At 37.8% G+C, this 136107-nt stretch overlaps 5 protein-coding genes and 1 long non-coding RNA gene across 8 annotated transcripts; 1 reads left to right on the forward strand and 5 right to left on the reverse strand.

Annotated features, from left to right (window-relative positions):
• The first annotated feature begins 2967 nt into the window (after positions 1-2967).
• Positions 2968-15902, forward strand: prkg2 (protein kinase cGMP-dependent 2). The gene is given in 20 exon segments (XM_058774679.1): positions 2968-3064; positions 5400-5896; positions 7033-7199; positions 7414-7527; positions 8116-8221; positions 8867-8930; positions 10087-10164; positions 11033-11127; positions 11366-11434; positions 11515-11613; positions 12341-12363; positions 12366-12493; positions 12613-12749; positions 12982-13071; positions 13145-13286; positions 13366-13529; positions 13659-13781; positions 13898-13960; positions 14304-14370; positions 14867-15902. Coding segments are annotated over 19 exon segments (2307 nt in total). The 5' UTR covers positions 2968-3064; positions 5400-5414; the 3' UTR covers positions 14963-15902.
• A 105-nt stretch (positions 15903-16007) lies between these two features.
• Positions 16008-21900, reverse strand: bmp3 (bone morphogenetic protein 3). Its single transcript, XM_058774684.1, has 3 exons — positions 21196-21900; positions 19139-20037; positions 16008-17923 (listed from the first exon to the last, which is right to left on the reverse strand). Exons 1-3 carry the CDS (start codon positions 21461-21463, stop codon positions 17732-17734), a joined length of 1359 nt encoding a protein of 452 aa, XP_058630667.1. The 5' UTR covers positions 21464-21900; the 3' UTR covers positions 16008-17731.
• Positions 21901-24424: 2524 nt separating this feature from the next.
• On the reverse strand, positions 24425-83669 carry cfap299 (cilia and flagella associated protein 299). 2 transcript variants are annotated; one of them, XM_058774686.1, is made up of 7 exons: positions 83522-83624; positions 83200-83280; positions 81714-81838; positions 59383-59473; positions 33275-33417; positions 26490-26619; positions 24425-24917 (listed from the first exon to the last, which is right to left on the reverse strand). In XM_058774686.1, exons 2-7 carry the CDS (start codon positions 83200-83202, stop codon positions 24795-24797), a joined length of 615 nt encoding a protein of 204 aa, XP_058630669.1. In that variant the 5' UTR covers positions 83203-83280; positions 83522-83624; the 3' UTR covers positions 24425-24794. The 2 variants fall into 2 exon arrangements, with proteins under 2 accessions (XP_058630669.1, XP_058630668.1); XM_058774685.1 differs by lacking the exon at positions 83200-83280 and having other exon boundaries at positions 83522-83669.
• Positions 46534-47832, reverse strand: LOC131540169 (uncharacterized). The gene is made up of 3 exons (XR_009271205.1): positions 47251-47832; positions 46789-46853; positions 46534-46697 (listed from the first exon to the last, which is right to left on the reverse strand). It is a non-coding gene; the product is annotated as an uncharacterized LOC131540169 (long non-coding RNA).
• Positions 83670-85398: 1729 nt separating the features above from the next.
• fgf5 (fibroblast growth factor 5) lies at positions 85399-93205 on the reverse strand. The gene is given in 5 exon segments (XM_058775069.1): positions 85399-86572; positions 90961-91064; positions 92781-93033; positions 93099-93166; positions 93169-93205. Coding segments are annotated over 5 exon segments (819 nt in total). The 3' UTR covers positions 85399-86215.
• Positions 93206-103080: 9875 nt separating this feature from the next.
• On the reverse strand, positions 103081-108182 carry prdm8b (PR domain containing 8b). 2 transcript variants are annotated; one of them, XM_058774681.1, is made up of 5 exons: positions 108041-108182; positions 107828-107938; positions 105729-105953; positions 105286-105511; positions 103081-104960 (listed from the first exon to the last, which is right to left on the reverse strand). In XM_058774681.1, the coding sequence occupies exons 1-5, from the start codon at positions 108056-108058 to the stop codon at positions 103708-103710; spliced, it is 1833 nt and encodes a 610-aa protein (XP_058630664.1). In that variant the 5' UTR covers positions 108059-108182; the 3' UTR covers positions 103081-103707. The 2 variants fall into 2 exon arrangements, with proteins under 2 accessions (XP_058630664.1, XP_058630663.1); XM_058774680.1 differs by having other exon boundaries at positions 105280-105511; positions 108041-108180.
• Between the last annotated feature and the right edge of the window lie 27925 nt (positions 108183-136107).

Below are 136107 nucleotides of genomic sequence, written 5' to 3' on the forward strand. Positions count from 1 at the left end.
GTATTTGAACACCCTGCTGTTTTGCAAGTTCTCCCACTTAGAAATCATGGAGGGGTCTGAAATTGTCATCGTAGGTGCATGTCCACTGTGAGAGACATAATCTAAAAAAAAAAAATCCAGAAATCACAATGTATGATTTTTTAACTATTTATTTGTATGATACAGCTGCAAATAAGTATTTGAACACCTGAGAAAATCAATGTTAATATTTGTTACAGTAGCCTTTGTTTGCAATTACAGAGGTCAAACGTTTCCTGTAGTTTTTCAGCAGGTTTGCACACACTGCAGGAGGGATTTTGGCCCACCTCCACACAGATCTTCTCTAGATCAGTCAGGTTTCTGGCCTGTCGCTGAGAAACACGGAGTTTGAGCTCCTCCAAAGATTCTCTATTGGGTTTAGGTCTGAGACTGGCTAGGCCACGCCAGAACCTTGATATGCTTCTTACAGAGCCACTCCTTGGTTATCCTGGCTGTGTGCTTGGTCATTGTCATGTTGGAAGACCCAGCCTCGACCCATCTTCAATGCTCTAACTGAGGGAAGGAGGTTGTTCCCCAAAATCTCGCAATACATGGCCCCGGTCATCCTCTCCTTAATACAGTGCAGTCGCCCTGTCCCATGTGCAGAAAAACACCCCAAAGCATGATGCTATCACCCCATGCTTCACAGTAGGGATGGTGTTCTTGGATGGTACTCATCATTCTTCTTCCTCCAAACACGTTTAGTGGAATTATGACCAAAAGTTCTATTTTGGTCTCATCTGACCACATGACTTTCTCCCATGACTCCTCTGGATCATCCAAATGGTCATTGGCAAACTTAAGTCGGGCCTGGACATGTGCTGGTTTAAGCAGGGGAACCTTCCGTGCCATGCATGATTTCAAACCATGACGCCTTAGTGTATTACCAACAGTAACCTTGGAAACGGTGGTCCCAGCTCTTTTCAGGTCATTGACCAGCTCCTCCCGTGTAGTTCTGGGCTGATTTCTCACCTTTCTTAGGATCATTGAGACCCCACGAGGTGAGATCTTGCATGGAGCCCCAGTCCGAGGGAGATTGACAGTCATGTTTAGCTTCTTCCATTTTCTAATGATTGCTCCAACAGTGGACCTTTTTCACCAAGCTGCTTGGCAATTTCCCGTAGCCCTTTCCAGCCTTGTGGAGGTGTACAATTTTGTCTCTAGTGTCTTTGGACAGCTCTTGGTCTTGGCCATGTTAGTAGTTGGATTCTTACTGATTGTATGGGGTGGACAGGTGTCTTTATGCAGCTAACGACCTCAAACAGGTGCATCTAATTTAGGATAATAAATGGAGTGGAGGTGGACATTTTAAAGGCAGACTAACAGGTCTTTGAGGGTCAGAATTCTAGCTGATAGACAGGTGTTCAAATACTTATTTGCAGCTGTATCATACAAATAAATAGTTAAAAATCATACATTGTGATTTCTGGATTTTTTTTTTTAGATTATGTCTCTCACAGTGGGCATGCACCTACGATGACAATTTCAGACCCCTCCATGATTTCTAAGTGGGAGAACTTGCAAAATAGCAGGGTGTTCAAATACTTATTTTCCTCACTGTAGATATGTGTAGATTTTTGTAATATAATTTTGTGATAGAAATATCTATTTGTAATATGCTATGTATTGTTATTATTATTATTATTTTACTTTTATTTTAACAAACACAAAACAAAAGAATTGCACAAATTGCACAAAAAACACACAACAACGATACACAAAAAAAGTATACATGAAATGAAAACAACAAAGCATTGTACTGCAAAAAAAAAAGTGCAGCAGGACCAACAGAGAACAGGGGCCTGTTCCATAAAACAAGTTTACCAAATAAACTAGGCTTATTTCAGTTAGTCTGACTTATTTTGAACCAAATCAACTGACAATAAGTCAGACTAACTGAAATAAACCTGGCTTATATGGTAAACTTGTTTTATGAAACAGGCTCCAGGGAGGAAACAGAAGACAAATAAATACATCTGGAGACACTATGTCGTTCCAAACCTAAGAGTATCACAAACAGAGGCATTTATGCTGTCCAGAAATGGTGTCCAAATACGATTAAAAGTATCAGTTGTAGAGTGAATAAGACATGTTAGAAGTGGCTATGTATTATTTAACGTCTATATGTGTTTACATGTATAAAATATAGGAATATATAAAACAAAAACTCAATTGAATTTATTTTTTAAGTTAATAATTTCAGTAATATTTGCTGAAAATATGTGACGCACAGTTCATATTAATGACAGCTTTGAACGATATATTAGTCATTTCAATTGCCAGAGGCTTCAGCCACTCTGATGTAAGTCACTATAGCTGATTCACGCAAATGCAGTTAAATCAATTGATCTGACTCCGGGATTGCTGTAATAGGCCAGCACTGTGAACTCTCTCGAGTTCATACACGAATGTACATAGAAACGTTCCGTAAACTCCAATGATGGAATAGAGTCTAGTCTGTTCTAAACAGTTTCAGGATTAGTTTGTACTTCAGTACAGGGGCCTGTTTAATAAAACAAGTTTACCAAATACGCCAGGCTTACTTCAGTTAGTCTGACTTAATTTGAACCAAATCAACTGACAATAAGTCAGACTAACGGAAATAAGCCTGGCGTATTTGGTTTTATGAAACAGCCCCTAGGCCTATATAGTAAATAGAATTGCTTTATTTATTTATTTTTTTAAAACAGCTCTTGTAATGAATAAACTACAAATTTAAAAAGTGACATTTAAAACAACAACATCTCAGCAGGAGAAAACATCAACAAATAAATTAATAATTAAGTGATAACAAAAATGAGAGAGAAACAGAGAGAGAGAGAGAGAGAGGTCAATAAAATATCCTGCTGTCATGAAGACTGCTAAAGGGACCGAGAGTAGTTATTGTGGAGAAATGACATATGCTGCCAGTATATATGTGTGTGTGTGCGCGCGCGCGCGTGTGTGTGGGGCGTGTGAACGGTGCCGCTGACTGACTGGGGCTGCTGCCTCAAACACACAACACTGTCTTTCAGCCGTCGAAGAAGAGTTCCTGTACACGAAAACGGTAGGTTTTTCATGTCGTTTAAAACCATTCAGAAACTTTATGCCTCTCAGTGGCGGTTTCGTTAAAAGATAAAACTGAGGAACAGGTGTAACGTCTGTACGTCTTATGCAAGAGCGCAGGCTTATAAACTGTAGTTCAGTACCATTTCAAGTACGATTTTTAAATCATTGAAGTTTTTGTCATTCATGCATTGTTAGAAAAAAAAAAAAAAAACTTTATAAATGTATTGATTTATAGGCTAAATTTATTTGTAATTCTATGTCTTTTTTATGTTTTGCTTATAGCAAGTGAATTACCTTGAATATGTATTTCCTGCTGTAAACATCCTGTCTAAATTAAATAACACAAATTTCTCATGGATGTAAGTACATAAAGATAATCAAATATCCTGTGAATTCAACATCCAGATTAGATGCAAACAAAATAACAGTCTTATTGAGTTGCATACTGTGTTTAACAAAGTTTCTGTATGGAGATGTAGGGATGTGTATGAGGTTTGCTCAAAGCTCTTTTACTGTAAATACTGTGATTGTGCTCAAACATTTTTCTCTGTGGTGGGAGTGACCAGTGTCCATTGTGCATTTGTAACCCAGAGTGAATTACGAAACATCTTATTTCATTTTTCCGTCAATGAAGGGCAGCAAAGAATGACATCACCAGATAGTCCAGGAAAGAGCATACTGCACACTCACGGGGTGCTGGTGCCATCCGGTATTACTGTGCCTCTAAATTATTGATTAGGTCTAAATCACTGGAGCCAACAGATCTCTGGTAAAACGCACGCTCTTTTTCTCTCTCTTTTTATCTGAGATATGAAAATATGGACGATCATACTGTGTCTTGTGCCACTGTCTAAGCCCCTCATAATGAGATACATGACAGGTAGATGAAAGGCTTGGGTGGATCCCCTAACCTTTACCATCAAAGTTGTGTTCTGTAGGGGACAAATGCCAGCATCAAATCTGACAACAAAAGATCAGCACACACCCAGAAAAATATTATTTATCAAGAAATCTGTGCTGAGACAGGGACTAAAGGGCAATAGGTTCAATATTAAAATTAACACGCCATGTGAAATCACACACATATTTAATCCTCAAGCTCTGGTTGTCCTTGTGACCTTCTGGACGTATGGGTAAAAATGAATACAACCCAAATTCTGGAAATTTTGGGACATTTTTAAAATTTGAATAAAATGAAAACTAAAAGAATTTCAAATCACATGAGCCAATATTTTATTCCCAATTTTACACTTCTATCCACTAAATGAGCTCATTTCAAATTTGATGCCTGTTTCAGGTCTCAAAAAAGTTGAAGAGGCAACAAAGGGCTGAAAAAGCAAGAAATTTTGAAAAGATTCAGCTGGGAGAACATCTAGCAACTAATTAAGTTAATTGACATCAGGTCTGTAACATGATTAGCTATAAAAAGGGATGTCTTAGGGAGTTCCAACATTTCCGGAATTCGGGTTGTAAATAAAAAATGAAAAAGAACTCAAATGTTTTACTAAATTCACTTGACCTAATGAAAATGCAGAAGGCAAATATTACTGAATCTATTACTAAAGTAGATCACTTTTCAAAAATCAAGCGTAGCGTTAGTTCTGGCAGGTCATGTTAGTCAAGCTCGCATCAGCTGACTCTCAGCTGATCCCCATCTACCTATTGGAAGACGACACCTATCTAAGCATCCATATATAAGGTCCTTCAGTATTATCAGCAGTTTTCGCATTGCTCAATAGCTAATTAGCCTCCTCCATCCCCAACTCCTCCTCTGTCAGTCAGGATTCAGCCTTCTGATTCTCCTTTGAATCAGACTAATTCTAAAATGTACAAAAATTACTGAACTTTAACGATATCTGCAATACATGTTGTTGGTTCTGTTCTGTTTACCCTGGGGGTTATTGCTACTCTCCCTGCTCTCATCCATGCTAGGTTCTTGCCCAGAACAGAACCATACCGCCAATCCAAACTGTATGCTAATTGTCAATCATCATTGACGATAGTGGTCCTGACAGAAATGATTGTATTTTATTGCACTGATATAGACCTGTTGTTTTATGTATAGGGCATAAGTAATATAAGTAAGTTAAGCAATAATAAGTAAGTTGTAATTTTGTTTATAATCACTTATAAGATTTGGAAAAGTATCAGCCTGGTACGTCAATGTCAAATACATTTTTCAAGCCATTAAATTGGCATCAAAAGAAAAATAAAGGTTAAGACTTAAATATTAAATATTTGATCATTGTTAATCATGTTAGACTATAATCATTTTAATGATATTGTTTGATGTCATACCACAGCAAATTGAACTCGATCATCTTTTATTGTAGAATAAAAGTGCCAAAATGGGAAATGGATCGATGAAGCTGAACCCTCTTAAGCAGGTCAGCGGCTCTGCCAAATCCAAAAACAATGGAGAATCAAGCTCGGTTTCTCAAGTTCTCAGAGTTAGAGTGGAAGAATTGGAGAATCAACTAAAGAGGAAGGATGAAGACATGAATGCCAAAGAGCTTCAGATCAAACATTTAGAGGAGCAGCTGGCCCAGCAGAGACAGACCATCTCCGAGATCTCTGACACTTTGAGGAACAAGTGTCTACAGCTCAACAAGCTCCAGGATGCACTGAAGAATCAAGGGGAGTTATGTCTTCTGCCATCACCTATCAAAGAAAAGGTCAGTCATTGTCTCACTGGCCTGTTCAGAGATACCCTCAACAGAAGGAAAGGAGCAAAAGCTGGAGTTTCTGCAGAACCTTCATCTAGAACGTATGATTCCAGTGGTATACCAAAGTTCTACTTTGAGAGTGCACGAGTCTGGAAAGAACAAAGGTGAGAGAACTGAGTCATGTTCTGCTTTTGATCATAAAGGCAATTCCTTACTAAGTTTGATTGACAGTTGTGGTCATGGTAGTTGTTGGGTTGTGTATATTTAAGAAAAAGGAGAAGGAACAGAAGATAGCTGTGATATGATATTATATTAGATTAATGTCTGCAATATGTGATGCATTAATACTGAATAACTTTTTAGATACAGCATTGCAGGTTGTTTTGTATTTTGCTCGGCCAGAATTTGTTGCATTCATTGTTTTTAAAAGAATCGGTTGAATTAAATGTGTTTCTGGCCTAGCTGGCAGATTTGTGTGAATTAGGGATTGATTAACTATTGGCTAAAATCATGAGTAAATGTGCTTTATGTTTATGTAGGCTTCAAGTTACCTTAGAAGGTCATGTAATGTGTATGTGCTATATACTGTACGTGTGTGTATTTGAACAGGAATATTCATTATTGTATCAAGCATCCTCAAAGAGCTAAAATAGATGTGCCATTTTTTTTATGTTGGTAATTAGTCTGTGTTTTTCATATGCTAAGCTTATGGGAGACCATGTGCGTAGATGCTCATTATGTCAGGAGGCTTAAATTGGTCTAATCTGCCTGCAAAACACCATGCAGAGATTCATTATCTTGTCTCTATTCTGACACTGAAAATGAAACAACTGGTGCGCTTCATAGCGTGAACTGTTCAATTAATCTCTCTTGTTTGTTAGGATCTGACAATATTTGACAATTTGGAATCTGAGGGTGCAAAAAAAATCTAAATATTGAGAAAATCGCCTTTAAAGTTGTCCAAATGAAGTTCTTAGCAATGCATATTACTAATCTAAAATGAAGTTTTTATATATTTATGGTAAGAAATTTACAAAATATCTTCATGGAACATGATCTTTACTTAATATCCTAATGATTTTTGGAATAAAATAAAAATGCATAATTTTGACCCATACAATGTATTTTTGGCTATTGCTACAAATATACCCCAGCGACTTAAGACTGGTTTTGTGGTCCAGGGTCACATATGAATAACGAGAATAACAACATTACCGCTATCACAGTTTCCAGCAAAACAGTATTCTTTTGTACATTTCCTTTTACTTTGTTTATCTTCTAACAAATGTGTTTTTAACAGCGTAAAGAAGCTCCTCACAGATGCTTTGAATAAGAACCAGTATCTGAGAAGACTTGAAGTGCAACAGGTGAAAGACATGGTGGAATGCATGTATGAGAGGACGTACCATCAGGGAGAATACGTCATTAAACAAGGAGAGCTGGGAAACCACTTGTTTGTGCTTGCAGGTACAAACTATTCCATCATAATCACACTGGCTAAGTATTAATATTAAGATAATATGAGGAACCCTTTTAAGACAGTTATAGTCATTAGCTACCACCATTTAGTATGAATCACAACTGTTTTCTCTTTATGAATAGGACAAACCAAAGTCAATTAAGGTGCAAATTCACTCGGAATGCAAGAAAGAATTTGTTTAAGTACAGTTTTCTCTTACAGATGGCAAACTAGATGTCTATCAGCACAACAAACTGCTCACATCGATAGCAGTCTGGACCACATTTGGTGAATTAGCCATCTTGTACAATTGCACCAGGACTGCCTCAGTCAAAGGTGAAGTATTTCCTTTGTGCTCCATTCTATTTCTCTCAATGAGCTGTTTCTGACAAATATGTTATATAATTGGTTAACCGAGAATTCAGATTGTCCCTGTATGGCAGCTCTGTGGGTTTATTTCACGCTGTGACCATGGATTGGCCTCATGTAGCCACAGGCTATCAAATAAACACCAGTGAGAACTAAAACAACATTGTTTTGTCTTGTAGCCTTAATCTTATTGGTTTGTCAGTAATTTAGTTTGTTTGTTCGCGTGGCTGGATGTCAAATGCCTGTTCTTTTATTCCCACTCCTAAAAAAAACAGAGATGTGTGGTAAAACATGATTTTTACCAGTAATGTTAAATTATAAGTCATTATATTTCAGTGGCTAATTCTTAATGCGACCGTTAAGAGTCGTTGATATTCAAAATCTATTAGACTTTTTCTTCCTCTACGATAAAATGTAATCACTTCCTAATGGCCCTATTGGAAGCAGCTGTTGTTTCTTGGTTACTATACCACTAAAGTTTAAATGGATGCCACTCAGCGAGGAATGAGGAAGCTTCTTGTGTTTCCCTTACCTGCTGTTTTGTTATGATCGCAGCTGCCAGCAATGTGAAGACATGGGCCCTCGATCGAGAAGTCTTTCACAACATCATGCGGATGACTGCCGAGGCTCGACACGAGCAATACCGCAACTTCCTGAGGAGGTAATCCAAACTGCTCAGCCCTCCCGCTGTTTACTGTGGTGTCCTACCACATAATGTGTAGCCAAGCATTAGCTGGACCAGAAAACATTAAAGAATGTTTTTTGCATGAAACTTTGTGGAGATCAAACAAAGCTAGGATTTTTTTTTTTTGGTGGCATTAGCCATGCTACTGATAATGAAGGTCGGTTTGATGGCCTTCATGGTCTGGTTGAAGTGACCTCTGTGACCTTGCTTATGTAACTATCAGTTTAAATAGCAAACATGAAAGGAGGAAAATGCAATAATTCAATTTGAGGGCTCTTGAAGACATTCTAATAAGAAAAGATTGAGAGATATTATCTTATGTAATCTTATATAAGATTAAATAAACACAAATGTTCTCCATAACCATCCCTTCATTCCGAATCAAAGGGGAAGTCTTAAATTGCTTGAATTAGTTTAGTCATATAACAGTCAAAAATAGAAAAATAAATGAATAAACCAATGTATTTAAGACAGATGAACATTGGATTGAAATTTAATGCTGAGTTAAATGCATGAGACAAAACTGGCAAAAGTTATATTTAGAAAATCAAAAGATGCCTCATTGCTTGTCTCTTGCAACTCTCCTAACTTTTATCTTATTTTATTTTGTTTGATTTTTAGTGTTTCACTTCTTGCCAGTCTACCTGGGGACAAACTAACTAAGATTGTGGACTGCTTAGAGGTGGTAAGTAAAACTTTTTAACATTAATAGTAATAAAAAAGAAAAATAACCAGTCCTCTCAGATCCAATATATCCATCTGTAGTGAATACTTGTTTTCAAATGTCTATCCAAAGTGACAAAACAGTGTTGATATTCCATCTTTCTTCACTCTGGCCCAGTATATTGTTACCATACTTATTTGACTAAGGCTGAGCAAAGTGTTCACTCCAATTGAGGGGACGAGTGATTTGTTAAAGATGTTTGTAGACTTTGTTTGACTGATTTATTCCATTTCACCATGCGGGGCCAAAGTGAGTTTTTCTAAAAGAGTGTGGGCTTTGTCAACTCAATGTCAAATAAGCCTCCTCGTGTTCTTCCATGCTGAAAAAACATCAAGGACATTCTTCTCGATTGTCAGCCCCTAGGGTTGAATGGGAGAATGTCGTTATTCAATCACTCCGATGGAGTTGATTATATTCCCCTCTCTAGGGGTAAGGAAGCAATGTAACCCAATAGTGGCCCAGATGTTTTGGACTGAAACATGCAGATAATGTGGAACTCTATCATTAAACAGTGGGGAATGGAATGCAGACGGGATGCTAGAAGCAGACAAATGTTTTGAGACCCTCAGAGGAGTGTGGCATGCCTAGAGAGCTTCTCTAATGAAACAGCAGCGCTCTGTCAGAAAGACAGTTGGGGATGGAGATCACTTGAGAACATGGACTTAAAGAATGTCTCTGACGGACAGTGTTCTGGAATGGTTAAATGATTACGTTTGGAACTCAGGTTTCAATGTCATTTGAATCATTCAATTCCACCATTTTTGCAAATCACTTGAAAACATTCTTGGTCTCCTACTGAATTGGATGAATACCAGTTCATTGAACCAGTTATTGTTATTTATTATAATGAAGTTGAGCTGTTTTAATGGTTAGTGAAGTGTTACCTTAATGTCAACAATACAATTTCTAACTGCTTCTAATGTGAAAACACATTTTAGTAAATTTGACAAGTACGTAAGCAGTCAATGTAGGAGGCATATCTACTTATATCACTGTAGAAGCAGACATGGCGGCCTTCCTGTTGTCTCCCTGGGGGGATCTCTCCGGGAATATGACAGCACTGGCTTGATGGTAAAATCAATAGCTAAATGAGTTTTGTCTTGTGTTTCCTGATCAGGAGTATTATAATAAAGGAGACTACATCATCCGGGAGGGAGAAGAAGGAAACACCTTTTACATAATTGCCAACGGAAAGGTAATTTGCAATATATTATCATCAATTTGTTTTTTGCATTAGTGTGTTATACTTAACACTGAATTGTTTCTCATTCCATGGGGTTGCTTGAAATGAAATACGAACGTATTCAAGATGGAAGTTGATGTGCCTTTCCAGTATGTTCATTATTGATTTCCTCCTTCCCAGAAACTTTTAGTAGTAATATAGTGAAATGCCCTTTATCAAGCCCACTGAATACAACAGGTACATTTCTAAAGTATTTATTACTGCCCAGTATAGAGGTTATGCTATATACCACCAAAAAACAAAAAGTGATTAAACCCACTCGAGGCACCATTTTTCCACTCCACTAATCCTTCACTGCAGACGCTGATCTGGGTCTGTGGGAGGTCGAACACTTTCAGATAAATCAGTAATTCGAAACTGAAGGGGTTAAGAGACAGGACTCTCCACTGAGAAGCAACAGGAACTGGTTAGCATGAGCTAGTCAGGCTTGGATCCCCTGTTGATTTCTGCCTCGCTGTCGCTCAAAATGGGGGGGGGGGGATGTCTTACTCAGGGGAGAGAATTTCATTACCAGAAATGATGGTTCTCGTCAGCCCGTCGCCACCATGTCCGAGAGCGTGTTGGCAATTAGGCCATTAGTGCCAGCCACCAAAAACCGGCTATCAGGAAGGTCAAGAGGGTCACCGTGGTTTTCTGGATCATTTTACAGGATTGAGAATGAATCAGAATTTAGCGAACCAACTCTATTTCACACATGAAATCTATATAATTAAAAACAAATTTGGACCATAAATCCAAATTCAAAATACAGATCATAAGGCATACAGTTGTTGTCTTAATCTGATTTGATACGTAACCTCTGTCTTTCTGTGTTGCCCAGATTAAAGTCACACAGAGCACACAGGATCGTGAAGAGCCTCAGATCATCAACACCTTGGGGAAAGGGGATTATTTTGGAGAGAAGGCCCTCATCAGGTGCTGTCCTTCTTCAATCCCCAGCTCAATTTTCATTTCCCCACTTTAATCCTGTTTCAGTAACCTTTTGGTGTATGAGGACTTTCAGTATTACTGCAGTAACAGAGAGAAACTTTGTCTTGTCGACGTGTATTTGACTTAACAGAATATTATTACAATCAAATCCTCAGAAGTGTCATTTTAGGAGCCATTTTTAGCTCAGTTTATGTCTAATGCACGTAATGTGTTCAAACCACAGCGATGATGTCAGGTCTGCGAATATAATCGCAGATGAGGATGGTGTGGAATGCCTTGTCATTGATCGAGAGTAAGTTCCCATTTCAAGATCATCTTAGAGTTGCTTATGATTTTTTGTACTCGCTGACAGTAACAAGGGTCTTTTCTTAGAACTTTCACTCAGACTGTTGGGACTTTTGATGAGCTTAAAAAATACCTCCAGAACTATGTGGAGAATTTAGCACGGGATGATAAGAAGAGAAATGCTAAGTAAGTACTAGCTGTTTCTTTTAATTTAATCTTCATGACTTTTTGCCTCTTCATTGTGCTGTCAAACAGTGTTTTCAAGTGCGTATAGCCTAAACTAAAGGCTGAGATTTACCACCATTCTCCAATTGACATAATTGAAGAATATAACTCATATAATTAACAACATGTACGTATGCACAAATTGCAGATTTTAGTTTTTGGATTCAAGCATTTGAATCCCCAATTCACCTATTTATTCATGGGGTCCACTTCAAATGAGAACAATTTAATTATATGTGACCCTGGACCACAAAACCAGTCTTTAAGTGTAAATTTTTCGAAATTGAGATTTATACATCACCTGAAAGCTGAATAAATAAGCTTTGATGTATGGTTTGTTAGGATCGGATAATATTTGGCTGAGATACAACTATTTGAAAATCTGGAATCTGAGGGTGCGAAAAAATCGAAATATTGAGAAAATAGCCTTTAAAGTTGTCCAAATGAAGTTCTTAGCAATGCATATTACTAATCGAAAATTAAGTTTTGATACATTTACGGTAAGAAATTGACAAAATATCTTCATGGAACATGATCTTTACTTAATGTCCTAATGATTTTTGGCATAAAAGAAAAATTGATCATTTTGACCCATAAAATGTATTTTTGGCTATTGCTACAAATATACCCCAGCGACTTAAGACTGGTTTTGTGGTCCAGGGTCACATATTCAATTATATTCTTTCAGGAGGTCAGGAAGCTGCACTCCTCCACCACACCAGTGTCACATGATATGATTGAGCTAAAAGAGAGAGAGAGCAACTTTGCATCCACTATACCCTTCAGTTGCCTCCAGGTTATTGCCACGCTGGGAGTTGGAGGCTTTGGCAGAGTTGAACTGGTTAGAAGCTTGTTGACAATAATCACACTTCCTCTTCATCATTTAAAACATTCCAACAAAACCCATTTCCACAAAGTGAGGGAATAATATGAGCAATAATGACACCAGTTTTGCTCTAGGTGAAAGTGAAGAATGAGAATGTGACGTTTGCTCTGAAATGCATCAAGAAACGACACATCGTGGATAACAGACAGGAAGAACACATTTACTCCGAGAGGAGGATCTTGCTTGAGACAAACTCTCCTTTCATTGTGAAGTATGTTCATCTAGTTTTAGTAATGCCTGTTTAGTCTTGTGAGTTTTAGTAAATACTGGAACATCTTAAAAATAATGTGATAATTAAATGTCACTGTTGCCTTTGAAAGAGACACCCATGAATCCCTGTTGTGTTCACATGATCAAATTAAGGGAGAAGGATCGTAACCAAATAAAAGAGAAAAGCCAGTGGCAGTGAATGTTTTGATCTAATCTATACATTTTTCACTTAGAATGTACTGCACTTTCAAAGACAACAAGTATGTGTACATGCTGTTGGAGGCATGTTTGGGTGGAGAGATCTGGAGTCTTCTTAGAGACAGGTTAGCTCCAATTCATGTGGTCAGTGTCCAGTGGTTTAATGCATACGCTAAACATGCCTCTGTTTTAATACAGAGGCAGTTTTGATGAATACACTGCCAAGTTCTGTGTGGGCTGCGTAACAGAGGCCTTTGACTACCTCCACAACAATGGGATCATATACAGAGATCTGAAGCCTGAGAATCTCATGCTGGACACAGATGGATACGTCAAGCTGGTAAGCTCCTCTGCTAAGTCAGCAAACCTCACTCAGTAAACTCAGTGCAGCCATATCGATTCCAAGGATCTTTTCTCAGGTGGATTTTGGCTTTGCTAAGAAGCTCAAGTGTGGCCAGAGGACCTGGACGTTCTGTGGGACTCCAGAGTATGTTGCACCTGAGATCATTCTCAATAAAGGTCACGGTCTCAGTGTGGACTTCTGGTCTCTTGGAATCCTGATCTTTGAACTTCTCACAGGAAGGTTTGCGTCATCTTAAGTTTCCATGTTCTTGTCATAAACCCTGTGTTGTGGAAGACATTTCTTAATACATATGCATGTGGAAGACTTGTTCTGAGTATTGAAACATATTTGGTCTGATTGTTCCTGAAGCCCCCCCTTTACTGGCTCAGATCAGATGATTATATACACATTCATTCTGAAAGGAATTGAGAAGATGGACTTCCCTAAAAAGATCACCAAGAGGCCCGGTGACCTTATTCGAAAGCTGTGCAGGTATGATCACGCATGGATCATTTTTAATGTCTTTTACATGTTTACTGAACCTGTTCAGGTCCCACTGCTATGAATCATAATATGATTTTGCTGTCCTCTTTTTTTTTTTCATGAAGACAAAACCCTTCAGAGCGACTGGGGAATTTGAAGAATGGAATAACTGATATTAAAAAACACAGGTGAGAGTACAACAGTCACATTCTGGTGCTGTTTGACTAAAGAATGTCCTCAAAAGTGATTTGAAATACTCATCTCGTACTTATGAACACAATATTAGTCAGAGCATTTGAAAAATCACAGTATGCTTGATTTTTCACAATGATGGCAGCTCAAATAACCCAAGATCTCTTGATTTATTGTTCCACCAAGTCATCTTAGGAAATCATGTTAGGAAACGTTACACTTGGATTTAACATTCTGAAAGCTTGGCATCAGTAAACACTAATTTTGAAATCTGTGTCATTGTCACCTACAGTACGTAAATTGGTGATTTAATTCATGATGTTGTTTTTTGGTGTTTAGATGGTTCACAGGATTTAGCTGGAGTGGTCTGAAATCCAGAAGTCTGATATCACCACTTAAAAGAGAGGTAAAACACACCTACATTACCTGGACAGAGTTTATGTTATTGTGTCATAAAATAACATGTATAATACCAAATATAATTTACACTCACCGAGGCTGCAATTACTTAACATTGTGAAATTATTACAATTTAAAATAATTTTAAAATGTAATTTATTCTTGTGATGGCCAAACTGAATTTTCAGCAGCCATTACAGCCTTCAGCGTCACTTGATCCTTCAGAAATCATTCTAATATGCTGATTTGCTCAAAAAACATATTATTGTCGAACAGAGTTGTAATGCTTAATGTTTCTGTGGAAACTTTTGGAACACTTTTTCAGGATCCTTTAATGAATAGAAGGTTTTTTTTTTTTTTTTGGTGCATTTATATACTTTTTAAAGTCTTACTTTTCACTTTTGGTCAGTTTAATACATCTTTGCTGAAAATTATTATTTTTTTTAAATAGTTAACTGACACTTTTAAACAGTAATGTATCAGAATTTTATCTTTTTCTCCAGGTCAAGGGACCCACTGACCACAGTTACTTTGACAGTTATCCTCCTGAAGAAGAAATCCCTCCAGATGAAATGTCGGGTTGGGACACAGACTTCTAACTGACCCCTCAGTGCACCCATGTGTTCAAACAGTGTGAGTTAAACAAAACTCTTCTCCAACATGCCAGCCTTTCTTCCAAGGAACCTCAGACCATTAAGCCAACAGAAGCAGTGTATGTGCCGCAACAATGGACTCCTTGACCCGAGGTTGCTGTTAGTGCTGTGGGAGGCACAGCAGAGGAGGACAGACATAAGAAGGGAATTGTTTCACCGTGTTCAGATGTACTCATACATTGTGATGATAAACATTGCTGTATTTGACCGAAACTGTACCACTGAGATGTCAGCGCAGGATCAGTCTGTGAGAATGATGTAGCCAGGGCATCACAGAAGATGGTGTGAAACCATTGGTAATATTTACCTTTAGAAGTGCAGAAGGGTTAGTGGTTTGGCAGGAAGGTGAGATGTTCCTTGTTTTAGAAGCGCTGTTGATGTCATGTATTTGAGCTCCTGAAGGTAATAACCACCTGTGACTGTGAATGCCATGATGAAGTTTCAAAGGTTAACCTCAGCGGGTGACTGCCTGGCACTTCACTTTGTGCAATTCAAGCAGGGATATGTGAAAAGTAGCATTTTTAGTGACTTTTCCTAGAGCTCATGTACTTCAGGTGACTGTAACCTCTGCACCTGAGCCAAATATGTTTGTGTTGCTTGCTTATTTTATCCTTGTGAATAGGAAAAACGTGTGAGAATTTAGATTTTGTTTAGTCATTCTACAAGCTGTTTTACAGTAATTGTATATATAAATGTTAGCTGAAATGTACAATTTTGTTCCCAGTACATTTCAAGTTCAGGCGTCAGTGCACACTAGTGATTTGTAAATGAGAATATCTATTAAATAATGGAGTTTGATGTTTGTGTGGTAACTTTCCAGACCTTATTGACCCATTAAGCCATTTACATAATGTTCCATGATGCAACAGTCTCAACATATTTTTGATTGCATAACAATGCAATCAATTTTCAGTAAAGTTCTGCTGGCCAGAGGGCTGAGTCTTTCAATACATGACAGATAAACACGTGGCTACATAATTCTTAAAACTTTATTGAGTTTTCTTTGAATGGTCTGTCTTCTTCTTTCAACTATAAGGAGATGTGTTACAAAAATAAGCATTCTCACTCGTTCGAGTCGTGATTGCTTCCTTTTGCACCCCTGTCTGACCTTTGTGCAGCGAAGCTCAATGAATATTTAAAGAAGCCCCTCTGTGCTTCACAAAATTAAGATACAGAAGGCATCATACAGAAAATAAATAAATGCTTTTAAAGGTCATTTCCATATACAAATATAATTTCTTATGAAGCTTATAATACAAAGCACATCCTTTCACCTACATCATAACATTTACAAAACGCACAGTGTGGTGGAAGCCTTCCAAAAAATATATTACACAAATGCTAAAGGAGTGCTTTACATAGTGTTTCTTGACGTATGTGTTATATATTAAGATAATAGCCCACTTTTACATATATGTGTACATTTCTCTGTTGTCTGTAGGTTGAATTTACATCAACAAAAAACTCCAACTTGAATGCAAGCTGTTTATGAACATGCAGCTTATGATACGTCATTGCTTTAGTTCTATGCTAATTTCAAAGTAAAAACAGAACAAAATGCATACAGATGTCATTATTGGAACAAATGATCACATTTTATCCAAATAAACCGGTAGACTAAAAATATTCTGCCAAAATAAAACATTACATAAGTTACACTCATCTTTGTGAAATATAAATATTCTAGTAGAATATTTTTTACGTATGATGAATCTTTTTAATGTGGTAAGGCACTTTATATAGGCGTTGTTATGTTAAAGAGACAAAGGCTTAATATAATCTACATACAATTTTCTTAACCATCTTCCTGAACGTATCATCTGAAACATTTCTCATTTTGAAATCTATTTGCAGTTTTCAGAGGAACAGCAGAAAAGTTTTTCATGTGAGCAAAACCGAAACAGAATGCGTGCATATACATTATGAATTTGGCTAAATGTGAGGATTCAACTTGTATTAGTAGGTCAGATGGAAACATGATTGAACATATTTACAATTGCAAGTAAAAAAAAGCCTGACTAAACAAAATTATGTTTACAAAATGGGATGCAACACTATTACATGTAAGCTCGTAACAATAAACATTTTTGGAGAAAATAAATATATATATTTTCTGAAGAGTAAAGACATTCAATAAAGAATCACCCAGAAATTAAACACTGTTTTAAGCTTAATGTGGAAAACTGAATATGTAACTTATATAAGTAATCATTTTAATATAAATCTTTTTTTTTTTTTTTTGACAACATAAGAGATTTCTTTTCTTTTTTCCAAAAGTCCTCTTTTCAGCACATTTGGGCTCTGGAGTAAAGTCTACCTCGGTATAGCAGCCATAGAATATGAACAATGAGAGTCAATCAATGCCTCTGTAGCAAAAATATAACTATAATAATGACAGATTATACAAACTGTACAGAAACATGATGGATGACAGCAAATGTTTGTCCCCTGTATGCTTAACTGCTGAGGTTATAGAAACATGAGAACTTCCTGGTCAAACGCAGACAAGACAGTCTCTTCATATGCTCATATCTCTAGTGATGCATGAAGCCTCCTGCTAACAGTAATGAATTCCTTCTGGAAAAGCACTTTGCTCTTCACAATCCTTAAAGCTGGAGATAGTTCTTCAAGGGTTATGAATCTTCAGTCTTTCTTCCAGTGCAAAAATTGGGAATCAGTTTAAGGGAGGGAGGCTGGTGAAAGAGACCAAAGCGTTTACCGACAGGCACAGGAGTCCACTGTCATATTGGGGTAGACCTTGAGGACCACGTTCTTGTCTTCATCAAAGAAGAGGATGCTGAGGGAAGACATCTTCTCCGGTACACAGCAGGGCTCTGGGATGCCTGGGACCACCCCCACCGCCCGCACTATGCTCTGAATGGTGGCGTGGTTTGAAGGTTTCAAAGACTGGAGGAGGTCAAAAGTGCAAAAGGTTAGACATTTTTCAGAACCTATTACTGGGTTTAAGACAGCACAGTTGGTTTTTGGATAAACCGGTCAAAAGCACTGGGTGTCCCTACAGGACCAAAGGGTGAAAAAGAAGTAAAACATTATGGATTCATGCAATTCCAGCCATCCTCCAATGTCTGTGAAAAGAAACTTGCTCAGAATCATTTGAAGAGCAAAGCAAGCCTGTTAAAAAATAGGTAAATGTAATAAAGATTAAATAAAATAAAATGCAAATAGCAGAAAAACACAATCTTAAAACTTAATGAAAATGAGAAATGTTGGTGCTTTTGCAACTAACTGAAAATAAGTACTAAACTCACTAAAACTATAAATACATTTTTAAATAAAATGAATGAAAATGAAAAATAAGATAAATAAACTGTATATTAAAAAAACAAACAAACAAAAAAGCTAAAAGTGAATTTAGCAATTATAATGTTCATTATGATAAATGGATAATTGTTTTGAGATTTGCTAAAGATGACATTTAACAGTCGTATTATATTATTAGGGTTTTTAAATATTAACTTTAAGTGACGGTTAGGCAATGTTAATCAGAAAAAAATGGGCATGCACTATTAAACATCCACTGACACTGATAATTCAAACTTTAATATCTAATTTATCTGATATGGTACTGATACATTGTGCATCCCTAATTTGCTAAAAAAAGATCAAATTTCTTATCTTTTCTTTAGCCACATACATTTTAGAATATGAAACAAAAGAATCTTGGTTTTGTATAATCAACTTAACTACATAAACATAAAGTTCAGTAAACTGCCGCATTACTGAAGTAAATTAGACTTCATGTTTCTTTAAAACCATTGGTAGCAACATCTCAAAGTAGCAATGGGCAGGTTTTATGAAGAAGAATGACAAATGGTGTGATAATGGAAGCTTAATGAACTGTGTTGAGCTGAGTGATTTACAGCTGTTCTCCTGACTGCCACTAGGTGGTGCTTATAAATCACTTCTCTTCATGTTTGTCTCTGTCCTTTTCCCAGCTGCTTTGCTTATTCACTTCTCAAGTAGATTGTATCACAACAAATAAGAGTTGCGCTAGTCAACTAAACGGGTGCGTCTTTTAAAAACTCATTTTGACACATTAAAAATAAAACAGTCCAGCTAACTTTCCGCAAAAATGTGTGGAACCATGAATAAACGACGTACCTTTGGCATGGGGAACTGACATGACCCCGAGCAGTAGTACGCATCAAAAGATTTGGGGGAGATAATCCACTCGCTCCAGCCGATATCTGCAAAGTCAACCTTTAAATATCTGCGAGCACAGTTCTTCGGCTCGTTCCACTGCTTCTTACGTGCTTTCTTAATGGTCTGCTCATCAAACTGCAGGAGAGGGTTCTTGAGCCGTGGATTCTTGCGAGGCTTCTTGCGAGGGCGCTTGACTGGTTTACTCTCCACTGGATCATAAGGGCTGGTCTCATCCCATGTAGGTATCTCATAAGGGTACTCTGGACCTGGAAGCTCATTGTTCTGTAGCGGCAGCAGGATGTTGGCGGACCGCTTGGTCCGATGTTGTGAGGAGGCACTGCGATTATGTATTTCGAGCATGTGAAGATTAGGCACCAGTCTGCTTTTGTGTCTCTGCAGGGTGGACACGACACTCTCAGGCTCTGATATAGCCGAGTCATTTGCGTAGACCAGAATGTAAGGAGACCTATCTGACAAGAGTTTCTTCCAAGGATGATGTCCTTTTGAGTCAATGTTAATGCCTATGAGAAGCTGGTCGTGTTGCTTGGCTTGGTTGACTACACGAGTAATGTCTTTCCACTGCCATGATATGAAGTCCCGGTACATTGTGGAGATGTTAATGGAGAAATGGCCGACTGTTCTGGTGGTGTTATCCACAAAGCTGAAGCTCCAGACATCAAGGTGAATATGACCTCGTCTCCTGAGGTTATGGTGAGCGCAGCTCTTGTGCCTTGTGCATCTGTGGCTGCTGTTCTGCAGGTCGCCAATGTAGTAGTGCAGCGTTGCTGAGAGAACGTCCTCAGACTTGGTGAGGGAAGTGAGGTTGAAGATCTGTAACTGCTTATTATTGATGGTCCCTAATAATAAAAAACAAGCAAACAATAATAAAAAAAAAGCATTGTATTACTATCACTCTTCATCTGAAACTCATATTTCAGAAGACAAACTTTGTCTACGGATTTGTCATTGATACATGACCGCTGAGTTTTAATAAAGATGAGTGACAAGCGTAATGAGACCAGAACTGAACACTAGGGGGCGGTATGAGTGCAGAACTGTGCTGCCATGTCCAGTAGTCACTAGTCACAAGAAACTGTGGGCTTGTTTTTCCTCAGTCTCTCATAAATGTGGAAATTCGCGTGTTGCGCTTTTGGGTAGATTTTTTCTAACTATGTACGAACAAGTTGCACTCGACATAATGTCATTAATAATCCTTCACCATCATAGTGATCCGTAAATGTGCACGAAAAAGATTTATTCCGTGTTTGTGGTGTGGAAAGCCGCTTGATTGGTTCTGACCATCTGACCATCAGATACGAGCGCACTTCTCAGCACGAGCGAAAAGTTTTAAAAGTAATGTATATAAAGTATATTATAAGTACATTTTATTTAAAAAAAAAAAAAAAAACAGAGCAGTATCGAAATCGTTGAATCCACTTGCAAAACATGAAGACTCGTTTTACAATAATTTTACAATCAACGAGCAACACCTCCGATGTAGAGTTGGCTCATTACATTTATCTACATCTAATAACATCCGTTTTAAAGCCTTAAAACATCTAAAAAGATTTATGAAACGCTATAGGATGAGCTAGTCCCCTCTAGCTGCTGTCTCACGCGAATCAAAATCAACAGGTGTAATTACACCAACTGCAAAAAGCTGTTATTATTTATATATAGGCTACAGGAAAAGTTATGGACTGACAGCCTCAGTCATTTTCATATATGGAAAAAGATGCATTTTAATGTGAATGTAAACATGCTGTCACGCATAACGCATTTTTTGGCGTTTGATGGGAAAAAGTCCGTTTTGATCAAATCAATAAGGTGAATAAATGATGAGAGATTATCTTTTTTTCTTTTTTTTTGGTGAACTTTCCCTTTAAGAGATCAAGCTCAAAATGAACAAACACACCAACACTTTATCTAAAGTAGGCTAAGAGAAAAAGTGAGGTGGTATTAACGACTCCGTTACTTCATTTAGTCATTTACTATGAAATGAATTTTACACCTACCCAAATGCCCTTTGAAGCTGCGGACAGTGTTCCCATCTTTGAGAGGGAATCCCGCTCTGGTGTATTTGGCGTAGAGCATCTGCATGTGTTCTGACAGGGTGTCCTGCTCGCTTTTCTTTGCATGTTGCTTATCTTGCGCCTCCACTTTTTGTCCAAATTGCACGTCTTTTGAGAAACCCATGAAGGGTGGTTTAAGCACAGCACAGTATCCACAGCACAGATAACCCCATCCCAACAGCAGGACAAACAGTCGTTGACAGCGATCCATGCTGGACTGTACAGGACTGTTGTAGCTGATCTAGGTGTAATATATCAGTGCTGAATGCGTTTCCAAACTCTTGTCACTTGAGAGGCAGAGCATCACATGAACCCCCAAAATAAGGCAAAGACAGCGAGAAAAAGAAGGGGGAAATTTAAACAAGATGTCACTTTGGTGTACTCAAAATAGTCCAAATGCAAGTTTCCAAAGATCGACGTTCCTGCAGCAGATATCACAGTCCCTGTGCAAAATGTGCGAGGATGTCCGTGTGAGTTTGATCTGCTGTAGTCCTGATGGTCAGGCTTGGTCCTCGGTTTTGTGTCTGAGCGTTGGTGTTCTCAGCCAATCGCGCCTCTTCCCTGCGTTCATTGAAGGTAAAGCTTGTTGCGCTAGTAATATATAGGGCTTATGGGAGCAGTGAAACAGTGTTGGGAAGTCCGATTGATTTCCGCGAATCGGTTCTTTTGAACGGTTCGTTTCAAAGAACCGGTTCACTAAACAGACTGTGCTGTTACGTCATCACGCGTTCTCTTAACATCCCTTTATTGTAAGCATTGCTCACATTGTTGAAGCTTTTCCACTTGGAAACTACATGCAATTTGCATTTACACTAAACCCTACTAAAGTTCATTCACATCACTTGGTTAAAATAGTTTGTGTGTTGTTTCAAATGCCTATTAATAAAACTGTCATACAATCAATTCTAAACTTCTGTAGGCTACAGAATCTTTTAATTTTGATATTTAGATAATGAAGCAGTCGTACCATTTGGTCAATACAAGGTTCTCGGTTCAATGATTCGGTTGTCAACTGAGAGTCGGACTTGTTCGAAAGATCCACTTTGACCGACTCGGTTAGGGAACCGTTCTTATTCATTCAGTCCGATTCAAGAACGAATCGTTTAGACATTTTTTGTGAACCTTATGAAGTGATTTACTGAAAAGATTCGATTCGTTTAATATTTGCAGATAGCTGGGAACTCTTCTTTACAAAGAATGCGTGAGGAAATTTACGGAACAAAAAGAAAAATAATAGAGAAGTAGGCTAACTATTTTTTGCGATAGGCTAGGCCTATACCAAACTGAAAATAGACGTGGAAACGTCTTAGGGCACGTTTAGGGCATCAAAACAAACGTTTACGTCTTCGTCGTACACTATGCACGCTCTCAGCTGTCTCTTTATGAGTCATGTGGATCTGTGTTGTAATGCTCGATAGAGAGATCCGTGAAACGTCTCTCAGCAAAGCTGTGTGTCTGGGCTGTCGCGCTGAATGACAAGGCTTATGGGGAGCATTAAAGGCTCTCTGTCCCATTTAGTTGAGCTCAATGGCGATGAGCAGACACATCCTGCACAGCGGAGTCTGATCCGGATGCTGCACCGCGTCCCCTCCGCACACTAGTGCACGGCTTCAATATCCTCTGTCACGGTCTCGCTTTCAGGATCATTGAGGAGGAAGCGATTGACTCCCACCCCAGACATCTGATGCCAGTGGACATATTTTCAAGACATGGTTTTGTCAGATCTGTACCCGAGGTGCAATTGCTGTAGTGAGAAAATATGTGGCCTGCCTCAGTAACCTATATTTATCATGTTTTATTTCCCACCAAACTCTCGACGTCCACTTTAGGATAAGAACCCAGATTTTCACAAGCACATCTGCTATGTTGATTTGTAGGTGTTTGAATGAGCTGTGCCGTTGTGAGGGACTGGAGTGGGCAGTTTCATCACACTGCCACTCCACCACATGAATGAGGACTGTGGCCTGTTAAGTTAAACAGTTATGAATGTGGGTGAATCACCACCCACTTCTTGAGCCTTCATCCTGGTGATTAAACAGAAACTTTGTGTAGCTATATACACTTTTTCTTCCTGCAGATTGATTGTGATCTAATATTTTGTTTTACAGGTATTTGGGAGACTGAGTGTGTTATTAGTATAATCCTATAATCCTGTATCATTATTTTATTTATTTAAAAAAAAAAACTCCCCACACAGCAAAATTAATTAGTTATTAATAAAGACACTAACAATATATTATTAGAAATATATAGCTACACTAATATACTAAGGTTTAAGGTCAGTAAGGTTTTTTTTCTCTTTCTTTTAAGTAAGAGTGCACTAAATTGAAAGTCACAGTAAAGACAGAATGTTACAAAAAATTTCTATTCAAATAAGTTCTGTTGTTTTTTACTTTTTTCATAAAACAAAACAAAACACTGTCAACTGTGAAAATAATACCAGAGCAGCGAATCACTATATTAGAATGAGTTCTGAAAGATCACGTGACATTAAAGATTGGAGTAATGGCCTCTGAAAATTTAGCTTTGCCATCACAGGAATAAATCACATTATAAAATATATTTTAAAATGTAATATTTCACAGTGTTACTGTTTTTTACTGTATTTTGTTTAAATAAATTGGACAGCATTAGAGACTTTTTTCAAAAACTTAAAAAAAAAATCTTACTGGCCCCAAACTTTTGAATGGTAATGTATTACTAACACAAAAAACAAACCAAGAAATCTAAGCAGTAAATTTGTATGGATTCAGTTACTGTTTGTTTCATTGACAGTCTGTTTGCATATGCAGTCTAGCGTGGATTAAAGCTGTCCTTACCATTTGCTTAACTTTTGTGTGATGTTTCTATCTGTTAATTAGCCTTTTATCCAGAATTTGGCCAAAAACTAGAGTAAACTGGAACCATTCAAGTCCCACGATGGCACCAGCAAATACCACGAGCCACCACCATAGCGATATCTTGCTGACTCTTTTTTTGTAAACTCGCAAAGACAAAATTATTGACTGATGGATATCTAATTCCGGAACTCCCTGCAGTATCTCATGATCTGAAATCATGTGGAATGGGTGTTGTTGTCCATTTCATGGAGTGTTTGGCAGCTTTTAGACAAAATGAAGCTACAAGCACTCATGCGGGGACATGAAAGAACAGCCAAGTTTCTAAAGGGCTTTATTTTTGATTTGTTCAGACAAACAGAGGAGTTGTTTTAGATAAGAGTACAATACAAAGCTCAGGTTTCCAAGTAAGTGACTGCATCATCACACAATTTCTGAGTCATGTCACTAAGTGCCTCAAATGTGTGATTGTAGACGATAAATATTTTAAAATGGCCACAGTGAATAATAAAAATAACAAGACAAAAGAGATCAGTATTTTTTATTCAGACACTGTTAAATGACTACTGGCCTTAAAGATCAAAATGCACAGCTATGCCATTCTACGCATCCAGATGTTGTGCACAATATGAAGTCAGAAATATATAAGATTAAAACTGCTTTAGTGTAGATGAAATTAGAGGCTCCAAGTGCTTTTTAATACATTTAATTGGAGAGTGGTGCACAGGAACTGGTTGCGGGTTTTCTGGTGACGTGGTCATAAATGACAACATGCACATATAGGTCACATTGGACAGGAGTTCGGATGGAGCTATCGCCAGGTGTTGCCTGTTGGGTTAGAAAAATAATAATTAGGATTAAGCTGATTGAAGTGTTTAAAAATGTGAACAGTTTTATTTATTGGATAGTTTTTGGTATGTCAGATCAAATTTATTGCAATAGAAAGTACTTCATAACTGTTTTTTCCCCCATAATGGATGAAAACTACTTTGCTAAAGTCTAAATCTGTTCCATACAAGTTCTACTTAGAGGAGACAAACATTATTTACTGCACATTGTCAACTCTACTGATCTTATACAGACATTGTGTTACTTATTTAATTGTAATCAATGAATATATTCAATAATGTAGTTAAATTTCGATTTTGAATACAATTTAAATTTCTATTTATATTACTAAAGGAAAGGAAAAATACATGTCTTGCAGTATAAATGTGATTTGATGTTTAAACATCAGTCTGGGTGTGACTTTAAAATATGGACTCCATAGGGTGCCTCCACCAAGAATAAATAAGAACTTAAGCCAGCTGGGATCTGTTATTAAAGGGTAACTGTCAGAAGATTTAGGTTTACATTCATCCTATGTATTTACTGTACATTTTGTCAGGGCCAACATGCACATTTTGTTTAGAGCAAGGATAAATGCAAACATATGCTGAACATTCCCAAAAAATGAAATAAAGCAAACCAAAAGCATTAGCTGTTGATTTATAAGGACTGGTTATCAAACTAAACCCCCAACTGCTACTCTGGAGGGATAACCAACATATTTTCATCAAACGCGAGCATAGAATTTGGGTTTATAATCTTGAAATGTTCACAACATTGGCTATATCTAATGGGGCGATAAAACAAACAAACAAACAAATCAAATTCAGGGTTTAATATGTCACAATTCCGCCAGTTTGTATGAAGGAATGCATCCACATGGGCAATGAGGTCATGCCTGGTGGGGGCCTGAGGTTGGATTCTGGGTGCACGGGTGGTTTCAGTGTCTGGGTTCCTTAGCCTCCCCTCGTTTTTAATAGCCGGCCTGGTCGGGGTGTGCTCGACCACAGGCAATACTCGCCTCTGCCATCTCACCCTCAACGAGGCAGCCTGGGTGAGTTTGTGTTCAAAGAGGCCAGTCTGCAGCGTTGCCTCTTTTCCAAAATAGCATGCACTCATAGCTCCTGGGCACACAGGCAAAAAAACAGCGGCACAGGTTCCAGGACTGAATTTCGCGGTTCCTTCTAACCCACTCTGATGGATATTTCCAGAGACTGGAACAAAAATGCTACCCAGGTGCAACAATACTATCTTTCCACTTCACACGGAAGCTACTTGATATCATGACAGAAGGGTTAAAAATCAAAAAATAAAATGCATGAACATTTCTGCATTATTATCTGCCATAATCAACTGATTAGGCACTGCATCGAAAAGGAGTAGTAGTAGTATTGGAGATTATACTTGATACTTTGTTCCTTTGTAAATCATATTTCGGTCTTGAGTTACTCATTAAACAAATAGTCAGCTTAACATAGTTCAGGTGTTCATTTACTCATGGATGTTAAATGAGAGCTGAGAGAGGTCAGCACTCTCTGTTTACCAGTGTCTGCTGAGATCAAACATGCTCACCTCTGGGTCAACATTCAAGATTTTCCTGTCGTTCTTGCACTTGAAGAGCAGGCCGCTTGGATTCTCTGTGATTACCTCATAGTTTGAGCTGGCATTATGTTTGGCCACCTGTGTTCCCCAGTTGTAGAAGCTGAAGATAAAGTGAGGGTTAATAAGTTTATAACGGTCTAAAGATAATAAAATGCATGCTTTAAAGGTGTTGACAGAAAAACTCTAAAGTGTGGATGAATGGCTTTAGTGAATATAGTGTATATAAACTACAGTTAAAAAAAAGAAACATTTTTTTTTTCACCTGACAAAATGTCAGGATGTGTCTTGTGTGTTTTCACAAAAAGATGAAATAACACATTTGTTCCCAGTTTGATAAAAGGTGCGCTTGGAAAGCCAGGTGTTAAGTTGTATGAGGAATTCAATCTGTTCAATGTTTTAGACTCTAAAATAAAGAGTCAGTGCCATTCATTTGTTTCTCTATTCTAGTTCTACACTGTTGATACAAGTGGAAGACAAGAGAACAATTATGCTCTTGACATCCACAAAATTACAAGTGAGGGCTGCTTTCTGAAACACCTTTATGGAAAATGACTGAAAACAACTTCAATGGCTGGAGAACGTATTCAATTAAAAGAAAGGAAACAAAGCACCATTATTTTTTAACTTCAGAAACTAAATCTAATGGGGAAATGTTTTAAAGGCACAGCTATTAAATGTATTAAGCACAAATTACAAGACATCAGGATTTTTCTGTGTAAGAAAGTATCAGAAATGTAGGGTTTTACTTTGTAACAACAAGGACACTGTGTACTGTAAATGTAAAACATGTTTAAGATTTGTATATTTTGTCACTCTAAAAAAAAAAAAAAAAAAAAATAGGGCACAATCTACTGTGTAAATAATCTGTATTGATTTTTCACAGGTGTTTTACCTGAATTTAGAGTTGACCTGTTAAGGAAATGTCCATAAACGTAACAGATAATGTCCTGGCAGAAAATCAGCAGTACCTTTTCTGCTTTTTCTGTATATTTTTATTACCGTGTACGTGCTTACATTTTTCATGTGAATTCTTAAAGGGAAGGTTTGTTACTTGGAAAGGTAGCCATTTTACAATTTTAGCCTTTGGCATGCTTGTTGGACAGAAGTTTCACTAACATATCAGTTTTCCTCTAACTGAACACAGAGACTCTTGGATATTTATTTAAATATGTTCAAGAATAGATGTCCAGCTTCAAAAATCTATGTTCACACATGAGCTTCTACAAAGACATTCCAGGCTTAAGAGAAAAAAACACTTTCTCACAGCTACAACCAAAAAATTCCTCTGTCTGCACTGATCAATGTAAAGATTGAGACCCAGCAGGCCACTCAAAATGGCAGTGGGAATAGATCTAAATGTAATTAATGCACGCAATGAGGAATAATGAAAAAAAGAGACTGTCTGGCCCGTGTTAGTGGTTCTCATCACAAGCTCAACTGCTGGAAGACAGCTGCTTTGCAGAAACACCAATTCCAAATGTCACACTCTGAGGCAGCGAGGGTTGCTCAAATGGACCTCAGCTTATCCCAAGCAGTAGTTTGTGGTCCAAGAACAAAGCTGGACTTTGGGGAGAGGCTCTTTATAAGTCCAAGGGAGAGGCACATGGATGCAAGAGCATTTCATTCTCTGTCATGATAACACTGTGGACGTCAGCCAAAGCTTTATACATTTTGCACTGCTGCAATGCTACTAAAACATTTTACAGATGCTGTTCATAAGAAGTTATGTCCTTAACCTCAAGGATATAAATCATTGCCTTTTGGGATACGATCCTCATTCAGTTGATTTCAAGCTATGGAGGATTTGGTTCAGTAGCAATCCCTGGTGCAGTATAAAGACACTTGGACATTTGGACACTGAGACATTTAACTATCTAATAAATAACTAATGTGTCTGTTAACTAGATCATGGATTAATGTCATTGTGGTGTCAAGTATTTAAACAAATGAAACACATGCTCTGAGTCCTAAAAACACCGGAAGACGGTTGCTCTGGATCAGCTCTTCTTTACTCAGTGTTCTGCAGGCCCATCCTATGGCTGTACCATCTTGAAAGAACTCCAGTTTATCATAATTTATTACATATGGCTCTGTGTGTAAGAGAGAACGCATGATGGAAAGACACCTCACACTTCCCTGTCCGCTATTTCCTGTCAAGGTGACCAGAAACCATGGTGCTGGTCACCAAAGCAAACAAAAGAGAGCTTGAAATGAAAAGACTGGCTAATAAGACGTAAACAAAAAGTAATGGTCTGAATTAAACATTCTCACAGAGTCTGAGCTTGCCATTTTACATCACAGGAAAGACTTCCTTCAGTTGCCATCGGAGTGACTGCTGTCACGGTAAACATGGCAGACCCTCACAAACAAATACAGTGATGCATGAAATGACAAGTTTAGCTCTTGCTCTGTTTGCCTTTGGATCAAACTTTCTAGTCCTATATAGATTTTTCATCACAAAAAAATAGAAAGTCTTCACTTTTCTTCTCTCCATATGGTTTATAACATATACAAAATGTAAAATTTTGTGAGGGACTTAGAAGCAAGGATGCATATTCACTTCCTCCTTTTTAAAATAAGGTTTGACAGCATTTTCTGTGTCTATTTATACTGAAACGCCATATAGCAATTAGCATTTTTGGGTTGACCACTTTTATGCAATGGTGAACCACTTACTTTTGGTCGAAGAAACAGGACAGATGTGAGATATTTTAACAGAGAACATGAAAAGATGGGCAGAAAAATGCTCCAAAGCCTTTAAATTTTCGAGTCAGAGGAAGCTTGAAGACCGGCTGGGCTTTCTGAGCATTTGGTCTATTAATTTTGTGATTGAAAACGCATGATATTCTTTGGCACTTTTGGTCCCTTTTTTCCCTGCAGAGATGTCACCCGGTAACATGAAATGCTTAATATTCATAGCGCAGCTGAATGGCACCCCACCCACACTAACTTACAAAAGTGTGAAGGACCTGGGCTTTGTGGAAACAATTATTGTGCCGTTAATAACAGGTCTGCGTCTTTACCATTACACTACACAACACTGACAGAGAAAAGGATGTTTGTGTACTTCAGTGCTCCATGGTTACCAAACTAAAGCCTGATGGAGAGTTTTAAGAGTGTTTTAAAAATCCACCAGCTGTAACTCTATGGATCAAGGAGAAAGAGAATAGTCTGGCTGGTAACCTAGAATTAGTGAGAAATCTGTAAAGGTGCCGCTTTGAGTCAATATAAGTCTTCTATAAAGAGGGTACATTTTCTATCTATCCACCTTTCCATCTATGACTTTCCTTCTGTTTTACTAAAGGCTTGGTGATTGTCCTCAGCTGGTGGCCATGACTTTTGTACTTTGTATTTTTGTGGCGAGGCAGTCAAAGTCTGTCAGCTGTAGTGTGGATTCATGCATCTGTACGGGAAGAACACAGCATCTGCTCCATCTTAGTGGCAACCACAAGCACTGCCTGTTATTGTTCCCGTGAGAAGGATGGTGGAGGAAAGAGAGAACAGAGAGAGAGAGAGAGAGAGAGGGGGACTAAAAGAGAATAGGGAGAGAAAGAGAAATGGGGCTGAGAGTAACAGGAAATGAGAATGCTTATGCTGTAGTGTACTTCCTTTACTTACCCTGATTAGATCATGTGCTGTGGCAGTTAAGACGGGGATATACAAACACAAATATGCCTGACTATACTTGCATACTGGATATACCAGCTTTAAATGTCTTAAAAACCCAATATTATTACATTTACTTTAATCTTACATATATGTACAGCAGACGTGTTTTACTGTGTTTACATATTGTTTATTTCACAATATTTATTTGGGGTTCATCATACTTTTTTTCAGAAGTTTGGGGTTAGATGTTTTTGAAAAATGTTTTATGTTTATGTTTAATGTGTTTTATGTTTGATAAAAGTACAGTAATAAAAAAAAAACAGTACTGCGAAATTTTATTACAATAAAAATAACCATTTTCATGTTAATATAAATGCAATTTATTCCTGCAAGGGCACAGCTGTTTTCATCATCCATTACTCCAGTCGTCAGTATCACATGATCCTTCAGAAATCATTCTAATATGTTGACTTGATTATTAAATAACATTTCTTTATTAATATCAGTTGAAAATGCTTTTTAATGCTTTCTGCAAGTGTTCTTGAAGTGTTTTTTTTTTTCAAGATTCTTTGATGAACAGAAAGTTTAAAGAACATAATTTATTTGAAACAGAAATGTTTTTTACGATTATAAATGCTTTTACTGTCATTTTGATGCATCTTTGTTGAGTAAGCATATATTTCTCCTAAAAAAATGGTACTGACCCGAAAATTTTTAAATAGTGAAGTATATTTATCCTATAATATATTTCAGATGCTTGCTTTTATTAAAGGGGTCATATGATGTGATTTCTTGTTTTCCTTTTCTTTAGTGTGTTATGTAGCTATTTGTGCATGTATACAATCAGCAGAGTTACAAAGCTCAAAGTCTCCCACAAAAGGATTTATTCTATCTAAAAGAGAAGGCTGATCCAGACCGGGCTAAAACGCCTCATTAAAACACGCCGCCACATGTCTACGTCACGATGTGGAAATAGTTGCATAATGCCACCCAAATGTTCACAAAGAAAGAAGGCGTGGTTTCAGTAACCGCAGTAGTGTTGATGCAGCCATGTCAGGGAGACGCTGTGTGTTTCTATGCGAAAGCAAAAGCACTTTATTTGGCCTTCCGAAAGTAGATGCAATTAGGAATCATTGTTAAGATTTGTTTACAACAGAACAGCACAACCCAAATGTTCAAATTTGTGCAACACATTTTATGGATGACAGTTTCGTGAACCTAGGAGAGTACAAGGCTGGCTGTGCACGAAGGCTATTTCTAAAAAAAAAAAAGGGTAAATTCTGACTTTGCTATGACAATCTGGCGCTTCGAATCAGCGACTGTAAGTATGTTTTGTTATTAGTTTAAGTATTTGCTATTGACTGTTCAAATGCGGCGTTTTGTGCAGTGTAGAGTAACGCGTCGTGTGTGTGTGTGTGAGAGAGAGAGAGATAGACTGGGTCACATCACAGTGGATTCAGCTGTCATAACTGCGGCTTGTGTACTGCAAATACATACGAGCATCATCATTGTGTCTGTCACACAACTCTGTTCCCCTTTCGGGCTTGAACTGATGGTACAATTGACCTATCGGTAAGCCCAGCCCGCCTTAGTTACTGTTGCTCCCTTGGATAAACAAAGGGAGTTGCTCACTGTCTTACAATGACAGCTACAGTGTGAAAACCTTGTCCCACAATGTTTTTGCACAATTTTGGACACAGAAGGCCACCAAATAGGAATTAAATATTCCATGGAGGGATTTATAAAATATTTAAAAATAAACACAGTGGGTAACTCGAAGCGAGGGTTTACAGATCACAATGTAAGCGGGAGAAGTCTCATATTACAGTCGGTCATCACGATCGCGGATGACAACATGTAGGATCAACACTGTTCATGTATCGCAGGGTACGATTAAGTTAATGTACATTTAACCAGTTTAATATGGAGAGGCACTGAAATGTCGACCTTCGTTTATGTGTTTTTGACCTACACTATACAAGACGTGAGAACAGTCCGCTATTTAGGTTTGTAAGTTACATTAGCATGGACTCACTAACTTTAACGTTAGCTAGTTTTAGCCAGAGATACCTTGCTAAAGCACGTGCTGCTTGAGCAGATGAAAATTGTAACTTAATGAGTGTATGACAACCAGAAAATGAACGTTTTTGTCTTCATTTGTATTGGGGTGAATACTTAGGGACATTTTACTCTGTTTTGTTTGGATTCAGGAAATGTAATAAAATTAGTTATATTGCCCATCCTCTCAGGATACCTGGAATCAGTGTTATAAGTACCCCAGGCACATCGTTTTTCCATTTTTGAAGCATAAACCCCATAAAACCGATGCGAGCTTCGGATCTTCCAGTGTTTCTCTATGGCGCTGAAACCTAAAGATGTCCGAGTTCCGCTCTGTGTTCGAGGGGAGGGGCTTACCGATAGGTCAATTAAGGACATTATTAACTGTCTTTATATTTACTTTGAAAGCTGAAGCTCGTGATTATGGTAAGGGGTGTTACATTTCGACGCGCGATTGTGGTGTTTGGCCAATCACAATGTCAGCTGGCCGGAAGGAGGGGCTTTGCAGAAAACGACACATTAAGAGAGGCGGGGCATAGAGCAACTACAATAATGTACATTATTTGAAAAATAATGTGTTTTTTGAACATTAAAGCAAGTCAACATATTCTGTTACACCAAATGCACAAAATTATGATCTTTAAAATAGCATAGTTTGACCCCTTTAATCTCAAATGAATCTCAAACTGCTCTTAAAGGAAATCTCTATGAAGATCAGTGATACTTTCTTTTGGATGGCTATGACTTCCATAACTTGGTTTACAGAGGATCATTATTTGACTAAAATTAATATTAGAGGATCAAACAGGCATCATTCATAACATACACACTCCCCTTTAATGCACTGTCCAGGGCAAAAAGATGCCTCCTCTTCCTCCATTATGAACAGGAAGTCTGTTTTGCTTTCACTGTATTATTGATATTTTGGAGAGGATATCCTTTTTAGAAAGACAAATGCTTCAGGGATCAGAAGGATGCATGCACATTAATCTAAGAACATCTAACCTTTGAGATGTTCAGTAGCACATCTACTAAAACAATAGTAACCGGAAATCATCATGGATGGGTCATAATATAAGTAGGCTTACCTTAAGTCAGTTGGTTTTGGCATGAGCCTTTTCTTTCCGCTGAAATATGGTTCAAAGTCTTCAGATTTTAGTCGGTGGGAGTAGTCTATATACCCAGATATTTCCTGTCCGTGAGAATTTCGGTCCCTTATGAAAATGATGGACTGCAAGAAAAACAGGAGGACATACTGAATAAATAATCTGGAGTGCAGTATGCTATACTGACAAACTAGACAAAGGAGAGATATATATCATTGCAGTAGGGAAGATTGTGTTACAAATGCACCTTTAATAAAATTGTGTAACAGTCCATACTATGAATCAGATTTTTTTTTAAAAAGTCTTTTTTAGAATGGAAGACAGGAACTCTGCACATTTTGGAGTTCATTCAGCAGTTGTTTTGTCTGGATGCTAATGATGAAAGAATAACTTCCAACCACATCTGCTGTGAAGAGGATCTTTGTTTTGGCTTGTCTGTCTGTTTACCTCTAAGAGACAGCGAGAGACAGAGTCACGCTTCTTTTGTGAAATCATCCTTTTTGATAGCATAGTCAATGATATCACATTTGTATTTCTATCAGATCCCTGCATGGCCATCTGTGGATTTCCCTTACATGTGCAGGATAAAAGTGAGATAACTAGCACTGCAGACTTGAAAAGGAACTGTCCTCCTTTAGATGCTTTAAACAGATGATATCGGGTTCACAGCTGGCCAGGGGCTGATCCAGCTACCTTATCTGTGGCTTTTGCGCTCCCCCGTCAATCTTGAAAAGAAATCATCAGGCAAAGGTGAGGAATTACAGTGGGCAGAGCAAGGATTGGAGATCGTCTTTCGATTGCAGAAGAGCAACCAAAACCCTCTAGCCCACAGTCATACAATGGCAAAAAGGTTTCCTCTCGCCCTCATGAGTCCACAGGCCAAGTGATAAAAACAGATCTGTGGAACTGACTGTTTCCATCAGTTTCCTGTAGTCCAAAAGAACAGGTGTTGTACCTTCAAGAAGTTTCCTCTTTTACTGTATCTGATAAAGAAACAGCCTCTTACAAGAAAACATTACTTACAGACTATGTCAGTAAATGAATGAAGTGCACTGACAGTACAAACAATTTGTAAAAGTCTGGGATCAATAAGAGGTTTTTGAAAGTAATCTCTTATGTGCCACAAAGGTTGCATTTATTTGATCAAAAATACAGTAAAAACAAAAAATATTGTGAAATATTATTACAATTTAAAATAAAAAATATTTATTTTTATATAATAATTTATTCCCATGATGGACATGCTTAAAATTACTCCAGTCATCAGTGTCACATGATCCTTCAGAAATCATTTTATTTGGTGCTCAAGCAAAATTCATCAACGTTGAAAAGAGCTGTCCTGCTTAATATTCTTGTGGAAATGGTGACACCTTTTTTAGGCTTTTGATCAACCTAGCTGTATAAAAGTATTAATTTCTTAAAATAAAAAATAAAAAAAAAAAGAAAGAAATTTACCGTCTTACTGACCCCAAACTTATGAACAGTACTGCAAGTATATACATTTTAATGAAAATAATCATATTTACAAATCGGCCAGAATTTTTATAAAGTTGGTGCATCTCTAAGTATTAACTTAGTAGTCTAACTCAAAATCAGCAATTTTGCAATACATCTAGAAAACGTGTGCTGCATCTGTTTTGACAGGATTGATGACTCAAGAAAGCAAGTCACACTCACGAACCCACTCTTGAGCACTGTGCCACTGAATGAAGAGAACACACTCAACTTTTATCACCAGTCTGGCTGGTTAATGAGGATGTTTCCTCCAGTAGGATTTACCAATGACGCATTTCTTTCAAGGTTTGGATGTGTGTGTCAGGGTGGTATGGTGGCACCCTCTCGAATGGATAACACTTTGAGAGGAAAGCAGGGCCTCTTGGTGCTCTCCGCCTGGGAACAATCCTGCACTGTCAGGGAGGCTTGCAGGTGTCTGAGGGTGTCAGCTGGCCTCTGTTTATTATTGGTGGGCTGTGCTTTAGGAGGAATCCCAGGCCATCACTAACAACTGTGTAAATTTGTCGGGGTAATGAAAACATGACCTGGATGAGAGGAATGCTTGAGGTCGGAGTCCTTTTTTTTTGGCAGCCTTACCCTTGTCCCTCTTTAGGTGTTCTTTGGGGGCTTGCTTATTTGACTTGGACGTGACTTCACATAGTGGGGCTTGTGTAATAGATGCAGCGGTGAGTCCAGATGTGCTGAGGTGTTCTGCTTCTGTTGGGATCAGCCAGAATCGCATTTGGCCTTTAGAAAACTATAAGAGGGCCTGGAAGTGCTCTACAGGGTCACAGGATTTTAAACAAAAATCCTCTAAATGGGCAACGCGATACACATTTTTTTCTTTTCTGTCAGAACATAGATATTACACCACCTCTGAACTCACATAACCACCCACTTACCATTATCCTAGGGCTGAGAATATGCACAAAGGTGTGTGTGTGTATATATTTATAAAACGGATAGTTCCAGTCCTTGATTCTGATTAGTTGAGCCAAGTTTGAAGCTGTTGTAAATTTCTCTATAGCTGTGTCTCATTTAGAAGACTGCATCCTCCGGAGGTCGAATCCTCTGGAGGTTGCATCCTCTGTATGCGAAACGTATACGAAGTGTCCTCAACCTAGAATTAAACGAGACGGCCTTTGTAGGACAGGTGGAAAAGAAAACACATTTAGAGCATCGTTGCGCTCTCACACTACTTAAACGAAGGAAAATTATTTTTAAATTTGGAAAGTAATTTGAAAAAATAAAATAAAATACTTTTACTTGTTTTATTTTGCTCAATGTTTGAAGAGCTGCAGCGTACGTACAACAGACATCTGTTAGAGAGAAAAAAGGAGGAGAATATTAAGAACAAAGTATCCGTTTTTACTGGAGGAACTTTAAGTTAAGTTGAAAACACCACATCTTACATATATGGAATAACCGTTTTATAAAAGCAATAAGCCCCGTGAAGCCGTGGTGAATTTCTAACAGCTAAGGAGGTTGTAGGGACTCCGTTTCGCGTCGGGTGGTTCTTGGCCTCCACGTCGTGCATTTAAAATCCTTTAATACACGGAAAACTGTTGATTATCTCTTACATATATATGTTTTATATATACATTTTGGTGAATATTAAAATAAATATATTATAAAACAAATAATATAATGTAATATATATATATATATATATAAAACATCCAGGTATATATATAAAAACACACGTTTCCTGAGGAATTTTCTCAGCCTGCATGGACAGAAGGCTGTAATTCTGTACATGTGATTTAAATTTGGCCAGCATATGCATGAAACCTTGGACCACAGAAGAAGTATAAATGTTTCATGTGTTTAATAGTGCTTCTTGAACAACTGAATTGTTTAGGGGTTTTTAGAGTTTTTTTCCTAACCATTTCAAACCTGGTCAGCCTATAGCTGACAATCAGTGTGCATTTAAAATGGTTTAAAAATCTCAATACAGGACACAACCACAGAGTGGCTACAACAAATGACTGAATGAATCTGGCAGTGTTTAACATCTTTTTAAATATCTCTGACAGACTTAAAGAGTTTCTGTAAAAATGTATGCAATACGAATGAAAATAATCAAAAGATGCTGCTTCCTTTTTCTTATAATGACAGGGTGTGTCAGAAGACAGATGTCCTGGCACGAGGAACAAAAATGTACAACTTAACCATACCAAAAGACTGGTTGCTCATTTTGGCAGCTGGACATTCAAATCTGGATTTACTTTGAGAATTTCTGAGTTTTAAAAATAGTTTGATATATATTCGCAAGACGAAACTGAGAGAAGGAAAGAAAAGAAAGTAATCAAAACTTGTTACCGTGGGACAGTAAATTCAAAGCAGGTGGTGGAACTGTGACAGGACTTTTTGGGAAATACAGAAATAGGATTGTGTCGAGTTATGTGGTTCTGAGAAGAAAAGAATGTACATCAAAAAATCCCAAAAAATAAAAAAAGGAGGAACGGACAAAATAAGGTTGTTTACACGGAGATCGAAGGGGAGATGGGATTTAAGCAAATGTTTACTCATGTGCTCGGCTTTTCCAATCATAAACACATTGCTTGGGTGTTTGTGCAAGAAAATAAACAGAGCCTGAGCAGGTGTCCTCTGGCCATCTACAAAACACCCTGAAAAGAGCTGCTGTTCCACTCTGAGGACTCTTGACAACTGTGGACGCTGCCAAGGGTGGAGGAAGCCAAGTGAGCAATCAGTTGGGCAGAAAGCTAAAAAGTAGAGACCAAACCACCAAATATAGGTGGCTTTAACCAAGGGCTCAAGATTTGGCTGGTTAACAGCATGGTTAAGACAGCCCCTGCTGGTAAGTGCTGTAACTACACAATTACGGAGGCAAAAAGCATCTTTTCTTAGTCTCTGGCCATTAAAATTAATCAGCTATTTTCCAAGCAACACATAAATTATTGATTATTGAGGGGCTCTTTAAAGCTGTATGATACAATCAAGATGAAAAATAAGTTTTACTTTGATTCAATGATTAAACAATCTGAAAAAATATGCACGCTCATGCATTTTTAAAGAAGGAATCCATGCATAAATTGCAAGAGGCACAGCTTTCAAAAACCAAATGCCTGTGCAACAGGTGGAAAATGTTCCAAATTGAGTAAAATCCATTTAAATGCTAAGTTCAGAGGTCTATATTGATGAGGAGAGTCAGTGTGTCTACTGTCTTGGGAAAAGCGTCTTAAATTATGGGCACAGCTAAGTTGTGTTGAGAATTACAGCTTCAAAAAACTAGCACCTAGGGTCAACAAAAGTGGCAGCACACAAATCAGTTGAGTTTAGGTCTCTTTTGAGATTTCCTACACCATTGTGACTCCATGCAGACAGCTTTCCCCAGCAGTGCTGCTACCACTACAGCCATTTTCCACATTCTTTTGGCTTCCATGTTACTTTTGGGAAAATTTAAGTTTATCTGAAACATGTGCAAAGCAGCACTGCCCTTGGGGACTTAGAGTTTCATATATGTGAACCTGTGAGAAACCTTTCCAAAGACTGACATTTATGGATTAAGTGCTCATCAATTTTATCAGACGCTTTCCTTTTCTTAAGTCATAACATTTTATGTTTCTTACACATTGTGGGGTAGTGCAAAACACAGAAGACAGGAAAAAAATATCACAGGTCATGGACTAGTTAGATTTCCACAGTGTTCTGCTCTTTGTTTTTTCAGTGTGAAGAACTTCAGATTTATTTGTCATATCATTTGATGGGCACGAACATAACATACCTTTTATTTAAGAAGGCATTGAAAATCAGGCTTCCTTGCGTGAACCTGGATCCCTTTTGCAAACTAATGAAGAATTCTCGTTGGCTACAGAGGAAAACAATATTGTTTGTAAAGCTTGTCTTTATTACTGAAGCACACCACCTGCACAAGCGCATGAAGTGAAGCAAAGCAGAGGTGAAGCAGAGTTGACCAAACACATGCAAAAATGCTAAACCTCAAATCTTGACAAACTCCTAAGCTCATCCATTCACTGCATCGTTTCCATGGTTTCATTAAGAAAGTGTATTTCACAATGACAAAATTGGAAAACAAACTTAACCGCTCTTCCATATATTCTTCATGCAAATACGGCAGGGCTTAAGATTTGAGTCATCTGAGCGAGCACACTTTACAGTTCATTTTCAAGGGAATTCCTTTTTGTTTCCTGCATTTAAAACACCCTTTTCCCCATTTAGACCAATCAGATGTTAAGCCAGAGACTTGTAAAGGAGATTAACAGCAAGATTACAATCTATACGTATGCTGTCCTTGGTGGTTCAGGGTGCACATGACCAGCTGTAGTCCTGGGATTTGTCAAGATGGGAAAGTTTTATGAATCTGATCGTATGCAGGACGCATGGCTTGTTTTCATTAAACCTCCCCCTTGATTTTTTCAGAGGATGATGCTATATACTGGGCTCTGTATTTCTGTGGATTGCAGCTAGGTAACCAGACCTTTGTTGAACATTTACTTAACAAATCACTTTTGTTAAACAAGGGCGTGCAAACAGTAGCCGTGTTTAACGATGAGTTAAAACCTAATCTTTTTGTCTCAGACATCTGCAGGGCCGTTGCTATGATTTTAACTTGGTACAATATTACAAGGTTTCCACTAGTGTTGAATCAAAGAACTGGGAGGAAAGTCTGACGCAATCGACCTCAAGATTTCTATGAATGGAGTAGAATGATAAATGAGTCACTTTACTAAAACTTAATGTTCTCGGGTTGAAACCACATTCACAACTGCCATGTGTCCCCTGCCTGAATGTAGCAGGAACTCTGTGTAAAAATCAAGTTTGCGGAATTCTTCGGTTGGACATAAAAGGTGGCCGCAAACAACTTTATTTTGGAATGCACTCCTTTCCTGTTATTTAAGAAGGATGTGTTAAACTGAGAGAATGAAGCTTATATAGTATGGTGTTGGATGTAATTTAAACTTATGCACTTAACAATAAGGTTCCATTTGTTAACATCAGATAACGACACCGGTTAACATGAACTAACCATGAACTAAAACAAAAGCATTTAAAGCATTTAGCCTATTAATCTTAATGTACTGTTTTATTACATTATTCCATAGGCCTGAACTAAATGAACTAACAACGAACAAAGATTTTAAAATAACATTAATAAAGTTAACAAAGATCAATAAATAATGTAACAAAATGTTCATTGTTAGTTCATGTCAGTTAATAGATTGACTAACTAACTAATGGGAGCTTTTTGTAAAGTGTTACTGATAAGGTTACACTCTAGAAAGAAATAATGAGAAAGCAATTATAAACTGCTTTGGAACCTTGCAACAACAGTTCATGGGGACATTTGTCTTATTTTATCTAAATTGTCAAAAATGTCTGGGTTTTGACTTTGTTTTCCCATTATTTTTGCTAAAGGCAATGACTGAAAAGTAGTTTGACCAATAGCTTGCAGGCATTGTACATAATTGACCAATGGCATGCAGGCATGCATTTAGGTGCCAGATAAAACCTGGACCAGACAATTCTGAAATCAGGACATGTAAAAGAGGGTGTATGGTCACTCTATAATAACGAGGCAGCTGGGGATGTGCTGCAATTGATAGTTTACTTATCATCAGATGACTTCTACTAATTTCATATTTGACAGACTAATCATAGCTGTTTAACAGCACACTAAAAAAGTTTTTAAATTAATATCCAATAAGCATTTCTCACTGTAAAATCCAATAATCAAATGGTATCGCATTTTCTGCATTCCAAAAGACACTGATATACACATTGTCCTTATGGGGTCAACTGTCAATCACCACTATTCAGCAGTCATTAAATTCATAACTGTTCTGACTATGTCCGCTTTAACAATACAAGGTACACATTTAATATAGTTAACACACAGTGTGTCTTTTCTGGGCCTCATTCTTCAAAAGGAACTGCAGGCCAGGATAGACTTATGTCTAAAGCATTGCAATCATAGTAATTACACAGTGCCTCTGGCCTAACCAAACTTACCCTCCTGTAATTAGGAGGGCCAGTCCCAAATGCACCGTGATAACATTCCTGCCTCGCATAGGACAGTCTTCTGCCCTGCAGACTACAGACTCAGATTCTGTTCTAGATGCACATGAAGGTTCGTTTGCATGTTTTTTCTGCATTTGACTGTTTATATATAATGCCACACCTACAGTCTGACACAGAGAACTATCCGCAGGGACAGGGCAGAAGCTCATCATCATCACAGTGTTCTCCGGGCCACTTCAACTGTCTATTATAACAGCGGTTCATTATTCTCAGCTATTCTGAAAAAAAGAAAACACTTCTTTATCTCAGGTGAGATCTAATATCTCTGCTCACGACAGTTCTTGGACACTTTGATCAGAGGGAAGTGCGATTACAAAATGCCACGGGAGGTGTTAAAAAGAGCCCACACAGGTGCAGGCAGCTTTTTTTCCTAGTAGAGAGAGGAAGAGAGGGTGAGAAAGAAAAAAAACAAAAAAACAGTAAAGGGTAGTAGGGTGTTGTCCGTTCTGCCTCTTGTCAAAAACCCTTGAGAAGCAATTATTTTCCCTTCTTCTTTTTCTTGGAAAATGCTTTGCTTTTCACTATAGCACTGTGCAAAGGGTTTAACATATTCTACAAAATCTCACATTTTAACATACTGCACGGCTGCTCGGAACAACCCACTGGAGTATTTTAATTGTTTTTAAGAGATATTCAGTCATAGCAAAGTTGAAAAGGAAAAGGATATAATGGCTAAGAAAACATTACTTTATATTTCATCAGCCCTTCATAACTATGTATTTTGATGAGAAAAACAGAGCTCATTCCAACAAATTGAAGTAAATATTAGTTAAACTGTAAAAGTTAAATACTGTACTGTAAATCTAAAAAAAATTAAATAAACATATTAAAACAATGTAATGTAAACTGTCTTTTTTTTTTAACTATTTAACTGTCTGCCTTCATTTACTGACAGTGTGAAGTCATTTCTGCAGTGGTCAAACTGGTTTGAAAATAAGCCACACACAAGGCTTTTTTTTTTTTTTCTTCAATGTGGTTAAAGACATCTTTGATGTTCTTGACCGTAAATTACACAATAGTGATGAAATGAGGTTGGGTGTTGTGATATTTACTGTACTGTTAGAGGTTAAGGAATGCTTTTCATCTGCCCATTTGGGCCTGGGGGATTCATTTGGGGAATGCTAGGACTGCATTCAGAGTGGTCAAGTAATTTAGCTGCAAGCAAAGATTATTACAAGCTATGGCATGGTTTAAGCCCTGTGTGATTACCGTAATCGCAGACTATAGCCACAGGGAAACTATATGGAAATCTTCACTAAAATAATTTTTCATTATCTGTGCTTGGATGTAATTAAGCAGAACCACATACCACAAACTGATCACAGTTAATGTTCATAAAAATATCTTAGCTCAACTTTTCACATAAGCAGTGACAGTAAGAGATTTAGGCTCTGATGAGCACTAAAGATGTTAGTAGAGGCATTACACAGTGTGAAAGAAAGAAAGAAAGAAAGAAAGAAAGAGATTTGTTGGTGCATGCAGAACAAATGATGCATGGCTTCAAAGCACTGGGTGGAGTATAATGTGTAATTTTCACCCAAAAATGTTTATATCGTTGTGATCTTAAGGTTTAGGGGGAAAAAAAACGTATATTCCACTTATATCAAGCATCATTACCCATTATGATGAGAAGTTTTGATAAGACATGAAGATCTGACAACAGTAAAACACTTATTTGAACTTGTGGTTAAAACTACTTAAAAGAGCTAAGGATTTTATGTATTATTAAAATGTCCCTTAAAACATCAAAAAGTCATCAAACACATTCTTGTTTATTATTCTATATCAGTATCTAACTGTTAGTGTGGTTCTTACTTTCTAACTAATTAACATTTTAAGACTCTCCTGTTTCTAGTCTCGTACATAGATATATAGTGCTTGAAGTGGGCCGGTATGGACTGGTATGCAGTACTGACACTTCTATATTTTAGTCTTTAGCATACCGGCACTTTTTCATTCGTAGCAGTACTTCTGACATGTTGTCGGTACTCAAGAGTCAAAGTGTCAGTGTTTAGGTGATTAGAAATGATACTATATAAATCACACTACTAGGAGGGGTCACCTAGCCTGGTAATACCAAACTCTGCTACTTCGCTTTGCTTCGTAGACAGAGTCTGGAAGGGCATAATGGACCTTTCTCACATTTCTGGGTTTCTCAGCAGCGGAAGTCGTCATAGTTGGGTAAAATCCGACAGCAGTGAATGAGAGGGTACCACAAATATATTTTTTACATTCCCATTTGCTCAAATAGCAAAAGAAAAACTCCACGATAGTGTTTTCAAGGCTTTCAATCAAAGGAAAAAAATTGAGAGAGACTGATAACAGCAGTCAGAAGAGAGAACGATGTCAAATTTACCGTCGCTCACATTGACGCTGCATTAGAAACACTCTCGCATTAGCGTTAACTAGTTTTTTTTTAACTTGATGAAACGGTGATATAATACAAAGTATAGTGTTATAAATGTTCATACAGGTGCATCTGAAATTAGAATGTCGTGAAAAAGTTCGTTTTTTCTTGTAAGTTATTTCAAAAAGTGAAACTTTCATATATTTTAGATTCAATGCATGTAAAGTAAAACATTTCAAAAGTTTTTTTGTTTTAATTTTGATGATTAGAGCTTACAGCTCATGAAAGTCAAAAATCAGTATCTCAAAATATTAGAATATTTACATCTGAGTTTCAATTAATGACCATCCCTACAGTATAAATTCCAGGTATCTCTTGTTCTTTGAAACCACAATAATGGAGAAGACTGCTGACTTGGCAATGATCCAGAAGACGAACATTGACACCCTCCACAAAGAGGGTAAGTCACAGAGGGTCATTACTGATAGGTGTGGCTGTTTACAGAGTGCTGTATCAAAGCATATTAAATGCAAAGTTGACTGGAAGGAAGAATCTGGGTAGGAAAAGGTGCACAAGCAACAGGGATGACTGCAAGCTTGAGAATACTGTCAAGCAAAGCTGATTCAAACACTTGTGAGAGCTTCAGAAGGAGTGAACTGAAGCTGGAGTCAGTGCATCAAGAGTCACCGCGCTCAGACGTCTTCAGGAAAAGGGCTACCAAGCCACTCCTGAACCACAGACAACGTCAGAAGTGTCTTACCTGGGCTGTGGAGAAAAAGAACTGGACTGTTGCTCAGTGGCCCAAAGTCCTCTTTTCAGATGAAAGTAAATTTTGCATTTCATTTGGAAATCAAGGTCCCAGAGTCTGGAGGAAGAGTGGAGAGGCACAGAATCCATGTTGCTTGAAGTTCAATGTGAAGTTTCCACAGTCAGTGATGATTTGGGCTGCCATGTCATCTGCTGGTGTCGGTCCACTGTGTTTTCTGAAGTCCACAGTCAACGCAGCCATCTACCAGGAAATTTTAGAGCACTTCATGCTTCCTTCTGCTAACAAGCTTTATGGAGATGCTGATTTCATTTTCCAGCAGGACTTGGCACCTGCCCACACTGCCAAAGGTACCAAAAGCTGATTCAATGACCATGGCGTTACTGTGCTTGATTAGTCAGCAAACTTGCCTGACCTGAACCCCATAGAGAATCTATGGGGTATTGTGAAGAGGAAGATGAGAGACGCCAGACCCAACAATGCAGATGACCTGAAGGCCGCTATCAAAGCAACCTGGGCTTCCATACCACCTCAGCAGTGCCACAAACTGATCACCTCCATGCCACGCCGAATTGAGGCAGTAATTAAAGCAAAAGGAGCCCCTACCAAGTATTGAGTACATATACAGTAAATGAACAGACTTTCCAGAAGGCCAACAATTCACTAAAAATGTTTTTTTTTTATTGGTCTTATGAAGTATTCTAATTTGTTGAGATAGTGAATTGGTGGGTTTTTGTTAAATGTGAGGCTAAATCATCACAATTAAAAGAACCAAAGACTTAAACTACTTCAGTCTGTGTGCATTGAATTTATTTAATACACAAGTTTCACAATTTGAGTTGAATTACTGAACTTCCGCTGTGAACACAGGTATGTGGCAAAAACAAAAACATCGAGCGAAATACCGGAATGAAGATGGCTGTGAACGACTTTTGCAGATTATGTGAAGTAAATCTACACATCCACAATTATCGCCTTGCCGGATTTTGGCCTCCCGAGTTTCTCAATGACGATCGGTAACAGTTGATAAATTAAACTTTTCCCAAAACCTGTCGGGAGTAGGGCCACAACATCACCTCCATTCAAAATGTGAACCAAACACTCTTCTTGTTCGGGCTTCAGTTGGAAAATGCCGGGAATATTCTCCACAACAGAGCGAACACCATCCCGTGTCTCCATGTCCGCTGTCGTTTTAGATTTCCCTCACATGAACTACAATCTTAAATGTTAAAGCGTCTACGTCACGGCTCTCAGCCCGCCCTCTGTTCGTTGGTTGGCCCGGCTGCTGCAGAGCCGGAGATAAACTGGGAGATGGTTTGCAATATCAGACTGAGTACAGAAGCGAAATGAAATTGAGCGGAAGTACGAAGTCTGATGTAGTCAGGCTAGGGGTCACCTCTCATCTCGACAAATCACGTGAATGAATGCAAGCAGAGTAGGTCTCAGGGGTTTCAAATGTGTGGGGTAGGAGAGCATGTCAGGGGAGGCGCACAGAGTAGAGTAATTAATTAATTATTGATTACTCATTTGAATCAATACATTACAATGAAAACAATAACTTAAAATTAAAAAGAAGCAGGTTTTTGCGATTACATCATTTTAAACCGGTAAACTCCTGGAAAGTCTAAGGATCCAGTCATTCAAACAGTAAGTACAAAACAGCGCTAATGCAGAGAAAACACGGCTGATTTCATCAGAGATTGCAGAGAGAATAGTGACTTACGTCCAGATGTCAGTAAATTATTCTTTTCAGCGTGTATTTGGCTTAAAAGCAAGAGTGTTTTATGGTCAGAGATTTAGTGATTCTGAATGGATCATATAGTAGTACAGTCAGGTCAAGGCAGGAGGTTTAGTGATCTTTGGCGTCTCCCTGTGGTCCTGTTTGGTATCACAGCTTGACTTGTGCTTATTTGTATTGAAAATGTTTATTTAATTATTGATTGATTAATTGTGGCACTATACATACATTGTGAATTATGAAAATTAAAAAGTACCTATTTATTTAATATTTAAAAAATAATAAATAAGAAGGGAAACTTTGTCACTTTGCGACCCTGCTCTGAACAAAAAGCAGATAATCTACTGTTTAAAATAAATACACCACACTATGTGCTGAGCACGAGGCTTTAACTACCCCCCCCCCCACCCTGAAATTTTCATTTCAAATTATATTAATCCCTCAATTAATTTTCTTAAACACCCAATACAAGAGTTTGAAGCTCAAATGAGCACTCCTGCTACACTGTTAGACATTTCAAAGGGTTTTTACAGTAACTTACTGGCAAGTTACTGTAATTAAGATTTACAGTAGCGAACTGTATTTTACAGTTGCAAACTGTACTGTTTTTACAGTAAATTACTGTAAAAATAATCCAATTCATCAGTATACTACTGTAATTCATTCATTTTAATATAGATTTCATTAGATTTGATCACTTTTATATAGAATTCATTTTATTTTTACTCTACATAGGTAGTACTGGCATTCAATTAAAACATACACAATAATTACAAAACATTGTATGTATAACAGTTAAAAATACAGTCTTCCAATGCTGGAACAGTGCATCTTCACCATTTCTCCTGTCTTAGGACGTTTTGCAGTGGATTATGTAGTATCCTCTGGATTTATCCTCACAAAAATACATAGCCATCTGCAAAACCCAGGTGCTGCTCCAAAATGTGGCCACCACCTTTGCTCACCATCCACTTTGTTAGTGACAGAAAAGTCTTCTCTGAAAAACAAGAAGTAGAAATGACACACTTTTAAAAGGCAACCCCCATATAAAATACACAAACCTCTCAAAACCATAGTTGTTCTCTTACCATGAATAATCAGTCTCGGGGTGGCTGGCAGGCTCATGAATTTCTTGATGCTTCATTGCAGTTGCCTTTAAAACACAAATACCAAAAAAAAAAAAAAAAAATGCAGTAAATCTTAAATTCTATTAAAAACTATAACAAACTAATTCTAAAACTAGAAAGGCAGCTAGCCATAAAACTTGTTTAACCTAGCTAACATACGATTTTATTTTCTTAATAGGCTACTGGCCAACATTAACTACTAACACCTGAACACAATTTCACATTAGTTAACTTAATGTAAATATAAGATAAGCGTGGCTCGTTAAAAATAATTTTAATTCGGTAACTTAATTCAATAAGCTGACAAATGTAATGACAGCGCAGTTTACCATAGTAAAGTTTGTTACCGCCATGTTGACGGGTAAATGTTACTAGGTTAAACTGGTGTGCAAAAATCTGACACAAAAGTACATATATTTTTACCTTGCTTGCAGGTAAGGTGCATCCACACACAGCGCAGATGTCCTCCGGAGCTCTTCCACTCTCGCGGGTTCATCCCCGTGCAAAACCCGCGGCGCTGCCCCGCTGCCTCTGTGTCTTCCTCGGACGCCAGTGGCGCGGCGCAGCGTGACTCGAAAAGACAATATAGAACCTATTATATTACCTACAGTGGATGCGGACAGTGAAGTGATGCCCCCGTATATTTCTGACTTATAGCCTACAGATGTACTCCAAGCGCTCGCGCTGTTTCGGACATGAAGGACAAACGGATTTTCCAGTCATTACAAGCGATGTAAAACATCCAGTGTAGTAAGTCCCAAGCTGTTGCGTCATTGTAGAAACAGTGTTGTGCAAATCGTATCAATTCAAATGTAAGAAATGAGGAAAATAAAACAACCTCAATAGAATGGCGCCAAAGAGGCCGTTACAGGAAATACAGTAGTATACAGCAATTTAAAAAAATACAGTAAGTCTCTGTATGTGGGGTTTGACGTCACTGGAAATTCCCATGATACAAAGGGTATTGCAGTTATTTACTGTAAAGGGAATTTGCAGTATTATACTGGGTGATATACAGTAAAAAACTGTAGAAATTACAGAAATGTCTAACAATGTACTAGGTCTAAAATAAAGTTACCTCAGGGATGTTTTCACTGCTACGGTCTCCCTTATTTTCTATAGAGCTCCACTTTATCAAACTGACACAAATTTTGTATACAGAATTTTATTTTAGTCAGAATAGGCTTCTGTCTTCATTAGACAGATTTCTTTTCCTAAAGCCTAAATCTCTGCTTTAGATGAATTAATTGGCACTCATTAAGGAATTCTTAAATCAAGACAGACACTAAATCACCTTGAAACAATCCAAACAGACTATACCAACAGTTATGGTTGCTAGTACTTGAAAAAGAAACGTTTATTAATGCATGATTTTTATCACACTCTAAAAGGAGATTCTCTTGAGCGTGATTGCCACACATCTGTAAACACCTTTACAGTTTTCCACAAAATTCAAATGCATTCAGTTAAGCATAGGGTTACTTTCACTGGACTGCATGTGGTTAGTGGTGCTATTTATATTTACTTGGTGTGACAGAGCAAGTGGCATAACAGTGTGAGGCTGGCAGGACTCTTGATGACTAATTCCCATATCTACTTGTGTGGTACAATCTGCACATAAACCCTTGGTTCAAATCCATGTGTTTGAGGATGGTACGTATTTAGCAGTTGTCTTATAGAGTACATAAAACTTAAGAGTTAACACTGAAAATTATGTTTTCTTTAAGACAAAGTTACAAAGTTGCATAGATAACAAGTAATTAACAGACTATCCCACAGATATGGAAATTTGATATAAATGTAAATTCCTACAAATTACACACTTAATAATTGTTTTTTTTCTTCTAAGTGATAAAAAAATAAAAATAAAATAAAAAATAAATATGATAAAATTAAATAAAATTTAGAAATTTAGAAAAATAAACTTATATTTGAGAACCTAAAAAGGGATTGCAAGGATAAAGGTAAAGTGCATAGTTCTTGGTTGTATTATGCTTGTGTATTAAACTGGCATGAGCACTCTTATAAGCTAATTATTTTAATTTGAAAATTTTAATTTGATTAATTATTTACTATACTGCAACAATCTAAATCCTAAACCATCTGCAAGTGTCTTAAAGAAAAAAAAAGGAGAGAAAAAAAATTCTTATTTGTCTGCATAAGAGCTTGCAAATGTGGTAACATTTTATTGGAGGCTAAATACAGATAATAATTTCAGTGGTCAAAAACAATTTAACAAATGAAAGACCTGTTAAAGATTGATTCTTAGCTTGGTAATTAAAGGTTAGGAAGACAAAAATAAACAGTAGAGAAACAAGGTTATGATTAGACCTTTGAAAAGCATGATAGGCCCAAGAAGGAAGATGTTTGCCCTATATTTAAGACCGAATCCATTACTTCATTCAACTTGGCTTCCTCCTTAGAGTGAAAATCACTTTCACATGACTATATAAGACCCAATGATGACAATAAGCCATATGACAGAATATGAGTTTGTAAGAATTGTGTTGAAGACATGAATAACTTTATTAGTGCTGTGACTAATGGGTAAATCAGGATAAACCTCAGCCACAACCACAACCACATCTGAGCTTTACCACCACCACTCACTGAAAAGGACAGATTACTAAGTCTAAACTGATGATTTACAAAGTAATATTGGACTTAACTGTATTAAGACCAATAACTTTATAATGCACATGTATGCGATACGCTATTCCAAGTAATTTACAATTGCATATTTCTTTAGAAGATTTACAATATAATTTTAATTCACACTGATTTGTTGAAAGGATACACAATAAATATACAATCCACTAGACTAGGTGTTTTTTTTTTGTTTTTTTTTTGCTGTATGTTAGACATTTTGTCCATATTTTGAGTAAAAATTAAATGATAAAGTAACAGTTTTGTATATTGCATGGTGACTGTAAATTACCAAACAAATGTAAATTGTTATTGTAAATTGAAATTTCCTCTCTACTAACACGGCACAGGAACATTCTTGAGTGTGTCTAAGAATCCTGAAGTGTTTTCCTGTTGATTGGTATCATAAACAGCCTCCATTAGTTTTTGTTTGTCACATCTAGAAAAGATGTATACATTATGTTTCAGTGAAATTAGAATGATTAGGTGATGCATGATCACATTCACTGAAAACAGATTTTGAATAAGCAGGTAAAATTATATTAGTTTTCAATTGTTATGTCCTATTTTTGCTCTTTTGTGATGTGGTGCTGCCAAACAAGTTTTCCTTTGTATATTAAGTATAAGATGTGCTGATATCATTGTTCATCGTATTCATCTCTTTCATAATGACTGCTAAAAGCATCAAAGCACACTGGGCTGATGGCTGCAGCTGACTGTACTCAAAATAAAGTGATGGGCTTTCTGGTTCCACTTAATACATAATGTTTAGCCTCTGGCTATTTAGTTGTCGGCTTCAAATTTATTCAGAGACTGAAATTTAAATACAAGATGAAGTAGCTGCCAGAACACAATCCTGGAACACAAATGAGTAACAATATCCCATAGCAATTATATGTATGATATGTAACTAAAAAAGACACACTCACACACACACACACACACACACCATTTTCCCCTTTTCTACAACACACTGTTTGAGGAAACCAAAACAGATTCCCAAAATTTGATGCATCACAGAAAAAAAGCAAAACAAATCACACCTGCAACCTCTGAGGACTGAAAAACTGTAACCCTGGAACGACTGTAATCTGAAAGCTATTTTACATCCCATTAACATGAATTGCCCTTTGCAATCTTTTTTTTTTTTTTTTGGTTAAGTCTGCCCTGATGTTGCACTGGAGTCAATCTGAATAAGTAGCAGCTGTATACGACAAGGCAAAGAAAACATGCTCCGTAGCGCCCTTGTGTGAGTTTCCATCCCAAGGATCATGCACTGCTCCAATGTAAATATTACAATCTTTCTTGAGCTGATCATGTGCTAAACAGGAAGTCACAGCTAATCATGTCCTGTCTAACAAAATGCAAACAGACATTCACTGTCTTCAACTTTTAAGCTTAAAATAATGTAACATAACATAACATAACATATAACATATAACATAACATAACATAACATAACATATAACATAACATAACATAACATAACATAACATAACATAACATAACAGAGTAGAGTAGAATAGAATAGATTGCTGTACAAATTACGGAAGCAAAATCATGTATACCTCTGATGTCTAATTTAGCTAATAGTTTGTAAAAAGGCTTTTCAGTATTAAATACTTGAGACACATGTCAAATTATCCTCACATTACACTTGAATTGTAATTTATGTCCAAGTAAGCAGGATTTGAGCTGTTTTGCATGGTAAACTCTCAAGTTTCCCTCCTCCTACGCTGGTGCAAACTTTGCAACTGTGTTATTCTAAGAACTCTCATCCATGACACCTGTCAAGAGACCTTTTGCTGTTGTTGGCCTCATCGCTGGAAGCGTCTCCAAGACAAATATTATTGCCCCACCACTTTGCAGGACTCTACCGTATCCCTGTACTTCTTTAGCCAGGGGGGTCAAGACGATTATGACAAGAAGCTGTAAAATGAATGGCATGCTGTATCCAAGAAAATGACCAAAAAGAATGACAAGACACATTTGAACTCACACAACACAAGCTGACCACTGTTATCTACAGCAGCACTCCAACATCATGTTTCCAAGGCAGGATCAAAGTGGATGACATAAGGCATTACACCCTTTAGAGAAGTAAGATAAATGTTCAGGGAGGGCTCTTATCAAAGGCCTGGCTGTTTTAAGATTCTGATTAAAGTCCTGCAGTCCTTTTTCATACTCCCAGTGGAAATAGGTGTACAAACATTACACTGTTTGCATTGGCCTGAGAATTTAGTATGAAGCTCCCTCCAGATTGCCCATAAGACCCAAAAGCAGTTTTTCTGATGCATTATGGGGAGGAAGGTTCAGTGTTTTCTCTGCACTTTCTGAACCTTTGTCAAATACTTCAGTGGCAAAACATATTCAACACTACTAGACAAAATACTGAGCAGTAAATATGTTGATCCTACAAATCTGTACCTATTTAATCAAATCAGTCTAATATCACTTTCTATCCTGGAGTTTTTCCTCATTGTTTTCAGTAAGAAATGCTGAATAAAGTAAAACCGCTGCAAACTACAAAAAGTATTCTGACTGAGTATGAGGGGGGGAAAATGGGAATCTAGTATCTTATGCACACAGCGTCATCCCTGCTGAATGAGCACCACAGAGTGACGGCGGTCAGAATATGTTTACTTTAGCACGCCTGTCAGTCTCCTGCAAAAGATTACAGGTCTTCCGCTGTCTGAAGAAGATGAACAGATTTGGGTTTGTCAGAGAGCAAAGACATGGAATGCATGGTGATATCAACATTGCCAGATGGCGGTTGGAAGTAGGAAGTTGATAGGTGAAATTCGAGAGGGCAATGATGACATTTTCACTCTAGGGGATATAGGAGCTAAGAGAGACTTACGTATCACTGTAGGTTTTGTGAATGGCTGATGAACCTCAAAAATATTACTAGAGGGAAAAAAAATTACAATAAGTAAATGTAATTAAAGGAATAGTCCACTTAAAATCATTTACTCCCCTCGTGTCGTTTTGTGTCATTCTTTCGGCTACTATATCAATTCTAATCACCACTGTGGCTAGACAAAACAATTCCCCACAACATCATCGATGCACATTTACAAAACATTACTCATGGTCTTCTGGTTGCATTACTTATTACTGCAGGTATTCTAGATAATACATAATTTACATAAGCATAGAAGAATATGTAAGCATTTTTATCGTGATTACTTCATGGCTACATTATAGCTTACTTATATATGTGATGATCTGGCTGATGCATTTCAATGTATCCAAATTCCATGTTCCACAGCGAGTATTAGGTTAAATGTTTGAATTTAATACCCTTCAGTTTTCTGGCAGGTGAAACAACTCGTTCAAGCCAAGATGGCAATCCATCTGTGCACCTGCTATTATATAGTACAACAAAATGAAAATATGGGAAGAATTTGGCACGTCAAGTGTTTTGAAACAGCAAGTGTTACAATAAACCAAATTCATTGGTGCGCACACGTACTATGCCAATAATTCATTGGGAGGCTGTCACACACTGTTCCTAATACCTCTTAGGGAAAAAACTCTGCAAAGATGGCATTCCTCGAGCTTGTCAAAAAAGGCAAAGATTTAATAACATTAGCATATGGTTAGAGAAGGAGAGAGAGAAAGAAAGAGAGAGAGAGAGAGAGCACGAGAGGGCTTTGTGGGTGAAATGGTGTGCAGTATTTGCTCAGGTGGAATAATACACATTCAAGCAGGCCACTATGTATTGATAAAACAAAGAGGATTCCAAAGAATGTGCTTTGTGAGCTTGTGAGCCTTCTCGAGTATAATTGCATTTCCCAGTTGGATGGGCAGCCATTACCAACAACAGACGTCCATGCAAAACCCCGGCCACACGTCTGCAGTCACTGGGATGTGCTTGAACTCTTAAAGTACTCAAGATGAAATAATTGATTGCTACAGGCCAAGTATTCTCACCCAAGTAATTCCACACATCATCTATTATGTGTTTATTGCTTTGACATCTTCAGCTGCTGAAACAATGTCCAGCTTATGTTGAGCTCATTCTTAATGTGAGCACTCTACAGCATAGGTTATAAAGCTCTGGAAAGGAAAAAGAAGGCCTTGATGGAGCAGGTGTACATTCCTTAGAAAGAAGAGCCAAGAACCCTTCAGCGCAAAGAGGTTAAATGGTTCCTTACAAGTAAGAGAGCACATGTCATGTGTCATGCTGAAAAATGATGTCTGTGGATAGGAGTATCAGGAATAACAACATCACGATGTCGGAAAGTGGACTAGACAGAATTCCATCGCTGCGGCTGATAAACAGGTGCAAGGAGAGAACGTGAAAAGGAATGCATTGGAAATGATGGAAATAACTTTTGATTATGGCACGAGTCTCCCATAATGCTTCTAAATGCTTAAGGAGTCTTCTGATTTATGGCGCAAGTATCAGATCAAGCTGTTATATGTTAGATATCACAGTAAAACAGCAAGATACCGCAATTCATTTAAACCAGTGAAGCAGAACCGGAGAAATTCTGTTAAAGGAATAGTTCACCCAAAAATTATGGTTTACTCACCCTCATGTTGGTCCAAACCTGTATGACTTACTCTCTTCTGTGGAACACAAAAGAAGATATTTCGAGAAAAAAAAAAAGCCTCAATACAAGGTAAGTCAATGGGGTCCAATGTTGTTTTGGGAACATTTTTTAAACATCTTGAGTATGGCAGAATTGTTATTTTTGGGTGAACTTTCACTGAATCTGTACAGAAACACGCATTGTTATTCAAGCCAAGACCCTAAACGTGTTTACCAAAAACTCCTCCACATCATCATTCTACATTTATTACAGCAGTGTGAGTCTACAACCTTGAGTCTTTCTAGAGAATGCACAAAGCAGATGAAGAAAACCCAGAGACTTGAGAAATTAGATTAAGTGTATCCCGTTTCATCTCCTCTAAAAATCTTCCAGCACATATTTGAGAAGATGGTCAAGCCCTTGCAGCTGTTCATTAGAGACGCAGGCTACAGGAAACCGTTTAGGATGGGTTCTTCCAGCTATGTTAGCAGGAAAAACATCATGCCATTTGTATTTTGGCAACATACCCAAACTTGATCTCTACTCTATAGATTAAACACATGTCCAGATATTAATCACATTAGCTATTCACCTACCATTTAATGCATTATTAGAGTATAATGGTGTGTAAAAATATATTGCGTCAACCCACAAAATGAAGGACCTTTAACAAAATACCAAGCATATCTAAATTCATTTTACAAAGGGACTTCTTTGTCTATTCTATGAATGAGTCCAAACTTAGGGGGGTCAGATACCCCAACCCTCAACCCTTTGAAAGTCTTTGTGGGGCTTTCAAGGGGAGGTCACATGATAGCTCTGCATGACTGTTTTCTAAGGGACCTCCACCTTTGGTCAAGTGCTTTGAAACCAACATGCTATTGTTATTTTACTGGCCATGACAAGGACAAAGGGCCGACTGACCGGGACACACACTCTCACTGTAATGGTATATGGCTGGGAAATTCAGTCATTTCTATGCTTCTTAATGTGATCTTTGAACTGCATGGCTGACCACAGTACCTTATACATGAACACAACTTATCAATACAGAACTTGCTGGGTCTGTGAACAAAAGACAAGAACTTGCTTTGTATAAGAAAAAAGCTAAGATGTTTTTCACTCAGGTTTTTAATAATAATCAGTAGGAGAACGTCTATTTTATGAACAGACAAAGTGTTCAAGGGTAATTAGAAGCTCATTAGCAGGTAAAAATCAACTCAGATAAAGCGCACTGAAGATATAATGGCTTATGCTTTTTTTAGTTTGTGGAGTTAAAGATTCATTTATTTTGTTCCAATGTGCCCTTTCTAGTTCAATTTAAATGGTCCTGTGGAATGACAAATATATGGAAATATAAATATTTTATGTAATCTCTCAAAAAGATTACATAAAAAGATTACCATGTGCCTTATGCCACTTTATCCATTTCATATTATTTTATTTTTATTCTACATGTCCTTATTTGTATATTTGTAATAATTGCATTTTGTGTTTGTGTACATGTATATGTGTATATATATATATATTTGATTTGTACTTATCTGTATTTATACGTTCTACTGTTAGTACTTAGTGTTATCTGTATGCACCAGGGAGTAAGAGAGTAACGAAATTTCAGTTCTCTGTATGTATGTACGGTACATGTGGCAGAATTGACAATAAAACAGACTTTGACTTGAAAAAAGGTAATAAAATTACATGTTTAAATCATCTAGAATATAGTATGTCACACCATTGGAAGTATCAACTAACTACATTTAAAAATAAAAATTATAATACTGCAATAAATGTAAATTTGTACATGTACACAAGACACGTGAAATGTGAGCATTTTGTCATTCTCATTACATCTATAACAGTATTTTCAGACCTACCGGTAACCCTGATTGATCATAAACCTAAACAAATAAAGAATTTCACCTTTACGACTTACTTGGCAGCTGTGGTTTGACTAGCATGTGCAACATTTCTTCTGCATAAATAAATGCATGTGGGAGAATACCACCAACCACCACACATTAATTTATTATGTGACTGTTTATTCACATATCACCTCAAAAACATGTTCACACAATGGCAACAATATGACTAAGGTTGCAGATACTGTTCTCAGAACCACCCACGATGCACTTGGATGACATAATTCCATCATGAAATTCAAACTATAGAGAATGAATAGTACAAAAATCAACTCCACTGGCTGTGAAATTGAAGAGGGCATGAATGCTGACATCACTGTATCACTGGCGTAAGAGCAAAAACAAATAGCAGGAGGGTGGGGCGGGGTTAGGGGTTAGAGCACCTTCAGTTTCAAATGTGTACCACCCAACAATGGAGCCCCTCAGGCATCCAGCACAGGTGTGACCTGGATTTGATTAAAAGAAAAAACCTTAACTTCTTACCCAGAGTAAATAATGCCAAAGCTGTCCAGGTGCACCTTTTGTTTGTGTGTGACTTTTGGCAGCAGGGCAACTTTCGCAACACCAATGAGGAGGAAAAGTACAATGTATGCTGAGCTGAATGCTTTATGAGCTCAGCTGATTGAAGAGATAACACTAACCATAGGACTCAAGAACACCATGCCTGGATGGTGCTGATAAGAAGTTAAATGACAGTAGCATTTGCTTTGCCCCTGTTTTCGACCAAATCTGAGCCCATGATTAAGTTAAAACACAATTGCACCTTTTTTTCAGTGAAATGCCACATCAGCAGATTTAAAACGAGTTGGAACATTCATTGCACACTGTGCTTAAACAACTGACACATATAAGTCCTTATAATGGTTTCCTCAAAAAAAAAAAAAAAAAAATATACCAGGCTGATTTTTTTTTTTTTTGCTTCAAGGATTTTTTTTTTTTTTTTAATATTTAGGGAGCAAAACTGCCTGGCTTGCACCTTGGAGGTCCAGAAAACATCAAAAGATAATCTAGGTTATGCTTATGAGTTTTCCTCATGTTCGAAATGTGAATTTCAGGCTGTTTTTATCATGTTTACTACTTTAGCTTTATAGTTCAGAGTTCAGCCAAGCTTGTTTCCAATCACAGTCGTGCATTATTTATACTGCAACTTAGACACAGAATTTTTTGAAAATTATGACCTGGGAAGCCAGAAAAATCAACATAATTCTGTAAATAAATTATGCAAATAACTGATAATACCTAAACATACAGTACGTTTCAAATTTTAAACAATTACGTTAACATGAAAATGTGTTATTTCAGAAAACAGTCCTGGATTATGAATAGATACCTCCTAAGCATAAACTAACTGTTCTTATGCACTTGCAAAGGAAAGCCTTTCGAGTAATTGAGGATCTGTCAGCATAACATTGCTTGATACGCCACAGTACTTTTTTTCACTCATATTTATGAACGCAAGAAAGATTTTTTTCTGCACCAAAGGAACAACTTGTACTCTTTATATCAACCTCAATTATACTGGGTTATGACTCTGAATTGGGGCTTTAAAATAGCACTGTTTACAAAGTCAACAATTAGTGGGAAAGTCTGTCAGCAGTCACTGGCTCAGCTTGCTGTGTGCTCCTCACTTGATCGTAAACTCACACATCCCACTGGGGTTAGTACAAGAGGGTCAGGTAAAACACTTGTTTTCTATCTGGTTGTGACAAGGTGAGTGCAGAAAAACATTTAGTTTCCCGGCTGGCCAGAACAAATATGAGTATAGTTTACATTCCACTTTCATTTATTTCTCTGGTCTTAAGTTGCACTGACACAGATTTATTAGAATTCAGCATTGCTTCCACCATTTGACCCATGAAGCAGTTATAATAAACTATTTCTCCTGTGTATAGGAGGTAAAAATCCCCAAACAAGATCTTTTTATCCCAGACTTATTAAATGAAACAAGGTTCTTTTAAGGATTTCAGAACACAAGGCTATGACACATAGTGATCAGATGTCTGTCTTGGATATTGTGATAAGGCTCCTAATAAAACTGTTATAACACATAGACCATGTACAATTATCATTCAGTTGAATTACAGGCATGACGATACATGTCATTTTTTGTTTTCAATTTAAATTTTAGTCCTTCCTGGTCTCATCAGTTCAACAGCATGATTTAATTTCAAATTTATTAAGAACAAAATCTGGATTTCAGTCAAAAACAACTGAACTTTGTTATTGTTTCACTGTACATTAGCAATATAGCTGCTTGGGTGAGGGAGAAAAAACCTCAACAGTAAACATTTATTGGAAACAAAGTCAATTTTGGCCTGCAACAATAAAAACTACCTCGGTAAAATGGTTTTAGGGGTTTGGATCCTTTATTGGATTTGTCCTATTTACAACTATTAAACAAATGCAATGATTGACCAATCAAAATGTTTAAAAATGATTGAACAAGAGCCATAAATCAAAGCTAATGACCAAAACATTTAAATCAATACATCCTACTAAAGCATCTGGACTTTGTTCACAAACTGCAAGCTTGTCATGTTGTTCTTTAGTATGACAAATGCAGTACAGCAATTTTCTAAATCAAAGTTTACAGATTGTCAAAGGTTTCCGGTGGACCAATTAGTTGTGGAAAATCTGAAATAACATCTCTTTGAAGTCATCATACATCTTTACCGAGCAGAACCTGAAATGCTGTCAGGTCCAAAGGTGTTGAAGTAATGCTAAAATTTTCACCAGCATCTCCAGAAGTTTATCTCTTCAAATTTGCTGGATTTCACACACTAGTAATGAAAGTAGATCAAGATAAATTCATGTCTTGTGTTTACACAAACTGTGGATCATTATAATGAGCTCTGCAGTCTACAAACACAGCAGGTACACACATGCTAGCAAGTGGTGAAAGGATATATAAAATCACGAGAGATGACCGTGGCAATGGACAAACTTAAAAAAAAAAAAAAAAAAAGACTTACTGTAAATTAGTCAGTGGGAAATGCTATTGGATAAACTGAACTGCTAGAGTATGTTACTTACTGAAGTCTGGTAAAAGTTAGTCCACTTGAACAAACAGGGAATGTTTTATACCTACTTATTGTTTCTTCCTAATGAATGGATAAAAACCATTCTCTCTGCCTATTCCCAGACTATATTCAAACGTTTTATTTATTAATTTAAATAGCCTTGTAAAAACTAGAACAAATTATATTGTTTGGAGAAATACAAGAGCCCAAATGTAGGGGGCCCGACCAGTGGCTCCTACTGTGTATGGTGCGTCTTCTCTGAGACAGAAGGCTGAGGTGGCAATAAAGCAAGGTGTGTGAGAGAAGGGGGGTTACCCTCCTGAATTTGACACAGTGTGGATTGTGTTCCCGTCCTAATGGAATTGCAGAAATATTCTGGGGGAATCCCATTACGTAGCAAATGGAGTGCTGTAATAATGTACTCACAGTCATTTCCCCACTGCGGTTAGCCTCCTCCCGCTCCGCCAGGGCTCTCAGGAAGTTATCTTTGAGTTCCTTTCCTGTGCTTGCCAGCTTCCTGGAAAAGACAACATTTAAACAGTTTGAAATGTCTCTTAAAAATCTCTTTCACGCCTAAATGTTCTCAGCTTAATTAATTCTCACAGGCAAACATTGATGTTTACTTTTTGATATTAATGCATTTTCATAGAGCCAAAAAACTAAGTGATTAAATAAAATTGTCTATATACAGTGGATTTCTGAAAGAATTTTATTTAATCACTTTGTATGTATTATTTATTTTTATTTTTACCTCAGTAAGTCAAATCACCTTTTAAAAGTGAGATATATCACAAGAATATTTGTTTTCAAGAAATGCATCCAAAATATTTGAGAGAAACAAATCCTGCTCGGACTCAAATTACAACTAAACTGTAAAATACACCAAACACCTACAAGCATTGTAACAATGATACGGATTATAAAAATATCCAGAATATTGAGTTACATTAAAATGATGAAATACGCTGCCTGAAAAAAATAAATAGTCTCAAGGAGTGATTTCCGACAAAATTATATCTTCATAAAATAAATCATACTGCCTACACCCTAAAACTGCTGGTAATTAATCACAGTGGGAATTGCTTTTGAATAAATCCTCTCTTGAATTATTATCTCTGTCATTTCAGGAAAGGTTTTTCTCTCTCTCTCTCTCTCTCTCTGTGCTATTTGGCCTTTTTCCATGAAAGCAAAGATTTGGCAAACTCCAGCCTGTACACCTGACATAACACTCATTGGCATTCATCTCTCAGACGTTTCACAGTGCAGTACCAGCAATAGCGCCTTGTCATCCACCCCAAATTTGCTCAACATTCATAATGTCTGCACTATACCCACAGAATCATCTGCCTGCCAATAAACAAGTATTTGAGAACTTCATTTTTTTTTTTCTCAGGTTTGCAGGGAGCAAAAACAGGTGAAAAGGGCAGCAGAGATTACCCTCTCCTCACATCACAAAAAAATGTAACAAACTGCGTCATTTAACCTATCAAACTTAGTCTGCTCCCTACAAGAAATGTCAAATGTTAAAATGAAACTCACCCTCATGAATTTTTTTTATCAGTGGAACACAAAAATATGTATCAAGCTGGCTCTTTCCATACAATAAAATCCAATGGCTGTCAAGGTCCCAGTAGGTCAAATTGTACCTTAAAGTTGATACCACTTTTACATAAAAAAAACAAAACAAAACCAAAAAACTCTAAAATCTCACGTTTCTGCACCTTCAAACAATTTGTGTGAACATACACATGAGTCCTAATGAAGATTGTGAACAGTTCTGTTCCTCCTTGTTCTGTGGCATTGAGAGCTCTATGATTATCATGAACAATTCGCAGTAGTTATTTGCAATGACTGATAAAACAAAAACTTTCAAATTAGCTTGATTAGTTTTCAAAACTTCACAAAGTTCTCACAAGTAATGTGACCACAGCACAGATTTTATCATCTTTATCATCTACTACAACCCGAATTCCAGAAATGTTGGGACGTTTTTTAAATTTGAATAAAATGAAAACTAAAAGACTTTCAAAACACATGAGCCAAAATTTTATTGACAATAGAACATAGAGAACATAACAAATGTTTAAACGGAGACATTGTACACTTTTATATCCACTAAATAAGCTCATTTCAAATGTAATGCCTGCTACAGGTCTCAAAAAAGTTGGCATGGGGGAAACAAAAGGCTGAAAAAGCAAGACATTTTTAAAAGATTCAGCTGGGAGAACATCTAGCAACTAGTTAAGTTAATTAACATCAGGTCTGTAACCTGATTAGCTATAAAAGGGATGTCTTAGAGAGGCAGAGTCTCTCAGAAGTAAAGATGGGCAGAGGCTCTCCAATCTGTGAAAGAGTGGTAAAAAGTAGGGGTGGCACGGTAAATGTATTCGTACCGAACCATCACGGTACGGACATCTCGGTTCGGTGCATGAAGCCTTATGACGAATACAGGCAATTCACCCCCAATCCAGAAGGGGGCGCCCGCAGTAATGCAATGCTGTTTGATAACCGCCAGCAGAACAACAAAGCCCACTAGACAGTGACCATGTGCTAATTCTGAACGCATCTCTCACTGACAAAGGAGTATACTTGACTATAGTTGAGGCTTGCGCACTCAACTGTTTGCGAAAAGGAGCTTTGTGCTCGTGTATCCTACCTCTCTCATTCGGCACAAGTCCAAATATTCCATAATATTTCCATATTTGCGATGTAACGTATCTGAATGCGAAACTATTATTTATTATATAAATGATAGGCTTTGTACTTCAGACGTGTTCCAACGGTGACACAGAGGCGCACACGCTGATGTTTGGCTTACTGTATTTTATTTTGATAAGGTACCAACTGCGCTGTCAAGTTAGCAATGCTGGAACTGATGTGTTGTGTGTGTGTGTGTGTGTGTGTGTGTGTGTGATCTCCGGCACGATCACTTCAACTGTTTCCTTATACCAGCAGAATCAACTTTAAACACTTATTGTCTTATTAATTATCACTGTATAAAGGTCTGATTTTATTTGTGTACACTCACACTGAGTGCGTTTACATGCACCCTCTTAATGCGATTATGATGAGATTTTGGCTATATTGCGATTAATCTTTGCCTCATGTAAACGCAATACTTCGATCTAAATAATACGATTAAGCTCATAATCGCAGCAAGCATAATCGTATTAACATAGGTGGCGTACGCCGATTTTAATCGAAATACACAGGCATGTAAACACCTTAATCGCAGTATTGCAGCTCTGACCAAAGTGTGCATGCGCTTGTGACATGAATAACGTGACACGCACCTGTAATAATACGGAGATTAGAAACGATGGAGGGGAAGAAAGCATCGCATTCTGGGGAAAACACAACAAGCTGCCAGCAGTCTCTGTTCCTTACCCTCATCCAGAAACGGCGAGTAGAACGCGACGGCAGCGTATAATCAAACAAATTCTATCACATTTCTATGGCGCCGAAAAAGCGTGGAATACAGCCATACAAAATCATTATGCTCTTTCCGAGTCCATCATTTGTGCTGTCCAGTGGGGTATGTGAATAATGGCAGTAAAAAAAATTAACCACAATTCTTAGCGAATAATAAGAATAATGGAAATTGCATGTAAACGGGAGTAAGAGCTTTGCTCTTGACATGTAAACATCATAATGCGATTAAGTCCTTACTCTGATTATTGGAAATAATCGCAATATTCGTGCGCATGTAAACGCAGTCACTGAAAACAAAACAAAACAAAACAGATTTCATATAACATGTAAAAAATTGTAATTTGCACTACTGTCTGTTCAAAATAAATGAAAAGAAACTGAGCATAGCAGATTTCTTGGTAACACTTTATTTTGATGGTCCCTTTTGAACATTCTGTTGACACTAAGTAATGTTGCAACTACATGTCAACAAACTCTCATAAGAGTATTAGTAGACTGTCTGCTTCATATCTACTAACTCCTTATTGTGTTGGTCTCCCAACAGATATCCTACTGACTATAAGTAATTTTGCAAGAACGTGTCAACTTAATCTAACCCTACCAGTCAACCAATACACTACTAACACTCTAATGAGAGTTAGTAGAAATGTAGGTGCAACATTACTTATAGTCAATAGAATGTTAAAGGGATCATCAAAATAAAGTGAAACCGATTTCTTTTTTTCCCCTGTTGTACCGAAATCGTATCGAACCGTGACCCCCGAACCGAGGTGCGTACCGAACTGTGACATCTGTGTACCGTGCCACCCCTAGTAAAAAGATTGTGGAATACTTTAAAAACAATGTTCCTGTCACGTTTGGCTGTAGAGGAAGCACGCCGGAGGCACGAGCAAACGTTCACAGTATTTAATCCACAGAACACAGGGGAAATCCACACAATAGGAGCTTGAGCAACACATGAAGTAACTAATGGCGCTTTTCCACTGCGTGGTACGACTCGGCTCGGCACGGTTCAGAATGGCACGGCACGGCTCAGTTTGGCTCGGTTTGCGTTTCCACTGCAGTTTAGTACCGCTTTAGAGTGCGTGGGATTATTCACGTGTCTTTATAGTTGTGCCGCCTCTACTGCCGTGACTCCTGAAAAACTTTTTAATTCCGCGTTGCTCAATCGCTCTCACTGGATCCGCTCCTCGGCTATCAACAAGAGGACAGTCTGTACTTCCTCAACAGACAACGAAACAGCCATTTTTTGGTTGTTAAAAGAAAGGTGTGCTCATTCAAAACTGTTGCGTTCGATCCTTCGCTGGCTGTGCTGATTTAAATCTAGCGGGTCTGTTGTGTCTTGTGCCGCAAGTTCAATGACGCAGTGACGATTTTCTCCGGCCAATCAGTGATCAGCAGAGTTTACATGTCACGTTTTGGTAATGGTACGGTTCGCTTGGAACCTCGGCCGAGGTGGTACTAAAAAAAGTACCAGGTACCAGGTACTGTACCCAGTGGAAAACCCCCCCAAAAGTGAGCCATACTGAACCGTACCTTGCCGTACCATACAGTGGAAAAGCGACATAAGTAGACCCGACAAACATGAACTGAATAGACAGGGCTTTAAAACTCAGGATAACGAGGGACAGACAGGTGTGGGGAATCAACTAATAATCAACCTAAGCAAGGACAGGAACATGACCAAATAAGGAAAAACAGGAACAGGGGCAAAACACGATACAGACAGTCCAGACACCTGACATATCAGCCCCTCCCGGAAGGTGTGTCCTCACACCGTATAACCAACACGGGGAGGGGTGGGTGGGAACTAGGGAGGAGGCTCAGGAGGAGGATGGACGGGTGTGGAGGAAGCCAGCAGACAGAGACCAGGGAGGCGACGAAGGAGGGACCCGGAGCAGGAGGAGCACAGCAGGACCCAGGCCACAGCCATGATGACGGCCCACGGTGGAGCTGACAGAGGGAGGAGCCATGGAGGAGGAATGGCCACCGACTCCAGGGGGCCAACCAACGGCGGCGGAGCAGGAGGAGGAGGAGCCCGAGGCGGAGAACCGAAGAGCAAGGGCGACGGGGCGGATCCGGAGGGCCAAAGCGGAGCAGATGGCACCGGCGACCGAGGCAGAGGCGAGGATCCAGAGGGCCGCGGTGGAGCCGGAGCGACAGAGGACTGAGGAGGAGCCGAGGGGATTGAGGAGCCTGACAGAGGGACGAGGACGTGGGGACAGGAGACGACGGAGGGCTGGACGGAACCAGCGGGGACGAAGGAGAGAGGAGAGGGGGCAAATCGGCTTCCAGCTCAGTTTCCCAGTCAATAAAGTCCAGCTCACCCTCAGCCGCGGTGCAGTGGGCGGAGCTCCCCGCCGCGATCTCACTGGCCACGGCATTCTCCTACGAGGCGGGCGTTGTTGCCAGCTCTTGCACTTGGACTGACGTCATTAGCAGCTCTGGCTCTGCGGCGATCCGTGGCTCTGTCTCTCCGTGTGGCGATGGCTCATCTGTTGCGGCGGGCTCGGGCATGCGCACTGCACGGCGGCGAGATGGTGGGCTGGGCACTGGGTCCGGAGTGGAACGGGCGAGATCCTCCTCAGGACAGATGGTAAACGGGGATCTCATCAGTAAAGCCGGTTCCGTAGATCACTGACAAGCTACACAATATCACGTTCATTATCGCAGATGAATCGCCTTCGATAATGAACGCGATATTGCGTAGCTTGTCAGTGAACTACGGCTCTGTGTATTAAATGCCGCTCCATTTGAAAGTAGGTGAAGGAGATTTACCGCTAATCACAGAACCGGCTTTACTGATGAGATGCGCATGACAATCGCATGCGATATATCACCCAGCCCTAATATACAGTGCATAACATCATCAAAAGATGTAGAGAAACTGGAGAAATCTCTGTGCGTAAGGGACAAGGCTGAAGACCTTTGTTGGATGCCCGTGGTCTTCGGGCCCTCAGACGACACTGCATCAATCATCGGCATAATTCTGTCACTGACATTAGTAAATGGCCCAGGAATACTTCCAGAAACCACTGTCGGTAAACACAATACGCCGTACCATCTGCAGATGCCAACTAAAGCTCTATCATGCAAAAAGGAAGCAATATGTGAACATGGTCCAGAAACGCCGTTGTGTCCTGTGGGCCGAGACTCATTTAAAATGGACTGTTTCAAAGTGGAAAAGTGTTCTATGATCAGACGAGTCCAAATTTGACATTCTTTTTGGAAATCACGGACGCCGTGTCCTCCGGGCTAAAGAGGAAGGAGACCTTCCAGCGTGTTATCAGAGTTCAGTTCAAAAGCCAGCGTCTCTGATGGTATGGGGGTGCATAAGTGCAAGACGACCTCGAACTCTTCAGCAGCTGGAAACCTATATCAGGCAAGGGTGGGACCAAATTCCAACACCAAAACTCCAGAAACTCATAACCTCGATGCCCAGACATCTTCAAACTGTTTTGAAACGAAGAGGAGATGCTACACCATGGTAAACATGCCCCCGTGCCAACTGTTTTGAGACCTGTAGCATGCATCAAATTTGAAATGAGCTCATTTTGTGCATAAAACACTTGTTTAAACACTTGTTATGTTATCTATGTTCTATTGTGAATAATCATGTGATTTGAAATTCTTTTAGTTTTCCAGAATTCAGGTAAATCACACTACATGAGTAATCTCCATTTTTGTCTGAATGAATGCCTTACAAAACTAGTAAACTTCAAGTTCAGGAACTCAAGAAAAGTTCAAGAATATTTTCCAAGTATACTTAATGTAGTAAGAATATCAATGTATTAGTGTTTTATCTGAATATGTACTATTTCAATACTAATTGGTACTAAATTGGTCCACTTTTTGTTTACTTTTAAGTGTACTTTAAGTGTAATAGTAGTAAATGTTGAGTACATCAATATGTTTCTTCAGGTCTGCAACTAGTACAGTTTACTAGTTACCGTATAGCTGACTTTTAGTTTATGTGAGTACAAATCCGATTCCAAAAAGTTGGGACACTGTACAAATTGTGAATAAAAAACAGAATGCAATGATGTGGAAGTTTCAAATTTCAATATTTTATTCAGAATACAACATAGATGACATATCAAATGTTTAAACTGAGAAAATTTATCACTTTAAGGGAAAAATAAGTTGATTTTAAATTTCATGGCATCAACACATTTCAAAAAAGTTGGGACAAGGCCATGTTTACCACTGTGTGGCATCCCCTCTTCTTTTTATAACAGTCTGCAAACGTCTGGGGACTGAGGAGACAAGTTGCTCAAGATTAGGAATAGGAATGTTGTCCCATTCTTGTCTAATACAGGCTTCTAGTTGCTCAACTGTTCTTTGTCGCATCTTCCTCTTTATGATGCGCCAAATGTTTTCTATGGGTGAAAGATCTGGACTGCAGGCTGGCCATTTCAGTACCCGGATCCTTCTTCTACGCAGCCATGATGTTGTAATTGATGCAGTATGTGGTCTGGCATTGTCATGTTGGAAAATGCAAGGTCTTCCCTGAAAGAGACGACGTCTGGATGGGAGCATATGTTGTTCTAGAACTTGGATATACCTTTCAGCATTGATGGTGCCTTTCCAGATATGTAAGCTGCCCATGCCACACGCACTCATGCAACCCCATACCATCAGAGATGCAGGCTTCTGAACTGAGCGCTGATAACAACTTGGGTTGTCCTTGTCCTCTTTAGTCCGGATGACATGGCGTCCCAGTTTTCCAAAAAGAACTTCAAATTTTGATTCGTCTGACCACAGAACAGTTTTCCACTTTGCCACAGTCCATTTTAAATGAGCCTTGGCCCAGAGAAAACGCCTGCGCTTCTGGATCATGTTTAGATATGGCTTCTTTTTTGACCTATAGAGTTTTAGCCGGCAACGGCGAATGGCACGGTGGATTGTGTTCACCGACAATGTTTTCTGGAAGTATTCCTGAGCCCATGTTGTGATTTCCATTACAGTAGCATTCCTGTATGTGATGCAGTGCCGTCTAAGGGCCCAAGATCACGGCATCCAGTATGGTTTTCCGCCTTGACCCTTACGCACAGAGATTGTTCCAGATTCTCTGAATCTTTGGATGATATTATGCACTGTAGATGATGATAACTTCAAACTCTTTGCAATTTTTCTGAGAAACTCCTTTCTGATATTGCTCCACTATTTTTCGCCACAGCATTGGGGGAATTGGTGATCCTCTTCCCATCTTGACTTCTGAGAGACACTGCCACTCTGAGAGGCTCTTTTTATACCCAATCATGTTGCCAATTGACCTAATAAGTTGCAAATTGGTCCTCCAGCTGTTCCTTATATGTACATTTAACTTTTCCGGCCTCTTATTGCTACCTGTCCCAACTTTTTTGGAATGTGTAGCTCTCATGAAATCCAAAATGAGCCAATATTTGGCATGACATTTCAAAATGTCTCACTTTCAACATTTGATATGTTATCTATATTCTATTGTGAATAAAATATAAGTTTATGAGATTTGTAAATTATTGCATTCCTTTTTTACTCACAATTTGTACAGTGTCCCAACATTTTTGGAATCGGGTTTGTACATTTTGAAGAATAGTGCCTACTCTCAGTAAAATGCTAGTTTAATAATTTTACACTGCAAGTATGCTTGTGAGTTTTTATTAACATCATAAATATAGTTTAAGATTTATATATCATTTTTGCAATGTGAATCTTCTAGTACAGGAGTAGTGTAAACAAAAATCTCATACATATGCATGAACAAGTGACCTGTAATGATGCCTATTTGTTATCAGTCATTGAGAAAACAACAGTGAAATCAAAAGGTTATGCACCTGTACTGGCTTGAAGACATAATATTCCTAATAAGACCCCGCACCCCACCTCTGCTGCCATACTCGGGTTACAGGGTGGCAGGTGGGGGGGCTTTTACAAACAGGCTTGCTGCTCAGAAAGGATTTAACAGACCATGATGCACTTGGGGCCCTGCTCTGTTTATTCTGGATGATGAAAAGAAACTGGGGGGAAAAGCTCTAAGTAAATGGAACACACACACGACATTTATTTTGGTCACCTACTCGGCTGCCTGTAGTTCATAAACGTGCAGCCGGATGCCAGGCACTGTAATACTAGCATGAGAGGCCTTTGTTATAGTTCCTCAGTGAATGCGAGACAGGGGCCATGATAATGCTGTCAAAGTTCATCTGGGGCTCATGTCAAGTAGCATGTAAAATATCTACAATCTACTTCTATATGCTCAAACAATAAAAAAAGGTTTAGTTATTTATGTTTGCTCTTTAAACAAATTCACACAAACAAATTTGTACATCGATTCCGACAGGTGCAACATGAAATGTAGCCTGAATATGTCAAACCACCAAAATGCATTACTCAATCAGCTACGTGACCACCCAAGTAAGTTCTTGTCAAAACAATGTCTGGTATCAACAAGCAGAAGTGTTAAAAAATATGACCAGCCTGTTTGAGTACATCTCAGGAATAACTTCATTGGCTATCTATTTAAAGAATGCAATCCACAGGGTCTTCCATGTTTTTTTGTGCACCCATTCCTCAACACATATGGATGACGTTACCTAGCAAGTATATGCTAACATGTCACTGTGCATCAACAATCAGGGCTGTGTTGAATTAGAAAGACAATGGTTGGAATAGCAGTACCATGAGCAAGTATAATAATAATGCAAACAGAATGCTCCGTCAGTGATGGACAGCGATATGAGAGTAACTGTGTATGTTCTTATTATGTAAGATATAATGGGAAGAAATTTGGAACACTTCAGGGTGGAAGTCAAGCCAAACTGATCTCATTGTTCACTGCAGACTAATGTCCTAGCACAAATATTGTAGATTAGTCCTGCATCGTTTAGCGGACGACTGTAAAATGGACAGTTAAATTTTACAGCAATTTTAGGCCTGAAAGGTTTGACTTGTCCATCATCTAAAGTCTTATCCTATCATTGTTTCATGTATTTACACACGAAAAATGAGAAATAGTGCCTTTGCAACCAACCAAAGTACGACAACTGACACACTGCAGTAAGCCAGTAAGTCTTTATTTCCCAAATGCAAGCAAACTATTACAGAATTCACACTAGGTTTCCATTAGTTTAGTACTTACTTACAATGAAAAGATACTCACAGCTGTGTACTGTTTGGATTCGATACGAGTGTCAAACAGATGTGTCTCAATTATATTTTTACATAGCTAATAGGAAAGTACACATTTATTCATTTGCCAGATGCCACATGCACATAAAAAAGTTTCTAAGAAAACATAAATTATGTCCAGCTAAATTTACCACACTGGATTCCTTACATCTGGCATTCTTTTAATATTCACAAATTTCTGCCAGTGGCATGTGTGGTAAGGAGTGGACAGAGGAGGAGCTTGTATCTCAGCATCTAATTGTGTTTTCTCAATCTGCACAAGGTTGTCAGGACAGATTTATGCACAAGGTAAAAAAAAAAAAGAAGTATTACTGTATAGTCAAAATACAAGATAACATGTGTCTACTGAGCATAGATGGACTGCCAGAACTAAGGTTTCGGGGGAGAATGGTTTCTTTTGGCTTCAGCAGCCTAGACACACAGTCGCAAAGAAACCAAGCTCCCATTTTTATTGGACTATGATGAATGGCCCTTAGAGAACAAGCCTAAGTGCCCTTGAAATATGGTGTTGATGCACACAGAGGGTTTGGTTATTTACATTCAATTTAAGGGTGTTTCGGACATAAGGCATGACACTCAGCTGGTCAGCATCAAAGACAGAGGGCAGAATGTGTGTCAATGTGTGTTTGTGCATTGGAGTGAGAAAGGTAAATTCATTAAGGTGCGTTTGCTCTTCTGTACATTTCTGAAGCATCAAAAAAGTTATGCATATCTTAATCAGTTGTTTACCCTTAAATCAATGAGTATTTTGGTGTTCTTTTTGACTGTAAAGCTTTCTGTTAATGAATACATGTGAGTTGGTCAACTTGAATTCGTGACCACAAAAGAGGGGAATCAAATGGACTAGCCTTGCGCCCACAGAAGTAATTAATCACAGTGAAGGATAATAAAAGAGATTCTTTCCCAAAATGGAGTACAGATGGCCTTTATTCTTGATATACAGCCCCTGAGTGTAACTGTGTCAATAACTAGGCGAGTTAAGCAGAGGAAAAGCACACATAACAACTTTATCATGACTGTGAAATAGTCCAAAAACAATGAAATGACAAGAAAATCTATTCAGGAGTTTTTAAAATCACAAATTTGCTGAATAGAGATTCAGTTCATAACTGTAAATTGAAAAGTTCCTAGCGTAAGCTGGCTCCAGAAGTGTACGTTACAGTTTAATAATGGTATCCAACCCCCGTCATGAAATTTATTAGCCCCGTCAAAAGTCCTTAGCTCAAACGTATGGTATTCCAGATGTTTTGAGTTTTAAAACTAGTTTTGCAAAAAATATAAAAAAATAAAATCCATGTTGTTTTCACATGTAGTGTAGAGATGTATAAATTTCATACAATGATGCATTAATTAAGACAACTGTGCTGACTTTCCTTCTCCAGCAATAAGCATTTTGCAAAGACAATTTATGTTTTAGCAGCATTAGTAGCGCTGGTCAAACATAAAAACAAAGACAAGCATAAAGAAGCCTTTTCCCACACTCACATTGCAATAATATGGTGTAGGTTGTCTTTGTTTTCACCCCCTCCGTGTTCAAATAAACTCCAATATGAAGGAGGAATGTAACCTATACCTCTCTGTTGCTGATGCCCACAATGGAACTCTTAGAGGAATTACATAGTGGTGAAAGTACAGGAGCAGCATATATTTGAGAGCTGGGAACCCACTTCATCTTCGGTGTGAGCGAGGGACCGCTGCTGGGTCATGGGGGCCGAGGCCCCAATGTAAACACAGGTGTTGAGGAGGCAAGTAAAAGGGGTTACCCCAATCCAGTAGCTAGGGAAACAGCAAAAGTCACGCTTGGAGAGTGAAAACTACCCCCACAAACGATGCCAAACGGAACATTCCCCATCAGTCTGACATGAATCTTTATTAGGCCTCATTTGAGAGAATTAATGTGGCCTCTGCCTTCACACAGCAACTGCTGTAGCTAGTGATCAGGTGCAGCAAGACATGAAACTTGGGTGTTTCTGAATAATTTGGATGCTGTTTATCATTCGTCTTCTTACATGTTGCAGAGTTTGTCTTGGTACCAGTTCTGAATTAATGTGCTTTAATGAGATCTATAATTGAGGAAAAACCAGTTCTTAACATTTTTTTTTTTTTCAGAATTTAGAAAACATACCCCAAAAGAGAAAAGTAAGCTAGATGTATTTATCGCCACAGAGAATGTTAAACATTGTAATTTGTATATTTATTTCCTTATTGAAAATGTTTAACCTTGAAAAAAATCAAAATGAACAACAGCAACACTTTGTATGTCTTGGAGAGATTGATTCAACCATGGCCACTTATGTGCGGTTCGTTCTTGGTCATATCTTTCTGTTTCTCTCTCGCTCTTGCATGAAAGCACAAGGTAAACAATATTCAGAGGTAGCTGCTTGCTTTGCACAGATGACCGCTGGCATGAGTGGGTCCAAGTTCCTAATAAGTGTTCCTAACTCAAGCAGATGGGAAAAAAACATCAATCTTTTCCCCTTTCAAATCCTTTCTATGAAACATGGCTGAAAGCTTACATTTCACTGCACAACAACAATGCGACTCAAGTATAAGAAATTAGCAACTAAATTGTTGAATATGGCAGCAAGATACTTGCTTGCCATTCAGCTTACTGCATCAGTTTCCTTAATTTCAGTGTTCTATGAATAAAAAAAGAATGTGCTTACCATGCTCATACACTATTAAAGACCTCTGGGACCATGGCCGGCCAGAAAAATAAGAAGCTTTTTATCAACCACAGGACACAAAGTGTTCCCAGTGGCGCTCTCTCAGCTATGCACTGACCAACACTACGAATAATGATTTATCTTCTAGCTGCTCTCAAGCTCAATTTTACTATCTGTTTGTACAGCTGAAAGGAGAGGCAGGCTTTAACGCTTGGAACATAATGAAAGAAATTCAATACCGAACATTGCCGTGAGCTCTAACTTCTGGCCATCCCATGCCAAATAAATCTGATCTGTGCCGATTTCTAATTATAATCAAATGGCTGAAGTGTTGTCAAATAATTGTGATCATTACTGATGGAATGTCATCGAAAAAGCTCACACTCAGCAACTGGCCGAATTACCCTCAAAAGGATCCCTGACAATGATTAAGACATCGCTAAGAACAACAGATGTTGTGTTGAGAATTCAGTCCTTCAGTTGCTTCAAATCTTTCTCAAATAAGAAGAAAAAAAGAAACATTATATTCATACTGGCCTGGCAGATGGCAGCTTTCAATAGTACAGTGATTTCTAAAATTCAGCAGGTACAGTTCGTGAAATATTTTTCCTGAGGGCACTTGGAGAAAAAGAATCTTATGGAAAATATTATTTTGGGCTGTTAAACGTCAAGGGAAATTCCACCCAGCATGACAATTTACTTAACTTATTTTTTTTAAAGAAATTCTATGTCACCTCTGATTATATTGAGCCAAACATATCAGTTACACATACTGTACTCCATTTTACAGATTGTTAACCATAACCACTGATGTTTGTGGTAAATGAAACATGCAGTGTCATTAAAGGTGCAATAGGTGATTGTCTTCAGAAACATTTTTTGTTATGCTGGTTGAAAGTCTCTTCACATCCCGATAGCAATCATTAAGTTAAGTGGTCTAAATGTATTTATCTGTATTTATATATTCTGTGGAAGGGGTAGGACCAAGAAATGTTCGTCCAATCAAAACGCTCGGTCCGAGCATTTTAATTGGCTTTCCTACCTGCCTGTCAACGTATGTATTTGCATACCTCTGCGCACCTGTTCGCGCAGACAGGATATGTCATCAGCACGTTCACGCACACTGTGCAGACAGAGCGAGAATGGCAGACAAACATCAACAACCCGATCTTCCTTCCTGGTATTGTAGTACTTTTTCTAACTGTACTATAAAGTTTTCTCACCGGTGAATAACACATGATGTAGCCCAGTGGCTCCCAGTTCCAGTCCTCACGCCCCCCGCTCTGCATATTTTGCATGTCTCGCTTAGTTAACACACCTGATTCAGATAACCAGCTCGTTAGAAGTGAGCTATGTGCATGAACTGTGTTCCGATTGACATGCTCCCTACACAGTGTTCTTTGCTCCCTACTCCATGAGCAGGGGAAATCCGTTAAAGTTTATTTCACTTCGGAACATTCACTCACGGATTTCACACACAGACGAAATTTACTAGAGAAGTTTGAAGTGTGGCATAATATACCTCTGTAAATAAATACTATTTAAATTCATGTCTCGCACACTTTAATGCCCTTTGTATGGAACATATATGCTCGCTTTGAACTGGAATCATGACGGAATATCTGGTGATGTCCACTTCGCAGGGCACTTATGACTTATGGCTGAATAGAACAAACGTCGGACGTGATAAGATATACATCTGAAATGTGCAGAGCAGCGAGGGCACGAGGACTGTAATTGGGAACCGTTGATGTAGCCTATTTGTAGTAATTTAATGTTGCCTCTGGTATTCTGCTTTTTGAGCTTTGGATGGCGATTGCAGGGAGGGTGGGACTTTCGCTTTCAGTGCTATCACGCTAAAGTTAGCATTTTCCGAGATCTCCTACTGCACCTTTAAATTATACTGATGATCGGGGTTCTGTCAAAATGTTACATTTTAACCTTTGCTGTCAAGACACAGTCTAAACATTCAACAATAAACTGATTCATTTGATTTAGTTATAAACTCCTCATATGAATTTTATGGATTAATCTTTTGACCTGAAGCTGAACTGGTTTACTTAAGTAAAGTCCATTTTCCTATTAACATTAGCATAATGTTAGTAAAATATATCCTTTGCATGCAACTTTGATGTACAAAATGTAAGAGAAGGTATTTAAATATGCCCACGCCACATGGAATGAGTTATTTCATCTCACTCTGACATTCAGCAGGATTCCTCCATCACAAGCACTGTGGTCCATTAGATTAATCTGCTTTGCACATGTTAGGCTTGTGGTTCTAACCTCATCAGTCTGCAAGACCTTCTAATCATACAGCAAGCTAAAGTGGCTATTAACCACAGACAGACTAAGAAAACATAAGGTCTGTATCTTACAAAATGTTCTGACCAGTGGAATTGGGCTGTCTTCCTTATGTCTTTTGTTGCATTGTTTAATTGTCCAGTCTTTGTACTGCAGTTACAATTTCTGTTAGCCTCGCATTCACCAAACCCAAGTATCAAATGTTAAAGCTGTTTTATTTTTACCAATACTTTCTAATGCACCCTCATTTGGTTTTCAGTATAATGCAGAAGAGTCATTTCTCATCCACTCCCATCTCGTTCCACCACTAATTTAGGAATCTTTTGGTAAATCCTCTACACATTAAAAGGTGGTTCTGTTCAATGTCTCTGCACTGACAAAGCTATTAACATGCATTCATCTTAATACCTCCAGGTCACTGCAGAATCCATCATATACATCCGGCATTTGTGAGGAAGCCAAACTACAAAGCAGATGATTGTCTAGTATCTTTATGGTGAAAGGCTACATAATGTGAAAAACACTTCCACCTCTGCACTGGGATACTGGAAGCCACATCATGAAACATCACAGGCCTTAGAGCCTTAGGTAAAGGATGTAGGGGGAAAAGGTGAACTCATACGTACCTCCGCAAAGTCACTAACCACTGTAACAGCTCATAATAAAAGCGTTTTTCAAAGACGACCAGAGCCTGAGCAGCAAATGGGCCTTCTCGACTAAAAATGCTACTTGCATGACAAACAGCACACGGAGAGGAAATGGCTAAAATTAGAACATAACAAAACAATGCTTTCATTAAGAACACAATTGAGCCCAGTACACAAAGATTTATTTGATATTCCACTGTTGTTGATTATCCGGAAATATCTGGTGTGAACGTAACTGAGACAAATCGCATAATTCACTACTGGTATCAATATTAATCAGACACAAAGAAGACTAAATCATCAAATTCATGTGTCTCTATTTAGGGTTTGACCACACAGTCGTAACATGTGGTGGTGAGAATAATCACAAGAGTATAAACATTAGTGATTGCATGACTAAACCTGAGCCTGGTCATTTGGCAATCACATCTGCTGTAATTCAGAGAGTAACATCGTGCCCTATAAAAAGAAGCTATGTCATAAAGCAACAAATGAGGAAATGTATGTTATTCATGTTAAATCCACTGCAACAAGCAAACATTTTATGGTTATATGGTTTTTGGATGCATGGTTTCTATTTTTACACCTGTTCACACAGAACACACTGCTGCTCGTGTATATTAGATATCATACACGGATGAGGAGAGACTGACTGCAAATATTTAGATTTGGATATTATATAACAAATCCCTAAAGTTTGACAAGGAAAACCATGAAAAGCATTTGGCCTGGTGAAGGACAACCAAAGCCATAAAAATTAGCTTTTTGTTCATGTCAGATTGTAAAAACAAAATAATAAAGAATTTAAAAAAATGTAAAAAGGTAACTAATATTATGCATGGTTCATTTCATTCTCTCATTAAATCGGTAGGCTAGAGATGCCCAAACTTGGGCCTGCGGTCAACATTGGTCCATGATGACCTTTGATTTTGCCCAGCATGGCATAACACAATAGGGCAGACAAAAAAAAACAAAAAAAACAATGCAACTGAAGCATATCTTTCTAAGTTGTGTTTTTGTTTTAGGCCTATATTTGCAAAATAAGTGAAATTGATTACAAAAAATAAAATAAATAAGATACATTTTAATACAATGCAGTTCGACATAATGCGAAATTTACTTTCAGCTTGCTGCCCTTAATCAAGTTTAATTTTTGACCCTTCACAGTAAAAAGTTTGGGCACCTCTGTGGTAGGCTATGTCGTAAAATGTAAAAATAACCAATAACCACAGAGACTCTTGAAATGAAATGAAAAGTCCTTCGGTATAGATTGATTGTAACCGTGTCAGTCCAACAAAAAAACTCTGTCAGTATATATTCATTTTGTTATTTTTACATTTTAAATGCTGTTTCTTAGTCTTAATCCACATCAGCACTGTTGATTCTGTGCAACGGTCTTTCCTGGTCTCAATCATTCAGAGCACAATTCAACACCAGCTTCGTAACAAGATCCACACTGTTAAAATGACTCCACATGCGACCAATTAATTTTTGAAAAACCTAGTTTCATTCAAAACAACATCCGAAGCATTTCCAAAAGGTTGCCTGCTTTAAGACAAGTAATAAGGATGTGAAAAAGAAAAGTGACAAGTCAGTGAAATAGAACATTATTTCCAGATTGAATAAATCCATTGCAAAGCTCTTTAAAGGAAACTGAAACAAGATCTTGTTATTTCTGACAAATCCCATTTCTTTTCAGTGCGAACATGCTGAGCAAGGAAGCTGGCTTTTAATTCTGGTGAGTGAGAATATTTGCTCAGTTGATTTGAATATAACCCAAATTTCAGTTCATATAAGTTAAAATCAACTAACCTAAGCTTATATTTTGAAATGGATGGTGGGAACAAAAACCTATTCATGTCAAGAAACCTTTTATTTCTCCTTATAATAATGACTGTAGATATACTGTCATTAACAGTTCAATTATTTGTTGCTTTTCTGGACTCTTCGGTTGAGGGAGATGTATGATCAGCTATGACAGATTACTGGCACACACACGGGTCAAATTCATCCTCAGTGAGCATTTTGTAGACTAAATTGCTGACACATCACTTTCAGGTTTGCTATGGTTTGAATATATATAGTGCACATCAGGTAGGCTGTTAAGTCTCTTGCACTACCACAAAGACCTTAGAAAAGGGTTAGTCCTTTAAAAAACAAAACAGATATTTTTTTAATTATCTTCTGTTCCACATTAAAGAAGGTCATTGAGGTTTGGAATGACAGGCAAATAATGACAGGTTTTTCATTTTTGTGTAAATTATCCCTTCATTGTGGATATCCGGAAGATTGCTCAACCCTTGAATGATGTATGATATGCTTCAACAGTCTCAACTAATTTCTTTATGTACACTGCTGTCTTTTGTAATCACTTCTAGGTAAACCAAGACTTTCTTTTTTAGTGTACTCATTTCAAGTCAAAACAAGTTATTAACATCATGATTAAAAAAAAAAGAACAAAATAATTTAAAAACCAGCTGCAGCATACTGAATTTGTTTTTTTTACATCAAAGCATAAATTGTCTTTACTTAGTGGTTTGTGGATACAATCGATCAATTCAAGTGTCTGAATAGAATTCAGAATAGAAAAGAGATCTGCTTGACAATTCCTCTGTATTAGATATCACTGCTATTCTTCCATTTACAACAGAAGAAATACTATTACAAAATGTTAGTACCATGGAAAAAAAGTGGTGTGGACATCCCCAATAAAATGACGCCTAGGCAAACAACTGCCTTCTTCGACTTGAATGTTTATCACTGCACTTATGCTGACTAAAGCAAATCTCAATACATTAAGCTTAGGTATTGTTTTCAGTGTTCAAATTACATGCTGCTGGCTTCAGAGCAGTGTAATTATGTGTTTGAGTGACTAACACATATGCAGCAACTTTCCAATTAGCTTCATTTAGCACCTCATATGCTGGGCCGTTGTGGGACAGCCAGCATAGTCCAAGCTATCCTCCTGACTGTGCCCTGAAAAACAGGCCTGAAGGTCTTATTTCAGCCTATGTGAGTGAGGGATTAACACCGCCGTGCATATGTACAGTCTGTGTTCGCAGCAGGGTTTTACTTGGCTAGTGAGAGATGGCTCCAACCATCAATTTCGAAAGGGGTGAATTTGTGGAGAGTGGCATTTTTTCGAAGGAGTCAAACAATGGACAAAGAGCATGGCTGTGGTTGTGCTGGGGGTTTGGGGGGAGGGTTCGAGCTCGAGTCTCCAGAGCCTGTCGTGAGCACGCGAGGTCAGGACATCTGCTGACATTTACTGCTGGGCCTGGGCCAGGCTGCAGGTTTCAGGGCTCCTGCCAGGGCCTCATATCAGGCCTGCGTAAAACCACCAGGCTCCCTCGTCTCTCTGAAACTCGCACCAGAATGCGCAGAACCTGTGTGACCTTACGCTTTTTGATCCAGGCCTAGTGGTGCAGCATTTATGAGGACACTGTGAATTGTAAACTTGCTGAGAGGGCATGAGCCGGTTTTCGACATGGCCTCGGCGCTAAACACCAGTACTACAGGAGAAACGAATTACACGACTGCAGTGTTTTTTTTTTTTTTTGCATGATCCATACGCTCAGAATCGAGCCAAACTCATGATGGCTCCCATTCTCTCTGAATGGACCTGATTTATTAGTGGAAAAAAGTAATGCTTTCACTCATCTGCTTGATTCACATTCATCTTGAAGTCACAGATGCAGGAAAAAGAGATGGTGATGAAGGGGTCAGGCATTCAGACAAGCCCTCGTCTACTTTTAATCACATAAAGAGAGTCTTACGTTTACTGTTGTCCATTATTTCAATGCAGTCATAAGTCATTGTGGAACCTTTTCACCACAATAGCCATCTTTCAGTCAACCATCTCTTTCATTCAAACTTTTCCCATTGCGTCAAGTATTGAGTTTCTCTGGGCGAAATCCCTTCATTTGTTCAATTGTGATTTGTTGGCAGGATACAACAATGCCTATCTGTCAAATGAAGCATGTTATGGACTAGCCTATAACGGGGCAACAAAAGGGCAACATCTGATTAGCATTCATTGCACAGTCTCCCTCGTCCTCTGGTATTTTATTACCACAGGTGCAGGAGCATTCATTGATCAGATGCACGCTACAGGCAAAGCATGTCTTAATTGAAAACATCTCTATTTATACACCTGCAGGCACTAAAGGTCTCCGAGAGCAAAAGGAGGCCTGAAAAGGCAGAGAAAGAGAGAAAGAGCACACGAAGATGGAAATTGAGAGGGCGTCACTAAAGGAGAGAGATTTAATGTTTGTTTTGTTGAGTTGAAGGTAATTGTAAATCCATCAAAGATTTTAAACTTTAAAGATTTTTACTGTCTGCTTCACTACCCATCCAAGTTTTTTTTTGTTTGTTTTTGTTTTTTTAAAGGAATGAATACTTTTATTTATTAAGCATGCATTAGATTGATCAAAAGTGACAGTGAAGACATTTATAATGTTACAAATGATTTCTATTTCAAATACATGATGTTTATTTGCACTTTTTACTTATCTAGGTATCTTTAAATTATCCCAGTTTAAAATATTAAGCAGCACAAAAAAGCTTTATCATTGCAGGAATAAATTACATTTTAAATATAGGAAATAGAAAAGAGTTACTTTAAATTATAGTAGTTCACAATATTACTGTTTTCACTGTATTTTGATCAAATAAATACAGCCTTGTTGAGCATAAAAGCCCCCAAATCGTACAGGAATTTTTCATTCTTTAAGAATGAACAAAAAGTTCAAAATGCTACACTCTCAGAAATCAAGGTACAAAAGCTGTCACTGGGGCTGTACCTTTTCAAAAGGTACATGTTTGTACCTAAAGGGTCCATTTTGGTACCTTAAACGTACGTACATAGTATTTAAAGTGTACACATTTGAACCTAATAGGTACAAAAGTGTACCTTTTGAAAAGATACCGCCCCAGTGACAGCTTTTGTACCTTTATTTCTGAGAGTGTATTTAATCAATATACTCGTACCATATATATATATATATATATATATATATATATATATATAGCTCACTTACATTTAACCACACAAGTCACGTCCCCTCCCCTTCATGCCTTTCAAGGGTGCAAAAAAATGCCATTTGGTCTTTTATTACAAGTGTTTGGCTTGTCTTCACAATCTCCAGAAGCAGGAAGGCTATGCATTGTGATCCTGGTCACTAATACAAGATCAGTGATTAAGAATTTTAGCAATACAGTATCTAAAAAAATAACAGTCCAGACTAACTCTTTCACAAAATTTTACAAGAGATTGTTCAGAATTTAAGTGAAGAAACTTTGCAGCATACAACTAAACCTAGACTTGATAGGCATACTAACCATCAGATGTGCATAGCTATTGTAACCTAGGAACAGCACTGACGTGATAGGGCCCTCGTGTGGAGAGAAAACCACATTTAGATCACACTTTGCTAGCATCAATTTAAGCAAGTAACCAAGAGCAACTGTTAACCTATTAGCTATGTGGAAACATTACTAAATACACTTATATGGTCAAATACTGCATGTTATGTCAAAAACTTGATTTAAGAGCCCAAATCATCGAGGCCTGCAGTATACACCTTCACTGGCTATTTGAGCTTTTTGGTTAAGAAAGACACACTAAGAGCACTATCATGGAGTTTATTGGCTTGAAGTAAACACAATAGCCTTTCAAAAGGCTGTATCAAATTATATGCCTAAAGAGCTGTTTTCTTATTTAACTGCAATTTCATCTGAAATAGACTCTTATTTATTTATTTTTTTTCATTTGGCATATTATTTTACTTGAATTGAGACCCAGAACTTCGGTCCATTTTGACAAGCACTGAACGCCACAAAGACACGTCTGCAGGTGGTTAGGCAGGGGAGCTGCCACAAGCAGCCCAAGAAAACACAAATATAGTTCTCCAAAAATGTTTCCTGAAGCCTCACCACAGCAACTATGCAATCCTCGTCCAAGTCGGAGTCCAAGTTTACAGCATCCCAAAAATTCCCACAAACATACATAAACAAAGCTTTTGCCTCTCTCACAGTGAAGGGATGAAGGATCTGTGTTTAAGAAGCACATGAGCCATCAGGTGCATCTATAAAGAGCATTAACGTCACCAGAAAGTCCTTAGTGGTTTGAGCCAACATTGCTCTAAAAAGAGCCTGTTGTGTCCTTGGACCTTTAGATCCTATAATCTAAGATTATTTGCTACCATTTTACTGTCATTTGATGTCTTTGATATTTACAGTGAATGTGCATCAATAATTAATCCATTCTTTAAAGCCATTGGGCCTCATTCATGAAACATGAGCCGAATGAATCACTGTATAAACTGTTCGTAAAACCATTCGTACGTAGATTGCGACATTAAATTGAATGTGACAATTTACGTCAGAGTGGTTTAACAAACGATTTGCACAGAAATTCATTCTGCTCGTGTTTCATGAATGAAGCCTAAAGCATTTACTGGAAAATACGTTCACATACAAGGTCACATACTGGTGTGAAATTTGTCCCCTTTTCATGGTCACAACACAAAAACCTTACTTCTTTTGGCTCCCTGAAGCAAGCCTGGAGGCCTCGGCAGCTGCTTTCCTTGTCTCAAATTCCTCCCTCTCCAAACTGCTACCCTTGTGGCCCAGCTCCACCAGCTGGCGGGCCAGTTCCTGATCCTGGAGGAGCAATAACACAGATCTGCTGAGCTGGGGGTGGTTAAAACTGACTGAATAATATGAAAAAATCATGCAGTTCGACAATCTGCTATGGCATTTCTATACAAACAGGCCAGTGTATTTATGACACATTTGTGCTAGTTTTGTGCTCAAGTGCTATTTATATCAATCCTATTTTAGTATACATGCTATTTATATGACAAAATTACATGAGCTGCGCTGACAGTTTCATGGTTGCCAGGATCAAGGATTTTTGCCACATGTCACTGCAGCCTAGTTAAAAGCGGGTAGTATCATTTCCATATGATTTAGTGAGATTCCTTATGCCCTCAAAAGGAGGAGCTGCTTTCATGTGGCTACAGGGCATTGAGTTTTGTAGAGAGCTGCTGCCGAGGAAAAATCCCAAAAACTCAGACTCAAATGTCAAGATCCATTTGTGAAGGGTTAAACTCACTCTTAATATAAAAACACTAAAAGTCAAACAGTGAAAAGTATAAATGTCAAATAAAAATAGGTAAAATGTTTTTTTTTTTCCCACACTGAAACCTAATGTTACCGAAATATATTTTCTAACAAACCATTAAAATATCTCAGCCTAAATTACAATTTAAAAGAAATATTAAAGCTAAATTATCTATAGAAACATATTATATTTATTATATTATATTATACTATACATATAACATTTTATACACTGTTCAAAAGTTTGGGTTTGGTAAGATTTTTTTGTATGTGTTTTTTTAGAGGTCATCCTCACATGGCTGTATTTATTTGATCAGAATAGAATAAATAGAAATATTGTGAAATACAATATTAATAAAAAATTTTAAAAACTCTTCTCTGTTTCATATAATTTAAAGTGTCGTTATTCCTGTGATGGTTCAGCAGCAATTTCTCCAGTCTTCAGAGACTCTTTTTTTTTTTTTTTTTTAATCAATGTTGTAAACAGCTGTGCTGCTAAATATTTTTGTATATTTTTGTTTTCGGGCTTCTTTTGAAAGTTCAAAAGAATTATTTGAAACAGAAATATTTTTTAACATTATAAATATCTTTGATCATTATAAACTGACACATCAATTGAATGCATCTTTTCTTTGCTGAATAAAAAAAAAAAAAAAGTTAGATTTTTTTTGTACTGCTTAATTACACTTACCACCGAAAAAAATATCATTAATTGTATTAAAATATGTACAGTATTCCATGACTATAACTCACTCAGTATAACACAGTCATATAGTGGCATAGTGCCTGATGTTGTCATTGAATGTTGACTTTAAACTGACTGCATCAGACTTAGTTAAATGACAACTTTATACTAATAAGATGATAATAGATATAACGTTACAAAGTGTCTCACTTACCATTGTACATTATGATGAGAAAACATTGCAGTTTATAGAAGCATGCAGGAAAGAAGTACCATGTCGCCATCTAACGTTACACTACAAACATACACTTTCACAGGCCATACGTAGAAATAAATTACTTTGTTTCTCCATCTGTCTGCATGTCGTAATGTGTGCTCATGCTTTACTGCCAGACTATTCACACTGACTAACTAATAAAAATGCTGATTTAGCAATGAAACAAAGGATAATAGTTTTCTTGATGCATCTGATCTCATAGTGTTTGTGAGATTCACAATGTCACGTGACACAGACGGTTTGACTTTTAATACTTCACCTCAAGGTAAAATAAATCCAGAGGTTTTATCTGAGAATCTAAGAAGTCCTCATAAGTGCGAAACTCTTCCACGGTTTCTCCTGCAAAGACGCCGCTGTCGTCTTCCATCTTGTTTACCTTGAGTTATTCCCATGGTAACAGACAGAGCTGTAGTAGGATAGCAGCAGTTATCGTGTTTTCCGGTTGTAAACCAATCATGAACCAATATAAATTCGTAAGCTCCGCCCATCCAAACAAACGCGACAACATAATTCTCAGTGCAAGTTTGTTGGTCTGCAATGCTGTTTCTTAGAGCTGCAAAACAGTTATTTCAACTATACTAATATTACAAAGCAATACCAGGATACTAATTGTGCTATGATGAGAGTAGCAGGAAGGTTGATTGGTATGCATCCAAAAGCTGTTTAAAAATAATTTGTGTGAAAGCATTACAACAAGTGGCAGGTGAATGTATGCTCATGTGACTTCCTTATTGTATCGTGTGGTCTGGCACAGTCTTCTGCTACTCACATAGACCTACTCTATGTAATTAATGATTTCTTGCAGTTTAAGCTTCCATGGCTTTATAATATAAAATACAATATAATTTAGTTTGAATTATATTATATTATTTTGAGAAACTGCATCATATTTTGGTACAAATTCTAAATGAAAGCTTTAAGATTTTTCATGCAAATTTAAAATCATCTTGCGTCATTGTTATGTCAGAATAACAGACAATGCGACAGATTCATTTTTAACAGCATTCATTAATTATTAATATTTTAAGAGTTCCTTTATGTAATCTATTTCATTTTTATTTACTGTAAAAAATACTTTTACAGCATAAAATGCCTAATAATCAAATAAATGCATTTATTTTAAAGGATGTGTAAGACAAAATTAGCAATAAGCTGATTAACTTTTTGTCGATTTTGACTGCTATGAAAAATGAGGGCTGTTTTAGGTTTTGTGGAAATTTACTGCATTAAACATTACTAGATTTAGTGGGAATTCATTTATCTATTGGACTGAACAGTTCTGCTGAACCACAGTTTGGTGGTGTTATTTGTTGTCTCATTTAAAAATATTGAAAACATGGCAAACAGGTCTGCCAAGTCAGACCAAAATGTACCTGTGGTCTAATTATTCATCCATAACCACTAGGTGGCAGAGCTCTTCAAACTTTTATTAAACAGTTCTCAATGTTATCGAAGTTCTGTGCATTTTGCCATCATTCTTGTTCCTATCTAAACTTGGTAAATTAGATTTTTGCTATAAGGACTTTGAATGGCAAAGATTGTATTCCCAGACAAAAGTCCTAGTCTTGGCTATGGATGTATGCCTTGGCATATATCCAAGAAGTATTAAGAAACCTTTAGAGCCATAGCACTGTTCAGCATTATGGCTTATGCAGACACCATTTGATGTGGATGTCTTGACCCCTGTATTTCAACCTGTTTGATGAGACACTGTTGTAAACCATTTTCTGGTGGAATGTCTGACCTCCACCAAACCCTGACTTTACCCCTTGGATCAGCCCAACAGGGTAATGGCACAAGCCAGCTGTTGTGTCAATTGCAATGGGCAAGTCTTCAGACATCCACTACCACCACCATTTTGGCCACATCGTTGATTCCAGGAGAATCTAATGCAGAATTAACAAAGTGTGTAATAATATTTGTGATTAAACCTTTATGATCTTTTAAGGATTTCTGTTGTATCCTAATATATTCCCATTCCAAATACAAAAGCACAGCATTCCTATATTGTGGTAGTTTGTAAAACAGACAATAGCCTCAGAATAATTTTAGGAATTACACGCAGGATGTTTTTAAACTCATTATAGTGAAATGTTTATTAGAAATGAATTGTTGTGAAAAGTTTGGAAATGGATTATGGTTGCAATCACCTGTAAACACTAAAGATGAGTTCCACACCGTTTCAGTGCACCCTGCTTGACAGTTATAGGGATATTTTGTGAAGGGTCATACCACGACTGTCTGCCATTTGATACACCAATGAGCAGAGCTCATAAAAAACACAGAGCAGTCCCATAAGACATGTTTATCTTTGTGAGACATCGCTCTTCTGTGGAATGCACTGGGGTCATGACAGGATTTTAATTTCCATGACAGTCAGCATCTAGCCTGATAGTTTTGATAGACAGATATCTAGTTGTTCAAAGAGAAGAAATATGGACTTTTTTATGCAAATAAGCAATGCATGTGCATAATTCAGCCCAGAAGCATTCAAAATATGCCTTCCTTTTCCTGTACTGTTGTTCACCTTTTTAAAAAATATATTTGCATATTACCATCACAAACATTATAATTTTGGGAGCTGGATAACTGTGTGCAAAAAAGCTTGTAGAGACATAAATATATGGTATAAATACAGTGAGGTATAATATAAAAATGTAGTTATATTTTGTAAAATCACTGAGGATTATAATGCAGATCAGTTCAAATATATATGATTTTCAGAAGATCCTCATGAAATGCACATCAGACTTCAGAAGTTCCGTCCTGAAAATGTCTTATGATAGGCTGATTCAGCCCTTTGACATTTAATGTACATGATGACCGGAATGCTCAAGTCATGTAAGTTAAGCAAGTATTGATTATCCTGATGAGAAAACTGGTATTTCAGCAAACCAACTTTTTCCCAGCTTGTATTTTTGCAAGATTAATCCATGTTTAAGACAGCACTGGTTTATCCGAATCGAAACTTGGGCCAGTATTTGACTACTGGTCGATTCTTCTTTCCGGTGTTGGCTGCGACTTTCGTTATTGAGGGTGTTGGTGGATGTGGTTGTTTTTCCTGCTCTTTGTCTGTTATTGTGAATCCTTGTTCAGTCTTTTGATGCGAGTTCATTCTCGGCAGAAAATGTGTAGACACATGTTGTGACTTCACTCTCGGACTAGACCCCATTTTTGCTTTACCTCTCTTGTTAAGTGCCACGAACCACTCTCTACCAGTGCGATGGTTCTTGTGGATCACTGAGGCGTACGTGTTGTAGCTGTTCTCCTGAAACCGCTCCCTGAACTTACAGTCATCTGTAAAGCTCTCCTGGGGAAAAGGACAGGAAAAGGGGGAATGAAAAGATACAAAGATAGAAAACCAACAAGTTGTTCAGTCTGATACTTATACGCCTGTGCATGTTAATGGTCATGTTAATATGTCTTGAATCTTGGCTTTCAACACAGCCTGTGAATGATACTAGATCCCTCTGATGATCTTTGTTTGTACTTCAGCCGGAGTCCAGCTGCAATGGTGTTTATTTAGTGTATGGTTTCCTGTACTATTTGTACATCTTACTTTCAAATGAGATAATAACTTTTACTATTTCTAGTATAAATGTAATCGTCATAAGCTTTTTTTTTTTCTTTCTGCGAGGTATTCAGCAAGTTTGTTAATGTGAGCCTACCAAAAAAAAAAAAAAAAAAAAATAGATCATTGTTGCATACTTCACCATGGAATTAAATAATTCTTCTTTATTCAGAGTAGCAGTTTGTATTATAGTAGATACCACACAACACTAGAGGACATGATCAGTTTACCCGACATGTAGTTCTTTTCCAGCTCGATTTTCATCATAAATTATTAGATAATTTTATAGACTGATAGACTATTGATAGAACAATACAGGAAAAATACTGTATTAAATATATTGTATAGATCCAACTAAAACAAATAATAACCATTACAGTTGTGCTTATAAGTTTACATATCCCTTGCAGAATCTGTAGCATTTAAAAAATAATGGGTAAAATCAAATCATATTTTAGTACTGTCCCCTGTCCTGAAGATGCTGCACAGGAGATTTTTTTATTTTTTAATTTTACAAATTCCACAAGAATGTTATATTTTAATATAATCTTTTACAAATGTATTTCTCAAAACTTTAATTACTTAAAATATTCTCTTTAAACAATAATGACAATTTGCATCTTGTTGTAGTTGTTTATGTGTCCCTCAATATATTTGCCTGAGTGGCAAAGCTGGATGACATTGTGGGAAAAACCATGTGTGCAGAAAATGCTGGGAAATTAAAGTTGTAGGACCATGTACTAATGCACAACTTGAATCTTAATTTATGTAGCTTCATCAAGGCAATATATATATATATATATAAAAAAATGGTATATGTACACTTACAAGCAGAACTGTATATGGAAGTGATCAGCTTTTGTATTGTGCTTCAATTTTACCTCAGCAATAGAGAGTGCCTCAGCACATCAATAAAGCTTTAACACTTTGGGCACACAATAAGTAATTACTGTGCACACACTTTGTAGGATGCCACATTAGCAGCTGCTGGAGAGAGAACACTTTGTGGCCTGATTGAGTTAGCCCCTCATAAAGAGAGCTAATGAAAAGCAGCAAGCAGATTATAGACACCGAGCCCCAGAATGAAGCATTGAGGGGGTTTCAGAATAATTGCAAGTCTTACTTTTATCTCCTAGCTCAAAGTCATCAAAACCGACTTTCCAATCAAAGACTGGGGTGACTGACAGAAGCAGAGCTTCGTTTGTGTGGGCTGAAAACTCATTAGGCTATGAAATAACTTTATCCTTCCAGGGTGCAGGAAAGCAGGACACATGCTTGTTTGTAGGCAATCTGTGGTTATGTGCAAGCCTCTCTCCTTAGGTAGGCTTTCAGAAATGCAGCCATACACTGACAAGACCAGACATCCATTAGATCTCTCTCTAGTAAATGTTTTTAAATATCTGAACAAAGCTCAGATAGTTCAATTAGATGCTAGATAGCAGGCATGAAGCAAACTTAGATAAGACTACTTCATTTCTGGTCTGTTATTGTTTCTTCTCTGGCTCTCTGTCGAATGTGACTCCTCTGTAGGTATATCTGATACCCAGTGTTGTAGTTGAGACCAGCTCATTGGAATCTGAGTAAAGACTCAACTACAACACTGCTGATATCTAGATTTGATTTCTTATTGCTTGCTTGATGTGAACAAAAATGCTGCCCTGTGTGTTTCTAGATAATGAACTCTATAGTAAATATATATTCATTTACATTTATACATTACATATATTTGGGTAAAAAAGTATGAATGTGTTTGCATGGTATTACATTTTTCACAAAATGTTCTTTATTAGAAATGAATGTGTTCAAACACTTTTTGGGAACACTGTTAGTTTGTAAACAGCAGTTTATATTACCAACCAACATTATTAAGAATTTTGGCCTCACTCTCTAAAAATACATCTGGTGGGAAACTATATCATGAATTTAATGAGGGTCAGTCCCAAGTAAGAGGTCTTGCATAATTCCCAAACTCTGAAATAATAAAACTGTTCTGGTTTGCTGAAGAGTGCAGTAAAGCAGAAAATGGTGCCATTACAATATTTTCTAAACATGCCAGTCACAACTTGACCCACCATAACTTCACAGGGGCTCTCTCTCCTTAATGTGGTAATTTGCCCCAAAAACATCTGAACGTTTGTTTGATTAGGGTACATGGTTTCTGTCTTCTGGAAGTGCTTTATGTCCGCCGTTTTAAACAGCAGCCAGCTGTTGAGGATACATCCTTTTATGACATTTTTTTGGGGGTTATTTCGATCCATGTTTGAAGAGATAGAAGAAATCCCATATGTCTGTTCAGATGTCTGCAAGCAGTAGACATTTTATTGTTAAGTCATGAACTTGCACAGCTGTTTGACCTGTGTCTGTTTTCTGACAGCTTTCTTTGTGAATATTATCCACAAACAATCCTTTCTCAAGATTTCCCATATTGTGGTACCTCCACTGTTCAGCCTTGCATTATTATTATTATACCGCTGCAGACACAGATACGAGTAATTACATCTTGGCACGGCAGATTTGTTCCCATTCGTAAGTGTTGCTGTATTATTCAGAGTTGTTTCCTTTACCTTTAGACCATGTGAGCAAAGATACGTTTGAGTCACATCTCTGGCTCATGAGCAATCCACGTTTCATGGAATGGGAGATGGTTGCATCTCCATTTCCCTCTTGGTTTCTCACCCGCTCTCTATTGTTTTCTTAATAAATGCAGTGACCTCTTAAGCTTTGCAAAGATTATGTTAGTAATAGCTTGCTGGGTAGGTCACAAGACATAATGTACATCTGTTTTCCTTGCCATTATCGAAGCAATAAATTGCCACTATGAAAACATCGAAATATTAAATATGACAGACAGTGCAACAAAAATCAGACGTTAAGTCATTTGATACTCTTTTGGTTTGGCCGACTTGTCTACGAAGTGAAGTGCTTGGGGTTTAAAACCCAAGCTGACAGCTATTAAATAAGCCTGTGCAACTGTAGCTGGTCTGAGGAAATGAAACCCAATTCAAGTCTGATGGAGCCGCTGCAGCTGCTTTAATTACAGATGATGTCTGCAGCAGTTCGGAGGCTAATCCTCAGATTTATCAGACTACTTTATTATCCGCCCCTTACGAGATTTTTCTAAAATTGTAAGACATTAATGTGAAGTAGGGTCCACATAAATACAGAACAATTGATTAATTATACATACACACATATATATACACATACTTTTTATTCAGCAAGGATGCAATAAGGTGTTTTTGTGACTGTAAAGACATTTATAATGTTACCAAACTTTTCTGTTTCAAATAAATACTGTTCTTTTGAACTTTGCATTCATCAAAGACATTAAGAAAACACATTTTCAACTGAAACATTGAGCATATTATTATATGCAATATTATTAATGATTTCTGAAGGATAATGGCACTGAAGATTTGAGTAATGGCTGGTGAAAATTCAGCTTTGCCATCACAGGAGAAAATTACATATTAAAATAGACAATAGTTATTTAAAAAGTGTAATAATATTGTAATAATATTACTGTTTTATTGTTTGTTTGTTTAGTTTTTTTCTTTTTGATGTTGTGTGTAAGAGACTTTCAAAAACATTTTTATTAAATATGTATTATGCGCTCTCTCTCTCTCTCTCTCTTCTTGGGGGAGAAAAATTGAAAGAAAAGACAGTTTGTATTATGGGAGAGTTAAACAATTCTAATTTTAAAGCTATATGAATACAGATTAGAGTTCCATATACTGTTGCTTTGTTTGCATAAGTCCCAGTTCTTGCTGTTTGCATGCTAAGTGTCCTTAAAGCTGTCCAACTTTGTTTACACACATATTGATTCCCTTCCTTGCAAGATTATCAACTACCCCAGACTCGTTTTAATCTGCACTTCCCATTAACACATGCTAATAAGCTCTGCCTTCTATCAGACAGCCCAGACCCCTGCAAAGCCAGATTGCTCTGAAACTCCAGTGTGTCTCTCCACTGCTTTGTGCTGTTCAAGTCTTTGTTGAGAGAATTTGCAGAGGCTCACAAATATCACAGTAAGCCGAGATTTCCTTCAAAAGTGTGTATGGGGAGTTTTTGTTCGGCATATTTGGATTGGTTTGCATCCACTTTATATTGTGTTGGGTTAGACTTACAGTCGCATGAAGCCTCCCCCTCTTGTTCATGGCTAGAAATCGGTTGCTGAAAACTCCTCGGATCCCTATGACCCCCTGAGACACGGCAAACAGCTCCAGCACACCTACAGATAGAAAAAAACACAACAATTGCAGTGACAACTGATGACCTTTATGTCCTAAGTGTCAAAGGTCAAACAATGGCTATGTTCACACACAAGCATGCCATGTTATTGACATATGTATGGCACGAGGCATTATTAGTTGATGCCATAACTTGCATCAACCTCTCTCATGTTTTAAAAAAGGCAATACATATGGGTATTGTATGGTTGGAAAAGTATGGGGCAGAGAATATATAACATAAAAAAATCAAGTGTTTTTAGCTTTATATCTTGCAGGTCAAAAGCAGGAGATATTACACAGAAAATAGTTTAGAAACATTCAAATTCTTAAACATTCAATTCTTAAAGACACAATATGAAATCTATTGTTCTCTGACATTTTGGTTAGAAGTATTATTGAATGCTACAGCAAGAGAGATTAGTTCAGTTAAACATTATTCTATCCCCTCCTGCCTACTGTTGTACGTACAGGACAATGTACAATCTGAGTCACATCTGTTAATAAATACATTTAACACCACACACTGACTGTGAGTATGTAGCCTATTTTTCATCTGTCTTTTTGTCTTCTTTTATATTAGTCAGGATATTAGATCCTTATATATGTATAGTAAGTAAAGAATATGAAACCCCTGCAACACATACTGTAAAACACACTAACATCACAAAAAATCATCCACCAGAAAAATGAACATGACTTCCCAATGCCAGTCCTACAAGTTTGGGTGCTCTTCATTTAACGTGTGTGTAGTTATAGGGTCCATAGGGTCCAAAAATAAGCTTTTTTATTGATTTTAAAGAGCCTGTTTGTTACCACTGTTAATCATATATATATATATATATATATATATATATATATATATAAAATATTTTGAGGTGGATTTACAAAAGTGAACTACACATAAGAGTTGATAGCTTAATATAAAAACTGACTGGCATTTGGATAGATCATCCATCTTTTTAGTATTTAAGGCATTATTGGTCATTACTGTTTGTTGACATTAAAAATGAGATTGGTTAGGGTGTATTCTTTCAGAGAGATGTTTCAGGTCTATGATGTTTGCTTTCTAAATACTCTGTCTGGCACATGGACTTAACACCCACAGCTAAACTCAAAGTCCTTTTTACTTTAATCTAATTTTGATCATCTGTTTGACAGTAGACCCTCTAAATAGACTAGTACTATGGTATGTGTACCCAGCTATTCAACCATTAACAGAAATCTAGTGCATGGCATGTTAATGATGCCACTCACTCCAGCTTTCAGCTCACTGGCATTCTGATCTCAGCCGCTGCACCTGTTCCCATACCTGTAAATAAACATCCGCTCCAAACAAGAGACTCCAACTAGAGGAAGCACTAGTTTATCATTCATTCAGTCAGATCAGTCTGCAATAGCAGTTACTTTTGCACAGCCCATCAATAAGATTCTGTCTCTGTGACTTGTAAGGACCTTCTCTATTGGGCAAAACTGTTTAAACATACATGCCATTAAATCATTTTTTAGATTCTATTTGGTCTTTTGAATAATTTATCTTCATTTTGGATGTTAATTAGCATAATTCCATTCCTAATGAGTAATGGTAAATTTATTTCTTTCGGAAAATCATAATCGAACACTGTGCAGGCATACTAAGTTTGAAAAAAGGATCAATCAGTCACTAATTTGAATTTAGCTCTCCAGATGTCTGTAAAGATTGGTAAATGATAACTTACTTAACGGATTAGGTTCGTGACTCCCGTTGACTCTTCCATCGGGGTGAATCTGAAGGTGGAAACCTATTCCAACTCTACAGTACAGTCTTCCAGTCCTGCGCCCTGATACGCGCCCTTCCTCGACAAGTTGGTGCTCCAAATACGCGCGTTCAGATCCCGTAAGCACTGCAGAGCGAGGCAACTGAAAGAGGAGTAAAAGCAGGAGAGGAACGTTCATTCTTTCCAGAGAGCTGTCTGTGAGCGTGCTAGGCCACTTCCAGCATTTTGCTGCTGTTCCAGCGCTCTGAGGTAACTCGCTGTTTCACTGGTGGGCATTACCCTCAGCTGCAGGAGCTGGAGCAGATCTGCTGGCAAAGAGATATTTATATCACAAATGATCTCACTGCTTGATGCGTGCCTGAGATGTGCAGGACGCTCTCTCTCATCCTCAATTTATATCGGACGAAACATTCATATATATCGTTGGAGATGTTAGCTCCAAACAGCGCGTCTTGACCAAGGAGAGGAATGTGCAGTTATTTATTTATACTTAAATACATGGGTCAGTGACAATTAATGATGTTCTAGGTGATCAAACGGAGACATGTGTTAGGAATCTAGTTTAAAACACGTGGCGAGTTCTTAGAAACGTAAGACTTGTAGTCATGTTTTGAATGTATTTGCCATTTAAAAAAAAAAAAACTTTTATACTGTAGCCTATCAGTACAGCTCCAGAAAAATGCCAAAATGCCATTTAATGTCAAGTGGTGTAACCATGATGAAGTAGAAAGTACGAAATACTTTCCTTTCACATTTTTTTTTTGTTTGTTTTGTTTTGTTTGTTTTTTTAAACAAGCTTTCACATAGCCTATTTTCCAAGGTGATTTACAAATACATTTTTAAATTAATATCAAGAGGTTTGGTTCCTCCATTTGACTTCAACAAAACACATTTAAAAAAAAAAAAGGTAATATATAAATACATATAGCCTACATACTTACATGCATAGGCTACATACATACATACATAAGGTCCTATGTAGCCAATAAATATTTATTATTTTTTTATAGACTTTATGACCTTGACAAACAGTATTTCATGATGTTGTTTTTTTTTTTCTTCCTCTCACAAAAATGCCCTCCTGCGTTTTGGTTACACCGTTGGACTTTTATAGGTAAAGGTACACAGCAAAATCTCTTAACTGCTTCTTCTTCTTTAATTAATTAATTAATTAATTTTTTTTTTTTTTTAGGATTAATAAAGGATTTTGTGACTGAAGAAATATAATAAAGATATCTTTATTATAGATATCTTTTACTTTAAATCCCACATAAAAAAAAAAAAATAATGTAAGTAACTTTTAATAGCCTACTGCAAACATGTGTTTATCATAAGAGGCTCTATGTTTTTCTGAATAAATTAATCAGAGAAAAGAGCGTCACGTAAAGGGACCAAAGACAGACTCTTTAAGCGTTTTATATACAACTGGGTGGACAAACATATAATTAATGACTGGAAGAGAAGCGATTGTCTAAGCTGTCTATCTAATGCGTACAGGTCCTCATGTAGCGCCGTAGTTTTGCTCATCCTCGCGCACGAGCGTGTCTATCACTCAGACAGTTACATTATTGTTGGAAGTTCTCAGCACTGACTCCTCCTGGGACAAGCAAGCAACAAACTTAAAAATGTACAACTATACAATTCTTTTTGTTAAGAGGACCTTCAGGATGAAGACTGACTTTCATATGAAATGTATTCATTAATATCTAGTGTTGACACGTGCAGCTGTGAAATCTTGTAAAACGAAGATTTCTTATTTCTTTATTTTTTGTCTTCTTTTAGTCAGAACATAGTATGAATGTTTCTTTTGTAGAATTTTATTTCAGTTATCTTACGTTTAACATCTATATTTTATTTTGTATAAAGTGAGGACATGGGCAGTGAGTGATACAGTGTAATAATTTTAGTGACATACATTATCACTGTGATCATCCTTGATTAATTTCATAGTGGAAATGTTGCTATTTTAAAAACTAATGACTGGTAAAATTGTGGCAGTTTGTGACTCACCATAAGATAAACTGTGTTACATGGATTAATTTGTAGCACATGTTAATGACAACACCAAATGAAACAAAATGTATTATTTAAATAACCAGTAAGTTACAGTTTTATTAGGACCTTTGAAAGCCTCTCAGTTTTTCCCTTATTATCTCTCTATTAAATGAAACAATAGTGGTGTCCAGGCCAGTTGTTTCAGTACAGCTACCTGCAGAGCGAAAAGCAGCACTACACGTTTTCTGCTTTAAGGACAGCACAGTGGGAATTTCATGTTCTTTTTAAAATGTCTGAAACATATGAATTTCAATCATCTACACACAATATTGTGTTATTCATAGTTAGAGATTAATTGCAACATGTCTGTACAAAACCTGGACAGGATAGATCACAAGATCTTTGAAGTTTACAGTATAAATCCTCACATACATAACACATAAATAGTATGTATATTCATGAATATTTTAGCATTCAAAGCTATTGTGAACTAGTCAAGCATGCTATTTGTTTTGTAGACGGCAAGGCTCATATAAATATGCATGCTATATGCTCTTAATGCCTTACATGCATGAATTTGCATGATCCTTGAGCATTTGTAGATTTTGCTCACAGCATCTTAAGTTACCTTTAAGATGCTTTGGCAGCCTTCAGTAATTTGAAAGGAATGTGTCCTGAAAACTTTACGATCTTAATCACTAGATGAATGGCTGAGACATGGAGGTCTGTGATGTCTGTTTCACTTGCTGCACAACACGGATTGATCACTTTAATGTAAACAGTGCAGAACTGTTTACCTCCCAAATTGTAAAGGCCATTTGTTTGTGTTGGACCCTCCAGTAACTGCAATGAGGTAATACCCCAGATGAGTATAAACACTGATGATCCTGATTGATTCATCAATGATCCTGGCTTTTAACAACTTTGTAGTATCATGCAGGATTTTCTCTCTTGGGGAAGAATCATTTGTTATTGTTTTGGCACAAGCGATCATTATCTGTGAATTAAGCTTTTGAGTAACAGGGGAGGAGATGAGTTTTCAGGTACTGCCACGAGTGATGGTGTCTGGACAGTGTTGGGACTGTTTGGTCCACTTAAAGATTACTACTCAATAATTTTGTCTTTTGGCTAATGGTTGTTAGCTCACATGCTTTGGCAGTAATGTTGTATGGAGTCTCCTTCTTGATAGATAATACTTTTAGAAGCTGTATCAAATGTACAGTAATTTTTTTATATAGTACAGTAAAAGGTTTTTATAAGCAAATATTACATGAATTGTATGACTTGCTATGTTTTATGATATAATGTGGAAGTTAATATATATGTGCAAATAGGAAAAATTACACCATAATGCATTTGGGCAAGTATTTGCGTTTAAAGAAGGAAAAAAATTCCTTCCGTCTTAAAAAGGTCTTTAAAAGTCTTAATTCGCATTTCCACACATTAAGGCCTTAAAAATGCTTTATTAGATGCGGAAAGTCTTAAATTCAATATTTCATGGCATTAAATGTTGCATTCACAGCAAAAATGATATCTTCCTTACTATTTTGTCTTGTTTTCCAGTACAAATATCTAAACACTTGCGATGTTTTCTGAAAAACTGAAAAAAAGTCTAAGTTTATGCTTAAAACAAAACTAAACAAAAATGTCAGTGGGGTGTGAAAACATGTTTTCCTGTTGAAGTAAGTTGAATTATGTTCTGAGCCCACTGGCATGTTCTTGTTTTAATCATAAATCTACTTCATTTTGAAAAATATTTTAGAAAACAAGACAACTTCTTATGTCATTTTGCTATATATGTACCTTGATTTGACATTTTCAATGGAAAGCAAAACAATTATCGAGGAAGATTTGTGTTCAATTCAGTTCAATTCAATTTATTCCTTAAATTGTCTTTATTTAGTCTGATAAAGGTCTTTAAAAAGTCTTAAATTTACCTGCAGAAACCTGCTTTTTTCTAATTTTCCTCTTAGTTAGTGTTATTTTACAAGCCCTTTTACAGCCGCTGATTTGGGAATCATTGATATTTATTTTAAAGTCACGACGTGACAAGGGAATTTCCATTTGCTTGAGGGTGTTTCTCTGATGGTTCGTGTAGATTTCACTATTGAAATAACAATCAAGTTATGTATGTGTTGTGACCCCTGAACCACTTTCTCAGCCTTAGTCCTTTGCAAACGTGCCAACAGTCATCTGCAACATTCCACCGCAGCAAGGCGGAACAGGAGAGAAGGTTTTTGCTCTCAGTCTAGAGGTTTCCTCAAACCAGAGACCCATTTTTGAGTTGTACTCTAAGGGTCAAGGATTCTCACCCTATTCCCTCCTCCCATTCCTAAGAGTTGGAGCATGAGGCGACGTGAAAATGGCCACGCATTTCAAACACGTCTTTTCAAAACAGCCCATGGATCGGCCAAGCATATAATCTGTAATAGATCTAAACATTTGCTTTGGACAAAGTAGTACACCATTCATTTGTGAGAAAGCCAGCGCTGTGTTTTTGCAAAGTGTCCGAGGGCATTTGGTGAGGAACAAAGAAGCACCTGTTCACTTGTTGCAGACAGAGTTGCCTGTCAGTGAGCAGTGAAATCGCTGTCAGTGTAGAGCCATCAGTATACCTACTGACAGATTTGGCAAGATAAAAACGAACAGGGTGAACTCTGCCTCCCCCTTGATAGACACCCCAGTCAGAGGTAAATAAAAGGCTACCAATGTACTTTTAAAAAGTGTCAGTGAGTGTTATTTGCTTTTATGTGGTATTTTTAACTGCAGCATCTCATTATGGATGATTAAATGCATCATTCACCTTTCTAATAATAGTTATATAATAGTTTAAAAATAGAGACTGTGCAAGAAGTTGGTGTAATTGCTACGTATATTTCTTATGTATATTTTCTCCATGGCGTGAATGAATTTTCTCCATTGACTGAGCGTAAAATTTCTATGGAACTTGTTACTAAATAATAATTGGTTGAAACCGCTTGAAATTTTTTACAGTGCATAAGGTGCACCTGTATATTTGTAGGTATATTTATATAAATGCATATTTTCTTAATTTCTTCTCTTAAATATGTGAAATAAATTTTAAACATATTATTTTAAATATTACATTACGTATACACAGTATTGTACAAAATAAGCAATTTTTAAAAATGTTTATTTATTTTTGAATGTATTTTACATATATTTGTCATAATTAAACAAAATAAGGTACATAATTAGTATAATAAATGATTGTAATATGTAATATTTCAAATGGTTCAGATATTTATTTAAATGCATTGTACTCCTTGAAGAGTGTCTATAATCAATTCTATACGTGTGTATTTTCACATATACATAATTTATCCTTATAACATTGTGATGTGACTCTGTATCACATTATATTAAGAAATTTGAACAAAAATACTTTTTTTTAGTAACAGTATGCATTGATGTGAGCCGAAGCTCCCTCTGAGAGTTTGTTTCTCATTGACCACCTAGCTTCTGAAAAACCTCTAATGTTCAACAACAGCCTTTTTCTAATACATTATCTACATCTACCTCTCTCGGTGCTCAATGCATCTTCCTTTGAGTGTCAAGCTTTTGCTCCAGGCTTCATTCCTTCGGGTCATAGTTGAGGCTACGGAAATTGCCGGACTCTCTGATGTGAAGTCCTATCCCTCTTGTGTACTAGAGAAATGCATCTTTTGAAGTCTTCCCATCCTTCCCCGTCTCTAGACCTTATTCCTATCTAGTAAAACCAACAAACAGTCACCATTTCCCCCCTCTCACCAATCAACAGGGAGTTTCCTGTGCACTTCCCGTATCATAAATCCACCTTCAGGCCTACCTGACTGCTTTGGCTCAAGGCGCAGTAATCAGAGCCGGACACTTGAAATGCCTGCACAGCGCTGAAAGATTAGTTCCGTATAGTTTTACAGTGGATTTCCGAAGGCCTATATTTTACCGCTGCGCTTAAAGCGGCCTCTCTCTGAGAGCAGCACCCTGTGCACTGTGACAAATGACCCAGAGCAAGAAACAACAACAAACCTGGTGGTAGTCAAGATAAAATGTGTGACTAGTACAATGCCTTAGTAAAGCATACAGCTTGTTCCTGTTGACGACATATAAATCACGGCCTGGCATGACCCAGCAACGACAACGTGATGGTGCTGGTATCTGTATTAACGGTGCATGAATGACTGGTACATCTTTTGTGCGGTTGCATAATTTATGTTCGATTGTGGTTCACCACGTTGCATTTGCAGAGCGAACAACAGCTGTGTCCGACATTGTTATCGGCTGAGCTACTGACACCTGCATGCTCAGTATAACTGTAACTATGGAATGTGAACGAGCACTTTGCTTTGATTTTATATGCATGCAAAAGATAAATCTACGTATGTCTAAAAAAAGTGCAGATCCATAAGCATCAAAGATACAGTTGCACGAGAAATCCATTCTCTAAAATTTCATTCTCAGCACATTAATATCGTTCTTTTAGCAGGCATGAACTGTAAAATTAACTGTTTATAAGAAATTGCATTTTATAAGAGAAAGAAAATTGTATATCAGTCATTAAAACTTTAAAATTGAAAATTTCACAATGGTACTTGCCATTTCTTTGTAATTATTTGTGAAATTTACTATAGAACTTTCTGAGTGGAATTGGTTCTACACCTTTTTTTTTTTTATTGTAGGAAGAAACCACTTAATAGTTAATATGTACTTAATATGGATAGTTCACCCAAAAATAAAAATTTCTGTCATTTACTCGTGTCGTTGACTTTCTTTTTGTTGTGGAACACACAAGAAGATATTTTGAAGAATGTTTCAACTGTTTTTGTCCTACAATACATGAAGAAAATAACTTTTCAAAATATATATTTTTTGTGTGTTTCCCATAAGAAAGTTAATTATAAAGGTTTTTGAGTTTTCATTTTTGAGTGAACCATCCCTTTAATATAAAACATAAAAATAGCCTTGAAAAAACATATATTTAAGGTATACTGAATAAGCAACAAAAGAGAGTCAGCAGAAGATGCCTAAAATCAATTGATGATCTGTTTCTCTTTACTTGAAGATTTTGTGTATGACCCATGAAGGACAGAAGTTTGAAGAGGAAGGACAGGTGCAGCTTAAATACTCGCCTGCTCTCAGATCTGTCTATTACTCGCAGCAATGCTTAGAATTTGCAAGGCAGACGCACAGAAGACAGGTACAAACAGTTGAGGAGGACAGAGAGCATGCTAAGTGCAAAAGCATGTCTATAAAGCAGATCTGTTCATCTTTGAAGTGAACGCTAAGTGTAAATTTGTCCATGTCAGCGCGGAGGAAGATTGAATGTGTCCTGCTTTAAAATAACTTAAGCAGCCTGTTGTTCATATAGATAGAGGCAACCAGTGGTAAGCAATGACACAATAGCTAATCCACAGAATAAACAGGCAACTGTTGAAGACAATTTAGAGGTTCAAACAAACACATATAGATTACTGATGTTAATTGTGTATTTAACTGTGGCATACAGTTACATTTCATAATATTCGCTGTCATCCATTGCAATTCTGACCACTCATATGAACTTTCTCATATCAAACTACTGGCTCATTTATTAAAGTATTAAAGTTTGCATGGAAAGGAACTTGCCTTCATCTTTTCATCCTTATTGTAATGTGTATCTTAGTGAAACTGCTTCTCAAAAGAGAAAAAACTAAATGTAGGCCCAATGTGTCCACTGGGAATTATTTGGATTGTTGGATAGTTGTTGTTTGCTAAATTGCTGGGATCTCATATCTGTTGAGTGACAGATTGCTTCTACATGGGAAGAAAGTTGGAGAGTTAATGCTTTTTATTAAAAATGACAAGTGAACATGATTTAAAAAAAAAAATAATGATGTGTATGGATAAATCATTTATAATAAACATTACACTATATATATATATATATATATATATATATATATATCATTTGACAAGTACTGATTTGCAAAATTACACAGGTTAGTCTATTTGTTATATCCCACAGAGAAATGCAGTAAATCAGTAAATAGGCAGTTATAAATCAAGCATTTGACTTTCACATGCTTCTCGTCATGATCTCGGATGTCACTGCATCGTTAGTGTGAATCATCTATAAATACCATGCTTATATACATACTGTTTGAGATCGGTGTGTTTCACACAGATCTATTTTGATGCAAGGGCCCCATTGCCAAGATGTTAGAGAACAACAGGAAGATGAAGGGAAGAGACAGATGCAGAGAAGAGCAGTTCACCATAGGACACAATCACACGTAAAGTATGAGAAGCGGGCCAGCTAGGTTAGCCAAGGGTGACCACATTGGCCACATGTGAGAAGGGTATAAACTGAGCCTGACCGAGAGGTGCTGAGTGATACCGTGACAAATGTAACTGGAGCTTATGAAGGGACGGATGACTCCAGTCACAAAACATGGGTCAGGCAATAAATATCTTCTGTAAGTATAAGTGACTATCATCATCTCCCAGCTTATTACCTCATATTCTGGACTGAATTCTTTCATGGCTTTTTATGATTATGAAAGGTTTATTTTTAGGTCCACTTATTACATTGATATCACATTGAACCAAAGTTCAGTGCCTTATTGAAGGCAATATTATTTTCCCCCTTACTCAGAAGATCACTTTTTATTTATAAATTTAAGTAACTAATTAAAATAACGACATTATTTTAACTAAATTATTTTAGTTATTTTACATTTAGTTATTTTATAGGCTAATTAAAATAACTAAATGACTAGCTGGTTGAACTTTGGCTTTGTTGACTCCTGTGTTGACCGTTAGGTGGCAGACTATGCTCTGCAATATCAGGCAATCACAATTCATTTTTAAAAATCTCGATTTGGTTGAATTTTTCATTTTAAAAGCTTGGTGTCACTGTTGAGCTATTTTAACAGCTTGTAGCTCCCTCTCGGCTCCTTGGTTTCAAGCGCCACAATGCAAGTTCTGATATTAATTTCTATTTGAAAAAGACATATAAATGTAATATAAAGATAAGAAAACAATAGAAGACAATCATATGGTGTTTTATTGTCTAATAAGGAAAAACAATAATTGTAAATCACAGTTGACTGTGACAGATAGACTATATATTGACAATGCAAAGGTTTTATTGTTATAATTGTGCCTTGTATGATAAATATGTAGTAAATGTCTAAATCGAGATTAGCCTATATAATTTTAATTATGAGTGGGTGTTTGTGTTTTTTCTTTTATGCATTAGGCCTGTGTAAATTTACAGTTAGCCTTTCCGCAACATTAAAGGCTGTTGTTTCATTGTATTTGTTAAACCGAGTCAATTTTACAGTAGTTTATTAGGCTACTACAGTCTGTTTTCCTTTTTTAATTTTTTTTTAATAGCAGCTAATAGAGTCAAGTAGTATTTGCTTTTATCTTAATTTTCTGAAACACGCACTTTACAGGATTCTAATAACACAAACAGCGAATTAAACCGAACGATTAACACTTTTAATGTATGTTATTGTGACACTAGAACAAGTCGTTTGAAAATAACGAGCGCTCATGTTTAATATAGCAGCCGACTTTCGTTCGGTTGTTTATTTATTTATTTATTTATTTAATGTGCTGTTTTCATGGTCTAAGAATTAAAATAACATTTACCACAGTTCAGATCGTGTTTCTTGCAGGCGTTTCGCTATTTAAAATTTGAATTCAGTGCTTGGTTTTCACGTGAAAATGTTGTTGTTGATAACAACAACAATAATAATAATAATAATATGATCACTGTTGTTGCTGTTATTATTATAATAAACTACATAGTAAATATTGAGTTTAATTTAGGCTACCTTATAATAGACTACTTATATTGTCTCTTTATTTATGTATTTATTTATTTATTTTAGACAATTGTCTTTTTGCTGTTGTTGTTTTGTGTGTATTTCCCCACAAAAAATGATGAGTGATCGAACCCGCCTACTCTAATTCCTTAGTGCACGTATTACGGTCGATGGTCGATGAATTGTATATTTTAGAATAATAAAGACATATTAGACTACCGATAATTTACTAAGACAAAGGCAAATATTGCGTATATGCGATAATATAAGAGTTTTTGTATGAACTATGGCTGTTGTTTAAAAGGAACTCTATCGACAACTGTAAATACACTACCAAGCATCGCTGTGCAATCCTCTATTAAGAGGTCAGATTACACATGTACACGTTTGCAATGTTTAACCTATAATTCCCTGTCATTTTATAGTCAGGCATAATTAATCACACAATCAGGTGAAAATAAAGCTATTTTATTGTCAAAGCATTCAACATGATTAGATAAACTATCAAATAGTAAATTTCAGCAAAAGGAAGAAACACTGAATCTATTTCTCACAGACACAAAATATTACACTTTGTATTCAAACAAAACAAGTATTTACATTATTTTGAATAGACTGCATCTTATACCAATAACTATAATTTACATGCACTCTTAAATACACTTCAACATCATGTTCCCAATGTTCGATATCCTTATGCATATAGACATAACATGTCATTGAATAACGCTCAATGAAATGATCTGCATCTGAATTGATTTCTATACATTATACATTAATATATACAAAATTCAAGGTACACTTACATTATTATTGTCCCCTTTTTTCAAATAATAAGTGCTTCATTTAATAAATAGATTTTAGGTTTTTAAGTCAAAATGCATCTTCATACACAAAACATGACATTTGAAGAAATCAAACCATTTAAACAGTAACGTCTTTTGAAAATGAGAGCATACGTGTTGGCATTACTCCTCCAGATTAACCTTATTCCCTTTTGATTAAAAAAAAAAAAAAAAAAAAAAAGAAAGGAGGAAGGAAGGAAAGAAAGAAAGAAAAACAAATAAATCCCCAAAAATTCAGTTGTGAGAGGTCATGTGCCGGGAAAGGTGGTGCCGCTCTCTGAAAGACTCGTTACAGATTGGACACTTTAACTTTTCTTCTCTCCTTCTTTTAACAAGAGGTTCCATGGCATACTCCTTTTTGTGGTGCGAGCGCATGTGGTAGACCAGGTCAGAGGTCATGCGGAAGGAGGCATTGCATTTGGCACACCAGTTCTGGGCAGGCAGACAAAGGGAAGTAAACGAAGGGGGCAGGAGCGTGAGAGCAGAGGGCATTTGCAGCTGGATGGGGCCTGAGGTCTTGGGCCAGAAGGCTGTGGCGTATAGGAAAGGGTTCTGTTTCGCAATGCCACCCGGCACGGGGCAGTTGCTGCCTAGTTCTGAGCCTTGGAGCTTCGCGGCGAGGTGGTCCGCCTGGTAGAGTCTACTGGAAGAGACGGTGTCGCCCACCGTAGGATGGCAGTCAACTGCCGGCAGAAGCTTGGGTGCCATGACAAGAGGTGATAGCTGCGAGAAGGTGCGAGACGGCTGGCTAAAGGCACTCTTTCTCTCCGAGCCTCCACCACCCTGCTGGGGCACCGAAGTGAAAGCGCTGCCAATTGACGAGGTCTCCATTCGGGACTGTGGGGGCTGAGTCTCGCTGAGAACCTGTCTGATGTTGAGGTGCTTTTCAGCTGGGTTGATGCTGGGCCGGCCAGCCTCCTTGTTCTCCGAGTTGGAGCTGGAGATTTTACTGCTGTGCTTCAAGCTCTGAGGTGACTTCTTGACCTCGGTGAAGGCGCTCCTCTTGATTTCCGTCGACTCTGAAACAGAGGGCGAGAAAGCCCGCCTGCTCTCGTCCAGACCGTACGCTCCACGGTACTGCTGCGCCGAGTTGGCCAACTCCTCTTTGGACTTGGGAGGCTGAGATAATCCACTGTTCCTGCTGTCCTCCATGTCAGAGAACTTGCGCTTTCCAGAGTTCTCGCTCAGGATCTCGGCCTCTTTGTCGCTCGGCGGGCTGGTTCTGTTATTCTCCAAATCCCTGGCTAGATTGTGGAAGTCTGTGGATGGCTTTCCTTCCTGTGGATTGGAGAAGCCATCAGATCGGCCCAGTTTGGGACTGGACCTGGCAGGAGGTAGACTTGCCTGGTCACTGGCATCCGTGGCCTCCTCCTCCGGGCTGGCCATGCTTTGTAGTCTCTTAGTGCAGCGGAATCTTAGATGAGCCAGAAAGGGAAATTCGAACTGGAAACGCTGGCTACAGTCTGGGCACAAAAAGGGCGACGTTCCTGCATCAGATAATTGGTGGGGGTGGGGGGAGGGGGGAAGAGAAAAGAAAAGAGACATTTTAGAAGAAATGTCCTTCAACAGTTACATAATCATGACATGATAATGCTTAATTTTATTAAAACATAATTTAAAAAATTATAATTGTATTTCTATAAATTACTTTGTATCATGTGTATGCATTTTTTTATATATATCTTTGATAATTCTATATTATGCAAACACATCAAACTATATTGACTGAGTATTTAAACACAACTGCTATTTTTAACTTAAAAAAAATTAAAAATATTAGATTACATGCTGATCTTCAAAGTGTACCTTTACTTTTGGCTTGATTTCTGCCTGAGCTCAGCAGCAGCAGCTCGATGAGATCCTTGCCATACCACACCAGCATCTCTTCATCTTTCTCTATTCTCCTCAGTGACCTGTAGAAAAGCTGGCCGTTCTTCACATAAGCCTCTAGGTTCTGTTCATCTCTGTCTCTTGCCGACTGAACCAGCCTCAGCCACATTAGGCCTTCTGAGGAACTGTTGGCAGCTGAGGTGTCCACCTGTATCCAGCAAGCATTTCAAACATTTAGCCCAAACCTCAGAACCGTCAGCAAATACATCAGTAATTATTTCAAAAGAATAAAATTCCTCTACAACAGTTTTACAGTACATTATTTATATATATATATACTGGATTTAGGCCTATATAGCTGAAATAAATAGGCTACACATTTCAAATTCTCGACTTGTTGAAAATGAAATAAAGCGTGACCATACCCTGAATATGTAAGGCGCCGTTCGTTTGTCTGTGGACTTGAGAGCGATAAAGGCGATGCTGTCGTACAGTGAAGTGTGACTCAGAACACATGGGCCAAAAATGGCATTTTCCGGAATGTCACAGGTGGTGTACACGCTGGTAAATATATCCGTTAAACACTGCTGCATCGCTTTGGCGTCGCCATCCCAGCCCAGTCTCTGCGAACTGGATTCCTCCATCATTTGCTGTAAGACAAAAATGTGAGTGAATTCATGTGAATAAACAGAATCGCGCATAAGTTACTTTTTCTCAATAATAAAATGTATGTAAACATTTTAAACATTTTTCCTAGTTCCTATGTGCAGTTCCAAGTGAATCTCCTGAACAAACCATTTAATAAAATCTCCAAAAGCGCAGTCTTACTTAGGCCCGTGCCTTGTTTGTCTTTTTAAAAGCTTGTCTTCGATTGCTAAATTATATATTGTTGCCATTTTTATAGTGTTGTTATTGTTGAAACTGTAATATATACTGTATGTCATTTAAGATATAGCCTAATCTATGAAATGTAAACGCAAAATTAAATATTTGTATTAATTGTGTAAAAAAGCAGAGAAAGCAGGCTAATCGAAAAGAAGATTATTTCTTACAGTGCATTATTTCGATTTAAAAGCGTAACCGTGACAGTATTACGTTAGTAACTCTCAGTGCGTATTTTCAGATTTTTCTTTCACTTGTCGGAAGTATTTGACATGCCTTTGACAAGGATGAAAATCTGGCCTTATGAGACCGTTCGGGCTATTTTACCATCGAGGACCATATCGAATGGATTCAATAGTACTGTCAAAGTCACTGATTTCACGTCAGCTAACCTTTAGCTCCATTCTACAAGAAGGAACGTATGTCTCCTTATTACCATAATCCACCACTTTCTTCCCGAGACTTTAATTAAGGCAGCACGCGGAGTTAATTATTTTTCTTCTTCAAACCACTGATGCACATTTACAAATGAGCTGAATCTCTGTTACGCGTGAAGTGCAGTTCACTAGTGTAACTTGTTTTTAGCAGCCTATTTAAAAACTGTGGGGAAATATTTAATATAGACTACAGTCTATTCCATATTGCATATGTCTGTTTCTAATAGTTTTATTATAGTTTTAACAGACACTAACAGTGCGGCATATTGCTTGGATTTTACATGATTCTCAGCTTTTTGATGAGGTCAAAAAGAAAAATCATGTGAAAATATTATTTCTATACAAGAACAAGAGTGGAGGGAAATGTTGCTGCAGTTAGTTGCAAAACTGAAGGTAAAACGCAGCTCGAATTGTGTTAAATTTTGCAGCTGTTTTTCATACACGTTTATTTAAATCGTATTAAATTTACAAAGTCGTTTACAGTTTTTCAGCTGAGTGGTACAGGCTGCGATTATAAAGCAGACCATTAAAAAAAATAAAAATAATCTAATGCTACTTATTTATCGCTCAAATAAAGTATAGGACACCGACGCGCCTAATACACACACACAAAAATAAAAAATAAATAAAAAAACAGAATGAAACTGTGGAAATATATAGGTATATATATATATATATATATAAAAAAAAATCTGCAAAGCGTCTAAATGACAATTTATTTAGGATGAAGATGCTTGGCCATTTCAAACAGACACGTCCGGCTCTCGATTGTATTATCAAGACACAAATGCTTAAAGTTCCCTTCATCCATAAAAAGCCTTAGTGTGAATTTTGCCCTTCCTTTCACGATCCTCTCCTTTTGTAGCTGTGAGGTCGCAGTCTCACTCCTGAGAATCACACAAAGGACCCAATGAATATGCATTTCAGCTAAATACTATAATAGACCCATGAATATATGCGCATTTCTAAAATAGAAGAGACGAACCCATTGACCTCCTATTTCAGGCTCAAATTTATTGCGCTTTTTATCTGCGGTCTTGTTGTTATTCCAACTTTATGACTTTGTGATGTGTAGCCAGTTTCCCTCTCTCGTCTACCATCTGCGAGCTTTCTACACGGTTGCGAGGATGCTGTTTGGATGCTGCATACAGCCCCGTGTATTACTAGCCTCCGGCTGTTTTTATTGCAAAATTGTCATTACTCACCATGGTACTAGGATAAAATAATCCACAAAATTTCACAATTGCCGTCAATATATCTTCAAGTATGTGTTCAGCGTCTCCGATGAAGTCCGTGCAGTCAGTACATTTCCCCGTCTGTTGAAAGTGACAGTGTTGCCGACCGTCTTATGATTCGCGAGCGCAGAGAGGCGTGCAGATGGGGCCGATACACTGACTGAGTGGCACCCACATACACACTTTTTGTTTGCTGCACATAATCTGCCCAATGAGGCGTGACACGCTTCGTCTCCTCCCTTTAACTCTTCGGTCGCCGACAGTTAGCTAGTAGATGCAGGGTGTCTGCTGAAACATAATGTGCACCGCGGTCACTAAAACAGATGCATATTTCATCATTAATATTTTCATACGTTGTAAAACAAAGAACATTCACTAATTTGTTTTCGTTTTTGATTTTAATTCATTTTAATGTTGGAATAATATTCAAAAGATGATGCTTATGCTGTTTTGAATGTATACTGTACAGTGTTGTTATGGTCAAAAACTGCATGTTGTGTTTGCAGACCTTTACTGTAAAAATACAGTAGTGATGTTACATACAGGATAGCATTTTCATGACTGTAAATTTTACAGTTCATATATGTCAATTATATATCAGCCTGTCTGGGCTGTCCTTTTGTTACTGTTACCTATACGTAGCCTACTGATAATAACACAGGAGGCAAGGTGGCACACGATGACTTCTATTGTGGCCAATAATAACAAAGACAGAGCCCAGTTTAACCACACAAACACCACAAGGGCAACACATGTGAAGCCAAAATAAAGCAGTAAACATCAACTAAACAACATGCAAAGCAATATAAACCTCTTGAACTCCAGTAACTTTTACAGAAATAAAATCCAATCAAAAGTGATGGCTCTTGAGCAGTGAATTTTGGGAATGCCCCTTCCAATTAATTAGCTATAATAAATTGTCTCCATTATCCAGAAAAAAAATAGAATAATTGTATATTACAGTAAGATTACATGTACTGTCTTTTAAAACATTGTAATTTAAAACATCAGTTTTTTATCAGTTCTTTCAAAGATTTTTATGCAGCATTATTCATTCTTTTCCTGTTAAAATAGCCAAACTAAGAAGATTAGGGGAAATCATTTTGTTTGTTCATGGCTGCTTTTGAGACCTGCTGATTTACAAACGTGCCATTAACTAGATGGGCAACAAAAAGTTTCTCCATGTGATACTGAGTTACTGTTCATTGAGTGTCTTTGTCCCACAGCTTCCTTAAAATCGCGGACGATTCTTGTCTTCGCTTGGACTTTTGAATGTACAGACAACGTCGTCACTTGCAACGAGTTCCGCTCTATATTATGTTGTTGTAATATAATTATCATTACTTTTTTTCCTCAGTGCTGGTTCTCCAACTGACAATTAGCAAACTGTTCTACTGATACTTATCTGCATATGGGGCGCTCTTTCGCTTTGCTGCAGCCAGAGATCGGGCTCATGAGCGCGGAGGCTTGTCGCGTGCACACCTGCTGTGGCGCTCCATCTCTAGAGGAGAGAAGCGCGAGAGCCCCGCGTGCTCAACCTGACCTCAGCACGACTGGATTGTGATGTCTGTATTAACATCTGTGGGAGACAGCAGTGAGTATTCAGCCAGCCAAGTGCACACACCAGAGTTTCCTTCAACATATTGCGGCGGTACGCTACAGTCCCGCTGCGTTTTAACCGATATGGCGAAATGTTTTAAACATTAATCAGTCTGAAGATTTGATGAGCTCCACAAATCAATAGATTTCTCTATGGGGTCTGTTGGGGGTATAGGTTCACAGGGACACGGTCGTACTTAGTTCTTTTGGATGTCATCCAACTCATAACCTTGATCGAGAGAATTAATAAACTGTCATAATAGATAAGAGAGATTTAGACTACCTTCTGCTGACATGTTCATCTTTCTTGTGGCTTGTACCCCCAGAATAGCTCTTATCAGAAGATAAACGTTGTGTTGCTGCCATTTATGAAGACCGTTTTGGAGCTTTTTGCAAAATAAATAAAAATTGTAAAGTGGTAAAGTGCAATTATTAATAATGGGATTAATAATTAAAATCTTTTAGTTTGTAAATGGGTGAGGGGAAGGTAAACTGATCAGATGCATGGCAGATTCAAGAAAAACATATAGGCTATTATATTTGTCATAGCCTTCTATAAGATGTGGGCTATGGTTCCTTGAGCACAAGTGTGCGACTGTGGTTACTTTAGTGCAAAGGTAAAATTCCATCAAGTTTTTCAAAAAAAAAAAAAAAAAGAAAGACATACATAAATAGAAAGAAATAAATGTAGCGTAAAACAGTTTCTGCTTCAGCAAGGCTGCATATTGTCTTCTTGTTGAGGACAACATCGACAATCATCTTTTTTTTGGATGTGACGAAAGCAAGGCATCAAAGACAATAATCTATATTGTACTTTAAATCATCTCAATGCATTTATGCTAATGAATCAGTATTAGAAATGAACACAATTTCTCTAACTGAAGAGGTCTCTCTGGTTTTCAGGGCCATAGACAAAATATCAAGTATTATCTTCTATTACAAGTATTATCTTCCATTATGATAATATGTATTAATATGTAATTCACAGTGATTTTATACATTCAAATGATCCTTGTTTAAAGAGAGCACTAAATGGAAATTAAATGTTCTGGTTACACCATTCTTTACCAATTTAGAGCTTAATGTAAAATTACAAAAAATATTAACAACGCATTAGGTGTAACTTTCAGATTGACATGGTAAAGTCTTTTTGCTTAGTTGTTTTTTTAAGATGTATTTTTTCCCGCATAATAATCAGTTTTTATATTTTTTGAATTAAAGATAAAATATTAAATGCAAATTACATTATGCATTTCAAATTATGCGACTTTTCCCACCCTTTCCTGCACATAATAGTTTTTTTTTTTTTTTTTTTAATGTTGAGGCCTTTGACATATAAAGATTTACACAGTCTTAACCGTAAATCTCCTCTTGCTCCAAACACTTGTCCAGCCAAGCACGATAAGGACTCTTTTTCCCATACAGTGTTCTGAAAGCTTGCTCAATCAGTAGCCATCTGCTTAGCTCATGAACTGCAGGTTCATGGTGGCTGGCAGAGGCTGTTCGGTGGACAGAATTAATCTCCCCTCCTCCTCCTTTATTGTCCTAAAACATATAGCCCCTGTTAACAGCGGCGCTTTACTGGGGCAAACTGCCTTCTCAGTGTAAAGTATAACACGGAGCAGATTTCTCTGTGGCATCCTCGTGTGGAGGCTAATTGTAGTACTCTGATGTCAGTTGTCAGCCTAACATGACCCTGATGTTAAATTATTTTTTTTTCTTTTCTTTTTTTGTCACAAAGACTTTATTGATTATTAACAGGGTCTTACAAGAGATTAAGATATTCTTTTGTATTAAAAGTCTATCTGATTGTAAGAAAATAATCCTGTGTTTAAGAAGGAAAAAGGAGAGATTGTGATCTTGAACTGTAAGCTTCTAAAGGATTAAGAACAACTCTATTCTGGACATTCAGACATGCCGTGCACCAATCTAGAATGATATGATTTTATTACGAGAAGATAGAAAGAGAAACATGAACGTATTCCAAACAGATGCAAGTCAGAGTATAATTAAAATTAACAAGGGTCTGTTTTTTATTTTATTTAGAAATTCAGCTGTTGTGCTGCTTTTCTTGCAGGAGATTAAGGATGACAACATATACGGCATGTCAGCATAACAATAGGGATCATCTGATGGAAGAACAAGGCTCATATTTATCAATGTTTTGATTAATGTTTACATCTGCTGTGGCGTTGTCATGTTGGCAAGAGAACACAGATTTAGACTGTTTTACAACATAAACTACAAAGCTCAGTCCTGACTGTTCATTTCTACAGCAGTGTCAGTCAAAGTTCATTTTATGCATTTAGCTAATCAGAAATGATGCAAAAATTCTGTAACACTTTATTTTAAGGTGTCCTTGTTACACGTTACATGTACTTACTATTCTAATAACAATAAATTATGCATAAATACATGCAAGTAACCCTAAACCAAACCCTAATCCTAACCCTAACCATACATGTAGTTAATTAATATTAGTACTTAAATTCATGATTATACTGTAACAAAGACAGCTTAAAATAAAGTGTAACCAAAAAATCTTTACGATATATGGCTGTGTCACTTAAATGTAATGGAAAGAAATAAAAAAAAAAGAAAGAAAGAAATTGATTAGGGCTGTGCACTGAGCATTCTGAAGACTTAACATGGTCTTTCCAATGGAGGGCAGAAGAGGAAAAGGATGGAGTCTAAACCCTGTAAAGAGGAAGACAACACAACGGTCTTGGTATACAAGTGTTTAGAGCAGAGGGAAACAAGCAGAAAGAGGAAATGGTTCTCATAATCATGTACACGCAGGTGCTTTTGCAGTGCTTACAAAAGACTCACAGGTAGAATCCCAAATCCATCTCCTTTAATCTCTTTGTAAATGACCAATTGCTCCTATTAATATGAACCTCAGAGCTGCACTTGCCTAAAATGGTTCTTTTAAAGGGGTACAAAATGGTAAAAGGAATAATTAATAATGAGCCACTTTTATATCGGATCCAGTGATTATACAAATGGAGGAAACCGCCAAAAATATTCTGTTATGGCATATGGCACTTCAGCTGCCATATGTGCCAGTTTTCACTAAAATTGGCACCACGGCTCATGATGGTCAGTTGCGACTGCCAAAAACACAGCGAGGGCTGTGCAGAGAGAGCGAGAGGAAGAGGGAGGGGGGGGGGAAAGCTTCATTGCCTCAGACAAGTGCACTGATGTCCTTCTGCAACTCCCACAGCACAATCAAGAGCGAGTTAGCGAGAGAAGATTTGGGCAAGAGGAGAAACTGGTGCTAGGGACGCATCTTTCACTCACCCTCACTTTCCCTGCACTTATTCAACGTTTAGACCTTTTAACCTTTGCGTTCATTCAGCTTTGCTGTAAACTGGAGGAGAGACTGATGCATCTTCAAGGGGGAAACATTGCTTTGGAATCCAGAGCATGATATTTATTACAGTATGTAGTCCCGCACTCTCATCAAAACTAATTCGTATGAGATGGCAAAATTGTATTGTCTTGTACAAAAAGGTTTACCGTTTTATAATTCACATATGGCTTATTTAATAAAGAAATGTATATATACATTTATGCAGTTTTGCTTTTCGATGTACAGAAAGTTATGGAATTGCTTTAATTAAAAGTAGGGATTCACTGATATTTAAATACTATCTGATATTGATAAACCAATATTTATTTTCATAGCTGATTATTGATAAATGGCAGACATAAAAATGTTGTACTATTTTCTGAAATGCTTAAATGCTTAAATGCTACAAACACATTTATGCATAATAGCATTTATTTTATTTTAGCAATATTTTAATATTCTTTTTTTGCAAATATTGCCAAATAAAAAAATAAATTAAAAAAAAGTTAAAGATCAAGAAGTTTGTCCCTCTAATGTGTTGGTGCCCACGCTGAAATCATCTGCACTGTGGCCCCTGTTCAAGCCTGTATCTCTCACTGCAGAATTCTGAAGATTTGGACATTCTGTTTGTAATCGATGATACCTGTTCATAGTGCAAGACAGCGAGTCCAGCCCTGGCTCTGACCGCAGGCCCAGTCGTCCAGGCTTCAGATCCTCCCTCGCAGCCAAGCTGCCAGACTAGCTCAGGGTTCATGGCTGAGCTGAGCCACCATGGCAAGTTTTAATGTTCCAGGTTTTGGGCGGCCCCAGGGCATATGCTCACCCTCCCTTCGCTAAGAGGAAAGCTCACGTCTGGCAGTGAAGGACTGGGCCTGGCCCCAGCAGTCCTTCAGACTCTGTCTTACACAGGCCTTTCACATGCCATTTCATCCATGGACAGGATTACAGAGTAATATGTTATGTAGCACACCATGTCCAAAAATCTTAACTGTTCTTTGTTATTTCATAAATGCCCTCAAAATTTGATCAGCATATTGTACAACAGTTAGTTCTAGTCTTCAAATGTGACTGGCCAAAGTGCTGATACAGTCCAACAGCACTAAGATGTTTCACTGTTACAGACAGTCAGTCTTGATGTAAATCTTTGGGATGTATCAATAACTCTTTCTACAGGTTACATCCATACGGCAGTAGGTGGCGAATAGTGACTTCATGAGTTTTCATTGAACACGATTCGTTCAAATTCATTCAATTCGTTCATTCACACGATTCGTTCAAATACACTGATTCACTCAGGAACGACACTGCTGTGGCTTTGTGTGGAACTGTCTGCGGCACAAAAATATACAGTAACGGCAAAAAACACAAGTTTATTAGTGGCGGCTCATGAATTAGGCTACATTTTAAGGGAGACTAATATGTATTGCAGCAGGTTTATATTTTATATGGCCTTACAATTACAATACTTACAATTATGCTCATGTACAAAATGATACTGCTCTTATATTTTAAAATAGTCTTATAATTAATAAGTAATAATTATTTACGCATTAATCTCTCAGATCACCAACAAAACACTTGTTGTTATACAGTAGCTAGTAGCCTAATCAATGGAAGAAATCACTCAGTGCTCTATACAATGACCATTATAAAATAGTTTACATCTTCTCACCTGTGAAGATGATCTCTGTCTTATCATCCACTCGTTCAATATGGCAAATTTATGTATGGTTTTGTTGTTTCAGTCTCATTTCAAATTTCATTTAGCTACCATCCCTTGTCCCTTTTTCAGCCTCATTTTGAACGGAAGCAAAAGATGTTAATTTTTTGATTGGTCAGTTTAGTAATAGAGGAGGCTTTATGCTTTCGGAAAGAAAGAAACAATGAAAGGAAAGAAAGAAAGGCATGTAAATTATGAAGAAAGACATGTAATAAAATAGGCATGAGTACTGGTAAAACTACTTTTTAAGTGCATTTACTTAAGGAAAAATACAGTAAATCAGTAATATTGTGAAATATTACAAATTAAAATCTGTTTAATATATTTTAAAAAGTTATTTATTCAATGTCAAAGACGAATTGTCAGCAGCCATTACAGTGTCACATGAACCATTAGTATTTTTGTGGAAACTCTCCATTCATCATTATCCAATCCTGAAAAAAAAAAGAAAGAAATTGCTCACGATTCCTACAGAAATATTAAGCTGCAGAAACTCTATTCAACACTGATAGTAATAATTGACTTATCGGTAAGCCTCTCCCCTCGAACGCAGACTAGCCAATGGCAGTCGAGTATCAGCGCCATAGAGAAACATTGGCAGATTCGAAGCTCGCATTGGTTTTATGGGGTTTATGCTTCAAAAATGGAAAAACGATGTGCCTGGGGTACTTTAACACTGATTCCAGGTATCCTGAGAGGATGGGCAATATAATTAATTTTATTACATTTCCTGAATCCAAACAAAACAGAGCAAAATGTCCCTAAGTATTCAACCCCAATACAAATGAAGACAAAAACGTTCATTTTCTGGTTGTCATACACTCATTAAGTTACAATTTTCATCTGCTCAAGCAGCACGTGCTTTAGCAAGGTATCTCTGGCTAAAACTAGCTAAAGTTAAAGTTGGTGAGTCCATGCTAACGTGCAAACCTAAATAGCGGACTGTTCTGGCATCTTGTACAGTGTAGGTCAAAAACACATAAAGAAGGTCTACATTTCAGTGCCTCTCTATATTAAACTGGTTAAATGTACATTAACTTAATCGTACCCTGCAACACATGAACAGTGTTGATCCTGCATGTTGTCATCTGCGATCGTGATGACCGACTGTAATACGAGACTTCTCCCGCTTACATTGTGATCTGTAAACCCTCGCTTCGAGTTACCCACCGTGTTTATTTTTAAATATTTTATAAATCCCTCCATGGAATATTTAATTCCCATTTGGTGGCCTTCTGTGTCCAAAATTGTGCAAAAACATCGTGGGACAAGGTCTTCACACTGTGGCTGTCATTGAAAGACAGTGAGCAACTCTGTTTGTTTGTCTGAGGGAGCAACAGTAACTAAGGGGGGCGGGGCTTCCAAATCTGCATTAGAGTGATTTCTCATTGTTTTCTAATGCCTGGCTCACACTACAGGATTTTTAGCCTGATTTAGCCCCGATTTCCCCCTCCCGAGAATCGAAGGGAAAATCTTGTCGAGCACCTCGATCGGTCCCGATGTTCGGCGCGGATTATCTGGTAATGTGAGGTGTTCACCGATAGAACTTTGCACCTCCCGATCCTCTAACACACAAATCGGGGCCGTCCCTATCATATCAAACATGTTTGATATTTAGGATTTAAATCGGGATGATGACGATTACGTCAGCACTTATAACAGCCAATGCGCAACCGCAAAACAGCTGCTGTACGGCTCCATTGAATAGTGGAGATGGAGGAAACTGCTTCTTGAAGTTTTGTAGTAACACGATTGTCTATATAATATGTCAAACATGTATCAAAACCGATAAGGAGAAAGAGAAGCGCTGGGGTGAAATCGCCTCAGTTTTGAACGTACCGGGTGAGTGAAAGCTGCTAGCAGGCTAGCTAACATATGTAAACATAGCTGACCAGCTGATCTGTGAGATCACGTGAGTCGCTCCATCTGGCATGATAATCTTAATAATATCTTGTATTGTGTGATGCGCCACGAATTTCAAATTTTGTAGTGTGTGCATGTTTAAGATTTGAGGGAGGATAATCTGCAAAGATTCTCCTTATGTGTGTGCTGCAACCAGATTTCATAATCGGTTAGGATTTTAAAACTCCTGTAGTGTGAGCCCAGCTTTAGGATCATTGCTGCCGAAAATTCAGCTTTGCCACCACAGGAATAAAATACATTTTAAAATATATTAAAACATAAAACATTTCATTTAAATCGAAATAATATTTCACAATATTGCTTTTACTGTATTTGCATATAATGACTTCCAAATAATTGCAGCCTTGGTGAGCATAAAATACTTCTTTTAAAACATTGTAAAATCTTCCAAGCTTTTGACCTTTATATATTTTCTTATATGCATCTGGGTTATGCACAAAAGTTAACTTTATCAGCTTTATGTTACTGTTGGATACAGATCACTACTGTTGTTATTGAACCTTTTATAACAACATTGCGACCTTAAGAGAATTAAGTAAGTAGTATAACAACAACATCACATATTCAAAACAACAGCACTCTTGTTCATGTTATGTTGCTTAATTGTCATGTGATTTTGAACTGTTTGCCTATTTTCCTATGAGCTTACTAAAGGTTGAATGCAGCTGTTGTTCTCCATAAATTAAACTCTGCCATGATAGCAGCAGCACACTCAGGGGTATTGCCATTTGATGTTGTTGTTTCAGTTGTGTGTGTGTGCGTGTCTGTGTTTTAGAAGATGTGTTTGATGTTGCAGAAGAGGGGTGAGATGGTAAGTTGATGGCAAATGCCTTGAGGAGAAGCTGTCAGCACAGCCGGTTACCTCTGAAACCCTGGTGGCCTGAGCCGACCGTGGCAGAGTGAATCAAAGACAGCCAGCAAACCCACAGAACAGTGGGACTCTGAGGGCTGGCCCCTAGATCACCAGTGTTTTTGAGGGAGTTTTACAGCACAGAGGCAATGTTCTGTATTTCTGATTCTCAGCTCTGGGAGTAGATAGTGGCACTCAGGAATAAGTTCATCAAAGTTTAAACTGCCAAAATAACAATGAGCAGAGGATATGTGAGGGGTCTGTAGATATCACAGCTGCGCCCGTACCTCCATCAAAATCACAGAATATTTTGCACATTGGTAAAACCTGAAATGCATTCATAAGTGCAAAAAAAAATAGTTGTGAATAGTTCAGAATTGAGGCCAGAGAATAGAATATGTACCATCAATGGCAGACCCATTCTCCCAAGCTCTAATAGTTCTTCCCATGATTTTAGCCTGAAGGAAAAAGCTTGATTTAAGAATGAAACGCAGTCCTGCCACACTTCTCGAACTGTAACCAACTGAAGTGTTTTTCAATGATTGGTCCTGAGCTTTATCAAAGTTCTACTGAAGCGTGGCATCCATTCCACCATCCATGAGAGAGCGGAAGAGAGTGTGGCGCTTTGTATTAGGTTAATTTGGGTTGAAGCTGTGCGGCTCAATGTCCAGCTAAATATTGCAGAGATTGGCCTGAGCTTACTGGTATCATAAGTGTTCACATTTAATCTTGTTTAGGTGCTCTGGAACACACATCCATGTTGTCTATTAGTGTTAGAGTCATTTAATAGATGGTTAGTGACCTCACAGAAGGGAGACACGTTCTCTAAGTAGGCAGTTAAAAAGCTGGGATATAATCAGAAAGACGTTGCTCAATCTGTGTAGTTTATCTCTGCTTGCTCTGGAATGTGAATGTTGAACTGTTCTGGATTAGTTTTTTGCCAGTTTGTAAAATCACCATAAAGAATTTACAGTCTCTTGTTGTTCTAATATTTAAACAAAGGATGACTGAGATGACTAGTATGAAGATATGAAGGAAGCCATAATTGAAATAAATTATGTAGTTTTAAACTTTTCATTCATCATGGTTACCACAAAAAATGTGTATCACCATTCCACAGCTGTTTTCAACAGTGATAATAATAATAAAAAACAATTCTTGAGTACCAAATATTATAGTGATTTCATGCTGTACGATGTACAGTCTTAAAAATAAATGTGCTTCACCATGCCATAGAAGAACGTTTTTGTCTAAATGGTTCCATCTTCCAATCATACCGGAACAAGTGGCTAAGCAACATGTAACAGTGTAACAGTTTCATGAATTGAGAGGAGATCCCTGTTAACTGCATACACTTCTGACTAATGGTTAGAGAACTATTAATAATAACGCAACTAATTCTTTAACTGGGCAAATAAACCAACTGTAAACGGCCATTAACAGAAGCCAGAGACACTGAAGACGAATGCAAAACAAAGATAAAATACTATAGCAGGGACAGCAAGAGGTGAATGTGATTTCACCAAGTGCAACATGTTCCTGCGACATCCATCAACATCCTTGTTGATCTTGGAACAACATTCCAATCAACCAATCAGTAGTTTACAGGAAATTTTAGCCTTACAACTAGAGTTACGTGCTTCTACATCCTTGTTATTCAACCATCATTTCCTTCTGATTTTAGGGATAAATTATGGCTAGGGTTAGGTTTAGGGATAGGTTAGGTCTATATTTTTGAAGGATAATGTTGAATAATGTTGACAAAAGATGTTGATCCAGGGACATGTCATTTCTGAGGGAAAATGTCTTCAGAAAAGTTTAAATGGTATTTAATTTTTATCTTAACTTCATATGATAATAAATGACAGTGAAATAAATGACCAGAAATTGCTAGATTTGTAAACCCCCAAAACAAGGTAGTTACTGAAATATTTATGTTATTGGCAGGTTTTTAAAGTGTTATGTAGTAAATTGCATAGTTTGATGTTCAAAGAAAGCAGTCGTTTCCTCATCCTCATGGTTCTACAGGCACATCTGGCAAGGTAACAGTTGTTTTTGTCACTGATGCCTGGTGCATTGATGGAGCATACTAGGTTGTTTGCGCATACAAATACATCCAGTATCTCATTGGCATCTCAAAAAGGAAAAACAAAAAGGTGTGCATGTCCATCTGTCTGAAAATGTGCAACACAGGGTGTCAATCCAGACACCACATAGAAGGATGTGCTAGAAGAGTGACCGTTGCAGCTGTGACTGCCTTGTTTTGGCCATTTGTATTCTGCTTGGCTGAAATGACTGATATAATCATCTGCGATGTGCACTGACATGGCAGACAGCGCTCTCCAATGAATGAGAGAGCCTCACATCGAGCCATAATGGCAGATGATGTGTTGCTCATGCTAGTTCAGAATCACACTCAGGTTGTCTTGGTGTGCTAAATGAAAGCAGAACAGTTGGTTTGTCTCTTTATTTCCTAATATCTATAAGCATTAAGCAAAAACAAACAAAAAAAAAATGCAAATGTTCAGAGAGACGAGCTTAAATGAAGATAAAGAAACCCTTCCCTGTAATCCGACTGGGAGGTCCCAACATGGACTACACAAACTGTACCTTCTCAACCATGACATAAAGTTAGATGCGGCTTTCAGAAAGTCTCCTTCGAGTTTCCACTAATCGGAAGTGACGCTGCTGTTTTTCTAATCTCTGTTCTGCACTCCTGATAAGGATGAGGTGGAAAAAATAACAAACGTGGAGCGTGATTGTGCAGGCGGTGGGAGCAACGCTGGGCCACTGAAAATGGCAGCTGTCAAGGCAAGCTGACAGTGAGAGGAACTCACGCAGGCCCTTGCTGTCTGAAGACTTTGTCACATTGCGGTAGAAACCTCAAGGAGTTCAGAGGAGATGCGTGGTGGCAAGCTTGTCAAATTTATTAAGGAGATATTTCGCCAACATGTGAACTCATGTGTGACCACCTCAGTAATTGTATTTAAAGGAGGAATTTTCCAGTTTGTGGTACTGGATTTTTGAAATGGTATATATTATGCATTTGTGTGTGTACTGTATATAAAAGTTTAGATCCCTTAATGAACTGACAAATAAATTGAGTTGAATTAATGACAAGAGTATCCCACATAATATTATGTGCACTGTACCGAGGAAGTTTGATAGTTTTATTATTTGATCTGATAGCAAAGAACAGCACATTTTTGTATATGCACACAAATGAGGCTTCAATAAAATTACTTTTAACACAACTGATTGCAAAGACATGACAGCACTATACATTTCAGAATGTGGAAAAGTGCCAAGGGCAAATGTAACTGGAGCATGTAAGAGAACAGTTAAATGGCTGTTTGTTTTGTATTACGTCAGTACTTGTTTCCCCAAATGGATTTTTCTATATATTGCAACCGTTTACTTGTGAATAAGAGAGTTCACACAGTCATGTTTCATAACATCCTTCAAATGACTTATTAGTGTGATTGAAGCTGTATTAGTAATTGGATTTGATTTATTGTTTATTGTTGATTGGACATCCACATCTGCTAATCATGCATGCTATATATTTTCAAACACAAATTATATTCAAGTGCCTTAGACTTAGACTTACTTTATTTATCATTGTCTGAATACAACGAAATTTAGAGTGGCGTCTCTCATAACAGTAAACATTAAACACATGATTGTGATGTCACCTTGTGAGGGAAATAAATGCCTTACACCTTTGCCGCAATATTCGTGTTTATTCCTGTTGTTTATCTACTAGTGCCTATAAGACATTTTGTGATGTGATGGAGATGAAAGAAGTAAAGATAGCTGGAGTACAACCCTGACATTTATCTACAGAGCTCTGGACAGGAAGTTGAACAAACAATCAGGAGAAGCAGGTGTCATTTGATGGACAAAGCTGCCAGCACAGGCTGCTTGTCAAGAGAGTAAACAAAGAGAGAGACAGAGAGAGAGAGGAAATGACATATTCAAATTGTGCTGAGAGACAGATTTTTAATTCGCTTGTTCTCTGACTCCTTTCAACTGCTGTTTTTTGGGCAGAGTGGAGGGGTGACAGATCTGGTGCTGGAGTGGTTCACCAGATTATTTTATAAGAGCTGGAATGGATTTGTGTAACTCTGTAAAGAGCAAATATATATATATATATATATATATATATATATATATATATATTAGTGCTGTCAAATGATTAATCGCGATTAATCGCACCCAAAATAAAAGTTTTTGTTTACATAATACTGCATATGTGTGTGTACTGTTTATATTTATTATGTATATACACTAGGCTTGGGCGGTTTCCAAATTTTGATACCGCCAAACCTCCTCCCTATTTTACCTCGGTATACGGTATTACCGTGAATAATAAAAAAATTATGACATAAGGCTCAGACAGTGTCACCAAACTGTTGGCTTGTGCCTAAACCGTTCAGAAACTGAATACCAAACACTAATACTGAAACAATAACATGCACAACAATATTAACAACTTTTATTAGCAACAAATAGCAGTTTAGAAAAAAGTGCAAATACAACAGTCAAACAGAATTAAATTAACATAAACATCCATATTATAAAAAGTATTGCAAAGCGGCTGTCGGTGGACCTAGATGTGGTTGGTCCTGCATCGGGAGGCGTTGAAACTGTTGCACCAACCTGATCTCACAGAATTCCGTGTAATGTTCACGGACTTAATTAACCTCCGAATCTGTGGTGGCATCACGGAATCGCCGAAAATTCCGTGATGGGCTCACAGAAGGCACCAGCCGTGGTCCATGCACGGATTCACTGGTTCAACACCAGCGCTGCATCGGACCACGTAAAAAGAGTGACTCCGATGCAGTTATACTTTCACAGGAGTACCTGACCCCACCCCTACCTTAAACCTACCCAGGTCTGAACAATAATGATGACGATAAATTTCCCAGTATCGCGTCGGCATGTTGATGCTAAGGGTTTCCGTGCGTGGAGCACGGCTGATGCCTGTCACTGACTTACATTGGTATCACTTCTGTGAGCCCATGACGGAATTTTCGGCAATTCCGTGATGCCACCACAGATTCGGAGGTTAATTAAGTCCGTGAACATTACACGGAATTCTGTGAGATCATGTTGGTTGCACTGAGTGAACTCGGGTCCATCCTCGCAGCAGTGAGTGGATGGTGGTTTCAGATATGCGACCTTAGGTTCGAGGTATTTCCATCTCTCGCGGTCACCTTTTGTTGCACAATTTGCAAATTGCCTCGTCCGTATTTACCGCCTCTCCCTTCTCGCTCGGTCGAAACCGAAATACTGCCAAACTGCAGAAGTTGTGTTCTTTTCGAGACCAGGTCACTTGGTGCGCGACTCGCCATCTTTCCCCTCTCTCTTTCTCCTCCACGCTGTCACGTGATGACAACCAAGCATACGCATTTTTAGGCATTAAATAAATTATATTTAATATATATCCTCGTCTCCTATATAAGTGCATTGTTTTTATGACGGTATAACGGTATTGAAACTGATACCGTTGCTATTTTTAGATCCCGCGGTATACCATATTACCGTATTACCGCCCAAGCCTAATATACACACACATAGAGTATATTTTGTATTATTTATATTTATATATTTATATTCATATAATTTATATTATTAATAAATATATTTAATATATAAACATAACATATTTTTCTGAAATATATACACGCATGGGTGTGTACATACATAATAAATATACACAGTACACACACATTATGTAAACAAAAACTTTTATTTTGGATGCAATTAATCGCGATAATCGCGACAGCACTAATATATATATATATATATATATATATATATATATACTGTATAGGCCTATATATTAGAGATGTGCGGATGAGCTCAAACGTCACCCGAATCCGCTGCTTCAAATAAAATTATCCGCCTGCCACCCACCCGCACCTATATTTTTCTCTGATTTAGATAACCGACCCGACCTGCACCCGATCGTCACATTACAATGATTCTAATTAGACTAATTCTTATTTTTGCACGATGATATGGATGGATGGTTCATTTTTAACAGCAGATTCAGTGATGTGAGAGCTGATCTGCACACCACGTCTGCCGCGCATTACGGCTCCGACATGGCCACTGGAGCTGATCACGGTCGCTCTAGTCAAGTCAATGAGTGCGTTTACATGCGCACGAATATTGCGATTATTTCCAATAATCAGAGTAAGGACTTAATCACATTTTGATGTTTACATGTCAAGAGCAAAGCTCTTACTCCCGTTTACATGCAATTTCCATTATTCTTATTATTCACTAAGAATTGTGGTTAATTTTTTTACTGCCATTATTCACATACCCCACTGGACAGCACAAATGATGGACTCAGAAAGAGCAGTGTTACTGGTCGCTGTTTTAATTTATTCACGTCTAATGCGTAATGATTTTGTATGGCTGTATTCCACGCGATTATGCTTGCTGCGATTATGAGCTTAATCGCATTATTTAGATCGAAGTATTGCGTTTACATGAGGTAAAGCATAATCGCAATATCGCCAAAATCTCATTATAATCGCATTAAGAGGGTCCATGTAAACGCACTTAATGCTTGTGTTTATACCCATAGATATGTGTATATATATTATACCAGCCACGCCGCGGCACGTTTCAGAAGCAACCCAGAATCTCATGGTCTCATGAATCCAGTTGCTTTGCTCCTGAAGTGATTTGGCACCGCGTGAAGGACGGAACAAAACGTCGTCGGAGCCGTAAGGGTTAACGGTAACAGGCTAATACAATGATAATAGGCTGCTTTTAAATGAACATTGAACAGCTACACTTTCTTAATAGCATAAACACATGCTTTACTTCATTCAAACTTTATCTGGAATGCCACTGTATCTGTCACTGCAACTTCCCGAACAGGTGAACACACACAAAAATGAAATCTGCGTGTCTCTCTGCCTGATGAAAAAATGAATTTAAAACACGTTCATATTTTAGAGAATATTTGCATCACTAATTATTTATCTCATCCACCCGCGACCCACCCGCAATTAATTAGAATGTATTTTTTATTACATGACCCATACAACCGCCATCCGCGCATCACTAATATAAATATATAGCCTATATACAGTGGCGTGCACAGACCTCTGGAGGGGCAGGGGCAAAATGGTGTTACAAGCAGGGTTTAAATTGGGCCGGGGCCGTCCGGAGCTAAGCCCCGGCACATAGACTGGGGCCGGTTGCACCAGCTGGACGTACACCCGGTCGTAAGGCTAGGCTGGACGTAAAATGCGCATTAAGTCATGCGTAGAATTTATACCCGTTGCACCATCTCGGCATAGTGCTACGTCTGACACTAAATCTTACGCCTAGTCAGAGGTAGGTGTAAAGTGAAAATGTCTTAGGTTACGTATGTAACCCCAGTTCCTCGAGGGAACGAGACGCTGCGTCCAAGAACGCTAGGGGAACGCCTCCAGCGTGACCGCGCTCTGATACAAATGTAATCTGTCCAAAGGATGGGCAAGACGTCACGGGTGGGTGACGTAACGGCCAGGAGGCATAAAAGCACGTGCGGTGGAACCGGCGTCAGCTTCAGGAATGAAGCAACCGCTCGTAGGGATGCCGGAAGTATGGCCTTGAGACGCAGCGTCTCGTTCCCTCGAGGAACTGGGGTTACATACGTAACCTAAGACGTTCCTCTTCAGGAACTCGAGCTGCGTCCAAGAACGCTAGGGGAACGAGATCCCTACGCCGCCAGACTGACAAATCCCTGCCTAGTGTGGATGGAGCACAGCTAGGGCGAGAGAAAAAAGGCCACAGGTGGCTAGGTGAGCGGGGCCTGCATCCCAAAGGCCAACTTCTGAAGAGTGAGTCTTGATCCCCAAGAGGGGAGAGCAGAGGACTCGAGGCTATGGAATAGCATCCTGATCCACCACATAGCAAACGCTCTCTGGCCGGAGGCCTCAGCCTCTGGAGGAAACATGTACTAGGGGGTGTCTACCCACTGAAGGTCACCGAGAAGGGCGCGGCAGGGTGGTATAGCCGCCACGTAAACCCTCAGGGTGGAGTGGGTTAACCCTGTGGAGGAACAGGCCCGCACAAACTCCAGAACTGTACCAAACGGGCAGTTGGCTGGGTCGAGCTGGCAACCTCTGCACCATGAAGTGACACGTGTTGTCACGGTACCAAAATTTCAGTATTCGGTACCGATACCAGTCAAAATCCACGGTTCTCGGTACCAATTTCGGTACCACATGCTAATTAAAAAAAACACACTATTTTTAATAAAGTCAAACAAAAATAAAAATGTACAAAAATCAATGCCATTCTTTATACTTTATTTAAATTGTGTTTCAAGTTTTTCCGCAAGTAATAAAAGTATGAAAAACATTAAACAAGTTTCACCCAAATTTAATTTGTCTTTTAATTAATTAAATTTAAACACATTGTATTGTTTTGGTAAATAAAGGGGATTTACTATTAAAATTAAACTATGGAAGAAATATTGTGACTTCTTTAAAAAAAAAAAAAAAAAAAAAAATTATATATATGTAAAATTATATTTCTGGCACAATGTCTTTAAGATGAACTTTTATTTTGACGGGTTGCCGTGAATACCTTTACATTTCTGTGTAGCTATATGATATGACGCTGGTTTTACTCAATGAAACGGTAAAATGCTCGCGAGGGGACTCTCAGAGCAGTTCTGTAGATGTTGTTTATGTATTTATGTCCTCATTGAGACGGCAGATGATGAATCACCGCGAGCATCAGGCGCGCTTCAGTGTATGTAGTAAAAAAGAAAAACCGCTGCCTCTGCCATTCATTCACTCACACAGAGACTCGCAGAACATGCGGAATCATATTTGAATCGACTTTTGCAGCTTAATATTTACAGATACTAGTCCACGTCGCGATTTGATTTAAGTGCAATGACCTACTTTTGATTAATTCATCCAAACTTTGACAAACTCCGTGACATTCCGTGCTAAACTGTAAATTCCGTTTTTATAACTGGATTCCGAGATTCCGTCCGCGTTTTCTGCATCGTGGAAATCATCGGGCCGTACGCGTCAAGAACCGGGTTGACCGGGTACTCGGTACCACCGGTACTTAAAAAAACCTGGTACCGTGACGTTTTCACTTTTTTAGTACCGACTTGGTACCGAAGTACCGGGTCTTTTGACAACACTATCAGGGTGTACAAGTCCCTTGTGTTGTGGAGAAAACATGTAACTAGGGGGTGCCTACCCACTGAAAGGCCACCGTGAAGGGCGCGGTAGGCCGGTATAGCCGCCACGTAAACCCTCAGGGTGGAGTGGGTTAACCCTGTGGAGGAACAGGCCCGCACGAACTCCAGAACTGTACCAATCGGGCAGTTGACTGGGTCGAGCTGGCGGTCTCCGCACCAAGAAGTGAAAAGTTCCACTTCAAGCCGTATAGTTTCCTCGCTGAGGGAGCTCTGGATTGGAGGAAGGTCTCAACAACCTCGGTTGGGAGACCGGAAGCTATGGGCTGTGCCCCCTCAGGGGCCACACCTACAACTTCCAAAGCTCCGGGCGGGGGTGACAGACCCCCACTTGTGAGAGAAGATCCCTCCTGACGGGAATCTCCCATGGAGAGCCGTCGAGGAGAGAAATCAGGTCCGAGAACCATACTCGGCTCGGCCAGAACGGTGCTACCATTAGTAGACTGACCTCGTCCCAGCGCACTCTCGCCAGAACTCCCGGAAGCAGAGCGATCGGGGAAAAACGTACAGACGAAGCCTCGGCCACGTCTGTACCATGCTGGATGAATTTAGAGAGTACCAGAGAGGACATGCGCTGAGTACTTACCTGAGTAGCGAAGAGGTCCACCTGAGCCTGGCCAAACACTCTCCAAAGGTGCTTCACCCCCTCAGGGTGAAGCATCCATTCCCCGGGCCTCAGCCCCTGCCTCGACAGGATGTCTGCTCCCACACTGAGATGCCCAGGCATGTGAACTGCTCTCAGCGAGAGGAGTTTGTCCTGGGACCACCCAAGGATCTGGTACGCCAGCCTGTACAGGGGGCATGAATGCAGACCTCCTCGGTGGTTGATGTAAGAGACCACCGCTGTGTTTTCGGTGCTATCGCACCAACACCGGCGATCTCTTAGGTCTGGGAGAAAGTGTTTCTGTGAAACACCGCCAGCATCTCCAGGCAGTTGATGTGCCACATGAGACGGCGAGTACTCCACAGACTGAGGGCAGGGTGAGGGACACGTCCGTCGCTAGTGTATGCAGTGACACGGAGCTCCCAGCACCGGGCCCTGAGACAAGAACCAAGGATGTGTCCACATGTCTACGGCGCGTAGGCACCACCACGTGACCTTGATCATGTGAAGCGGGTTTCCCCTTGGGGAGAACCACTTGTTCTTGAGCCACCACTGTTGAGTGACTGGCCTTCTTTCACTCTCCTGACTGCCGTGAGGATCGACTCGATCCGAGCAGGGGACACACGTGCCTGCATCGTGGTCGAATCTCACACCACACCAAGATAAGTGGTTCTCTGAAATGGAGAAAGCACACTCTTCTTGGTGTTCAGTCTTAACCCCAACACTGTCATGTGAGCAAGAACAACATCTCGATGTTGAGCCGCCATCTGCTCTGATTGAGCGAGAATCAACCAAAGTGGATATGCGGATGCCTTGTAGCTGCAACGGAGCTAACGCGGCATCCACACACTTTGTAAAAGTGCGGGGTGAGTGCTAGGCCGAAGGGAAGAACCCGATATTGGTGAGCTTCGCCCTCGAAAGCAAACCTCAGGAACTCCCTGTGAGTGAGAAGGATGGAGATATGGAAGTATGCGTCTTTTAGATCGATCGAGACAAACCCGTCCTCGGACCTGATCTGAGACACGACCTGTTTGAGCATCTTGAACTTCAGTCTGCTGACTGAGTGGTTCAACTGATGCAGACCTAAAATGGGACGCCAACCCTCCATCCTTCTTGGGAACTATGAAGTACCGGCTGTAGAACCCGGAATCTCTTTCGTAAGGGAGGGACCACCTCGATGGCCTCCTTTCTCAAGGGAGTACTCTACTTCTCGTTCCATTACCAGAACCTGCTCGGGGCCCACCAGAGTGGGATTCACCCCGTTGAAACGAGGCGGAGGAGAACCAAACTGGATTCTGTAGCCTCTTTCTACAGTATGCAGGTCCCATGGAGACACATCTGGTAGTAGTTTTCACGCTGCCAAATAGTCTACTAAGGGAACCAGTCTCTCAAGACTGGCCTCTGGTATAACCAGGGCGGCTAGCTCGGTGTCCTGGAATGGCACGCCGGCAGGAGACGGCCAAACTAGCTGCTCTAGAGACGGTTCCACCGCACGTGCTTTTATGCCTCCTGGCCGTTACGTCACCCACCCGTGACGTCTTGCCCATCCTTTGGACAGATTACATTTGTATCAGTGCGCGGTCACGCTGGAGGCATTCCCCTAGCGTTCTTGGACACAGCTCGAGTTCCTGAAGAGGAACTCATGATTTGCTCGGACATTATTAGTTTTTAGGATTCATGTATGTTAGTTAATTATTACTGCAGACGTGAACTGCAATGTTTATGGTCTTTTCAGGCAGGATAAGCGATATCAGTCACGGAGCTCGGTGTTGACTATAACACTCTGTCGACAGTAATTGAACTAATAGTAATAAAAAAATGTACATCTTGTAATTATACAGTAAAATATTACATATGATCTGGGATTATTAAAAGAAATGTAGCCTACCATTCCACATCTTGCTTGGAAGGACAGTATGCGTGGAAATATTTCACGTCTTTAATTCCATTGTAGCGTGCCTGCCATTCAATAATGACAGTAAGTTTGTGCTTTGTTGTTTTTAATCAGAGATAAAAGTATCAGCTTTCAAACTCTGTCAGTTTTATCACAAAATACAAACTATAAATGTGGTTTTCCAGCCACAAAAAAGACGTCACGTAAAGTCACATTTGGCTACCTCAGGAAAGACATGCATTGTACATATAACCTCGATTGTCAGCTAGAAAAAAATAACTAGAAAGAAGCCTTGTATTGCATTCATTATATTTTACTTAACCTGCCGCCTTCATTTTTAATGTTTGTTTAAAGAAATCTGTCATGGGAACGTGGAGACTATATAAAAATGCGGACTTGTTAGAAAATGTTTACTCAATGAAATCATGGCGCGGTGGCTTCACTTGTTATGATGTCTTGAGCAATTCAGTTCTATATTAGTAGTTGTTGCCATTGCAGCGTGAACGTCGTCTCAGCTATATCTATAACTGCGGGAGAATGTGTCAGCGTGGACTCGCATCGTCTACGCCGGGTTTAGCTGCGCCTGATCGTAGTTTTAGTTGGTGCAACAGGTGTAAATATTTATCGTAAAGCTGGACGTTGCAAAGCCCAGTGTAGGGCTTACATCCAGATTTTTTACGTCTAGCTGGTGCAACCGGCCCCAGGGCTCGAGATTAACGCTTCATTAATGCCAGACAAGTAACATGATTAAAACATCAATAACCAAAAATAACTATGTAAACACCAAAACGCAAGTATTATTCTGATTTGATTAAATTTAGAGTGAGTGGCGAATAGTGGATATAGCTACTGTATATAATGCTATTGACAGTATAAGGTTGCGCTGCTGAGGCGAGGTTCACGCAGCCTCTCGAGGAGAAATCAAAACGCGCAACACTAAGAAACTCAGCATACTGAGGTAAAAATTCAAAATGGAAAGTTTTTATATTTAAAATACAGTTAGTTAGGCAACATCACTCAACGTTTTCACCATTACGACTGTTTAATAGTTATATAAACAGTTCAATGAGCAAATACAATAATATTAGGTCACTTACATTTTTGGCGGAACCACAGCGCATCTCAAAACAACCATCCGATTCATTGCTGAATGATTCAGTGTTTTGAACGAATCGATTGAGTCAAAGTTTCATTAGCTCATGCATAAACATCTGATGAATCTGCCGTTTGAACGAATCGTTTCAATGAACGACTCAATGACTCATTAAACGCTCACTACTGGCACCTACTGGCGTTTTAATTTCGTTGAAAAGTATAATTTCCACCATCATTTCGTTTGTATATTCAAAACAATTTTTTAAAGAATCTCATAATTTAATGTAGTTGTATTTTTCAGTGTAAATTATTTAATTTGATAACGTATAGATAATAACAAGCACATTATTATAATTGAATTTATAGAATGTAAGAATTTGAAATGAAAGTTAATGAGATTAGTGGGAAAATGCCTTCTATAAAGGAAAAAAAAAGCCCTTGGATAAAATATAAAAAACATGCAGATTTATAGCCTATGTCACAGCTGATAGAAAACCGATGAGAATATTGCATTAGAATAAATCATCTTTGCAAAAAAACAAAACACACACACACACATAATACATATATTTCTATTGTCCTCATTTGTAAGTCGCTTTGGATAAAAGTGTCTGCTAACTTACTAAATGTATATATATATATATATACATACTGTATATACTTCTTCTTCTGCTAAACATAAATGCTATTTTGAAGAATGTGGAAACCAAACAGTTGCTGGTCCACAGTGACTTCCATAGTATTTTTTCAATGTGTCAATGTGGACCAGCAACTGTTTGGTTACCCAGATTCTTCAAAATATCTTCTTTTGTGTTCAGCACAAGAAAGAAATTAAAACAGGTTTGGGACAACATGTGAGTGAGTAAATAATGACAGAAATAAAATTTTATGGTGACCTATCCCTTTAATTACTGTCGGCAGCATGTTTAGTACTGTCCCTTTAAGACCTGCTCCCATCAAATATACAGGCACGCATCCGTTTCTCTCAGCTGTTTACTTTCATTTTAGACATAGCCTAACCAACTGAGTCTATACATAAACCTTGTGTGTTTTGACAGTATTAGCACAAAAGATAACTTATTTCAGTAATCAGGCACTATTTGATGGGCTTTTTCGTGCGCGCGCTTTGAGTGTATGTGCTCAGAAAACACCGCATGTCTGACCACCGCGTGAATGAAATGTTTAACCAGGAAGGCTTCAAAGCAGATGCAAATAATGTACTTTTGTGACTGTGAATACGTGCAGTATCCTGTGAGAGTAAATCTACCGCTGAGTTTACACTGATGTCAATGTATGTCGCGTTGTACAGTACATTGATATGGCTGCGCCAGAACGGCTGCTGATAGAATGTGTGCTGTAGCACAATACTACGATATTTCTTCAAAAAAGCAGATCGTGCAGACATTTTTTCGTCCAAACACCCATACCCTCGGCAGAAATCGCAGACCGACCGGACCGCAAGGGCACTTTACCTTCAGACCAATTTTTGTGCTGTTGACTGTGAACTCATAACCACCTAACGATTATTGAATTAAAACATTTCAAACAGAAGCATAAATTCAAAGAATTATTAAAGCACTCCAACAGAAGTACAAATGTAAGCATTTAAAACACTCCAACAGAAGGACAAAAACAAAGAATTAAATCACTTCAACAGAAAAACAGTGTTGTGTAAAAATGCCACGATTTCATATATGATGTGCCTGCTCCTGTGAGTGTACTGTAAGTGTTTGTATCCAACTGTGTGCTTAAGTGTGTGTGTGTGTGTGTGTGTGTGTGTAACACATGCTTTCATATTTGTGTGTTTATGTAGTATGTGTGTAAGAATGAGTGAGAGTAGGCATATGTTTGTTTACAGGCACTTTTTATACACAAATACAAATTTCTGTTCTTATTTTTTTTCTTCTTTACCTGTCTTCTGCTTACAGTTTGTGACATTTTTTTTAGTAAAATAAAACAATTTGTCACATTAAGCAATGTATTATCTTTTAATTAATTATTATTATTTTTTTAATTTATCTTTTTTTTTTTAATAGAGCAAAGAAACTTGCACAACTTTGCATAAAATTGAATGAACACATGCAATACAATGAATGAACACATGTAACACAAGTACTCTTATTACAACATTTCAAGACCACCCATTATTAGCAATATTGTTTTAAAAAAAGGAGCACAACACCAAAATCATATTTGTCCCACTTTAGCTGATGTCCCACTTTTGCTGACTTCATCCTATAGTTATAAATGATAAAAGCACATCATACAACTTGCCCCAACCTGAAATTTATTATTTTTTTTCTTTTTCAGAAAGAATGTATAAATTGACAATAAAGATATTTAGAATGCTTATATAATTATATTCCAAATAAATGCTAAAGTTCTTTTGAACTTTCTATTCATCAAAGAATCTTGAAAAAAGGTATCACGGTTTTCAACACTGATAATTATGATGATGGTTGCTGAAAATTCAGTTATGCCAACATGACTGGAATACATTACATTTTAAAATATATAAAACTTGAAAAAAGTTATTTAAATTACTGTATTTAACTTGACCAAATAAATTAAGCCTTGGTGAGCATAAGATATTTTTATTTTTTTTAAATTGAAAACATGAAAACTTAACAAACTCCAACTCCATTGAACAGTAGAATGTGACACCTCGCCTTCCCTATTATATAAATATTATATTTTACATTGCAATTTATCCAGCCTTTTAACAGAGTATCAGGATGTGTTGTGGTATCTCGCTCATGTCATGCACGTCCGAGCGTTCTCCTCTTCCGACATCTTTTACCTGCTCTGATTGAGTCTTTTTTACAGGTCAATCCTCATGAACTCAGCCCTGTCTGCTTTGATTTTCCCCTGTTCAGTCCTACTCGGGCACGTTCACGGACGCCTGCTCCACGCAGAAGAGGAAGGACGAGCAGGCACTCTACAGAATCCTCTCATTAAGATGACAGGCCCAACCATGGCAATAATTAACTCCATTCAGCCACAATTCATCCCTCTTTTCAGGGTGCAGAAGAGATGAGAGGAGACGTGCAGGTCAGACTTAGCTTAGTGTTAACCTCGCTTCTCTGTGAAGGATAATCTGACGAAATGAATGACACTGATGGAGGTCTTTCTGCATCATATCCAACAGGATATCCCATTCTAGGGATGGACTGGCCATAGGGGAGCACTGGGACATCCTGCTGGGCTGGTCAACTTATACTGTAGAGTGCTGTCAAAAAAAAAAAAGGTACAAAGTAATTATACAAAGATTTTAAAGCAGGAAAAAGGCCCCATAAGTACAGTCCTTTACAGTACAAGTTGCTCCAGATACCTAGTTATTTAAAATGCCTAATTGCGAATTATTTGGGCCTATATGATCAAATTGCATTCCATTTTGCTCTTGTAAATGCTTAAAATTATAGACATTACTAAACATTAGCATCTTCATGTAAAAGCAAAGAAACAAGGAGCTATACCAAAAAGATGTTTCCTTGCCTGTGTGAATCTTTACCTATTGTTTTTGGCTGTTGTTTACTGTTTTAAGAGCGAAGAAAATGTTGCCTGAAATTATGGATACCTTTGTTTTTTGTTATGGACTCCTCTGATAATGAGTTTCAACACCTCAATGCATTTCACAATTAGTTGAATTGTTTTCCCTGTCATTTCCAATTATTCTTACCATTAAAATGTCCATGACAAACCAATGGAATAGAACTTCCAACATTCCGATGAGATTTCAAGTACATCACCATAATCAAGCATGTAAAACACAAACAGTGTTTACACTACCATACCACTTCACATCCATCATCTGGATATATAACAATTATCAGTATAATCCAAGCTAATTATGAATATTTGACTGTGTTTGATTCACAGCCTTATTAAAGATTCATGGTGGCTTATGATGGTTTCTGCTATTCAAGGCATGATATTATATATATTGCATTTAGCGTAACTCTATCACATTACATTAGTTTTCAAGAGTTCTAATCAAAGGAAATGCAAAAAAATAAAAATAAATAAATAAAAATGTATATGCATTGATTCTGGTAATTATAGCAATTAAAAATGTGAATGGAACTTAATTAAATGTGTCCTGTCATGGTACACTGAAAAAGAAGTCTAATGAAACAATTCTCTGTCCCGATAACAAACCCCCAAATAAAAGTTCTCAGAAACAATATTATTATTATATTTACATTTAATTATTTAGCAGTTGTTCTGCATTAAATACACAAACAGATCCAAAGAAACAACAACAACAATAATAATAATAAAGAAAAAGAAACACACCTACTTGCTGGAGAGAGAAAAAAATATTATTAATATAATATTATTAATAATACACATTTCTGACCTAGAGACATTTCTTTGGATCTTCTATCTTCAAACTATAATAATAAAATTACACTTAGAGAAACTTGATGAATAAATTAAAAATATATGAAACGTAAATAGCCCAATTTAAAGCAAAGGCACATGGGTCATGCTACAGAAACGTCCACTTTTGGTATGGCAAGATGTCTTAAAATGTATTTCTTTTTTTAACATTTAAACTTAGACCACATTATTAGATTACCTTTTGACTTTATGAATACATATAAATGGCAGCTTAATTATTTTTTTATTATTTTTTTTTGCTTTTTTGTGCAATTATTTCAAGACCACATGTATCCTTTTTTTTTTATCACTGGTGTTACCTTGTTTAGCAATATTAAGTCTTTATGAAATATTATTTCTCAATTTTTTTTTCAGCAAATGTAGTCAGAGTTACAGAAAAATAATGAAAATGCAAGAAATAAGGAGATTATGTTTTATTTATTTAATGTGACCGACAAAAACAGTACAGTAACACAGTAACACCAGTGACATACATAAGACCTGATATACTGATCTTCACTGTTGTTATCCATAAGGAAGGTAACACCAGTGACAATTTTCATGAAAAATGCATTTTACAAAATGTCTGCTTCAAGGTATCAAGCCACATGTTGTCAATCATTGTATACTCACTAAATTAAGTAGTTTAAACCATTTGTATTATAGTTTTTATTTTTTTGTTATTTTTTTACAATTCCCTAACAATAAATAGGTCATACCAGTGACATCAACTAAAAGCTTCATATGAAATCATGAGATAAATGAGAACTGAAAACTGAATGGATGAGATACAGTGGACTAAACATCAGCCTTTTTTCAGAGATGTTTAGAAAATAGGAAGGAGGATGTCGAGTGATGTCATCCGTGTGATTTTTTTATTCCAAAATAAAAGACTTTTGTTAAGCGGTAACACCAGTGACACAACTCCAGGGGACCACTGTTTTCATTATATATTTTATAATATTTATTTGGCATTTTGTTTTATTATGCCATTTATATCATATATTTGATGAATAGACTTTGTATTTTAAATGGCAGAAAATCCTGTTTTTGACCTCAAAATAAAGCACTTTCCCTCTGTACACGGCTGTGGGGACAAGCAGTTTTGTGGTACTCTATATAATTAAATTAAAAAACATAATGCCACATTGATGGCTCAGGAAGGTGTAATTGTTCAAATAACATATTGTTACATTTTAAAATATATAAAAAAAAATTGTAACCCTAATGTGTATTTCAATTGTAATATTTCTGTAAAGTCTAGGGACAGAAAAGTGGACGTTTCTGTAGAATGACCCACATATCATACTGTGAAGAAAATAACTTTCAAGTTTAAAAATGTCATAGAAGTGGTTTTAGGCCAGAGTTTCTGTTTCAGTACAAACTAAACGTAACCAGTTTATCTCTGCTTGTTTTTTTACAACCACAATATCCAATGATTCACTGAATTGTCTGTGGATAAATAATCGTTGTAATCGCGTGCCTTCTAGTATTGCGCAATACAGCTTGGTGTTAATATATTACCTTCAGGGCTTATTTAACACACATAAAAAATTCCCCACGCAGATCACACAAAACATGACTCAAGGCCA

The sequence above is a fragment of the Onychostoma macrolepis genome, chromosome 05 (genome assembly GCF_012432095.1).
Source record: "Onychostoma macrolepis isolate SWU-2019 chromosome 05, ASM1243209v1, whole genome shotgun sequence".
NCBI lineage: Eukaryota > Metazoa > Chordata > Actinopteri > Cypriniformes > Cyprinidae > Onychostoma > Onychostoma macrolepis.

Bases quoted from the DNA above. Each gene is read 5' to 3' on its own strand.
- cfap299 (XM_058774685.1), bottom strand. From the start codon at position 83,629: ATGGAAGACGACAGCGGCGTCTTTGCAGGAGAAACCGTGGAAGAGTTT. The intron at 59,474-81,713 runs GTAAGGTTTTTG...TGTCTTTTCCAG, and splicing joins GCTTCAGGGAGCCAAAAGAA to GAAGCTGGCAAGCACAGGAA. The intron at 33,418-59,382 runs GTGAGTACATTA...TTTTTCTTGCAG, and splicing joins ACCGCAGTGGGGAAATGACT to TCCATCATTTTCATAAGGGA.
- prdm8b (XM_058774680.1), bottom strand. The intron at 105,512-105,728 runs GTATGGTCACGC...TGCTGGATACAG, and splicing joins CGGCGCCTTACATATTCAGG to GTGGACACCTCAGCTGCCAA. The intron at 104,961-105,279 runs GTACACTTTGAA...TATCTGATGCAG, and splicing joins AAATCAAGCCAAAAGTAAAG to GAACGTCGCCCTTTTTGTGC.
- bmp3 (XM_058774684.1), bottom strand. From the start codon at position 21,463: ATGGATCGCTGTCAACGACTGTTTGTCCTGCTGTTGGGATGGGGTTAT. The intron at 20,038-21,195 runs GTAGGTGTAAAA...TTTTATTATTAG, and splicing joins CAGCTTCAAAGGGCATTTGG to GGACCATCAATAATAAGCAG. The intron at 17,924-19,138 runs GTACGTCGTTTA...GACCTCCTCCAG, and splicing joins GTCAGTTCCCCATGCCAAAG to TCTTTGAAACCTTCAAACCA.